The sequence below is a fragment of the Malaclemys terrapin genome, chromosome 12, assembly GCF_027887155.1.
Source record: "Malaclemys terrapin pileata isolate rMalTer1 chromosome 12, rMalTer1.hap1, whole genome shotgun sequence".
Classification (NCBI taxonomy): domain Eukaryota; kingdom Metazoa; phylum Chordata; order Testudines; family Emydidae; genus Malaclemys; species Malaclemys terrapin.
In genome coordinates this window covers 8716115-8843615 of record NC_071516.1, presented here as the reverse complement: position 1 = coordinate 8843615, position 127501 = coordinate 8716115, and the positions used below count along the sequence as shown (strand labels likewise).

Here is a 127501-nt window from a genome sequence, read left to right as displayed (position 1 = left end):
CTTCTCCTGCTTCAGTGGGAATGAAGACTTCAGCACTTGTCTTCTCCTGGGAGAAACAATTAAAAGCAGCAGCTGAACTCTTATTTTCTGTATTGGATCAAATCTCTCAGTTTTAACATAGAATCTAATGGATTTCTCCTTTGCATTTCCCTGGGAGCTTAGCCTGAAGTGTTGAGCTATCAGTTTATCCTTTATCTTTGTGCAAATACCCTGGCATGGGAACCTCATGCCAGATCAAATTCCTTTTCTTAAAAGAAGAGATTGTTCCCTCAGCCTTCTGTAAGGGGAAGTAGTAGCTAAGCTTAGCTATGAATGTCCTGGTCTGGCTTATGCTAAACTTATTTCTTAGCACTAAACTCCATAGGCTCAAAAGAGGGAATCTACATGTCAGTCCTATTCCAATTTAAATCTGTCACCTTGTGCTTGGACTAGCCTTTATTTGACATAGAATATCTGCTATTGGTGTGTACTACAGCATATAGATTATTTTACTTACTAGCCCGTTACACTCTAAACACTTAAAGCACAACCCTGTTCTGGGGCACATCTAAATGCATAACTTTTAATTGTCAGGCTGCTGGCCCTAGCTTTCTTGCATTTTGTATTAGAAAGTGGGCTAGATGACTTTAGCATTACAGCTCTAAAATTAAAACCATTTAAGGTGGAGGCCCTGTACCTTTCTAAGATTAGTGAATTCTGCTAACTGCAGCTGTCTGATTTAAGGATCTGAATGTACTCATTTGACTAGATTTCATCTATAAGCAAAAGTGTCTATCCTTCTCCAGTCAAGCCAGCTGTCATTAAGCAACACCATGCTAATAACTCCAATAACTACTGCCTTCCTTCATATCACTGAAGGCACAGTGCTAGCACCAGCTTCTCCAACCCCCACAGGCTGTCCTCTCTTCCACAGCTAACTTACATACATACATCCTAAATTCATTATTTCAGGAGCATTGCTTCACTAGCTATCTTCAACCCCTTCACTGTGAGTAAGAGTGTATATATTAAAACCAAACTTAAACAAAAATGGTACTGGGAGTCCTTTCTAAGCTTCAGGAGGATTAAACACATGTTAAAAGCATGAGCCAGCAGCTATATTCCTTATTAATTGTACATAGTGACACATGCTGGGGCTTATCTAGACCTGTATCACCTGCCTAGTAACTTTAGGTGCCTTAATGCTTGACAGGGCTGCCTATGGGAGCCAGCTGAGGTCACTCAATTAGGGTGAACTGCAAACAAAATAGGGCAGACAAACCCCAGAAGCTGGTGCATATTCCAATACTTAGATTTACCAAGCCAGTACAAAACAGCTTCTAGAGTACCTCATAGACTTTAAGGTCAGAAGGGACCATTATGATCATCTGGTCTGACCCCCTGCATGCTGCAGGCCACATGACCCTTCCCTGGACTCTGCCATTGAAGTCCTCAATCCTGTGTTTTAGTGACCTCAATCGGCAGAGACCCTCCTGCTAGTGATCCCTGCCCCATGCTGCGGAGGAAGGCGAAAAACCTCCAGAGGCTCAGCCAATCTACCCTGGAGGAAAATTCCTTCCCGACCCCAAATATGGCGATCAGTACTACCCCGAGCATGTAGGCAAGAGTCTCTAGCCTGGCCCTTGTTGGCCATTATGCTATTTACGTACCTCACTTGTTACTCAGAAGTCCAAACAACGCAGTTCCCTCAAAGTGCCTGGCCTCAGGCTTCTGTCTAAACACACCGGTCAGATATGATGATTAGTGAAAATCTTATCTCATCTTATCATATAAAAGAAAAGGTTCTGCCAATCCCAAAGTATCAGCCACACACCCAGGTTCAATTATAACTTAGATCTTATCCAAAATACATGCTTATAGCCAATTCTTATTAACTAAACTAAAATTTATTAAAAAAGAAAAGTGTTGGTTAAAAGATCACTATACACACAGACTTGAATTCAATTCTTGAGGTTCAGATACATAGCAGAGATGAGCTTGTAATTGCCAAAAGTCCTTTTAGATATAGTCCATAGGTTATAGTCCAATGTCTATATTCAGGGTGGCTCCAGTCAATGACTGGGGATCTCAATCCTTGTGGCTTAAGGTTCCCCCCTCTTGAAACCCACAGCAGATCTGAGATGCAGAAGGATTGTGTCCCAAGGTTTTTATACATGTCCAGCAGCCTTTTGGCCTGAGAAAACAATAGGCTCAACTTTCCTTCTTCTAAACATCATGGCAATTAGCACAGGATAATTTATCCATTAAACAGTTCAGATACAGGTTACCACAACCTTCAAAGAGACACAGACAAGAATACTATTTCACTCAAGTATCATAAATGTTAATATTCTTTTTTTAATCTTTGAATTAAAGCTGTAGTGATAGACAAGACTTGTTTGCTTACATCACAAGACCTGAGCAAACACCTACCCTTCTACTTCGAACACTATAGACTTACATTTCAAAGCTCTATTCATTTATTTATCTTTCTAACCAATCTCTACAGGTCAGCTATGGGTCAGGTCAGTCCATGAGTTAACTCTTTTGGGCCCTGTCACCTTCCACTGAGATATGATATTACATTCATAACATCACAATGCTGTGTTCCCATGGCTCTGAGTTCTGACAGCAGTAATCAGCCCACATGCATTAAGGTCTGACCCTGGCTTCCACCAGCCTAGTTATTCCTTGCAGAGTGACCAACAGCCCTTCTGGCCCCAAGCCTTCACCAGACAGGCATTGCATCTCACATAGGAGGTGCCAGGGTCAAGGCAGAGATCAGGAGATGAGTGCATACTGGTTTAGGGGACCAAGTGTCCCAGTTTCCTTTCCAGCTTATCCCTGCCTTGATGGTCCTTAACTTCACATGCAAGGAACCTACTTGAAGATCAGGCCTGTTTCTCTAGTAGTGACCTAAAACAGACAGGATTTCCTACTCACTTGTAGGGTTTCCTTTAGGTTGATTAGGGATATTTCCCTCTTCCAACCCCACATCTCTGGTCTGGGGACTCAGGAGGCCTGGGTTTTATTCCCAGCTCTACCATGGGTCTGCTGTGTGACCTTGGACAAGTCACTTGCCCTCTCATTGCTTCTCTTTCTCCCCCCTTTTGTCTGGCTTGTCTGTTTAGACTGTTAGCTCTTCCGGAGAGAGACTCTCTTACGACATGTAGCTACAGCATCCAGCACAATAGGGCTCTGATCTCAAATGGGGCCTTTAGGACTAAGGTAATACAAATAATAATCTTGATCCGTCAGAGTAAATCTGGCTCTCTTGAGATGGGGGGGAGAAGGCACATGATGTTGCAGGCATATCTTTGTTTTCCCCTGACGGAGTTATTGCCATCCAGCAGCCCTGGGGTTTGGAAAGTATTTGCCAGAAGAAGGCATCTCTCCTGAGTCTAGAGCATGCCAGAGTAGAGTTAGTGAGGAAATTACATTCCCCAGCCCCCCGGAAAAACCTTGACTTCTTTTATTGGCTTTTTGTGTTGTTTTTGGATGCTTGTCACAAAACAAATTCTAACCTGAAAAAACTGAATCTGTTTTTGTCCTCATCAATTTGCACAAATGTCTGTTGTCAAAAAGCCATTTTGTACTGAGGAAATGTTTCAACAGACATATTTCAACTAGCTCCAAGCCTGCCTGTCTTTGCCAGAGAGCTCTTTGATTCCCCTCAGGAGAGCTATGTTCTCCATCCTGGATTTGTCCATTTAGGGTTCCCAAGAATAGAAGCCTCACCAGGAAGAACTTTGAGAAGCTTCGAGAACACTTTGGGACTCAATTGGGGTATTTAGTGTAAAGGAATTGGGTAGCATCCCTTTAAATACTTGTGAGGCCCACTACAGGGCTCCCAGTAGGCTGGTTTATGGTATTTTAGAGAAATAATACTTGTACTACAGAATCTAAACTTTCCTTTAGACAAAGAATGGAGGCCTGAAAATAACCTTAAAAATATGAACAGTCAGCAGATGGAGTGATGTTTGCCTACGTCTGCAGACAGCCTGAAATAATAGCGCTGAGAAAGGTATGAGCTAGCCCTATTCATTTCAAGGCATTGTTGATCCAGAGGTCTAAGCATGACAATTTAAATACCAACTATTTCACTGCTGATCAAAGCACACAACAAAAGAGCAGGACAGTCATGTTACAAAAAGGTTTACTGAGCAGAGTCTTGTTTGGACCCCTCAAGTCGATGGAAAGAAAAGTTTAGTAACTGGAATTTTCCGAGATGTGGTGTTTTTACACTTCTAGTGGGCATGCACCCCACACCATGGAGATCAGAATGCTTTAGCCAGCCGTGTCTGTTGGCCACAGCTGCTCCCTTGATTATCTTGAGCCTTTCCTCCCCTTGAGAGCATAAAGGAGGTGGAATCACCAACAGACCCTCAGTTCCTGCATTGCTATCAAGAGTCCAGGCTGTTAGAATTGGTAATAGCAGGGAAAGGAGGATGGGTCGTGGAACACAGGTAAACAACACATCTCAAAGAACTCCAGTTACTAAAGGTAAGTGCTTGTTTACCTATGTTCCATTTATAGAGATACCCAAACAGCATGTAATAGATGGAGGAGGGAACTGCAAATCTAATTAAACAAAGCTTGCAACACATCCCTCCCAAATTGGTTGTCTGAAGGAGAGGTTTGAACTAAAGAGTAATGGGTAGTGAAAGTATATATACTACTGCAAGTAGTAGCAGTGGTCATTCCCCCAAGAGGGCTGCAGAAGTGGTCAGTGCACTGTTGGGATGTGACCAAACATGATCTGGAAGTTCTAAACTGACCACCTTGTAACATAGCTTTATGCAGTATGACACCCAATTAGGCCATCTCAACACAGAGAATATCTAATGCTTGGAGCTCAGCAATAGAAATAAATAGCCTTGGGGACTGCCTGAATGGTTTTGTTCTAATCAAATAAAATGAGGGAGCTCAGAGGACATCCTCAACATGTAATGCAGCCTCACTGTTGGATGAAAGACACTTGGGGGGTGGGAAACAGGCAAGTAATTGGCTAGACTTTAAATGGAAAATCAGAGTACTTAGGGAAGAAATTTTGCTGTAACTTTATTTCTCTGAAAAATAGTATGTGGGGGTCCTGCAATGAGAGTTTGCAATTCAGACCCTGCATGCCAATTGTCACGGAGTATTGGGGAACTCAGGGCCCTGCACCCCCGGCTTCCTGCGATTCACTGCGACTCTCAGCCAGCCAGTAAAGCAGAAGGTTTATTTGGATGACAGGAATACAGTCCATGACAGGTCTTGCAGGCACAGACAACAGGGACCCCCTCAGTTAGGTCCATCTTGGGGTCCCCAGGCATCCCAGCCCAGCCCCCCTTGGGAGGTCAGAGCCATCTCTGCCTCCCAGCCATCTCTCCAGCCTGCTTCCCGCACTCTGGCTTCAGCGACCCCTCCCACAGCCTTTGTTCAGTTTCCCGGGCTAAGGAGTCACCTGGCCTTCAACCCCTTCCTGGGTTCTCATGTTACACACTCAGGTATGCGCCCTCGGGCTGTCTCCCATCCTCCAATGCAGACTATTCCAGCCACACTCCCCTGTCAGCATTCACAGACCACAGTGAGAACAGGCCCAGTTTGTCACACCAATGTAATTGCAACAAGGAATAAACATGTCCTAGACAAATGGAGTAACAAGCATGAGGTTAGTGGCTCAAATGGAGGTTCCATCAGGCTGGTAAGTACTATGTTACGACTTCAAGATGAAAGGGGTTTTCTTATCAGGGGAAAAACTCTCAGATCTTTCACAAACGTTAGCTGAAGGGTGACCAAAAAAATGGTGTGGTCTTGAATTGATGGATAAGGAGCTGAGATAGCAGCCAAATGAACATGGAACAAGTTTAGTGACAAACCAAAGATTTTTAAAGATATTAGATACTTAAAGATATGAGGGATGGATGTCTCTGTGGAGAAAAACTATGCTGGTAAGCTCAGGGTGAAAAAATACTTCATTTTGCAGTATAACTTGTCCTTGTAGATTCTGCTCTGAATCAATCTGCTTTGTATCTCAACAGAACAATTCTTCTCTAAGTCTGTTAGTCAGACAGTTTTCATGCCATGAGGGGTAGAAACCTATCTGGATGGTGTCCTGTTCTGAGTAATTAAGTCTGGGAGAAGACGTAGAGATATTGATGGCATCACGAAGAGATTTCTGATGTCTCTGAACTTGTAGTGCCTGGGCCTGTCTGGGGCTATTTGGATGATTGAGACCTTGTCCTGTTTGACCTCCTTTAACACACACGGGATCAGAGGAAGTAGGTGGATAAGCATAAAACAGGCCCTGAATTCAGAGGATTAGGAAGTCATCTCCTTGAGTACCTAGACTCTGTCCTTCTTTGGAACAAAATATTTTGCATTTCATCTTCTGTTCACTCACAAAGAGATCTATGTGGGGAGCACCCCACTAATTGAAAATGGACTGGAGGATTGAATCTTTTATGGACCATTGGTGATTCCGGGAAAAATGCATAATTAGATGGTCTGCCAGTGTATTGTGTAGGTTTCAATTAGCGTTACCCCAATTTCACAGAAGGATTGCTTCTTTACATTAGAGCATTGATCTTTGTTTACCTAAAACATTGCAGGGGTATTGCCAGTTCTTATCTGTACATTCTGATCTTTGAGATGAGGTAAAAGGTCGTGCAGACAAACCACGTCACTCTGAGCTCCAGGATATTTCTATGAGCCGAGCCTCTCTGAGACTGCCAATCCTATATTGTAAAGTTTGTCGAGATGGGCTCCCCAACCCAATAATGAAGTATCAGTTACTACTGACATGGTGGGAAGTGCTGGGGAGAACTGAACTCCTCCTTGTGGATCTGATGTGGGTCTTTCCACCAGATGAAGGAATTCAAAACTTCTTGAGTGATGTGTATTCCCATATCTATCTTGTGAATAGCAGGGTGATAGACCATCTGTAACCACCGCTGAAGATGGCGAAGATGCAGTCTGGTAAATGGTGTCACCAGAGTACATGAAGCCACCACACCTAAAAGACAGAGACATGTTCTTGCTGTAGAACATGGATTGTTTAGCTGTTTATTTATCAACTCTTGTATGTTATCAAATCTGGTCTGTGGCAGGTATGCTCGAGCCATTGTGTAATCAGTTAGAATTTACTGGGGCTCTATATTTTGTTTTGGAACTAAATGACATTTTCAAGTTTAGTCTCAGTCTGGAGAACAGATGCCTATGTACTGAACACAGTTTATCACCTGTTCGGGAGACTATCCTGTCACCAACCAATTGTTGGTGTGGGACTATTTTGGAATTGAATAAAGTGGCATTTTTTGGATTATTTCCAGTTCCTATCTCTTGCTGGTGATACTGCTCTGTGTTTCCTGGAAATAATGCAGATAGTCCCCGAAAGGGGTAGGGAAGGGGTAAAGATCCTCCAGCATTGGTTGGTAGCTCTTGATATATACATCAAAACAACTTCTTAAAGCCAGCCTTAACAATATTCGAAGCGGATGCTGATGAAGGTCTCTCATGTGTATGTTGTTTCTTCAAGAAGTCCAGCCTTCTTGCTTCAGGATGATAAAAAGGAGTAGAGACAGGCTGTTTCAGTCGAGGATGATATTGAGACTGCTTCTTCTTGTATGGGGAAGTATAGATGTCTAATGCTAACTGCAAGGTCTCAAAATGTAACTGTAAATGGGAAATTTGTCACTGAGCAGGTCTGTTTCCAATAGGTCCTGCAGGGATTGGTTCTGGGCCCTATGCTATTTAACATTTTTATCAATGACCTTGTAAGAAAACAAAAATCGTCACTGATAGTTTGCAGATGACTCCCAAATTGGGGGAGTGGTAAACAATGAAGAGGACAGGTCACTGATTCAGAGCGATCTGGATTGCTTGGTAAAAAGGTGCCAGCAAACAATGTGTTTTAATATGGCTAAATGGAGATGTATAAATCTAGGAACAAAGAATGCAGGTCATACTTGCATGATGGGAGACCATCCTGGGAAGCAGTGACTGAAGATTTGGTGGCTATGGTGGATAAGCTGAAAGTAAGTTCCCGGTGTGATGCTGCAGCCAAAAGAGCTACCACGATCCGAGGATGCTAAAAAGGGGAATCTCGAGTTAGGAGGAGAGAGGTTAGTTTGCCTCTGTATTTGGCACAGGTCTGATCACTGCTGGAATACTGTGTCTCGTTCTGGTGTCCATCATTCAAGAAGGATGTTGATAAATTGGAGAAGGGCCAGGGAAGAGCTATGAGAATGATTAACAGATTAGAAAACCTGCTTTATGGGGATAATTAGCAGTTCCCAAACTGTGGAATTTGGGGTTATGCCATCAGTGGATGGGGTTGCAGTGATCCTTAGTGTGTAGAGGACACCATTTTGCTCTGCACAGTGTGACCTCAAATGTACTGAGAGTGCAAAATCACAATGCACGAAGGTCTCCATTTTGCTCTATAAAATGGCATCCTCCATGTGGCATGACCTCACACATGCGGTGCATGTGAGATCATGCTGTGCAGAGGATGCCATGTAGCTCTACAAAAGGGCATCCTCCATTCTGTCTGGGGTCGCGGGAGGAAATAACTCATTACAATGGGATGTGCTGGCAGAAAGTTTGGGAACCCCAGGATAGACTCGAGGAGCACAATCTATTCAGCTACCTTAACCAAGGGAAGCTTAAGGGGTGACTTGATTACAGTCTATAAGTGCTTATATGCGGAGTAACTATTTAATAATGGGCTCTTCAGTCTAGCAGAGAAAGGTCTAACACAATCCAATGGCTGGAAGTTGAAGCTAGGCATCAGCTAATCATCCTTCACCCTCTAAACTGAGGGAGTGAAGAGAGGTTAGCTGGAGCCTCTCACTGATGATTGTCTTTCAGTGACAGAGAGAGGTATTTTTTTCATAAAATGGTTTGTTTTTAAGTATGTAGCCCTTTCACTTGTGCAGGCAACAGCAATCACGAGTGCTCAGCAAAGGATTTTTTTTTTTCCTTTTTGAAGGAGCCATTGGTGTGGGGAAGTGGGTTAAGAACCAAACATTTTTTGCTCGTGTTTCTACCTTCAACAGATCAAGAATTTCAGTTTGGTCTGTCCTGGTTTTCTGAACAACCCTGGGGAAGCTCTTAAACCATGGTTGTTGTGAGCTGTAAGGGGTAGTTTACATACGAACTTGCAGACTTTAACTCAGTTAGCTTCCTGAAACAGAGGATTATTTTGCTGTAAATCCAGTTTTGGACACTTCAGCATTAAGGGGCTAGTCAATTTAGCTAAGGTCAGTAACAAACCAGCCTTAATGAACATGAATGTAATCACCTTTTTTACTCAAAGATGAATGTTCACACACAGTCTGGCACAAAAACAATGTAATGGGTTTCAAGTCGCATTATTTTGGTGGAAGTTTGTAGACCATCCCTAACACTAATTGAATGAGTTGGGTTTTGAATCATTAATGCAAGTTTCTGTTATCTCAAGTGTGTCACAGGGGTAGGATTTTCAAGCTGCTCTGTTGCCTTTGTTACTAGGCTTTGCACAGGGAGTGAAGATTGGCTCTGCAGCCCCTATGGTGGGAATTCCCCCAGCAAGCACAGAGATGGCTGGTGACACCAAGATGTGGTTGCAATATCTTGCAACAGGAATTTCCAGCTGGTGCAGAACTTCTTGAAGGCTGACTTGGGGGGGGGAGGGAATCTATCTATGTTTGTTTTTAAAGTGCATTTTAGGCCGCCTTTGTGCCAAAGTAACAAGCTTCACTTTCCCCCTCCCTTAGCAAATATTGCTGTTAAAGGTGTCCCGCAGAGAACTTAAGTTCTCATTCTGTACTTCTCCTACAAGTTGGCTGCACAGTGGGTTGCAGGATCAGGTGATAGTTTTAAGGTAAGCTGCATTTTATGATCAATGTAAAAAGACAGTTCTCTAGTCCCTGCACCTCCATTTTTGAGGCGCTCTCACTTGTTTTCCGCTTTCTTCATCTAAACTGCTACTCCCTCTTGCATTGTGGAGGGAGAGGAGTTTTATTTTCCATTTACTGGGCAAACACTACAAATGCTATTGTTCCTAATTCAGAACTCATTTGTTCATGTGCCATTAAAACAATGAGATTACTTCTATACCCACTTGTGTAGTGCATTGTTAGGAAAACACATGAAAACATGATCTATTGAGACAGAACTGAAAGTAGCTTGATAGCTCATCTTATTTAGTGTGATGTTTCATGTTCCTGTTCTTTCAAGAGTAGAGGTGATTATTATAAATAGGAGTATATCAATATGCTGTAGTCCACGAAAGCTTATGCTCTAATAAATTTGTTAGTCTCTAAGGTGCCACAAGTACTCCTGTTCTTCTTTTTGCGGATACAGACTAACACGGCTGTTACTCTGAAACCTATCAATATAGCTGTTCTCCTCTCTGAAATAAAATACCCTTTATTTGTTAAACAGACACAGTGATTTCTTTGTGTCTAAATATATATGATTCAATCCACCTAGTCACCTGTGACTATATTCCTAGACTTTGTTTTAACACAAGTTTCATTCCAGGGCTGCATCAGGTACTTAGCAGATTGAGGGACACAGCACTGATCGCTCATTAGTCTGTGTAATAAGCTATTTTCATAAATGATGATGGCATGGGTGTTGATGGGTGGTAGCTGCATACATGGAAATTCCACATCACGTTATATCATTTCTAAGGACACAGCTTTCAGAAGGGCAGCAGATACAAGCTCAGCTCAGTTGTACAAGAATGGAAAAAGTGGACATTTGGCCTGCAAAGTTGAGCAGACTATATCGATGCTGCTGGAACTACAGTGGGAACAGGCAGGAGGGAAGAGTAGTAAGAAACTAGAGGAAAATCTCAGCTCCCTTTCAGAAAGAGAGACTGGCCTTAAGTGACTGAGAATCAATCTCTGGAAAATGTTTGATGCTTGTTATTGCATCATATGCAAAAAACTTTTGCAGCTATTTAACTACAGAAAGGCTATTATTATTCTATAAATCCGCTAATGGGCAGTTCAGGATTGTAGCTTGTTTACTCCAAGTCAGATTCAGATAAACAGAACTTGCATTATCTCAAAATGAGTGTCAAATCCACCACATACGATAACTCTAGCATGTTACATGCTTTCCCAACATTGAAGTGTTACAGTGCCTGCTCTGCTGATACCACAGCTACAGTGATTCAGCCTAGCCCATTTGTTTTTTATTATAGAAATAACTTTGTCAAATGACTAATTTAGAGTACCACATATGAGGAACTTTTGTAAAATTAAGAGTATTGCCAACTGAGAAAAAGAATCACTGAGTTGGGACCTGTCTGTTATGGCTTTATAATTATGCTATGAGATAACAATCTAGGATTATAAGCAAGCCAGTTTGCAGGAGTGATAGTGGAAAATAGTTATTGAAGAAGAACATCAGTGGCAAGGTTCAGGAGATAGGTATGAAGATACCTTTTTTGTGTCCTTTAATAGATTAATATCTCTCTTGTAACCACCTGCATGAGCCTAGTTTAAAATCCAAGGAACAAGTAGATTTATTTAAAATAAAAAGCTTAAAAAAAATCAGTAGGTTTATTGTAGGTCTCAGAGGGGCACAGTATGAATAAATGGATTGCCTACATCTCTATACAGAATAACCCATGATTTGAATTAAAAACAAGCAGCTATGCAATTGGATTTCATTCATCATGATGTTTTCTTCTGTTTTTTCTTTTCATTCTCTTCCTTTTCTTTTTCAATTTCAGCAACATACTTCTCAATTTCTTCAGGACTTAAAATCTTAAAAAAAAAAAAAAAAAAAACATAGGTGACTCTTAAGATACCAACAGACTTTATTGGAATGTGAAAGATCTACTTCTGCTAAGAAAATTAAGTCAATACTGTAATATTGTGCAGGGGTGAGTCAGTCTGTAAGCAAAGAAATACTCTGAACAGGCTGAACTGTTTTGGAAGCTTCTTTTGCCTTCGTATTAGTTAGAAATACAATTCTGCATCTGCCCTGCATGTAGAGCTGCTGTAGAAGTCAATGGGAATTCTACAGGGAGAGCAGTACAGAAACAAGCATCAGGAGTAGTGGAGGTGAACAATATTATTAAAACGACAACAGTTACCTTGAGTGGCTGATCTCTTCTCATAACGGCCAGCTCAATGTTTTTCCCACCTGATTGCACAACCTGAAGTAGTCAAAAAGTTGAAAGGTTTAGAATGAGAAATTCTATTCCATATATCAATTCTGATTAAGTCTCCCTAAGAGTCACTGATGGGAACTTTACATTTCTCTTTCCATTAGCTCAGAGAGCTGTATATTTCATTACAAATACTAGCACTGCAAAATAATAAGCCTCTTCAGTCTAATGAACTCTACTCCAACTCAGTGCATAAATTATGTACACTTGCACCAATTAAAAGTCCAAGGCACTATGAACTGTAGGGTTATTCTTAGAACTTGAGCTAAATGTGCATATTAAGTATATTCAGAATGAATTTGTGTGCCAATATCCAAAGCTTAAGTCTGATTTTTTTAAAAATTATTCTTCACAAGAAAACTTGTAGATTATTACATACAGTCCTGGTAAAAATCGGTTGTTTAAGAAGTGTTTTGTAGCTCAATCCTACAGGCAGTATCTAGTGTCCTCAGACTATAATGGAAAATACCATTTTTGATAAATTCTAGAAGTCATGGGTGACTTATGGTGATCAAGTACACACATATACAGAGGAAACTGTCAGCAGGTTGTTGAATCAGACTCACTTCAAGAAGAGCCTTGATGACAAGTTTAATGGTCAGATCATCTGTTTCAATGGCTTCATCAGTATAGTTTTTCTCCAGGAATTCACGCACAGACTTGGCTCCTCTCCCAATGGCATTAGCCTAGAATAATTGCAGAAAATGGTAGATACAAGTTTGGGGGGGGGGGGGGGGGGGGGGAATATTACTAACAGAAAATGATGCAAATACCCAACAGACCACATACCCTGTTGTGCATATAATGATCCCAAGACTGGATTAATAACCATTCAGAAGATCATTGCCACTCACCCATGATAAAAAACAAGTGAAGCCAAGATCACTATTTAAAAAAAAAAAAAAAGTGTTGGAAGATACTTAACACACACATGCTTGTGTGGTGTTGTTTTTCAGGAGGATGAGGTAAGATTTCCAAAGTAAAGTTCTGTCCTCTGTGCTGCTAGCCCTACTAAACTTTGGTCACTACTTCCAAATCTCAACTTTAATCCGGGGGGGGGGGGGGGGGGGGTGTGTGTGAAAAGGGAGGGATGATATTAAAATCAAGTGGTTTTTACATATTAAAAAAGTGGGCATAAACTCTCCGACCATATAGTATAAGACAGGGGGATAGCAACCTTTCAGAAGTGGTGTGCCGAGTCTTCATGTACTCACTCTAATTTAAGGTTTCGCATGCCAGTAATACATTTTAACCTTTTTAGAAGGTCTCTTTCTACAAGTCTAATATATAACTAAACTATTGTTGTATGGAAAGTAAATAAGGTTTTTAAAATGTTTAAAAATCTTAATTTAAAATTAAATTAAAATGCAGAGCCCCCCCCAGACCAGTGGCCAGGAACCGGGCACTGAGTGCCACTGAAAATCAGCTTGTGTGCCGCCTTTGGCATGAGTGCCATAGGTTGCCTACACCTGGTATAAGAAGTACCAAGTCCATCTCCCAACAAGATATGATCTCCCCAGAGACATTTCATTTAATCTCCACCAGTAGAAAGAGTCAACTCACCTTCCAAGCATGGTAAGTGCCAGAAGGATCAGTCTGATAGAGCCTGGGAGTTCCATCGAAGTCAAATCCCACAATAAGGGCAGAGATCCCAAAAGGTCTGCGGCCATTACTTTGAGTATATCGCTGATGAGAATCAAGACAGAGCTTATTTCAGAAACTTCTCTACAAAGCATATGGATTTCTAAAGTAGTAGTTTATCGTATTTCCTATAATTTATTACTGGGACCTTTTCTTCCCTTGTTGTGGTTTCAAGATATTTCTTGTACTGCAGGTCACCCATAAACTAAAGCATGTCAGAGGATGGTTCCAAAACAATAGCCTCTCTTAGACACTTCTGAATTAACTACTACCACATTTAAAAAAAAAAGTGAAATATTATTGTTCTTGTTTCATGTTAAGACATTCCAAGGTATCCAGGAATGTAACTTGTGTTAATTGATTAGCAGATGTGATGGTCACAGAGAGAATGCAAAAAAGCAGCTTTACCAATCTGTATTGACATGAAAGCTTAGAAAACCCATTTTAAAAAAGCCCAAAAGACATGGAAGTGAAGCTGAAATGTGATCATTCTTACACAAGAGTAACTTCTGTAATAAGTCCAATAGCTGCCAAGATCCCAAGTCTCTAGAATTTAAATACTTTGTGATGAGAAGCAGGCTACTCCACAACCGGTGTTGCTTCACTATGTTAAAGAGCGCCCACATTCCATTTCTGTCAGTATAAAGGCCCAATCCTGCATTTCTTGCCCAATTATTTTTGCAGGAGTTTGGGCCACAGGAAATGCAGAATCAGATTTGTTGCTTGTAAAACAAGTTTTTAAAATATTTGGGTATCTGTCAGAATGAAAAATAATTACATGTAAGATTATTCCCTTGCAGTAAAATAAAAGTCTGAAATAAACTTTCATGGAAAGAATGTAAACATGTTTCGCCTTTCCAATACATAACAGAGCTCACACTAAAGATGGACCATACACAAACTGGACTCTTACTAAATAGTGGAGATCACTGAGATTAATGCATTAGGAAGAGATTAAATAAAAATGCATCATGGAATATACTATTTGTCCATTTTGATACTGTATTTAATTTTAAATTAATAAGTTCTAGTGTATTAAATGTATTATAAAAATGTCTCAATAGGTCTCACTACAGTTTTCTGCTAGTAAATCTTGGTAAGCTGGAGAAACCAATCTGTTTGTGTGAATTAAAGATTGCAGATCAGCACGTTTCTACTGTTAATACATTAGTGCAATAATGCTGTCCCAATGAGCACTAATTAACGATCTGGATTTGCCCATCTTTGGGAGAAACCAATAACATCCTGTTTCTCCCCTTTGTCTGAAGCTACAGCAGTAATATCCAACTAAGAGATGCTGCTCTGTTATCCTGGCTTTTCACTAGTGTAACAGCAGAATTTGGACCAATTTTATTTACCCACTGATTCTCTGGCACCATACCATATTTTTACAATGAATGGAGAAACACAGTACAGAGTTGTCTAATGTACCTGTTTCAGGCTTGCGATGTAACGTGTGATGTATTCCACGGTGACCGGATCCTCCACAGTAAGTCTATGGCTTTGACACTCCACACGAGCCCTATTTATCACTATTCTGGCATCAGCTGTGAGCCCTGCAATGATGATATAATTCACCATGTGCTCAAGTGTGTACTTGGCACCAGACAGATAAATAAGATAGACAGTCCCTGCCCAAAAGGGGCTCACAATCTAAATTCAGACAAGAGGGATGACTAACAAAAAGGGGTCATGGGTCACAATGACAAGATCATGTAGTTACTTCGGCTTGTCATGAAGGTACAGTAATTTTTTATAAGTAGCTAAGATGTTAAACCAAAATTTTAATTTTAGTTTCTTTCATGCTTGCGAATTAGAGACAAATGCTCGAACAAGTGTCCAGAACATTTGTTAGCAGACTGTCAGTAGGCCAACTAGAAACAGTTTAGCAAAATCTGTCCTCAAAAAGATTTCTGCTATATTGCTTATATACTGTACTGCCTCATAATGAGCACAGGTGACAGATCCAAAGTAATCTTGTCCAGTCCTCCTGGTTAGAGGTAAGTTTGATGCTGCTGTTGCCACAATAGGTATATAGGATTAAGAACTGTAAAAGTTAGTTTGCAAGAATGACAGATGTGTCTAAATCTAAAGAGGAATACCTTGGCCTACTCATCTGGATATCTGTACTAAGAGTAATAATTTACAGCTCTTTAGTATTTTAAGACAGTTGTGCTACTAACAACTTACATTGACAGTGAAAGAATTTTGACTTGTCTACTTATGCTGCTTATTTTTCATTACTCTCAGCTTAGACAATGAAAGTCAATTAAGTCACTTTAAAGTTCTTAGTGCTGCAAGGTTAGAGCTTCAATCATTGTAGGCAGTAATTCATTTAAAATTAGTCTCTTCTGATCTTTGATTTTATAATAGCTTGTAAAATTTAACCTTGGTCAGATTCAAATGGGGAGAGTTCCTCTAATTTAGCCTGTTCATATACATTATGTCCATTTTATGAATGATCAAATAAATTGATCTGTATCTGTTTGTTCACCACCCCTCAGCCACAACGCACACCTCTGCCAAAGCTGGAATTAAAATACAGGAATTCCCAGTTTTCAGCCTCATGTTTAATCCCTTGCATCACACAAGCTCTGAATATAAGGACATTTTCCTCATTAAATTGCTGGTTCTATAGAATTACTCTTTAGGCATTCTTATTCAAAGGAAATAAGTAAACACCTAAATATAATCCCTCCTCTTCTCCCTTCCAATTGTCCAAAGGAATTTGATTTTCACTGTTCATAAACCCTACGCAATATAGCAATGCTCCAATAACTACCTTTTAATTCCAATGCCTGTTCCCAGCTTAAGATGAGAATTTAATAGTTCAAGTGTCAGACACTGCATACCTGCAAAAGCCATGCAGACATTGTCATCAAGGGCGCAGATCTTCCTCACAGTTCTTTCATCCTGAAGTTTTGCCATAGATTTCTTTTCCACACCAAGAACAACAATCTCTTTTCCTCTTACTCCAACCTTCAATGCATTCAAAACCAATGACAGTTAAGATACACCCACCAGACCTGTAATAGGTATAGACTTTTCTTGAAACAAGTACAAAAGTATTAATTCCACCTGAAGCTTCAAATGCTTTGCTTCATGTTGTAGTCTGCAACAAATTGGAAATTAACTGATGTAAGACAGCAGAAATTGGCCCATGTACCAGCAAGTGTAAGGCCTTACCATGAATATGCCACAGAATAATTCTCTGAGCATGTAATTGTACTTTATACCTAATGTAGTTGCATCTTTATACTTAATTCCAAGCTGAATTAAGAACACTGTTGCTGCTGTATTTGAGTACTTATTATGGTAGTAAGTCAGAGCCAAATACAAGCTATTGCTCCTCAGGTCCAAAATTATACATATTACAGATTATCGCCTAATGAGAGCTACAGACAAGATTACATTGGACACTTCCACATTCTCCTTACTTTCTGAAATTCTCCTTTAGGCTTGAAGTTTGTTATGCTCATCCCAAATGCAAATATTTTGGAAAGCGATCAAAAATTTCCAGCTGTTTTGTTACTGGGGAGTTAAAGAGATGCACAGTTTTTCAGCATTGTCTTTCTGCCCTGAACTTTATAAAGCGGCAACATTTTGCACCTATTATGCACTGGTATAAACAGCTATACAAGGTTCAGTGCTCTGGTGAATCAGGCCTTTAATTTTTTTTCTATTGCTGTCACCATGAACAATTTTACCCCTCCCCCCGATGTAATGCTGCCCAGTTAGTTCAATCTTGTAGAAAATTGTGTGTAGCCAAAAGGGCATGCAGCAACTGTCAGAACTCATTCCTCCACACCTCATTTGCCTCAATGACTTGTAATGACCTGCTGGTTTAGGGCTTAAGTTTGTAGTAGTATCACTGCCAGATACAACTATTCAATAAAATATAAGCTCCCCACTGTGTTTAAAATAAGTGTCATCAAATAATTTTTTGATGGCAGGTTATGTACTTTACCAAAAAAAGCCCTTATATATAATGCACCTGTAAAGTGCCAAACACACCTATATCACTGTATAGGTTAGTATTAAACACTCTGGCAAAATCAAACTCATTGGGGATTCATTTTTAAAAGCAGTTTTAGAAAAATGTCTGTTCCATAATTTCCAGTTTGCAACCAGACACCACCATCAATTTGCATTTACACAGCACTTCATGTTTTCAAGCAGCACAGACCTTTAATCATTGTGAAGGAGGCATTACCCCCATATTGCAAGTGAGGAAAGGGAGTCAGGGATGTTAAGTTGTGTGCCCAAGGCCCCATGGCAAGGGAGCAGCATGTAAAGAAGAATTCATGAGACCATGCTCTGAAGCGTCCCTAGCCTCTGGTTGCCAGAAGCTAGGAATGGGTGACAAGGGATGGATCACTCAAGGATTACCTGTTCTGTTCATTCCCTCTGAAGCACCTGGCATTGGCCACTGTCCGAAGACAGGATACTGGGCTAGACGGAGCTTTAGTCTGACCCAGTATGGCCATTCTTATGTTCTAGAAGATCTTAGTTCCCAACTCCCAAGAGCAATCTTCTAGTAACTTGCCACATACAATGGGTTCCTGCAGACTTTATGCTGGCAAACTCCCATTAGATGTCAGTAGTTTTATTATTATTGGAGCAAGATTGGACCCTATGCTCTGGAGTGGAGATATTTAACTGATTGGATAGTATATCATTTCAATTACATTCAGTTATCTTCGGAGGATGAGGAATTTTATTTCTATTATATTTAGAACTCCAGCATTATTATTTTTATTTTTTTTAAAGCTCCCTCCTTCAGACAGCCACAGCTGAAGAGGCTCTGCCTAGTGGGCTTGAGTACACAGAGCAGCCCACACGACTCACGCTATGGCAGGGTCAGGCACCCCCAGTGATGCCAGCTCAGTCCAACTTTCTCTAGTGGGAGATGGGGAGCAGCAGAGTCTCAAAAGCCAAATGGCAGCAGGGTCAGTGTCCCGGGCAAAGTGTCTTGGTGCTGGGTCTTCCCAAGCCAATGAGCCTGTCCTGTCATACACAACCCCAGGTGCTCCCACCACATGCAACCACTGCTGGGCATTTACTCCCCACTACTGCCCCAGGCATCCATTCCCCACACTCCTGAGCTCCCTCAGACACCCCCAACCCCTCCCTCAGATTCCCTCAGCCCCCCCACTACTACCCCCCAGTGCCTGCCCCCTCCCTCAAGCCCCCCCTACTACTGCCCCCAGTGCCTGCCCCCTTCCCTCAGCCCTCCCACTACTGCCCTAGCCCCTTCCCCCCCCACATCTCTCCTAACCCCCCTCCCTCAGTCCTCCCACTACTGCCCTAGCCCCTTCCCCCCACATCTCTCCCAACCCCCCTCCCTCAGCCCTCCCACTACTGCCCTAGCCCCTTCCCCCCCACCTCTCTCAACCCCCCTCCCTCAGCCCTCCCACTACTGCCCTAGCCCCTTCCCCCCCACCTCTCTCAACCCCCCTCCCTCAGCCCTCCCACTACTGCCCTAGCCCCTTCCCCCCCACCTCTCTCAACCCCCCTCCCTCAGCCCCCCTACTGCCCCCAGCGCCTGCCCTCCTCCCTCAGCCCCCCCACTACTGCCCCTAGCCCCTTCCCCCCCCACATCTCTCCTAACCCCCCTCCCTCAGCCCTCCCCGTCTCTCCACACAGCCCCCCCCCCCCACTACTGCCTCCGGCCCCTTCCCCCTTCGGGCCGCTACTACTGCTCCCGGCCTCTTCTCCCCACCCCCCCCTCCCTCAGGTACCCCCATCTCTCCACACACACCCCCCCGCGGGAGCCCCCTCCACGCTCGCCCCGCTGCCCTGGGAGCGGCGGCCATTCCCCGAGGCGAGGCGGCGCGGCGCGGCCCGGCCCTCACTCACCGCGGTGGAGCCCTTCTTCACCGCCTCCTGCGCGTACTCCACCTGGAAGAGGTGGCCGTCCGGCGAGAAGACGGTGATGGCCCGATCGTAGCTCATGACTCCGGCCCGCTGCTCTCCCGGGCCCCGCCGAGCTGCACAGACCGGAACCAGCAACCTCCGTCCCTCCCTCCCTCAAAACAGCACACTCATCCCCCCGCCCTGCGCGCGCCGCTTCCGGGGCCGCGCCACTCACGCGGCACGCCGGCGGCGGCCCTTGCGCCAAATGCGTAGGCGGCTCTTCCTCCTGACGTACGTACTTGGCAGCAGGAGCGCAGGCAACGCGAACGGCCAGGCAGCTTATCTACGCCTTTGGCATAGCAAGTTGCTGTCTGCCTCCCGTACGCATTTGACGTAGGCCCTTGACTTTTCACGGTGTCTGTTTCCCCCACGCGCTTGGCGTACCCTGCTTCTTTTCCTACGCACTTGACGCACTTGGCCGCTTTTGGCAGAGGCAGAAAGATGCTGTTCGCCTGCGACAGGAAACCCAGCAGCAGGGATGCACCATGTGCAGATCAAAGGGGAGGAGGGGAAGAGGGGGGGACAACTCGGATGACTTTACTCCTCCTCCCCAAATCTCAGCAGCTGGCTCCCCACCTTGCAGTGGGATCAGTGGCATCAGGGCGAGGGTGGTGCATGCAGGCTCTTGGTGCAGTGCCCCTGGCTCATTGCAGGGCACAGATTGTACCATCTGCGCTGGCTCCCCTCCCCATGCACTGCGGAGAATCTTTGCACAGCAATAGCAGCCAGATAATAACAATATTATTAGAGCCTAGGAGCAATATATTATAGACACATTAAAAAACCCCACCATGTCGGTTGCCTTTGCTTCTGCTCGCCCGAGAGGCAAAGGGGAGGTCACCCAGCAAACTATCCAGAAGGTAAAAAAGCATGCTTTTGTACAGACAAGAAATGTTATTTATATATTCCCGCTATGGTGCTGTGACTGGGGAAGGAGGCTTAATTCTAAAGTGATCACGAAAACTAGTGAATTTGCAAGGGTTGGGAAGATGGACAGCTGGAGGGGGGGGAGGAGGAGGAGGAGGAGGTGGAACAAAGCAAAGGTGTTCAGATCACTGCAAAAAGAGAGAGAGAGAAGGAAAGCAACCAGAGAAGGATCTGCAGAATAGAAAATTCATTGCATATTATCTTTCGTGCTTGCAAAGAAAAAAATGCCAGGGATAAATTGCAAGGAGGGATCTGCACATTTTGGATGGCATATCAGCTCTTAACAAAAAAAAAAATTGTCTCAGTGAATTGACAAGTTTTTTTTTTTTTTTAATGGTTGCAGGATTTTAATCTTTTAAAATATGGAGGGAGGTACTGAAGTGTGGCAATAAAGATACTTATTGTCATCCTCCAAAGGTTTTTTATTAGGAATTGCAGCTGTTCATGTATAATGTTTAGCAGGCAAAGATTTTAAAGGATTTTCTCTGCAGACTCAGCCTGGGTTTCGTCTGGAGGCCAAAAGCTGAGGGTACCGAGTTTGGAAGTTATGATGGGTATTTGGAAGAAAACAACAGAAGGATGGGGAGATACATACTTGCCCTCACTAACTCGCCACCCTCCTGGAGTAAGATACCTGTGAGATAACTGTAAATAATGGAAGAGGTGTGGAGATGTCAATAAGGAACATGTCTGTGTCCTCGATCTGGTTAACTTATACAGTACCTGTAATTTCTAGTTCCACTGTGTATTTTATGTCATGCTTTGCTCTGCTTTAGAAATTTGGGCTGTGCAGGAGTTTGTTTAGTCAGTGCAGTGGAACTAAGGAATAAAGGTGTATGGCCCATTTGTAAATTATAATGGCGAACACACACACGCACAAAAGGTGTCAGTGCTGAAAGTAATCAGTTGCTCATCAGCATTTCTTCCAGAGCCAAGCCATCATCTATTGCCAGTTTTATGAATTATAGGGGAATTCATCTCAATGGAGGATATGATCAAAGTACAGGAGAATGAAAGCAGGACAAACTACCTTAAAGAGAGTTAAGAGCCTGGTGTACATCTGTAAATACCAGGAGATTCTATCTGAAATTCATCCCCTTGTGTCTTGGTCTTGCCGCACATGTGATATTGTGATCACACCCACTTACTTTTAAATGCAGAAATATTTAGGCACCAGTGGTTAAGGATGGAGTTTTATCCTTAACTCTGGATGTTTATGTATTTAAGATAGACTTTCACAATTCCTGTAATGTAGTCCTTTTAAAATGACTTTTGATTACTTTCCATGAAAAAGGACAATCAAAGAATTTTCATGATTCTCTCAATTTTTAAAGCATTAATATCTTGGAACTGAAATCTGTTTTGTTGCAAATATAAAAAATACTCCCTCTATCAAGTACACTCAATGACTTGTTACTTTAGGATTGCTCATGTATGCTGAGCTTGAATTGTTCATGAATGTGGAAGGATTTTCTTTTTCAAAATCACTGAAGTTTTTGTCTGGAAACAAGCACATAAATAACTCAGTGGGCTTTATAATCATAGATTAGAAGTCGGGATCAAAACTAATTGTGGGACACTAATTTTGGGAATCCACAACAGTGTTCTCTTTAGGAGCCAAAATTGTATACCAGTTAAATTAAAAAACCCACACAAAAACGCATAATTTTTACTTTGTATGTTTAAATACATAATCAACTAATTTTCATCATACATGTTACTAACTCAATTTCAATGGCTCCTTCAAAGCCTTTACAATTCCAATACTACATTACTTACACAAAACTTTCCTTGAAGAAAGTGAGAGTTTTTGAACCACCAGGATTGCAGAATTGAGACTGTGTACTTAACATTAGCTCATGAGCAGGGCTGGGCATTGACGTTAACCCTATATGTACTCCCGTGCAACTGAGTTCACAACCTTCTCCTTTTTTAACATAGTAACTGTCAGGACACCAGAACTATTCCCTGTTCTTTTTGCAATGAGCAAAATGGGAGATACATTCTTGCCCTCACTAACCCGCCACCCTCCTTATTATCCCATCCAAAGAGCCCTTTTATTAGAGTAGCAACCTTTTGTAGTACCACCGGAGTGCCAGTACTGGATATGAACACACACCCATAGGTGAGACCTGATCTCTAAGCCTGCTTTCCTAGATGTGAGTTTGCTATCAGCTGAGACATTTATTAGTGATACTTTAACAGGTTTTCTAGCATCCTAAAAGATAAGTAATGTTTTTCAACAAAGTTACCCTCCGCATTCTGCTCTGCAGAGCTCAGTTTTCGATTTTCCACCAGTTCTGCACTGGGAATTTCCGTTGACATCATGGATGCAGAATATGAAACAAAGAGCTTCACTGTGAATTGGACAGGAGTATTTTGCTCATAAAGATTCTGTGCCAAATCTGGCCTCCCATGTGTGCATAAGTACATACTAGAAAACATAAAGGAGAAATGTGGATCACCATGACTCTGACTCCTCTCATTACCTTCCGGGAGCTAGGTACACCCTATAGGTCTGCCACATCAGGATACAACAGCACCTCCATTTCTCCAACCCTTCATGACAGGAGTCACAGAGGGATGTTGCGAACCCTAGCAGGCAGGGTATGTGGTCTGCAAGTACACCCCCATGCCTGGTAATGACACACCCTTTCTATCTGCACAAATACGGAAGCAAGAGAAATCTTGAGCTGTGTGTAGGGTTGCTGTTGGCTAGAATACACTAATATGATAATGCTGCTTTTGCCAATTTTTCCATGTTTGGTCCTTTGTCTGTATGTAAATTTGTCAAGAATCATTCCTTAAATAGAACAAGCAGATATACAGATGAATTAATACTAACTTTTTGTAGAAAATATGTAAAGAATGTTTCACATTTCCTGATCATAAAGTAAATTTAAAAACACAGGCACACTCATGCAAGCACTTAATATCAGGAGTAGTACTTACAACCATGCACACCTTCATGATTGACTTTAATGGGACTACTGACAGTAGTGTCGACTATGATAAGTAAGGTGCAGATCCTCAGGGGTATTTAGGTGCCTAACTCCCATTGATTTCAATGGGAGTTAGGCAACTAAATACTTTGAGGATCTTGGCCTAAGTTGTTTGCTGGATCAAGCCCTAATTTTGTAAATATTGCTTTCTTTACTCTTTTATCTCTCCATTCTTTCACTTGTAGAAAGTTCACCACAAATTATCAAGGAAATAATAAAAAATAATATAGCAGACCTTAAACTCACTAAGAAATTGGTGGAGACAAAAATAACTCTGTCTTGGAAACCATTTTAAAATAAGCAAAATGTGAATTTTAGGCAGTGTAAGTTGTATGATGAAATGCTCTCTCTTGCATTTTGCCCAGGAACACTCGTTTTTTGGAAACAAGTTAACCACTCTAGAACTTGCTTAAGGCATAGACTAGTCAATTGAAGCTTTTGATCTATTCTACTGCCATGCATCATCTCACTGGTGCATGGTTATTCAACATTTTTCTCTATCTCAGAACAGAACTACTTCAAAGAGCAAAAACACACTGAGGGATGTAATTCTCCTGTGAATGCAGTTTCAATCTAGTCAGTGATGCAGATTTCAAACTGTGCTTCTTCCAGTGCAGTATGCTTCACATGCTAGCTTCTTAATTTCTTTACTGCAGGGCTGGATAGTCTGAAATTATGTTATGTGAACTTAATGTCTATAAAAGTATGTTTACTGTCTGGCAATGATAAGGTTACACGGATATTTTTTAAAGGTATTTTAGAATCAGATGCAGATATTTAGTGGAGAAAGTGCCCCTTCCTGGCAACAATCTATCTGGCGTTAAGGACCAACAAAGTAAACCCATTGATTCTGTAGAGTTGTATACTTGAGCTAAATCCTCTACAAATATATCTGCCTATAAATGTACTATAAAAATGCAAAGCAAATGGCTCAACAAAGACATGTGGATAAAGCTGTATTTTGGCTAAACTTCTCTAAAATCCAGCACATAACTTTTCATTAGAACAGAACTGTCTGGTGGCTTGATGCCCGTTTAAAACAACTATCATCAGACTTATAACTACTTTACTAGCATATAAGATTTTTTAACAGCCTCCACAGTGAGGAGCTATAAAGGCTGTATTATTGGCCCTATCAAAGCTTTTTACTCAGTGTCAGAGGTTTGAGATAAAGGAGATTAATTTATTTGATTAAAATGGTTATTAACCCACTCTTTGCTGTGATGATGGGCAGGGCTCATATTTCCAATAAATGGAAAAGGAAAGATCCATATTTCAGAATAGACCCTTTAAAAATTCTACATAACTGGCAGGAGAATTACACAGTTTTCCTGATGATGTTGTGTAGAAGGATCAATTTGGGAATCATTGTGTGAAATGTGTTCCTGAAGGAGAAATACTTGGAAAAAATACATAGCTCAACTCAGACATATGTTGTAAGTCTATTAAAAAAGAATGCATATGAACCAATGGATTTGTGATATATGAGCTCCCTTTGCCATGCGACTCTTGGTCCCGATATTAAACAGAGGTTCTCATGGCTGCTCCATAAGTATTGTATCTTGCAGACCACTTCCAGTGTACAGATAGGTTACTCATTGTAGCAGAAGTTACTTCACATACTGCACTGCATTGCACCAGGCCTGCTCCGTGGCCTATGGAGCATGCAAAGGCGTTTGGGAGATGGGGTGGAATGAGGTGTGAGACCATACAGAGATAGTCTGCAAGCTGCCTAGACTTGTACCCTGGCTGATGTGCAATCGTTTGGGAATCTAGCGGTTTCTAGACCAGGAGTAGCTGCTCTTAGGTGGTTACTTTTGAAAGAGCTCCGAAGTGAACATTTTTGTGTGTGTATCTATATCTGTATCTATATCTAGATATATGCATATCCCAGATCGGGGAATTGCATATTCAGATAAAAGGACCTCCCCTAATTTATTAAACTGGGGCCTCCTGTGCTAATTGTGACAGATTGCACAGTATGCAGCTGCAGGTTATGAGGATCAGATGGGGATCAGTCAGTGGGTCTACTTGGTTTAAAAGCTACAGGGTGCCCCATGGCCCAATTACACAGCCCTTTGTGAAGTATCTATTTGGTGATCCTTTGTGATTTAAAGAACAGTGAGGCACAGGGCAAACACCTTGGGGGTTTTCTGTGCCTGCAAACTTGTTAGCTTGTCCCCATCATCTATGAAACGTAGATTTATATGCAAATACCATGAGCTTTAGGTTTTATAGCTGTCATATCTGTCAGGTTTCTTTTCTTGCATTTTGTAATTGTTACTAAATACCAGAAAGGAAACTTCCCAAATTCAACAAAAAATGTAAAGTTTAAATATGTTCTTGTGACATACCCATATAGGACTCTGGAGCTGGTGATTGGTGCTAAATACAGTACGTGCGGGGGTGGGGGTTCAATGCTCCCTTTACCCGTAGAGTCCAGACTCCTCCCATGGTATCTACATATCTGCCTTTTTCCATATCTTATAGAAGGGTCCAGACTAGCCTCAGGGATTGCTACTGTTCAAGAATCTTTCTGGCAAACTGTAGCAATATATCTTAGTGGGTTCATATGGATGTACAACCTATGTTCTGCTCCTCTTTAGGAGATAACGGAAATGCATTCATGAAGCCATGGTCCTGGAATGCAAAAGGGACATGGCATAAAAAGGTTAATGTTGAAATTTGTTTATATTTATGTGTGTATTTTTAAATCAAACATCCAACATATTTTATACTGTAAGCTTTTGGGGCAGGGATTGTTTACTATATCTTTGTACAGTATCTAGCACGATGGGGACCTCACCTGTTTGAGCCCTCTAAGTTCCACCACAGTATTAATGTTAAGTAATAATAATCACTACCTAAAATACAGAAATACTATTGACATATTTATTCTTTACAGTATTAACTACCAATGAGATGTAAGCCTACAGTACAACTTTTGTGAGCTGTAATTTTATAAAAACATGTTTTAAGTAGTACACCTCTACCCCGATATAACGCAACCTGATATAACACGAATTCGGAAATAACATGGTAAAGCAGTGCTCCGGGGCGGGGGGCAGGGCTGCGCATTCCGGCAGATCAAAGCAAGTTCGATATAACGCGGTTTCACCTATAGCGCAGTAAGATTTTTTTGGCTCCCGAGGACTGCGTTATATCAGGGCAGAGGTGTATAAATTGTATCATCTTTCATTTCTGACTTTTCCTCCATTTAAAATGAACTCAAATTGTAAAATTTTGTGGGTTGTATTTAGTGTACCTTTCATAAAAATTGTACTCTGAAACCAGAGCAATGCACTGAGTATTTTAATAAGGAAGTTTTGTATCTTTTTTTTGTCATATTTTTCTGTTCTGTTATTCCTATTCAGGCATAATATATAATAGTTACGGACTAAGATTAACACAAAATGGACTGCCCCCCTCCCCCCCTCCTCCAGGAGTTTATTTTATAGTAATGTTCAATAAATAAATTTGACTTTTGGGAGTAGTTGGAAGTTTTGATTCCATATTAATATTCCTGTGCCAGTCTAGGAACTTCATAATGACCTGGAGGCAACAGACATGCACAAAGAACCATCAAGCTAAGAATGAGTGAAAGTGGAATATTACAGAAGGAAGAAACATATAGCAGAACTTGGTGTGTTTTAGTCTTATCGCTATTGTTACCTAGTAACAAGTATTTTGATCATTTTTTTTATGCAGATGCTAGATGAAAATCACCACTTAATACAGTGTATTATGGACTATCAGAGCAAAGGCAAAACAGCAGAATGTACTCAGTGAGTATTATTTACTTTGGAATATTTTGGATATTATTCCTGTTCTTACCACAAAGTGCAAGAAGAATACTCTGAATAGTGTTGCACAACTGCCACTGGCAAGAGTACTTGGAGTGCTAATTTTCTAAGATTTACCATTAGTCAACAAGTATAAATTATTCTTGGGACACAGTATTTTTTTTCACCTTCGATATTTTGAACAAAGTAGTTGTACAAAATATCAGGATCAATAATATATCAAAACAAAGGAAAAATTGTGCAAAAATCAAGACAGTAGTGATGTTGGTGGTAATAGGTGAAGAACACCTTCTGAAAATAAGCAAGAAAGTTGAATATTTCATCAGTTTTCAAAGGAAAATTTTAAAACTGACCATAGTTTGTTACTTGCACATCACTACCCTCAGTGGAAGAGCAACACTGGGAATGAGGAAGGATCATGGCAGTTTTGATTTTTAAAAAACATGAAGAGTAACTTGAAATTTATATGTCAACCTGATCCTGAATTATTTCGCATGCAGAACTCCCATTGAAATCAAGTGTGGAGCAACTGCAGGACTGGCCCCATAGGCTATATCTGAAGTAGGAGAAGTGAATTGTGGGAAATTTGGAGTTCTGCCTGGAAAAGACAGTATTTTCTTTTAGGACCCAATCATGCACTCATGATGCAGGCAAAACTAATAGGATGGGACTATTATTGAATGATACCACATTTATGCTGTTTTTAAAAACATGCCCAATTAATGTGTGAGAAGAGTCTTTACTATATGAAAATGAAAGCTAGGATCTGTTTTGCCTTTAAAGGGTATATTCCTCTTATGAGGCATATACAGGTAACTCCTGTTATGCATGTACAGTCAGGGGCGACATAACATAAGACTGTAGGTCTGTATATAAATCTGTAAGCTCTGACGTTCATAAAGAAAATGATTAGTCTTTAGAATATTCTCTACATATCACTTACAAAAGTAATTATAAGGAAGTGTAAATTTAGGATTATGGCACTATTTGTTCAGGAGATAAATATCAGCAGGTAGGTAATTATTTTCTAGTATGCACGAAGTCAATAATATAGTTTTATCAGAAGGGGATTTAATTTTTAGAGATCTAGGATCTTGGTGATCTATGCCAAAAGAAACTGAATAAAGGCTTGTTAGTTTCCATCACTGCTTATTGTTCTTAAATCATGAAAGCAATGTACTTTTACTGTAAACATGGATTAGATTTCAGTAGGAACAGGCCTAATGAGGGGTCAAGTTGAGGGAGGACAGGCATGAGAAAGCTGTTATTCTTTCAAAAAGGAAAGTGTGTATACGGAGAGGGAGGCATTTGTCTTGTTATGTGCTAATGATTCAAGACTTCATCACAGGAGATCTGAATCCTTTTCTGTAGGGAGATGGGTATTTACTTCCTGCAGTGATATTTACTCACAAAAGACCCTGAACACTAAAAATTAACTCAAAACCTTATGAGTTCAGGTACCTTCTCTGCACCATGCTTCTCTCCTCGTTTCCATCACTTTCATTCTTGTCTCCATTCTGGATTCATTTTGCTACCTCATTTGCCCCCACCCTCCATCAAAAGAAAAGTCATACAGTAAAATAAGTTACCTTTTGGTTTTTTGGTGCCTCTCAAGCTTCCAAAAGTTTGAATTTCCTCCTGGGTCAGTGGCACAGTTTTTAACGTTTTGTATCTAGGTTCTCTCCTGCTTCTCATCATGATCTTTTCACGTTCACTGATGACTGGGAGGAAGCGTGAATGTTTCAGATGGTTTTAGTGGATGGCAGTAAGCATGCGAGTTAAAGCACTCTTGAAAGAGTGTTGTTCTCCTGAGCTTGCTTGCAGGGCAAAAAGGTTTTGTTTTCTGGAGCTCCAGAATTTATACTCTTTAGGACTGTGTTGACATAAAGAAAGTGATTAGTTTTTAGAGCAGTGGACAATTAATCAAGACTCTAGGCTCAATTCCCATCTCTATCACTCATTCAGTGGGTTTTCAAACAAGAAAGTATGCAGGGTTGTAGTAAACATGCTGATCCCAAGGTATTAGCGAGACAAGGTGGGTGAGGTAATATCTTTTATTGAGACCCGAAGAAGATCTCTGTGTAAGCTCGAAAGCTTGTCTCTCTCACCAACATTAGTTGCTGAATTTACCCATTTGTAAAATAGTTGTTGAGTATTTTGAGACTTCCTGAAAAGAGGCAGGACAATACAGAAATGGTCATTATTATTATTTATTAAGATGGGAAGAAAGCGGGGTTAATTTACATTTACCGATGATTTATAGATAGCACAGAGAAGCCAAGACTGCAATGAATTCATGAAATGGGATATGTTGGTATTGCTAACTCTTCCCAAAGTAAGCTCTATTCCTTATCTTTTAGATACCAACAAATCTTGCACAGAAACCTGGTTTACTTGGCAACAATAGCAGACTCTAACCAGAATATGCAGTCCCTGCTTCCTGCAGTAAGTACCAATACTAACATCAAATACGATGTTAACTATACCAAGGAGACAATTATTTGAGTATTGATTCGTGACAAAAAGCTGTTACTAGTTAGCCATTTTTAATAAACCTTTTTAGGAAAAAATAAGTTCTGGATTTCAATGGACAGTAATAGAAAAGCTACTCTATGCATGTTTTATTGTTTATCGGGACTATTTTTTTAATCCTGCCACCTGCAGAGCCAAGTGCCTAAATTACCATGAATCAAATTGTACAGGGTTCAACAGGATCTATTAAAAATCTCTAAATAACCAAAAATAGGTTTTCTGTATTTTAAATGTCACTATTGTATGTGCTCAGGACCTTCTTAGGGTTGAACTAAGTGCTGTGTGTGCCACTGGAAACTTCCCTTTCTCGTGGTATAAGGCTGCTGTTTCTAGTCCTGAAAGGTACCAATACATTGGTCCTTAAATCTGCCACCAGTTCATGATTAAATGTTGCATAATGTTTCTTCATAAACTATCAGCCTGGTTTTTTGCAAGGTAGGTGATAAGCCTACTGTAAAGGTCTGGTCCTGCACCACCAAAGTCCTTAGCAGCTTTGTCATTGACTTCAGTGACAGAATCATGCAAAATGCCTATGCCGGATTGACAGCTGTGATCTAAAGATACGTGGTTTGTTTCTGTAGTACTCTTGCAGGAAAAACTCCCACTGACTTCAAAGGCATTTTTGCCTGTATAGGAACTGCAGGATTGAGAGCATATTTTCTTAGATTTTGCGGCCAGAAGGGACCACTGTGATCATGTAGACCTTCTGCATAACACAGGCCATAGGATTTCCTTATGTTAATTCCTGTTTGAACTAGAGAACATCTTTTAGAAAAAACATTTAAACTTTATTTAAAAATTTCCAATGATGGAAAATCCACCATAACCCTTGGTAAATTGTTCCAGAGGCTAATTACCCTTACTGTTAAAAAATTGCACCTTATTTCAAGTCTGAATTTGTCTAACTTCAGCTTCCAGACACTGGACTATGTTATACCTTTATCTGCTGAAGAGCCCTCTTTTATAAAAATTTTGTTCTCCATGTTAGTAAGTACTTAAGACTGATCAAGTCTGTTTTCTTTAATATAGCTTATATTTCTTACATAAATCAAAGGTCAAAACTAGAATTGTTCTGAAGATGTTTTGTAGACTCGTGGTCAGATCTAGTGCCCTTACTCAGGCAAAATTCTCATTGATTTAAATGAGAGTTTTGTTTGAGTAAATTGACAGGATTAGGCTCTATGTGTTTTAATTCTGCAGTGAATTTCTCTCTAACCTAATTGATTTAGAAAGTATCATATACACAGTGCCATAACTAAAAAATGTGCTTTTTATTCCTGCAAACCCTTACTTATGTGAGTAGTCCTTGCCCATGTATGTAGTTTCACTAACTTCAGTGATGCTACTGGCATAGGATGAAATTCACCTCTGTGCAGAGGGTCTATCACAAGAACCGTGCTTCATTTAGGCTCTAGGGGGCATGTGCCTTACACAGTCTGCTCTGCATAGGGTGACCAGATAGCAAGTGTAAAAAATCGGGATGGGGGTGAGGGGTAATAGGTGCCTATATAAGAAAAAAGCCCCCAAAATTGGGACTGTCCCTATAAAATAGGGACATCTGGTCACCCTAGCTTTGCACCCAGCTGAATTTCATCTATAAGGAATACTTACATGAATAAAGGTTTGCAGGATCAGGCCCCAAATCTGTAAAATTAAAATCTGGAAGCACTTTCAGATGAGTCAGTTTGTATCCATAATGAGGTTAGTTTCAGGGTTATTATTTTTCTAATTAAAACCTAACCAAAAATCTGCTTCCCCTTCTTGTTGTTTGCAGCCACCAACGCAAAACATGAATTTGGGCCCAGGAGGAATGACTCAGAGTGCATCCAACCAATCTCTCCATTCACAGAGCAATCTCAGTGATGCAATTGGGACAGGCCTTCCTCCTTCCTCCCTCATGCAGAGTCAGATTAGCAATGGTGAGCTCTGTTCCCCTTTGTGCTGCTTTATGGTTGCCCAGCAACAAAATCATTAATGCAGAATATACTTAGAAGAGGTCTTTTACAGCTCTGTAACTCACCTTTCAGCCACATGGGAATTTCAGGCACATGCTGAAATATTCACAAAATGGCTACAGTTTATACTGCTGCTTGGATTCTGCAAGGGCTCCAGTCCAATTAATAGATTTATGTAGGGAAAATAAATATGAAACAAAATATTTTAAAACGTGCAATGAAAATCACCAATAAAAAGATACCTCAAAATTAAATACCATAATAGTTTTAATAATAAACATACATTGAGTTGTATGTTGCAACCCTTTTGCACTCATGCAGGCAGCCCCATAAAGGTCAATGGGATGGATAGGGTGAGCAGGGATTGTTTGTATGAGTAAAAACTGCAAGATCAAGTCCTCAGACTTCAGAGTTCGTCTAAGATAAGTACCCTTTTAAAAATAAAATGCAGTTACTTTAGTCTTCTTTTTTTTTTTAGAGTAGCCTTTAAAATGTTGTATAGTATAACCAGATAGCTTACATAGATCTTTTAATGGAAAACTGTAAACCAGGGGTCGGCAACGTTCGGCACGCGGCTCGCCAGGGTAAGCACCCTAGCGGGCCGGGCCAGTTTATTTACCTGCTGACGTGGCAGGTTCGGCCGATCGCGGCCCCCACTGGCTGCAGTTCGCCGTCCCAGGCCACTGGGGGCGGCGGGAAGCCGCGGCCAGCACATCCCTCGCCTGCGCCGCTTCCAACCACCCCCATTAGCCCGGGACGGCGAACCACGGCCAGTGGGGGCCGCGATCGGCCGAACCTGCCGCGTCAGCAGGTAAATAAACTGGCCCGGCCCGCTAGAATGCTTACCCTGGCGAGCCGCATGCCGAATGTTGCCGACCCCTGCTGTAAACTTAAAAACGCACTTCAGTATTAATTTTTTATACCCGTGTTGTTGCAAAAGCACCATGAATGAATGTAACTGAAAGAAAAGAGATTTTTTTTTTCTATTTTGCATTTTGTTTACTTCATATATTTGACATTTGATGTATGGTCAGTTTCACTATTCCACTTCATAATCATTTAGTTAGTTTTCTCCCTTTGCTTTGGTCTTTCACAAAGTGTTAGAAAGGAAAAAGAACAGTTTTTAAAAATAGGAAAACATGATTGTTCCACAAACATTGGCAGGAGGACTATTGGGCAGATGTATCTCATGAAACTACTCAACTTTTTTTTTGTTAAACTTACTAGTGTCTCTGTAAATTAATGGATGAGAGTCCCACTTAGAATAGTTTTGCAGTTTAAAGAACTGGACTTTTAAAATTTATTCTGGGCCTTCCTATTGCAGTGTTCTTCCTGCCTGGTACGCAGTAACAACAGAAATCAGTCAGCGAGGATTGGTGGGTGGGTGGGTGTCTGTGTGTGTGTGACAGCCCTGTAGACTGAACTCTTCTATTTATCAACAGAACAGGTAACAGCAAGGGCAGCAGCAGTATAAGCGTACCCTGTGGTTGTCCCACCAAAGTGCGTCAACCTTGACCTAAGGGGACTCACTTCCGGGGTGAGAAGGTAGTTCAGTCTCAGTGCCCAGTCAATCCTGGGCCTCTGCTGAGAATGTCAGCAAAACAGTTGATTAGTGCCAGTTGATATTGTGATGAGAACACCAATCCACTGGGAACTAGACTAAGACTGACCAATTAATTTCACACAGGGCATTGAACAACCATTGGCTGATAGTAACGTTTGCAAACTGGGTACACAAATGTACATGCAATTCTGAAAATGGAAGCTCTAGTATTTGTGAAAGTGTTTGAGTGGCAGCAATACAGAACTGAAGTTTTCTGTTTACTTAGCATCACAGGTACAGCACAGGGGGCAGCAATACAAGCTTCTGCACACTGACCCTCCATTATCCTCAGTCAGGTCTTAGAAGGATCCCCTCTAAAAGAGAGAAGGTAGTTCAGTTCCCAACATCTATTCAATCCTTAACATCTCTCATAAGACTGCTAGCAAGAGTGCCAAGTGTGATGCTGATTTTGGTGATGGGACAACAGTCTACTAGGAAGTGGACAGAAACTACCACTAGCATTTCAGATAGGCCACTTGATACACCAGTTGGAAGTCAGTTATTTCTCAGGCCTTGGATGTACAGCTAAAACCACCAAACTTAAACAGCCAGTCTACAAGTTCTACTGGTGCAGCTTGTAAAATCTGTCAGCCATACCACTCATGGTCAATCCCAGTATTGCTAATCCCATGCCTTCAAAAATCCTGAATCAGACCCCAGAAATCACAAGGTTGGTTTACAAAAATCGCCAGATTTTTAAAAAAAATGTTAGGTGTTTTTTTTTTTTTTAATTGCCTTCTGTTTTTCAAGCTTCAAGTACATTTGGGTCATGTTTTCAAGTTTTTATCTGCAACTATGCATGCCAGAAACGTACTGTTTTTTAAATAAAGCTGAGATTCTCATGTAATAACATAACTCTGGGCTCTTGGACTTTAAGAAAACCAACAAATATTGCAAGAGTTATCAACGCTGTAGTTAATTCAGCCTTCAGTATTTGTAAGGTCCATCAGCAGAAGCACTCTCACTCAGAGAGATTACAAACTCCATTCAAATTCCATGTTGTCTTCTGTTCTACTGAAGAACAAGTATCAGCTTTATAAGACATACATAATTGTAGGGTCAGACTTCAGCAGCCCTAAATTGGAATAGCTCCACTGACTTCAACAGAACTATACCAGTTTACTCTTGCTGAGAATCTGGCCCATAGCCTCTCGATAAGAGGGGAAATAAAACATTCTACAGCAAGTTTTCTCATTTCAATATTTGTAAATACTTTAACAACAAGGAGTCTGGTGGCACCTTAAAGACTAACAGATTTATTTGGGCATAAGCTTTCGTGAGTAGAAACCTCACTTCTTCGGATGCATAGAGTGAAAGTTACAGATGCAGGCATTATATACTGACACATAGAGAGCAGGGAGTTGTTGTTTTTGTAGATACAGACTAACACGGCTACCCCCTGATACGTAAATACTTTAAAAAAGACTACCTAAGGAAAACTGGTATTCAAAAAACTTTAAGATGCTGTTCAGGCTGTAAATAAAATTAATATCAATTAAATCAAAATAACATGAACATTTTTTCTTATTTGGTGATCCTGCATGTGTCTCCATCTAAATGGTCTTGCAACAATGTGAAACAGTGCACAATAAATATGACTAAGTTTGCAAAAAGTTACAAGAATTCAGAGCAATACTGGATATGAAATAAGGAACGGGTCCTGCATAATTGAAGTTAGTTATCCAATAACAGTAAGAGCTAAGATAATTAAACATATGATAAGGTAAGTAGGACAGTGCTTACAGCCCCGGGGTACAACCACAGCATATGATAGCTATTCTTATTGACTGTTGGCTTTTATTAGTACTACAGATAATTGACCACAACTTACAGCTATGTGTATGAAAAAACAAGGTCAGCTTTATCAACTGGGTGACCCTGAGCAAGAGCGAGGCTCCATGCTGCTGGAGAGTTGAATGAAGTTATGAGTTTCTTTCTTGTATCATACAACTGCAAGGGAAAACTGGGAGTTTCTACCTCTCTCACCATCATGAGAGGAGATCAGGAATTTGTAAATTGCCAAGTCAGGAAAGAACTGTGGGATCACCCCCAAAAAGTGTGGGTGCCAGGAAATCATTTTGTGTTTATGCTTAAGGACAGGCCTGGTAATAAAGAGCTCTACATTTTTGGTTGTTCACTGAAGAAAACTTGTATTTAGTGTGTGGGTTGGCTAAGAGGCGCCTATGAAACCTTGTTGTCCTTCTTTAGGGCCCAATCCAAAACCCACTGAAGTCAGTAGGAATCTCTGTGTTGACTTCAGTGAGCTTTGAATTGGGCTTTTACAGACCTCTGTAAAAGCAAAATCAGCCAAGCAAGCACATACAGTGTCCCAGTCACAATTAGCAAGATACTGTTAGTATGAATCCCAAAGGTTGAACTCCTAGCGCAGAGGGCAAGTCAGCAAATGAACTGGGAAGAGAATAATGGTCATGGTAGTAGGGGCTAGCATGGTTTTTTGGAGAATTTTCCCTCTGAAACTACTGGGTATCTTCAATCAAGCTAGGGGAAGACAGAAGGAAGAGGATGTGATATCTGTAGGCGCAGTACAGAGGCAGGATGAGTGCCATCATTCCCCTCTTTCCTTTCTACTCTAATTAGGTTTGGTGGGGCTCCCTTTCTCCTTATATGGTGGGCTTGCTGAGGGACCTCTTCTCCATTTCCTCTCTTCTGCCTCCCCCATTTATGGGGCCTTGTGATACCTCACCACCCTCCCTCCCCATCCAACTAGCTCCTCTCTCCCACTGCCCATCTGGTGTCAGGGACCCTAGGTATGTTCTTCTATCTTTTTAAACCCTAGCAGAGGAGAAAGTCTGTTGGTACTGCTGCTGGGCACAGAGCAGTTGTGTTTGATGCAACAGCAGCATAGAGGAGCTGCCAGCCGCAGTTGGGTCCTCCCAACAACACCTGTTACAAGAGAGGGGTAGCTGATAACCTTTAGGGGAAGCAGGAAGCAGGGGTTGAACCTAGTCAGGGAACACCTGAGCTATTGAAGGGCTCGGACACTCCCAGAGTTCTTGATTCAGTTTAGTGTCTGAAGCCGCAGCTGGCATTTGCCAGCCATGCCGACTATTAGAGCTGCCTCTGTCTTAGGAAAAGCTGACAGAGCCTTCTAGTTGGAGAGCCTTCACTTCTGAAATTTGTTCCTGCTTGCCATTCAGCAAAGCCAAGTTTGGTAGTCTTCAGGACAAGGTTCAGTATAGCTTTATAACAGACAGTAGGTAGTAGGTTTGGCTGTTTGTAACTAACAGGAGTTTTAAAGTTGAGGATTGGGGGGTGGTATTATTTTTTTATTTTATGGCCTTTGGCATATAAAATATATATATATATATCCCTTCCTAGGTACCATAACAAGAATCCAGGTAAGCGCTAAATTTTTTTATACTCAGCGTAGGTTGTCAATAACAGCATCACTCTTCTTCTTGTGATCTGTTAGGTCCTAATCATGTGTCTATGCAGCAGTCAGGCCAGAATACGATGCCCACAACCTCTCTGAGTATGACTGTGAGCAGCCATGGAACTGGGCCTGGTTATAGCCATACAGTGCCTGCATCTCAGAACGTGCCAATGCAAGGCCAGGGGTCAATAGGCAATTACGTATCTCGAACAAATATCAGCATGCAGTCTAACCCAGGTAAGGTTCCCGTTCCTTTTGGGATTGAAAGGACTTTTCAGTGGCCTCAAAGATGCACAACATGTGAAAACGTGCTGTAAATACTCTCTGTAACCCTGTTCCTGCACAGGAGCAGAGATGCAGGAGGAGAGGTGGTTTTAAGCTACCTTTGTGTTCAGCATTTTCTGGACTCAGGATAAGTCAGAATAGCCTCAGTGTCACTCTAACTTCCATTCTATTTCTCATAGCCCTCAGCGTGTGGTGGAAGGGGTGAATATCCAGAGTGCAGCACTCTGGTCATACTGTGACAGACCCAATACATATCCCCCATATGTTCTGAGCTGTGAGAGGGCTGTCATAGAATAGTTATGCCAGCTAAAGAAGCTGTCCATGCTGGTGATATTCCTCAGTGGATATTTCCACTTCCTTTACAGGCCTTTCACATTGCTGGAGTGGCACAAAGGGGCCAGAGGGCAATGGAGAATCTGTCCCTGTCTTAAAAATGTTGACCACCGAGTAATGAATAGCATATCAGATATGAAAGAATTCTTTCAAGGAAGTAATGTGAAAATAAAAAAAAAATACTATAACTTCAATTTACTTAACTTCTGTAGTCATCAGGCCTATAAATAAGGTAGAAGAGGAAAGAGAAAGTTGGTTAAAGAAAAAATGCAGCTGAAGATAAGGGTGCAGGTGAAGAAGAATAAATATTTCAGTTTCCTCATGCATCCTTTTCTGTAGTCATGTTTCAGAAATGATTTCTGTTATTTATTGAGATCAGATATATTTTAAAATACCTGACAGAAAAATAATGGTATGAATTGATTATGTTATCAGCATATGGTTCAGCTTACAATGTAGAGAAGTTAAATATGCACACTGGGAAAAAGTAAACAATTTCTGTCTTTTTTTTCTTTTTCCCCGTCCCCCTCATGGAGGATTCACTGAATGATGATCTGAATGCAACTTTAAAAGACTAAATTGGCTGACGATTTTAGTTATTTAAAAAAAAAAGAGTAGGAAAAGAATTGTGATATCCCTTTAGAAAACAATTTTATCTATGTTCTATGTAGTCTCCATGATGCACCAGCAAGCGGCAACATCCCACTACAACTCGGCACAAGGAGGGAGCCAGCATTACCAAGGACAGTCCTCCATTGCCATGATGAGTCAGAGCAATCAAGGCAACAGCATGATGGGTCAGCGACCCATGGGCCCTTACAGACCTTCTCAGCAAGGTAAAGTGTATTATTTGGTTCCAGAAAGGTGGCTACCCCACCATTCCTGCTGTCATAGACAAATATGCCACAGAAGCCATAATGATCTGGGACCCCAGTGAAAGTTGATAAGACAGAAAATGCCAAACAGGGTGAAAAGTGCAAGTAGAATGTCAATAAGGTTTTGCTCTAGTTTTATTTTCAGAGCTTTTCATTTCTAAAGTTCAGAAATGACTGAGCCAATAGGGCATCATCTGTCTGTATAAAGAAAAAGACCAAGAGGCTGATCCAAAACCCATTAAAGTCAATGAAATTCTTTCAGTTTACTGCAGTGGGCTTTGGATCAGGCCATTAGTCCCAATGTGGTACTGTTCTTAATAAGGAAGAGGTCTCTGCAAATGAGATTTCAGTTAGAAATCTAAATCTATATTTATATATATGGGCCTACATTGGAACTAAGTAAATTATGATTTTGAGTTTGAATGTTAGCATGAGCAAAAAGCTCAAAGAATAAAAACATGAGAAAGAAGAATTGTTTGGGTTAAATTTGTAGTGACCTTAAAGACCAGTATTATTTTATTTAAGGCTTGGAAACAGGGAAAGCATGGTTAATTGGAAAGCAAGTGCAAGGTGTAGTCCTATGACTCCCTCTTCTGTCTTTGGGTAAGGTCCAATAATCAGCAATGACATCACTTGTTTGTTATAGTGTATAAAAAGCAAGTCTCTTTAGTAGTTTTTGTCAGAACTTTCCTTAACCCCTGGTGTCACGCCATGATAGGAAGGTACCTCCTGGGCTTGCACCTATTGTAAGTGTTTTGGCCAATGCTTATAACTGTAGTGTCAGTAGGGTATAGAATATTAGGGTTTGTATGCTGATGTTGGTTATATCCAAAATATTAATATAACGTGGCCTTTGGATTAATAAAGGAATGTTTGTGTGGAAACTGAGTCTTTATAAGCCTTAATAAAATTATTGGGAAAATTATTTCCAGTAGGCACCAAAGGATAATTGCACCACTGTCAATCGTGACTGAAAACATCTTGGAAACCATTACATAAAGTGGAGAAACTGCTAGACCAATTCTGATGTAAAGAGAATTTAAATTATGAAATTTTGGTTTATTTTCTGATTGGATACTCATATACATTTAATGCTAACTATATTATTACACACAGGATTCCTTTGGGTTTTATGCTATTGGGCAACGCAGGCTAGTAGATTAATTATGTCAGCTGGTAGGGTTTTTCTTGCCCTATTATGACAGCTATACAATTCTAATATTAAACTATACTTTCATTCTCAGATTTAGCAAAAGCAGTTTTCCTTTCCAGTGAGAAAAAACATCTTTGAAACAGTTCTGAACATATAAAACTCAAGTGATTTCTCCCAGAAGAAAACACTGTTCACTTCAAGAATATCTAAATAATGAAAAATCTCCCTTTGGGTTCATGGGCTACTTAAAACACTCTCTTTCTCTCTCTTTCCTTTTGGTTTACAGGTTCCTCTCAGCAGTACATGGGGCAGGAGGAGTATTACAGTGAACAGTACAGCCATGGACAAGGCTCATCAGAGCCCATGAACCAGCAATATTATCCAGATGGTAATTTTGCTGAGTAATAGTATGAGGTTAATCCGAGGCGCGATTATTGCTAGTTGAAAACTCTAATATTGATGCAGCAGAGCTTGATGTGGTACTGAATTGTACGACTGCCACATCCAAGAGTTAAAAAATTGGAAGCCAAATAGCCTGTAAGATTTGTTTCCAACCTGAAATGCCAGCAACTCCTGTTCCCAATACATACAATTCTGTGTACACATGTTCATCGTAGCACCATTATCAACTGTATCCTGAAAAGAGCAGAAAGCCTACAGGAGAATCCCTGGGATAGGGTACACACTCCGTTTAGCAAGGAGTGCTACTTCAGACTTGGCAAATGCATTGTCATTTTCACCATCAAGCTATCTACCTCAGATTTGCCCACTTGAGCTCTTTCTTTCTTTTGGCCTAATCTGTGAAGCTATGTGACTTTAAAGTAAGAGTGTGTGTGTGTGTAATTATTTAATTATGTATAAAACATAATAGGTACTCTCTACATTGTAATACAAACACAAACAATTATATAATACATGCGCCAAAACAAACTATGGCTCAGATGAACCTTTTTAATTAACCTTGTCCATTTTGTCTATTTCTTACTGACTGATTGCAGGTCATGGTGATTATGCATATCAGCAGTCATCCTATACCGAGCAGAGCTATGACAGGTCATTTGAGGACTCCACACAGCATTACTATGAAGGAGGTGAGAAGATATATTTGCAATCTATGCAAACAAAAGCTCTAAGCTACATAAAGTACTAAGTCTACTTAAGAAAAATATGAAAACTGTTTTATAGCATTTCTGCAGAATTAAAACACTGCTCAGCTGCTAGACTGAAATATTTTCCTAAATTGAACGTTACTCAGAAGTGTCTATAAAATAGAATTTAGTTATGTATAGCAACTTTTATATTACATATATCTCAAAACACTATGCACAACATTAGATAATGTTAGTGACTATGTAGGTTAATAATTACTAGCTCACACATAAGCCTTGTGTGCACTAGTAAACAATCCATTGCTGACAACAGAACGTGTGTAGCTGAACTAGATGCAGTTATAGTCTTAGATAGAGACTTTTTAATGTATGAGGAAAATATTAGCTATAGTACCACAATTATTTCTTTTCTTAAAAAACATGCTGTATGATGTTTTCATTTAACTTTAAATTGAGATATAAGTGGCTCTTAATATATTAATTGTTAAGGTCAGAGATCATTGTGGAGGAAGTAAACTAAGGTGCGAGAGTTAGAAAAACGTCTTAAGATTAGGGAACAAATAGTCGCTATAGATGGAAACTTTTTCAAATTGAGGGAGGGCATATTGGTCTTTAGGTATTGTGAAAAGCCAACTGGCCAAAAAGCTCAAATGAATGGGGTTTCATACCTGTAACTGAGATAAAATGATGGCCCAGTATTTCTTAATTTTCAGACAGCACTAAAATTGGAAGCAGAGCAAATAATGAGGCGCAATAGAAGTAAATATAAAGAAGACCCGACAGCTTAAATAATTGGGACTACTGAGATGAGTAAAGGCTGTGGAATCAGGCCTGTTGTTCCTATCAAGCTAACAGGTCAAGGAAGCTCTTCTCCCTTGAATAACTAATTTTTTTTGTTTCATTATGTTTCAAAATGGGAAGTAAACAAATATATGTCAGTTATTCTGGGGATAAGCGCCTTACTGGCCAACAGGGAACAAAGAGGGAGGATAAGAGAGGAGAGAAATGGCTGTGAGTGAAATGAGTCAAAGGATTTTAACATTAAAAAGAAACCTTACAATTTCACCTTCACCACTATGACAGCCACATTTCCTTTGCTTTTTAATACGCTTTTTCTTTCACTTAAATGTTGGAGTTTGTTTAAGATGAAAAGACAGTAGCAGGTACCTTTGTTGCAGGCAAATTTTTTAACACAGGAACCACCTGGAGCAAAGGGATTATAACAGAGTAGAAAGATTTGTATATTCACAGTACAGTTATTGAGAAATTATCATATAGGGAAATATTTTCAATTAGGCACCTAACTTCCACTGAAAGTTAATGGAAGTCAGGCACATAAATGCCTTTGAAAATCTGTACCACTGTGATTTTGCAAATCAAGCATGAGAAAAACCTGAATATCACACATCAGTAGTGCCAGTTTCCTGCACTCTGATTGGCTGAGATAATTTAATTTCAGTGTAATGAGGTTTATTTTCCTCCTTGATAATAGTGACACTATATCACTCATTTCAGCAAGATTCAGCATATTTATTCCAGAAAGGAATGGTAGAATTTTCAGCCAATTTAATGACCCCATTGCCTGAACATTTTTGGGAGCTCAATCATTAGAAACACTTAAATTAAATTACTATGACGTCTCATCTGAGGAAACCAACTTTTATGTAGAGACTTTATTCATTTTGTTGTTTGCAAATTTGCAAACTGGATTTCCCTTTAAATGTTTTAATAGTTCCAGTAAAAAATTGCAGGGTCCCATAACAATGAAATGCGTTATTTTCCTTGGAAATATGAATAAAGAATATTGTTATTTATGAACTGAAAGCAAATACAGTGGGAGGGCTTCTTGGGACACCAGCTGTTGTGTCCTGGCACTCTTGTCATTGAGACTCTCTTCTTTTACCTTTGGGACAGTTTTTGATTAGAAAAGCTATCCGTTTCGGGGTAGGCTGGTTATTTGCATGTTCAGTGATGTAGATGAATAAACAACCCCTTACATCCCATCTGCCCCTACTGTGAGCTCCACAAGAAATGGAATTTATGCAGATCTAGGATTCAACAAATTGCAAATTAAAGCCAATGCACTTTGCATGTTTTTGAAAAACAAAATCTGATTCTAAAGAGTAAAACAGATTTTAAATATAATCTATTTATAGAGCTGAGTTGAAAGTTATGAATATAATTAAATATCTGAATGAAAATAGTAACTACTCTAAGTCATTTCAAGAGGACTCTGTCAAGGTATCTGAAATGAGTTTTCTAAAATATCATTTTAGTTTTTAACCCACTACTGTGTTTTACAATAACCTTGTGGAAGTTTGAAAATGAAATGTTTCCTTACTGATTTTTCTTTATTACTAGACTATTTGCATAGTATAGGGTTGTTCATCATTATGGATCAAGTTCATCCATAAAATTCTAATGTATAACTCCTATTAAAGCATATAGGAATGACAGTGTGCATTATAAGGTAGTATTTAATCCTATGAATGCTGGGTGACTGAATTTCTTTTTTTAAAGAGAAAGCACATTTGCTTTAAAACAAAATCATACAGGGCCAAATCCTGACTCCTGGTATATACATCATGTAAACCCCGTTGGCCACATAAAACAGTTCAGCTTTGTAGTTCTCCCAGCCTTCTCTGTCCATCCTAAGACTGTAGTAACTGTGTTTATTTAGAATAGGGCTGCTCCAGTGGTGAAAAGGGGGAAGAACAGAGGGACCATATCTCCAAAATTTTCATGTGTGAGGGGTTGTTGGGGATTCTTCAGCTCACTGAGTCTTAGTTCCGCTCCTTAGCTAACAGACCCATTTTGAAGCTGGTTGACTGTATGTTGTGTGAAAAAATGCTTCCTTTTTTCTGTTTTAAACCTGCTACCTATTAATTTCATTTGGTGACCCATAGTTCTTGTGTTATGAGGAGTAAATAATACTTCCTTACTTTCTCCACACCAGTCATGATTTTATAGACCTCTATCATTCCTCCCTGAGTTGTCTCTTTTCCAAGCTGAAAAGTCCAAGTCTTATTAATCTCTCCTCATATGGCAATCATTTCATACCCCTAATCAGCCATGTGACCCATTCGTTTATCCACAAATGATTGCCAGTCATTGAGCCAAAGGAGAGTCTAACTGCCATCTGTTGCATTGGGGATGGGTGGAGTCCCACCCCAGGGAAGGGTAGGATCTTTCTTTTCAGAATCTATGCTCTGGTGGGCTCTGTGTTGTGGAGACTTAGGGTATGTTTATCCTGCAATGTAAGACCAGGGTTTGAATTCAGGCTCAAGCCTACCCTCCTTCCATCTACACACAAACCACACTAATCCAGAGCTTGGACCCAGGACTCCACGGGGATGGAGAGTCCGACCCTGAGTCAAGCTGGGACTCAGGGTTCAAGTCTATTGCTTTGCAGTGTATACGCAACCCCACTGGACTCATGCTCAAGTAGTCCACCAAAAGTATCCCACTGACCTACTTTCTTCGTCCTCTGGACAGTCAAGTTTGCTGCACAGTCATGTTTTCCCACACTTCACTATGAACAAATGGCTAGAGCAGCCACATTTTGGGAGGGCACTAGGAAGTCTCGGATCTGCTCAACCCCTACATTAAACCCAGGATCTGCTCATTTGAATTCTACTAACCCTGGGCTTACATTGCAGTGTAGACCTTTGGGTCAGGGTTTTCCCTGTGAAGAATTGGTTAACTTAACAATAAAAAATAAAAAATTTTGGGCCACCCAAATTTTACAATGTCCCTTTTAAATTAATTATAAATTCTAAAATTAACTTGTGTGTAATGAACAATTCTGTATAGGACTTCCTTTTGAGGAACAAGGAACTGCCTCTGGCAACTCTCCAATGTCCAGCATACTTTGAGTTAATTTTATTATGAGAGTTGGAATTCCCCTGTGCATGATTCATTATCAGCTGCCATCTATTGACAGCACTCAATAAAGGATAGAAAAAGCTGCAAAACAGAAAGTAAATTCACCATGTTATTACTAGGTGAATTAGACATATTAATCTCCAAAAGAAAACAGTGAGAAAAACAGAGTGGCAAAAAACACCATAAAATATACCTTAAACTGAAGTAGTCAATTAATCTTCTAACATTCCAAGCTACAACAATTTTAATATATGTATTAAAATCAAACAAACCTGCTAACCAGTGTCAGAATTCAACACGGTACTGAAGGTAAGTGATCCCTGCAATCTAAAATACATGTCATTTCTGAAAATGTGTCTTACAAAAACACGTAGGAAGATAGAACATGAAGTAAATTTCTTTATTATTTTAAGCGATCAAAGTTTCTCCATTGTGCACTAATTAATTCAAACCACAATGGTTTAGCCTTAACTTTTATTATGTTTTATTTTCCTTAAAAGTCAACACACCTGATTCTTGTTTGCCTCACGCCTTGTGTAGTTCTTTATACCTGGATAAAATGGCTGTTAAATGCCTGCTACTGTTCATTTTACACCCACTTTACACCAGTGTAATGACTATACCAGCTGTAAAGGAGTGAAGAATCAGGCCCAATGTTTTGGTCACACAAAACCTTTGTGTGGTAACAGGTTTCAGAGTAGCAGCTGTGTTAGTCTGTATCCGCAAAAAGAACAGGAGTACTTGTGGCACCTTAGAGACTAACAAATTTATTAGAGCATAAGCTTTCGTGGACTACAGCCCACTTCTTCGGATGCATCCGAAGAAGTGGGCTGTAGTCCACGAAAGCTTATGCTCTAATAAATTTGTTAGTCTCTAAGGTGCCACAAGTACTCCTGTTCTTTTTGTGTGGTAATGTTTCCTTTTCAATCCACTTGCTTTTTGTAGATTACCACAAACTAGAGGAAAGCCAAAATATCAATTTAATGGAAAATAAAACTTAGTGAATTAAGGATAAGCCTTTGCAGTTCAAATAGGCTGGTGTATATTGGGGAAATTTTGATCATCCACAAATTTAAAAGTCAGTTTTCTTAAAGAATGCTAGATACTATGAGTATCCAAATAAATACATGAATATGACTGTGTACAAACCGTAGGATGTGCATTTGAATAGACCAGGGATGGCCAAACTTACTGACCAGAGCTGCATACTACAATCTTCAGAAGTTTGAGAGCCGGGGCGTGCCTGCTGGGGCTTGGGGCTGCAGCCCTTCGGCGGGGTGGTGGGGCTAGGGGCTTCTGCTATGTGGGGCCTGGGGTTCTTGCGGCTTCAGAACCCACAGGGCTTGCCTGCCAAAGCTCAGGACTTCAGCCCATTCCTGCTGAAGCCCCAAGCCCTGGCAGATGCCTCCCGTGAGGCTGAGATCCCTAGACCCCACTCTTTGCTGGGCAGAAGCCCCTAGCTCCACCACCCTGCCAAAGGGCTGAAGCCCCAAGTTCCCCCAATCAGTCTGGTAGGCAGAGAATGGGGAGACCTGGGAGGCTCCGAGAGCTGCATTTTAACTGTAAAAGCCACATGAGGCTCACGAGCCACAGTTTGGCCACCCCTGGAATAGACTTTACTTGGTCTTTATGTGTTATCATAGGAAAAATATATAATTAGGAGTGTATATTTTTCCTAATTTATAATGTATTGGAAACAAAGTTATTGTGCTCTTTTAAAATGTATATTTTATTTTAAATTTTTTGATGAAAAGAGAGCTGATGTTTAAAATGTAAGAGGAAAAGGGAGCAGCTTGTGGGGGGGGGGGGGGAAGAGGGGAGAATGTGCATGTAGACTTCTTAAAGAAAACTTTTTTTATACACAAAACAAAAACACAGCCTCTTCAAATGAGCTAAAAATAACCAGAGGAATAAACTCAACTTCAACTGATTGGTAACATATAGTGGAAGGCTCTTTTTTAAAGGAATACCCTTTTCATATCAATGAACCTCATTCAGTTATTTTCAGTGTGATCAGCAACGATATTGGGACAGCTGCTGAATCTGTACATAAACTATATCAATCTTCCCTTTCTAGGAAATTCCCAGTATAGCCAGCCGCAGGCAGGATACCAACAGGGAACTGCGCAACAGCAAACATATTCACAGCAACAGTACCCAAATCAGCAAAACTATCCAGGACAACAACCTGGATATGGTGAGGAAGTCTTCTTTGGCATGTCTTGTGTTTGCAATCCCTGGTATAAATTTGTCCATTCTGTACCTAGGAACAAACAGATAAATTGTCTATCTCCCTTTGTAGCTCAAGGCACCAGCTTTAACTTATAACAAATGTATCTGGTTCAGCCCAGTGGATGTTATCACACATCATACAGGATCTCTAACTCCCTGACACCAAGGGCTGGGAAAGCTGTGTAGACAGAGAGCACGTTTATTCCCCACATTATTGCCTTTTTTACAGGTTTGGGTGGCGGGTTATTATACTAGTGCTCAGGCTTCACAAATGTGAAATTTTTATGTAAAGTGGAAGGAATCCCACAAAATCACTACCACCTCACATAGATTTCTTGCAATAGCATATATGCTTTACTGTCAATTGGTGAGGAAAAAGGGTTGAATGTGATCTGAATATTCTTGCACTAGCACGCTAAACGAGAAATTTTGGGGCCATTCTGCTCACAAAATGATGATGCTCTCCACTACCATGTAGAGAATCCAGGCTTCATAGTTGGTCATGGTCTCTCTACTCAGATTAGGGTACTTTAGAAGCAGCACTTTGAGTCCCTCGAATGAAGAGAGCATTTCATATTGCTGATCAGCAAGTAGTGGTGTTCATGGTCTCTAAGAGCAATGGTCTGAACATGCTCAGCCACAGGATGGTGACCACATCACAGGACTTTGAGACTGCCATATAAAGCAATAAGTAATAGAAATATCCCTAGGGTTTGAGAGAGGATGTGAATGACCATTTGTGGGAAAAAGAAGCTTTGATTTGCCTGACTGGCACTTCAGGGTCTTGCTGACCTTGGCAGCATTATAGGTATAAGAAGTATCTTTAATCATCTGTATCCTAGTAAAATAAAAAGCAAACTATAAGAAATTGTTAAAACTACTACACTGACTTTAATCTAAGCACTTCACAGTCCTCAGAAATGTTCCCCTTATTTTCTAGTTTTTACCTAGCCTTTTTCAATGGTTTGGAGCATCAGTTGCTGGCAATCTTCTGTGCTGTGACCCAGTAGAAATGCATTTCATTCAGTTTGAACAAACTAATTTATAAACCACGTGACTAAAATGAACAGGAGGAATGTACTCTGAACCTAGGTCCATCAAAACAGGGACTCAGGACTTAGGGATGGTCCGAGTACTAAACTCCAGAACAAGGATTGCTAGTGCACATACCTGCATTAGTTCAAATTGAAAACTTTACCTTGTTGATATCGCCAGTCCGATGCATCATAGTTCTGAGGTTGCTTTGGGTTCCAGATCTGTCCTTGATACTATTTGTTGCTATGCAATTGTACCAACCTTGAATGTCTATCCTTCTATATAGCAATAAAACCTAGATTTCTGATCACTATATTAAAATATTTTAATTTCGCTTTACAATATTGGTAAACATTTTTGACCACCCAAACCGGACAAATATTATAGGTTTAAATTATAGGCCCAAAATTTGGTTAACAATGTTAAAAAAACATGGGGAATAACCTTCTAAATATTTTCCCAAAAAATATCCACTAGTACCTCCGAAAAATTTTTAAAAGAACTCCATTTGCAGTTTATACACATGTATTACTAAAGTATCTGCATGTCCATCAGACCAGTTAAATGTGTAGCTGGTCACTTGTGCTCACAATAGCATTCACCGGTTAGGCATGAAGTTGCTTGTGCATTTTCTGAAAATAAAGACTACAATATTTTGGGCTTTTCTGATGCAAAGCCTGGCAGTGGAAATAAGCAAGTTACAGCAAACTAATCTTATTCACAAACTGATGCAGGTATACATTTAAAAAAAAAAAAAAAAAGCAGAACTATGTTGACTTTTGCATCATCAAAAACAATAATATTATTCAGCATTTAAATCAGTATTTAATTTTCATACTACTCCTGTGAGGGTAAATATCACTAATTTACAGATGGGGAAACTGTTTAAGTGACTTGCCCACAGTGATGAAGGGAGTCAGGATCAGGATCAGACGTGCTTAGACCATTAGACAATGCGTGTCTTCAACAAAAAAAGGGAGAATGCAGTGTTCATCAAATGGAAAGGACAACCAAAACTGACAGGAAAAAGACAGTATTATTACAATATTAAAACCAATGAAGTAAATAAAAAAAAGTATAAAGTTTTTGGCATGTCTTTTTAAATAATGAAATTATCGACAGTAGAACCTCAGAGTTACTAACACCTCAGGAATGGAGGTTGTTCGTAACTCTGAACAAAAGGTTATGGTTGTTCTTTCAAAAGTTTACAACTGAACATTGACATAATAGATTTTGAAATTTTACTATGCAGAAGATGCTTTCCCTTTATTTTTTAGTATTTTACTTTTAACACAGTACTGTATTTTTTTTTTGGGGGGGGGGGGGGGGAATCTTTGCTGCTGCCTGATTGTGTACTTCCGGTTCCAAATGAGGTGTCTGGTTGACTGGTCAGTTTGTAACTCTGGTGTTCATAACTCTGAGGTTCTACTGTAATGGATTAGTGAAGATGATGTGTAGGGATCCAACTCAAAATAAAATAAATATTTGCATTACCATCAATTTTTCCATTGGGGGAAATTTCAAAAAGCTATATAACCGCTACTGAATTCAGCCTTAGATCTCTGGAAGGTAGATATTGTCATGATTTTACAGCTATGGAAACCAAGACACAGAGTGAGTTACCCTAGGAAGTCAGTGGCAGAGCAGGAATAAAACCTAAATCTCCTGTCGCAGTGCTGTTAACTACAAGACCTCCCCTGAGTAAATCAAACTTTGGTCATAGGTTTCACTATCTTAATCACAGAATCATAGAAATGTAAGGCTGGAAGGGACCTTGAGAAGTCATCTAGTCCAGTCCCTTTGCACTGACGATGGACGAAGTAATCCTAGACCACCCTGACAGGTGTTTGTTTAACCTTTTCTTATTCCACAGCCTCCCTTGGAAGCCTATTCCAGAGCTTAACTACCCCTATAGTTTGTAAGGTTTTCCTAATATCGAACCTTAATCTCCCTTGCTGCAGATTAAGCCCATTACTTCTTGTCCTACCTCCACTGGACATGGAGAACAGCTGATCACTGTCCCCTTTATATCACCCTCAACATATTTGAAGACTTACCAGGTCCCTCCTCGGTCTTCTTTTCTGAAGACTAAACATGTCTAGTCTTTAACCTTTCCTCACAAGTTCTCTAAGCCTTTTAGCATTTTTGTATCTGTCCTCTGGACTCTCTCCAGTTTCTCCACATATTTCCAAAAGTGGGGTACCCTGAATTGGACATACTGCTCTAGCTGAGGCCTCACCAGTGCCAAGTAAAGCAGGATAGTTACCTCCTGTGTCTTACATATAATACTCTTGTTGACACACCCCAAAATATTAACCTTTTTCTCAATTGCATCACATTGTTGATTCATAATCAGCTTGTGATCCGCTATAACCCCAAGATCATTTTCAGTAGTACTATCTAGCCAGTTATTCCCCACTGTGTAGTTGTGCAGTTGATTTTTCCTTCCTCAGTGTAGTACTTTGCACTTACCTTTATTGAATATAATCTTGATTACAGACCAATTCTCTAATTTGTCAAGATTCTTTTGAATTCTAATCAAATTGCTTTCTACACCTCCCATGTTGGTGTCATCTGCAAATTTTATCAGCATACACTCCACTCCACTATCCAAGTCATTAATGAAAATATTAAATAAACCTGGAACCAGGACTGACCCCATGGTATCCCACTAGATACATCCTCTCAGTTTGATAGCAAGCCATTGATAACTATTCTCCGAATAGTCTTTCAACAGTTGTGTACTCACCTTAGAGAAATTTCATCTAGACAACATTTCCCTAGAGAATGAGAATGTCACGTGGGACTGAGTTAAGAGCCTTCTTTAAATCAAGATACATCGCATCTATTGTTTCCATCCACTAGGCTAGTACAAACCGATTGTTTAACAAATTGTTCCAGTATCTTTCCAGGTATCAAAGTTAGGCTGACTGGTCTATAATTCCCTGCGTTTTCTTTGTTCCCATTTTTAAAGATAAGTAGTATGTTTGCTCTTCGCCAGCCCTCTGGGAGCCGTCTTTCATTAGGGTTACCATATTTAGTGCCTCCGAAAGGAGGACACTTTAAAGGGGCCCCAGCCCCGCCCCCACCCCGCCCCCTCCCCAAAGTCTCCGCCCCCTCCCCTGCTTCCCGCGAACATTTGAGTCGCGGGAAGCCTGAAACAGGTAAGGGGGTGTGGGGGGGGGGGGGAGGAGGCGCGGCCCACCCCCGGCACCGCAGGTCCCCAGCCCGTCCCCCGAGCCCCCGGCCCGGCCCGGCACCGCCGGCCGAGCCCCCGACCCGGCACCCGAGTCCCCGGCCGGGCCCGGCACCGGGTCCCCCCCAAGCACCGCCGGCCGAGCCCCCGGCCCAGCACCCGGCCACCCCGAGCACCGCCGGCACCCGACCCGGCACCCGAGCCCCGCCGGCCCGGCACCCGGCCCCCCCGAGCCCCGCCGGCCGAGCCCCCGGCCCGGCACCCGGCACCCGAGCCGCCGGCCGAGCCCCCCGGCCCGGCCCCGGACCCCCCCGAGCACCACCGGCCGAGCCCCCGGCCCGGCCCCGGGCCCCCCCGAGCACTGCCGGCCGAGCCCCCGGCACTGCCGGCCAGGGCCCCCGAGCCCCCCCGAGCACCGCCGGCCGAGCCCCCGGCCCGGCCCCCGAGCCCCCGGCCCGGCCCCCGGCCCCCCCGAGCACCGCCGGCCGAGCCCCCGGCCCGGCCCGGCACCCGAGCCCCCGGCCCGGCCCCCGGCCCCCCCGAGCACCGCCGGCCGAGCCCCCAGCCCAGGCCCCGGCCCGGCACCCGAGCCGCTGGCCGAGCCCCCTGGCCCGGCCCGGCCCCGGGCCCCCCCGAGCACCGCCGGCTGAGCCCCCGAGCCCCCGGCCCGGCACCCGAGCCGCCGACCGCATGTCCGATTTTCCCAGACATGTCCGGCTTTTTGGGATTTCCCCCCGGACGGGGATTTGGAGCCCAAAAAGCCGGACATGTCCGGGAAAATCCGGACGTATGGTAACCCTATCTTTCATGAGATCTCAAAAATAATTGTGACAGTTCTGAGATTGCTTCAACTAGTTTCTTAAATACACTGGGATGAATTTCATCAGGCCCTGCTTATTTTAATACATTTAACTTATCTAAATATTCTTTAACCTGTTCTTTCTCTATTTTGACTTGCATTCCTTCCATCTTGTTGTTAACATTAATCGTGTTGAGTATCTGATCACCATTAATCAATCTTAAGTGGAGCAAGCAAAATAGGTATTAAACACCTCAGCCTTCTTGATGTGATCAGTTATTATCTCTCTTTCCCTGTTAAGTAGAGGGCCTGAACTTTACTTCTTTCCTTTTTCTCTTGATTCTAATGTATTTAAAGAACTTCTTCTTATTGCCTTTTATGTCCCTTTTAAGGCATGACTCATTTTGTGCTTTCTGATTTTATCCATACCTGCTTGCACTACTCTTTTGTACTGAGCAATTCATCGATGTTTCCACTTTTTGTAGAATTCCTTTTTGATTTTCAGGTAATTAAAAAGCTTCTGATAGAGCCATACTGGCCTCTTACTGTTCTTGCTATCTTTCCTTTGCAGGTCCTGCACAAGGAGCCTCTTCACAGTATTCCAGCTACCAACAGGGACAGGGGCAGCAGTATGGCAGTTACAGAGCTTCTCAGACAGGACCATCTGCCCAACAACAGAGGCCTTATGGCTATGAGCAGGTAAATTATCTTAATTTGTGCCGTAAAGGGTCTGGAATAGTCTTTTTCAGGAAGCCCTGCCTTGGAAGAACTCAGCTTTTTCTTGCACACAGGAAAGTATGAGGTTGAAGACCCATATCCATTGTCATACTAGGGAATCCAATGTGAGTGTATTGGCAATGCATTATTGGGCCCATCCAATTTTGTAAGCCAAAAGATAATAGTTTCATCCAGTCCCCCTGAGTGCATGATACAGAAATGATATTATCTTCTAATGTGTCGTATTTTGTAATTTTTAACAGGGTCAATATGGAAACTACCAGCAATAAAGGGAGAAGCTCCTGTATCTGATTCATTTCAATAGTATATCCATCTTTTGAACTGGATGTACTGGCAGTTTTGATTAATTGTAATATGTTGGTTACCCCTTAGCACAAAGCAGCGTCTGTATGTGAACAGTGTTCATTTCATGCTGGATATGAAGCAGTGCACTACTGGTAACAAGACAATGCTTTAATGGTTTGATATATTTGGTGCTGTGTATAGTATGTATGTTGATACAATGCAGAGGTTTTTTTTTTTCCATTCTTGATGTTTCTAAATAGCTTAGGGGTCATTTGATCAGAGTTTTTATGTGCCGAGATCTGGGAAACAGCTAGGATATTCTGCAATCCAGCTAAATACAAAGATCACTCAGTCACATCTCTGCCCATGCAGTTATTCTAATGTAGGTTATGGACCTATGTTTAATTGGATACATTGCAGTTTACCTGTTGTATATGCCAGCCTCTGAAATCCATGGTTCTCAAAATGTACTATTTTACGGTATGGAGATGGGGGCATTCTTTATGTTGAATCAATTTCCACACTATAAGACAAAAATAAAAACAACTGAAGTAATATTTCATTTGCTGAGGACATTATGCTCAGCAAATTGTTAGAGCTAATTACCCATGTCTTCTAATGTAATATCTGCACAATTCCACATTTTTGTAATAAAAGGTGCAGAGATGATCAAAACCGGTTTTCAAGGAAATATGAATACCCAGAAGCACCTTTTATAGATCCATGAAAGTATGGTTTAAGTATGGTATGTGTCATGGGTAAAAGAAATAAAAGAAAACTCTGGGAATGAATCTGTAAGTCTACTAGAAATCAGTATGGCTTCATATCATGTTTAGCTGACAAACATGTGACCACATTCCAGTCTTAAATATGCTACTCCAAATTTTATCACAACTTATAAATATTCATGCCAAATTTCCCAGGTAGCCGGTTGTTTGCTCTTTAATTTCTGGTTCTTCCATTGCCCTACTAGTTCAGATTTTCTAGCAAGCATTATAACCGTAAATAAAATCAGGTTATCAAATTGACTTTTTCTGCAGTTATTCATCACTTTTTCTTTTCTCTAGTAGCTTGATAGAAGTACTTTAGAATTGGTGTAAAAAATCCATCTTTGTTTCAAAGGAAAAAACAGTAATTCAGCTTTAACTATGAACATTCATTATGCATATGGAAAGGTGATTGTTAATGGGATTCAACCATTAAAGGAAAACCTATAGAGGGAGAATGAGAAATATAGGGACAGTGGTACTTAAAAGCCAACATGAACAATAAAAGTAAAAAGTAGTTTAAATTCAGTTTTACATTTTTTTAAAAAATAGGATTTTTACTGCTGAGTAAAATATGTCTAAATTGTCTGTGACTAAAGGGTTAAAATGGCTAAAATTTATTTAATCTACATTTTTTAAAAAAGTGAAATATTACCTTAAGGTTAACTGGAACTTTCAGAGTATAGAGTTAAATATATCCTCTGTGAGTTTTCTCCTTTTTAGGTGTTTATTGGATTATATTTTGAGTTGTGGAATTTTTATATTCTGAAAACTAACACGACCCAGAAAATTTAGATCTCACGCTTCAGGTTTGGGTTTGTTTTTCCTGAAAAGGAAAATCTTAATACTTGATAGCTAAATGGTTTATTATTAAATGTTGTTCAAGCTCTGCCCTTGCAGCATTAACACTTCTAATTGCTGATCAGTGAAATGGAGTTAGCATTTTTATTCATTCTTCATTTCTCTTTTCCTTCCTGCTGGTGTTTTCATAGAACTAAATACTTTTAAATATCAAATAAGGCACAGAAAAGTAGTATGAGTTTTTTTTTTAAATCTATGTTAATGTTACAGGTAGCCAGGAGAATGCAATATTGTTCCTTGCCAGCTTGGAAATATGCCTTTTATGTGGTTTTTGAAAGTGCTAATATAATCCTTTTGAGAGAATATGAACAACGTTTAAAAAAAAATTAAACAGCAACATTACTTCTATCTGAAATGTCTTACATTAAGAATTTCTTGAATGTTGTGTATATACTGTATTTGAAAGAGCACTTTGGAAATAGTTTGTACATTTATTTCCTAATTTATACATGATTTTTGGTGTTAATATTTCTAATTGTTAATAACGAAATGTTTATTTAATGTGTTGTCCATTTTTATGTATTAATGTGGAAACAAAAAGTGATGCCAGCATTTTGACTTTTTTCATTAATTGTATCATTTTCTGTTTTGTAATACAGAATGCTTGAAACTGGTTTAGGTTAAAATGAACTGATTACAAAGCCTATTGACGGTACTTTTCCTATGATGCAAAGACTTTTTTTAAAAAGGACCAGTGTAATAACAATGGGAGATTAAGTTTTTATTGCAGACTTTTTGGAAACAATGCCTCATCACACTCCCTCCCCCGATAGTCTGCCATACTTCAGGTAAAGCTCATTGCATGTGAAAACACTTACTACAGTTTTTTCAGATGTTCTAAATCAGTAGTTCTCAAACTTTTGTACTGGTGACCCCTTTCTCATAGCAAGCCTCTGAGTGCAACCCGCCCTTATAAATTAAAAACACTTTTTAATATATTTAACACCATTATAAATGTTGGAGGCAAGGCAGAGTTTGGGGTGGAGGCTGACAGCTCGCAACCCCCCATGTAATAAACTCACAACCACCTGAGGGGTCCCAACCCCAGTTTGGGAACCCCTTCTAAATCCTGTTCAATCTGCAAAGATTAAGCATTATACTTTTATGCTGAACCAACACTGTCTCTGGAGGATAGACTGTAACTTAATGTTGCAGGTAAATCCCCTGCTTTCACTGATGTCAAAGGTAAAACTCCTAATGATATTAATGGGAGCAGGCTCAGGCCCAAAAGATGGAGACAAAAGCTCTGATATTGCAAAGATTTTTGCACATGCTTAACTTTATGCACTGCAAGTACATCTAGTGACTTCATAGAATCATAGAATATCAGGGTTGGAAGGGACCTCAGGAGGTCATCTAGTCCAACCCCCTGCTCAAAGCAGGGCCAATTCCCAACTAATCATCATAAGCATCTCTGCTCAGACTTCAATTGCAGTCCTTCCAATGGGTAGGTCTGCACAGCACCAAAAGGTTAATTCTCACCCTGGGTAGACAAACATGTGCTAGCTCTACTCTAGCTAGCACACTAGGGTGGCCATGGCAGTACAGGCAGTTGCTCAGGCTAGTGTCCAAATATGTACCTGGGGGGCAGGCAAGATTGGATGCAGGTGGATAGTTCCAGTCACCCTGACCCCACTACTATTTTTAAGTGCACTACCTTATGGGGAGCTAACATGCATCTAATGTGGTGGGAAGCATCCTCCCAGCTGCTGTGTCACCATATCCCAGGAGTGAAGTTAAGCCCGTCTTTGCCAGGCCAGGGCTCTATTTCAAGAGCCATGATAAAATAACACAGAGGAAACACGATTTCAGGGCCCTCAGACAAAGCCCTAGGTCAGTGGTTCCCAAACTTTAACAACCTATGAACCCCTTTCATTAAATTGCAGCCTCACAAACCCCCTCCTAAAAATGAATATTTCCAGGGATTTTCTCCTTTACCTGAGCATAAATTATAAAAGCAGTGATCTTGGAAATATAAAATTTGTTTTTGTGACATGCTTATTACACACTATTTATTATTTATCATTACAGTATGATTACCTTATGAAAAGGGCAACACTCTTCCAAGATCTCACTTTCATAGCGTGTATCACTTTGAATAAGCCTGTTATAAGACAAGGCTCCTACGTTTCATCAAGGAGTATCAGATGTGAAACAGCATGAAGGTATTTAAGAAGCCACCTCAAAGAGTTCCTCCTACACAACCATTGAGGCAGGGCCGCTGCAAGGATATTTTGCACCCTAGGCCCTTGCGCCCCATCCCCCCCCGAGCATCACTTATTATAAACTTTCAAAAATGAATACTGCATAATGTGGCATTGTTCATTTGAATTAATACAAAGGGGTCAGAGGAGATGATCACAACGGTCCCTTCTGGCCTGGGGGAACCTATGAGCAAGGCGGAGGCTGAGAATGCCCCCAGCTCGCAGGGTCTCTAAATGTTCCCAGGCTCAGAGTACTCTGCCCTCTGGGGGGATCCAGGGGCAAGGAGGGCAGAGCCAGGCGCTCCCAGGGAGCAGGTGAGGATCTCCCTGGGGATCAGGGCTGGCTTCCCACCTTGGCCCTGTGCCACCGGGGGGGGGAGGGGAGGTGTTTGGAAGCCGCACCTGCGCCAGCCTTTTCTCCTCCGTTGCACTGTGGGGTTTAGTTTCACTTTCCCTCGCCCCAGGAGGCAGCTGCGCCTGGCCCCAGGCACAGCGCATTAGAGGGCAAAGCTCACCTGAGCTCAGGACCGCGTCCTGTCTCCCCCAGCGGCTCCATCCCTTGGCTGCGCTGGTCACCGCGCCCAGCTGGCGGTCTCCTCCTTGCTCCGCCGCAGGCTCCCACTGACCGTCCTGCGCAGCACCCCTCGCTCCGGGGGTGGGTTTGTTATGGAGGCCTCACTCCCTGCCCTGCTCAGCTGACTCCTGTGACGCCGGACACCGCTTTTTGGCGCTCCCAAGTCTTGGTGCCCTCGCCAGTAGCCTAGTTTGCCGAGTGGTTACACTGGCCCGGCATTCAGGTCTTGAGCAGTCCCAGCAAACAATACACATTACAACAAAGCTTAAACTTGTTCTTCATAATAATTTTAAAAACAACACTAGCTGCCTCTTTAATTTTAAAAACAGAATAAATATCCACCTCCCGTTCCATTGCTTATAAGGAGTCTTGAAGTTTAAATCTCCTCAGTGTGATAGATGCGCTTGCTTTGATCTGCTTGGCTCTTGGAAGCCTAGGGCCTCCAGGCTGCTGGCCCAGTGCTGCCCGGGGTCCCTAGGGCCAGCTCTGTCCACCATTAGGGAATTCCCCCCACGAGCCCCCTGTAACATTTTGCACACCCCAGTTTGGGAACCAGGGCCAGAGGTCGTTTCAGCGTCTGACCAGCAGGGATTTTGTACAGCTGCTTTTGAACGCGCACAGGGGCATCTCCATGCAGAGAACATGCCCGCTGCACTCCCCACAGGACTCCCTCTTCTTGTGTCTGGGTCCCAGCCGCCTGGGCCTGTACACGGTGCGGCCCCCCACACCCATCCCCAGGGCTGGGGCCAGACCCCGAGCTCGGTGGGCAGGACAAGGATTGGGTGACTGGAAACCATCTAAGGAGCTGGCTCTTCGCCCAGCCCCAGGCTCCTGCGTGCTTAGAGGCGCGATGTCGGGGGGATAAGCGGGCACTCAGCCGGCTGAAAGCCAAGAGGGGAAGGGACAGCGCAGCTCGAACCCGCACGGAGCCGTTAGTCGGGGCCCGCAATTGACCGCGATCCTTTTCCCGCGCTTTTCTTACCTACGGGAGGGGGAAGGGGAAAGAACTGCGCGTGCGCCAATCTGACGGGCGATAGCGTAACTTGCGTGAGGTCGTGACCTCTGCCTCCACGATAACGTGGTATCAGTGGGCGGCTCCACCACGGGAAAGTTTCTCGCAGTTGGTGGGTACTATGCGGGGTTCGGCTGTGGGGAAGAGAAGATGGCTCTGGGGCGGCGGGGGGAGGGCTCAAGGGTTGGCTCTGGGGCAGCGGGGGGAGGCGGGGCGCAGGGGCTGGCTCTGGGGCGGCGGGGGGAGGGGGTGCAGGGGCTGGCTCTGGGGCAGCGGGAGGGGGAGGGCGCAGGGGCTGGCTCTGGGGCAGCGGGAGGGGGAGGGCGCAGGGGCTGGCTCTGGGGCAGCGGGGGGAGGCGGGGCGCAGGGGCTGGCTCTGGGGCAGCGGGGGGAGGCGGGGCGCAGGGGCTGGCTCTGGGGCAGTGGGGGGAGGCGGGGCGCAGGGGCGCAGGGGCTGGCTCTGGGGCAGCGGGGGGAGGCGGGGCGCAGGGGCTGGCTCTGGGGCAGCGGGGGGAGGCGGGGCGCAGGGGCTGGCTCTGGGGCAGCGGGGGGAGGCGGGGCGCAGGGGCTGGCTCTGGGGCAGCGGGGGGAGGCGGGGCGCAGGGGCTGGCTCTGGGGCATCGGGCGGAGGGGGCGCAGGGGCTGGCTCTGGGGCAGCGGGGGGAGGGCTCAAGGGTTGGCTCTGGGGCAGTGGGGCGGGGGGGGGGGAGCGCAGGGGCTGGCTCTCTGCTGCTGAGTAAATAGAGGTTCTGCATATTCTATATGGTCCATGCTTGTGAACAGCCCTGCAGTAATGAATGCATATGCACAGGCATTAGTGAAGGGAAATCAGTTTAGGGGAGGTGTATGTGCTTGGTGTCTGACTCTCAAAAGAATAGTAGAGTGATTGAGTTAGAAAATATTTGTGAAATATTTATCAATTCCTTAGAAATGTTTCTAACCCATCGTGTTTCATTATGTAAACCGATTTTTTGCTCTCTTGATTTGCATGTGAAACAGTTGTTTCTAGAGCCACAAAGGTAAATTTTAGTTAGTGGTGTTCCTTTCTCTATAATTTTCACTTTCTAGGTGGATATGCTGGTATCTAAAATCTTGTCATCAAGAACATGGGTTTTGTTGGACGGCTTACGGCAATGGAGATCTGCATATTCACTACATATACAGATTTGCTTATTGCAGCAGCAGGTTAAGAGCTGGCAGAGGATTCTTTCCACAAGCTGTGCAAAGTGTGCAAAAAATGAACGGCTGAAACAAAAAAGAGCAATATCAGAAAAGAAGCTGGTAAAGTCTAAACTAAAATTCAGATAGGCTAACCTACCATATGTTTAAAGAACTTGCTGTATGCTAAATGACTACGCCACTCCCAGAGATGAGTGTTTTGTGTATATTCCCCACTTACCGTTGACATTATAAGGAAATATTTTTATGAAATATAATTAACTTTTTGAATAGTGGAAAAAATAGTTGTAAATAAGTATTTCATGTAATAAAAATCTCAGTTCACAGTGAACGTTATTCATGATGACTTCAGTGGTAGTAGTAGCTATAGAAGTTGCTTCACTGTAGAGCAGTGGTTCTCAACCAGGTGTACATGTACCCCTGGGGGTTCTCAGAGGTCTTCCAGGGGGTACATCAACTCATCTAGCTGTTTGCCTAGTTTTACAACAGGCTACATAAAAAGCACTAGCAAAGTCAATACTAACAAAAATTTCATGCAGATAATGACTTGCTTATACTACTCTATATTCTGTACACTGAAATGTAAGTACAGTATTTATATTCCAATTCATTTATTTTATAATTATATGGCAAAAATGAGAATGTAAGCAACTTTTCAGTAATACTCTGACACTTGTATTTTTATGTCTGATTTTGTAAGCAAGTAGTTTTTAAATTAGGTGAAACTTGGGGGTACGCAAGACAAAGACTCCTGAAAGGGGTACAGTAGTCTAGAAAGGTTGAGAACCACTACTGCTGTAGAGGTTTTAATTATCATAATTCTCTTTTGGGTTGGAAAAATGACATAGAACAATACATTGTGGGTTTTTTTGTTTTTTTTTTGTTTTTTTAGACAGTTGCCATTTTAAAGTTCAATTAGTGTTTTGCTTTTTTTTAAGAAATTATGTAGCTCCCAAATTCCCTGAATTTAATGGCTAGTTAATCATAGGCTTGCTCATTTTTGTTTAGGTGCTTCCTTTTGGTTCTGTATTTCAGCTGCAGGGAAATGAATTCATTTTTTATAATAAGCAATAATTGCATATAGTTAATTTAAAACAACAGTTTTTAATTTTGCCATTTGGTGGTGCTAACTACATTTGAAAAAAGAGGCTTTTTAGCAACGGTCACATTTTTATGATAGAATCTCAGCATTACAAACCCCTTGAGAATGGAGGTTGTTCATAACTCTGAACAAAACATTTTGGTTGTTCTTTCAAAAGTTTACAATTGAACACTGACTTAATAGAGTTTTGAAATGTTACTATGCAGAAGCAAAATTCTGCTTTTAACCATCTTAATTTAAATGACACAAGCTCAGAAGTAGTTTCCTTGACAAATCTTTTTTTAAATTTTCCTTTTATTTTTGTTGTTAGTTTATTATGTTTGCTTTTTATTTTATTTATTTATTTTGTGGCTGCTGCTGCCTGATACCTCATTTGGAACTGGAAGTATGCTATGTGGTTGATCGGTCAGTTCATAACTCTGGTGTTCGTAATGCTGAGATTCTGCTGTACTGGTGACTGTGCAAAAGGAATTTTGGTTATTCAAGAATTGGATTTTTCTCAGGTGCTTGTGTCACTTTACTAGTAACAGAATTTTTCACCACTCAAGCTATTTTAATATTTTAAAAAATATCTGCCATTCTCCACCTGGTTGTAAAGTCCCTTGGCATGTTACTAGATTCTTGTATTACCATTTGTAAGTAAATTTTTCTCTACATCTTGACACACGAGAAAATACCTATGTACATGCCAATACTTTTATAGCACTTTTCATCTGAGGATCCCCAGAAAATTTTCCAAAGATTGGTGGATAAGTATTATTAACCCTATTGTACACAGAGAAGTTAAAATGACTTGCCCAATGTAATGCAATAAATCAGTGGCAGAATTGGGGTCAGAATCTAGGACTCTTCACACTGTCTCCTGCTTTAACCACTGGACCACTGCCTGTAGGAAGTATTTAGTGATCCCCACCCTACCCCATTCCCAAGAAAGACCTTTTCTTAAATTCTTGATGTGTTGGACTGTTGTCTTATTAAATGAAGATTGAAGTTTGCATGAAGAATGGCATCATAAAAACTCGGGAGTAGTGAACTGATACCAGAAAATAGCCCTCCCCTTCATCCATTATGCAAACTTTAGCTCATGTATAAGAACCAAATCTACTCATTTCTCAAATATTTGAATGCCTCATTCCTTCCATTTTGTGCTCATGAGTAGAACAAAAGTGCTAGGTGATAATATTTGTATTGCAATAGTACACAGAGCTTCCAAATCAGGTTTGTGCTAGCTACTGTACAATCGTATAAGAAAGATGCAGTCCCTGCCCATAGGTTCTCTTCATTCAGAGAGTCTCCTGTAACTTTCCAGCCCAGGTTTGTAGGCTTGAGGTTCAAATATTTCAGATAACGCAGTAAGGCGTTTAGCTGCTTATTATTGCGGAAGTCTAATGCCAAATCTTGAGGTTCAGTCTCAGTTAGCTTGGAGTGAATGATAGCTTGTGCCAGAGAACAGTTTCATCTTTACAATATTATTACAGCTTGCTATTTTTATATCCTAGTGCTGCTGAGACCCACATATCTTCCTTGAATCATCCATAGTTCACTGTACTTTTTTTTTTTTTTGGACTCCATGCACAAAATGCCTTCAGTTTTTCCCATTCTGTTGGAAAAGTTCTTACAAATTCCAGGTCAGAGCAGAGGCTGGAAACTCTAAATGTAGTCAGCATGGAGCAATACAAATTTTAAATATGCTTAGACTGGCCTTTTTAAAATTTCCCATGTACTGCCAACTACCTAGGTTACTGAGTTTCCTCGCTTCTTTCATTCAAAGAAGAGGTCTGTGTAAGCTTCAGAGCTTGTCTCTTTTGCCATCAGAAGTTGGTTCAGATATTACCTCACCCATTTTTTTCATTTTTTTTTTTCAGTAGATGTTCATTAGCATTTTAATAGTTTCCTAATATACGTAGTTAGGGAGGATGATCTTTGAGCATCTTCTCTCTGGAATTCTTTGCCAATGGAAACTCAAAGATGTATGTTAGATGTTTGTGTTTTAAGGGTCTCTTAACATGTGTAATTCTGTGTACATCCTTCAAGATAATTGCTAGATTAATGGGCTTTCTTTGGTTGATGTCTGAACTGTAGCTATGCTGTAGATTTTGGTTTTCAAATGGAAATTGGAATTCCTGACGCTTAAAGATAGCTATGTTTTGTAGAAACCTTCAGGTTGTTGAAACAGAGGTCTGATAATGTTTCACTAAACTGTAGAGAAATCCTATGAAACCATCTCTCCATTGCAGACACGATATTTTGTAGATCATCGAAGAGTGTGTGTGATTGGAGGCCACGGAGGACAGGGTATTACGTCTTTTCATAGTGAGCCTAGAAAAGAGTTTGGAGGTCCTGATGGTGGAAACGGAGGAGATGGGGGCCATGTTATTTTGAAAGGTAAAAGTTGCATATCCTTTTTGTCTTTTTATACCACAGATTAAGGGATGGCTTGTTAAATATTGTCCCTTTGTTTAAAGGTATTTTTGATGTCTTTCCACAAACTGAGTTTGAGTGATAGAACTAATAAATATATATGACAGGGAAATGTTTTTCTTTTTCTTAACTCCATCTGTTCTTTGCAGTACTTCCAAGGACAGCCACTGCAAAGGGGATGTGAATGACACTGATATTCTTACATGATCTAGCTAGAAAATATTTCAGGTCAAACTGATTTGAAAATCTAATACCTTTTAAATATCTTATATCACATGCCTCGGAAAATGCTAAAGTACTCTGTCATCTTCCCACACTGACACAGATTGCTCCTGAAGCAGGGAGTAAAGCCAACATTTATTCTTTTTATAGAACTAAACACACACATTCCAGGTGCGCTTCTTTGACCTTGCCTTTAGTAATAAAAATGCATGGCACAGCAAACAAAAAGCTACAAAAGTGTAAGCTAGATAAATATTAAAAAAAAATCTAACATAACCTCTTGGGAGAAAAATAGAACAAATATGACAGATGCTAGTCGTGTTTCTTAATGCACTTCTGGAAGACTCTCAGGTACTACTATATGAATGGGGGTGGTGTAAGAATCCGAGAAGGATAAAATACACACACAAAAATGGATATATAGTGTATGACCTTTAAAACAGACTTGAAACTACTAATTGGCATAACATCTGTGGAACACTCAAAGCAGAGAATTTCCCTAGGTTGATTTAAATCAGTGATTTTAAACTTGTTTTGCATTTGTACTTTGTAGTTATTTTCCTAAAGAAAGGTTAATTCTGATTGGCTGGTAAACATTAAACCTATTGATTTGTAACTAAATATAGCCTTGACACTAAATTGGGTACTTCTTTTTGCTAACCAGCAGGATATACTATATCTGTACACCTTTATTTAAGCAATTATATATCTTCACATAAATTTATTAAGATTCATTTTAAACACTTTTTATGATGATAAATGGAAAATGACATTTCTTATTTACTAGATTCTTTTTTTATTCATGATTTGTGTCAAGTTGCATTTGAATGGAAATTATAATTCATTGAAAAATGCACAAAAACAGTATTTGAACATTTTGTTTTTGATTAGTTAAATAAAACTACCTGAAATGTGCTGGATACATAAGGAAAAAAGTAAGTTAATCAAAACAGGTTTTGCATTTAAAACTAATTGATTTATTTAAAAAAGGAAGTATCTGGAGTTAGTGAGTTGAACTGGTTGTTTTTGGTCACCATGTCTTTCAAGATTTTAGAAGTAGTAGATCTCATCCTCTCACCTCGTTTTTATTCATAGATTGAAAGAGGACAACAAACCTTCCTGCTTAATTTCCAATCAGTAACTTAACTTTGAATGAAATAGTCATTGAATTTAACTAGCTGAATAAATAACATAGAAGAAAATATTCTCTTTACACCTGTGGAAGAGGCTGCTGCTGTCAAAACCTAGTTTAGCACTTCAACAAACTCTGATTTCAAGTACTTAGCCAGTGACTCACAAGTTCACTGGTTTGACTTTCTTTAAAACTTTGGTAGCAAACGAACTGAATATTTTATTTTTTATTTAATGTAAATGATTTTAATAGAGTATAAGATTAGCCCTTAATATCGGTTGTCATAATTTTAAATAGGTTTATTTTTAAAAAGACAAAAGTGTTCAATTTGTCTTTTTAAAAATGAATTAAATAAAAAATCCAAATTTTTAATTTAAAAAGAAATATTCAATCTTTATCCACTTTGATTTTCCTTAACAGAAACAGAGAACAAAGAGTGGAGGTTTTGTCAGAGGTTTTTTACAGTGGTTAATGTTTTGATGTTTTGGGAAGACTAGGACTTTTGTGTTGTGCTCTGAAATTAAAGTTATTTCCAAAAGCACTAAATCGGCTCATTAGACATACCTGTTTTTTAGTTTCATTTGTCTTTTACCCTGTTATTTGGAGTTACTTGCATCTTTCAAGGGGAGAAGAGATTTCTAACTTTCTGGTTTTAGATCAGCAATTCTGTTCTTAAAGTGTGTTTTGCTTTATAGCTGACCAGCAAATCAAGTCACTGGCTTCAGTCCTCCCATTGTATCGAGGTTTTGATGGAGAAAGAGGGAGAAGCAAAAACTGCTACGGAGCCAATGGTGGATACACATATATTAAAGTAAGATACTGTTGCTGACTATTTTGAAAGTTTTATGTGAGAATTCAGGCCTCAGTCCTGCAAAAGCTTATCTGTGTGAGTGACTTTATGCATGTGAGTAGTCCTAGTGGGATTAGTCAAAGTGAGTGTTCATAGCATCTGGGCTGGTTCACACACAGGCATGACCAAACCACTTTGTTCTCATTGTTCACACACCAGAACCTCTCTGAAAGACCATGCTGCATCTCACTAAAACAAATACTCACCAGCCTTTGCTTATAGAATTCATATAGGCAGTGCAAACACACACAACTTGGGACATGTCCATTTTGATGCTTATCCCTACTATGCTTTCCAAGCTCATGACTATATATTCTAGCAATGTTGTTTGTTATGAGTTTGTCTGCAGATCCCATGTGAGAACAGATTTCACACTTTATCGTATGCTTTATTAGCACAAATGAAGGGAGGCTTTCCTTTCTTTCTAGTGAAGACAAGGCTTAGAAGCGAGATGTATTTTTAACACGTTAGCTAGGGTTTATGTTGACCAACTAATACATTTAAAACTACAACTTGCCTTGTTTCCACTAAGACTTCAATACACTAGTTAACACACGTTAAAAAGCACCTTTTTTGCGTACAGTAGATACAGTCTTAAGCTTTATACCTGTATTTAGTGTTATCCATAAAGTCAATCTTCAGAGTCTGTTTTGGAGCTGTGTCAGCTGTTGGGGCGTGACTTTATGTATTGATGATGATTTATTTGTGGTCATGCCAAAAATCAGGTAAGCATTTTTTCAAGTAGAGAGGAAGACCAAACCACACACGCGCATGCACACCACAGCAAGGTGGTAATAGTAATACATCACGTTGGTTCAGTTTTTTAATTAAAAAACACAAACAAATTCCCGTCTGCTTATGTCTGTTGCTGCTTCCTTTTTTTTTTAATTTGTTTTAAAATATAAATCATTCTTACTTGCTTTTTAGCTACCCAATATGATCCCTAATCTGCTTATGTTGGTATCCTGAATTGGTTCACCACCACTTTGTGATACCTGGGACTGGGAACACAAAAAGGCCAAAAATAATAATTAAAAAAAAAAGTATGGTACTATTAAAGTTCTAAATGTCCAACATTTAGACAGTTTGTCAGTGCTGTTTGGGTCTAGAGTGAGAGTGCTTATTTGGTCTCTCCTGCTAGATCTGGGTCCTAATGACTCTTTTCACACTTTCACCCAGCTGGGAGATGGAGGTTGTGGTGTTAGCTAGACCCTGAAAACATCCCCAGCCACCGGGAACAGCTGTTAAGTATTTGAACTTTCATAGTTTGTTTTTGCTTAGGACTTTTTTTTTCAAGGTTCCTGTAGGCACTCTAGTTAAGGAGGATGGGGAAATTGTGTCTGATCTTACTCAGCATGGCGAAGAATATGTTGCCGCTTATGGAGGAACTGGAGGGAAGGGTAACCAGTTCTTTCTGTCCAATGAGAATCGAGCACCAATGACAGCTACTCTAGGAGAATCAGGTCAGAAAAGAGTCCTCTATCTGGAGCTCAAGACTATGGCACATGCAGGACTGGTGGGTATTGCCTTTTTTGTTTTGTTAACCTTTGCTATACGCTTCCAGGATGTCACTTGACTAGCTGACGAAAGAATGTTGCTTTGTTATATTTTGTTCTCTCAGCAAGTTTGTGTGGGAGATTAATGTCAACGATTACTTAGTAGGGGAATATCCTGAGTGATTTGCCCTTCTGTCACTTTTTTGTTACCGCTTTATATATAACTTGATGCCATATCTCTTTGATTTGGCATGAAGCTTTACCAACAGGAAACAAGGTACAGGCTTCAGTAATAATTGCAATAATAAAACAGTCTCCCATAAATGTCTCTTTAGAATATGTCTTGACATAACAGAGGGCTTGAATATATACAGGCAGCCAAGTTATCATCAGGGATCAACCCCCCAATCTTTGGCACTTAGGGGCTTCTGCCATTGAAGGAGAACTTTTGTATGCTGCTTTTAAAATAATTGGACAAGCTGTTTCTGGGAGATGTGATGACATGCCCTGAGACAGCATGTTACAGCTAGAAACCATCAAGGAACACTAATGGCTCTTAAATAACATCCCTTTTTAACAAAAACATAATCACCCTTCAGTCTCTTTACTTTGCATTGTTACTGGTATTAAACTTTGTTAGCTTTTTGTATAGGTTTTAGATATGTAAATTTTGCCTTCACATTTAAGTTTGAATGGTATGCTAATGCTGTCAATTTATTGTTTAAGGTGATTTCGTTTTTAAATCCATGCAATTTTTTGATCTCTCTCGTGGAGCTGTTGAATAAACCCTTATTTTACAACAGTACATAAAGTGCATGTATCTTGCAACGTTTGTCCGTCCCAGAAGAGCTTTGTAAAGAAAAAGTGAACCAGCGTAGTTGGTTCAATAAACTTAGCTGTATCTTAGCCTAGGCAATCTCCTCTCAGTCTTAAATTGGCAGCACTAAATCCAGCTTGTGCCCATAGAAGCCAATGGGAATTTTGCCACTGACTTTAATGGGAGCATTATCGGGGCTTAAAATTGACAAGATGAATCCATGAGCGTCCAGATCTCTACCATACTTATTATGGCAGTTGTTCAGAATGATTATCCCCAGCAGGCTGGAAAATCTGATTGTTTCATGTAAGTGCTGTTGACTCTGCACACACTTGTCTGTGTCAGACAGGATATCCTAAGGCTGTTCTAAGACCATTCCTCCCAGCTAGCATAGACTTCCTAGGAAAGTGTTTCAAGATGTAGGCTTTAGGAGTGAGGGGAAACTAGCCTCAGAGAGAGACTGCAATAGAAGAATAAAGAGAAAAATGTTAGTTTACCCACAGAGTATATTATGGTTCTGTTACCTTACAATCCAAATGAGATGATTGATTCTGGGGAAGGCCCATTGGTAATAGTTACTCCTAGTAGTCAGATATATGATAGATCCACCAACATCCATGGCATGGAAAATCCTGTCCATTTTAAAAATGACAAGCCTTATGTCAGAATCAAGTAGATTTTTATAATGTATGGTCACTGTTTTGGAATTTGAAAATAAATACATAGCTGATGAGTGGCTGACCAACCGGAGATGAGTCTTTTACCGTAATAAATGCAGGTTATGAGTAAGTCTTGTTCGTGCTTGTATGGAAAGCTCATATATGTTAATGATATAATGAAAAATTAAAAATAGAAAAAAATGTGTGCGCAGATATCTTTAGACGTGAGCATGCAAAACTGATGCATTTGTGCACAAATGGCTGTACAGCTCTCTGAGTTATGACAACTACTAAAGAATCATTGATATGTATTTTTAAGAAAACATTCTCTTTATTTTGGTTAATCTGGAATTGTGGCCTTGTTGAATATTTGTGTTCCAGGTGGGATTCCCCAATGCTGGGAAGTCATCACTTTTGCGAGCAATCTCCAATGCAAAGCCTGCAGTGGCTCCCTACCCGTTCACAACCTTAAATCCACATGTAGGCATTGTTCACTACCAAGACTATGAACAAGTGGCAGGTATGTGTTATGAGATTTTGTTTATATAATAATTACTACTTTTAGTTGTAACATCTGATTGTCTCCCTTTATGTTCCTGCTTGAGACAAAAAAATAAAACTGTAAAAATGACTCTCTAGGAGCTTACTAGTTCTAGGGAGCTACAAACCTGATGTAAATGTGAAATAGATTTTAAACCTTGTATTGTATTTCATTTTTTATATATATATAATATAATATAATACTGTTGACCTCAGACTTCTGAGCTGAATCCAGTGTCTCTGGTGAAATTACTTGATTTTTTTTTTCAGGGCTGAAGGAGACAGACAGACTCATGCAATGCTTTCTTAGAGACTATATTGAAAGGGAGCTATATAAATACCTAGACTGACAGACAAATAGAACCTCTTTAAGTTAAACATGTTGTGTTCACATTCAGTTCTCTCTTGTTTATAGTTGCTGATGTTCCCGGTATAATAAGAGGAGCTCATCTAAACAGGGGCCTTGGATTGGCCTTTCTGAAGCACATAGAACACTGCCGCTTTCTCTTATTTGTGGTGGATCTGTCTGTGTCTGAGCCATGGATTCAGCTCCAAGACTTAAAATATGAACTAGAGCAGTATGAAGAAGGGTTGTCGAAGAGACCTCATGCTGTCATTGGGAATAAGATGGATCTTCCTCAGTCCAAGGCTAACTTATTACTACTTAAGGAGCGAGTGGAGCAGAGAGTCATCCCACTATCTGCATTGACAGGAGATAATCTGGAGGAATTATTGTTGCACCTAAGAGATTTGTATGATGCTTATGTAACTACTGAACAATCACGTAGACAAAACCCAGTCAAATGGTAGGAACCGGAGCTCCCGTGAACGCTAGGCTGAATGGAGGAGGAAAACAACATAGTTTATCACAGGATGTTCAACCTGTGGAACTTTTGCCAGAGGATGTTTATCAAGGCCAAGACTATAACAAGGTTCAAAAAGAACTAGATAAATTAATGGAGGATAGGTCCATCAATGGCTATTAGCCAGAATGGGCAGGGATGGTGTCCCTAGCCTCCATTTGCCATAAACTGGGAATGGGAGACAGGAAATGGATCATTTGATTACCTGTTCTGTTCACTCCCTCTGGGACACCTGGCATTGGCCACTGTCAGAAGACAGGATACTGGGCTAGATGGACCTTTGGTCTGACCCAGTACAGCTGTTCTTATGATGTATGTGTGGGAGAAGCATGGGGCACAGGACACAACACGCTGTAGATTTGGTCTCAACTACTGTACCAAACAAATTGAACTATAAGCATCTCCTATTTTTGAGGCCTTTAAATTTTGTTGGAAAAAGCTTGAGACTTATAGTGGTGATGTGCGTAACAAATTGGCTTGTCACCTAGGGAAACTTGCTTACAAATTCTGGCTTACAGTAGGTTATACTAGATGATTTTTTGGCCCCGGAGTGATAACTAGTCTTTTAAAGTGATCATGAGTTGCACAAATTGTACTGGGAGTAGGGTAGGGGCTATATTCTCACAGACAGGAAATGTGCTCTTTCCACCTATTTTCTTTTGTGGACAGTGTTCCTATTCGTTTGCTGTTCATTAAGTCATTTCTTCCTCAGAAGTAGTCTCTTGTGCATGTTCTTTGCCCAGGTATATTTTTGTATGTCTGTGAGACTATTAATATTGCTGTCCTGATGAAGATCCAGAACGTGTATCCTAATATCCTTTATTGAGCCTCAAGAGGAGAAACAGAAGTTGCTGTAATGGTACTATCCTTTCATGTTCATCATAGGTAGAATGATGCCCTTTAATCTCCAACAGCGAAGCAGTTTTCCCCCAAATGGATTGTTTATATAAGCTGCCTTTTATGAGCAGACTCTGCTGTTCCTCAATAAAGCCAACACTGGGAGACCATGTGTTGATCTCTTTCCACAGAGAATTCTAATATGCTATTGGCATACTGAGACTAAGACACACGTGAGAAGTTAGGAGAGACCATTGTTCTTGGTTCAGCATTTATTTCTAAGGACGATGGACTATAAAAAGAATCAGATTAATTTTTACTTCCAGGCCAATAATCTGAAGTTGTGAACACCCTATTTTTTTATTATATCAAGAAAATACAGTGAGAACCATCAGAGCTCGCAAACATTCCATCTTATAATATACAGCTTCACTTTTCAAGGAATTAAAAGGACCAGTCTTAAGGACAGTTAGAGGATGTTTTTATAATATTTTATTAGACCAAATAGAAACATTTATTCCCTAAACTAGTACTGGTTTTTAACTAAGCTTATTTAGCTGGCAGTGAAGATTTCATGCTGTGGATATTTTTAAGGTTTAAATTTAACATCAGCCATCACCTCTCCTCTAACTGCAATAGTGTGAGTTACTGAGGAGGATAAAAATCAGCCGCAGTGCTCCTTTTTAATAACTTCCCCCTGCTATAGGGAAGGTGACGATTCTCCGAACCTCAACTGTTGTGCACACAAATTGGGCATAATTTGTATATTCCTAAGCATGGCTAACATTTATGAGGAGCACATCCTTACAAGAGTGGCTCATTCAGCCCAGTCATCATCTTGTGTATGGACTGGCTTCCTCCCATTACCATTTCTACACTGCCCAGCCTGTCACTTGGGGGGGAAATGTCATATCAAAATACAGAATCAACTGCTGTTTTTTGTTTGTACAAATGGCTTTTTTAGGAAAGCCCCAAACCTTCCTGGTGTATCAGCTTTGAAGAATAATCAAGGCAAATATCAAAGAGATGTAGCCTCCTTGTAGATTGAGTACCACCTGGATCGATCTCTAGCTATGCCCTTTAGACAGTCTGGCTGGGTGTTCACTGGTGTCCATCACTGGTGGTCTTTTTGTGCCACTGAAGGTCTTGGCAGCCATGTGGTTGCCGACCATGTACTGGTATTCCTTGGTAAACACACTTCGTAATTTGTTGGTCTTCCATCCTAATAAGTCTGGACCAAAGAAAGCTATCACAACCAAACTGGCGCTGATGATAGCGGCAGTTGCTGGGTTCAGTTACACGTAGTCTCATAGCTGATCTTGCAGATTTGAATCAGGTCCTTAGTTACTCGAGTGCAAAGATCTATGTATATAATGTGAAAGAAGAGCTCTGCCCCTTATTATTCATCCAGAACAATTATAGAATCATAGGACTAGAAGGGACCTTGAGAGGTCATTTAGTCCAGCCTCCTGCACTCATGGCAGGACTAAGTATTACCTAGACCTGGGGTGGGCAAACTACAGCCCGCAGGCCGAATCCAGCCCGTGATCCTTTTAAGTCACACCGCGAGCTCCTGCTGGGGTGCCATGTCAGGGGCTGCACCACGCGGCTCGGCCCCACTTCAGCCCGGGGTGCCATGTTGGGGGCCTCACTACGCAGCTTGGCCCAACTCCGGCGCTGCACCACACCTAGGAGCCAGAGAAGGGACATGCCGCTGCTTCGGGGAGCCACTAGAGGTAGGCACAACTTGGAGCCTGCACCTCTGAGCCTCTGCCCATGCCCCTGCCCCAGTGCTGATCCCCTCCCCCCTCCTGCTCGCCAAACCCCTCGATCCCAGCACAGAGCATTCTCCTGCACCCCAAACCTCTCTCCAGCCCGACCCCAGAGCCCACACCCCCAACCGGAACCTGCACCACTTCCCACACCTTTGCCCCAGCCCTGATTTCCAGCCCCAGAGCACCCTGCTACACCCTAAACTCATCCCCAGTCCCACTCCAGACCCCGCACCCCCAACCAGAGCCCTCACCCCCTCCTGCACTCCAACCCCAATTTTGTGAGCATTCATGGCCCGCCATACAATTTCTATTCCCCAATGTGACCCTCAGGCCAAATAGTTTGCCCACCCCCACCTAGACCGTCCCTGACAGATGTTTGTCTAACCTGCTTTTAAACATCTCCACTGATGGAGATACCACAACCTCCTTGGGCCATTTATTCCAGTGCTTAACCATCCTAATGGTTAAGTTTTTCCTAATGTCCAACCGAAACTGCCCTTGCTGCAATTTAAACCCATTGCTTCTTGTCCTATTCTCAGAAGTTAAGGAAAACAATTTTTCTCCCTCCTTGTAACAGCCTTTTACGTACTTGAAAACTGTTATCATGTCCCCTCTCAGTCTTCTCTGAGGGAAGATTGAAAAAACTGGGTTTGTTCAGTCTGAAGATGAGATCATGTTTTCTATGTTATCTTTCATTCTGAGAAACAGTGAAGTCTGTTTAGCTCACTGCCTGTTTTCCTATCTATAAAATAGGGAGAACATTTAATTACCTTCCTCACATGCATGTTGTGAGGATTATTAATGTCTATGCAGTGATCCAAGCATATAGAACCTATATGTATGCTAAATATAATTACAGACCCAGATGTTTCTGTGCAATTAAGAAAACAGACCAAAGAAAGGTAATTAAAAAATCTATCCTCTTATGAGAGTGAGGTGGACCATGTCCCCAAGTGCCCCTTACACTTCCTGTATCCTTCATGTCCAACTGCAACATTAGCATCAGTCTAAATGTGGGGTGCAGCTGTATGGCACTGCTTCACCCAGCTGGGTGCAGAGCCACTTCAGGCTTTGCTAGTAGGGTTCTTCTGGAGAAAGGAATGGACGGGGATTAATGTTGTCAAGAATCGGTATGCTAATAGCAGAGGGGTAGCCGTGTTAGTCTGAATCTGTAAAAAGCAACAGAGTCCCGTGGCACCTTTAAGACTAACAGAAGTATTGGAGCATAAGCTTTCGTGGGTGAATGCCCATTTTGTCAGACACAGTATGCTCCAATACTTCTGTTAGTCTTAAAGGTGCCACAGGCCCCTCTGTTGCTTTTTACAGTATGCCAGTACTACTTTAGACCAGGGGTTCTCTCAACCATTTTTTTTTTTTGGTAGCCTCAGACTGTGGCCACCAACTCTTGCTGGTGGCCGCTCTGAAAATTTTTCCTAAAATATTTTAGGAAAAACAAACAAATATGCACATATGTATTTCCATATCATTGTAATTTATTTATGTAGGATTTTTTTTGCAGGCTCAATAATAAAAATAATGTAGACTTGTCTCTATTCTTTACTGAACCTAAACAGAATAGAAACACAAATAAGGTGCTTTGTACGTTCTAATTTTTTTCTTATGTCTTTTGCTTTTTTGGTTGCCTTTTTTCCTTTCTCAGGCCTGGTCTACACTACGACTTTAATTCGGATTTATCAGCTTTAATTCGAATTAACCCTGTAACCGTCCACACAACGACGCCATTTAATTCGATGTAAAGGGCCCTTTAAATCGATTTCTGTACTCCACCCCAACGAGCAGAGTAGCGCCAAAATCGATTTTAGCAATTCGAATTAGGGTTAGTGTGGCCGCAATTCGATGGTATTGGCCTCCGGGAGCTATCCCACAGTGCATCATTGTGACCGCTCTGGACAGCAATCCGAACTCGGATGCACTGGCCAGGTAGACAGGAAAAGCCCCGCGAACATTTGAACTTCATTTCCTGTTTGCCCAGCGTGGAGAGCACAGGTGACCACAGATACCTCATCAGCACAGGTAACCATGCAGGCTGATAATCGAAAAAGAGTACCAGCATGGACCGTGAGGGAGGTACTGGATCTGATCGTTGTATGGGGAGAGGATTCAGTGCTTGCAGAACTTCGTTCTAAAAGACGAAATGCAAAAACTTTTGAAAAAATTTCCAAGGGCATGATGGAGAGAGGCCACAATAGGGACTCTGAGCAGTGCCGCGTGAAGGTCAAGGAGCTCAGACAAGCCTATCAAAAAACAAAGGAGGCAAACGGTCGCTCCGGGTCAGAGCCGCGGACATGCCGCTACTACGCCGAGCTGCATGCAATTCTAGGGGGGGCTGCCACCACTACCCCACCTTTGTTCGTGGATTCTGGGTCGGGGATAGTCTCGACGCCTGAGGATTCTGCCGATGGGGTAGAGGAGGAGGAGGAGGATGAGCTTGCAGAGAGCACACAGCACTCCATTCTCCCCAACAGCCAGGATCTTTTTATCACCCTGACTGAAGTACCCTCCCAAGCCTCCCAAGACTCTGACCCCATGGAAGGGACCTCAGGTGAGTTTACCTTTTAAAATATAAAACTTGTTTTAAAAGCAAACGGTTTTTAATGATTACTTTGCCTGACTTTGCATTCGCGGTCAGTTCAGCTACTGGAAAAGTCTGTAGCTACTGGAAAAGTCTGTTAACGTGTATGGGGATGGAGCGGAAATCCTCCAGGGACATCTCCATGAAGCTCTCCTGGAGGTACTCCGAAAGCCTTGCCAGAAGGTTTCTGGGCAGTGCATCCTTATTCCCTCCTCCATGGTAGGACACTTGACCACGCCATGCTTGCAGCAAGTAATCTGGTATCATTGCCTGACAAAGCCTGGCAGCGTATGGTCCCGGTGTTTGCTGGCATTCAAGCAACATCCGTTCTTTATCTTGTTGTGTAATCCTCAGGAGAGTGATATCACTCCTGGTAACCTGGTTGAAATACGGGAACTTAATTAAGGGGACAGAGGTGGCCGTTCCTACTGGGCTGTTTGCCTGTGGTGGAAAATAAATCCTTCCCTGCAGTTAGCCAAGCGCAGATGGGAAATTGGCCCTGAGTTTTTCGCGTTTGGCTAGCAGGGATCTTCCCTGTTACCAGCCATGCGGTGGGGGGAGGGTACCGTGATCATCCCAGAGAATTCATGGCGAGGGGGGGGGGTGTAGTTTGGTGCCTGCAGGGATCTTCCCTGATACCAGCCACGCGGTGGGGGGAGGGGTACCGTGATCATCCCAGAGAATTCATGGCGGGGGGGGGGGGGGGGGGTTAGTTTGTTTTCTGGTGCTGCTGAATGTTAACAGAAAAACCGCAGCACTCTACTTGCCTGAAGGGGCCCAGACAAGCCCCACCACACTGCCCCCCCCCCCCCCCAACTGGCTGATTGGCCAGGCTTCTGCAGCACTCTACAAGCTATGCTTGGTATGTGGGAAAGCACGGCGCAGAAGCTTACCATGGCCGCATGCAAGCCGAATTCTGTTGCCCAGACCTGTGATCTCTAGCAGCAAAGCCACAGGCACTCAGCATTAAGAGGCAAAATGCAACCTTGCACAGAAATCACATGTGCTATGTAATGTGAACAGTGTTGGTCACCGTGAAAGAGTATAAGCATTGTTCTGCAAAATGTAGCTTTTAAAACAATTCTCTCTTTTTTCCCCTCCCTACAGCAGCTGCAAATTCCTCAAGCCTCCCTCCTCCATCCCAAAGGTTATCACAGATAAGGCGTCGTAAGAAGAAGACGCGGGAGGACATGTTTTCTGAAATTATGCAATCCAGCAGGAGTGACAGAGCTCATCTGAATGAGTGGAAGGAAACAGTTTCAAAGTATAGGAAAGAAGTCAGTGAACGTGAGGAGAGGAGGGACCAACGTGAGGAGAGGAGGGACCAACGTGAGGAGAGGAGGGACCAACGTGAGGAGAGATGGCGGCAGGAAGACCAGAGGATGAAGGATGCAACGCTGGGGCTGCTCCGGCGTCTGGTGGAGGTTCAGGAACGGCTGCTGGAAAACAGACTGCCGCTTCAGCCCCTGTTCCACCCTCCACCCTCCCCATGTTCCGTATCCTCCTCACCCAGATGTGTAAGAACGCGGGGGGGGGGAGGCTCCGTACACCTTCCCATTCCACCCCAGTAGACAGCCCAAGCAAAAGGCTGTCATTTTTTTAACCTTTTCTTTGTGGCTTTTTCCTTCCCAGCAATCCTCCTCCCAAATACCACCCGGGTTCCCTCCCTCTTTTTCTAATCTATTAATAAAGAATAAATGATTTTTAAATGATAGTGACTTTATTTGGTTTGAAAGAAAGATGGGGGAAGGGGCAGGGTGGGTTCCTTACAGAAAATCAGTCAGTAAAGGGGGAGGGTTTTCATGAAGGAGAAACAAACAGATATTTCACACGGTAGCCTGGCCAGCCATGAAACTGGTTTTCAAAGCTTCTCTGATGCACAGCGCTTCATGGTGTGATCTTCTAATCGCCCTGGTGTCTGGCTGCGCGTAATCAGCAGCCAGGCGATTTGCCTCAGCCTCCCACCCCACCATAAAGGTCTCCCCCTTACTTTCACAGAGATTGTGGAGCACACAGCAAGCAGAAATAACAATGGGGAGATTTCTTTGGCTGAGGTCAGAGCGAGTCAATAATGAACGCCAGCGACCTTTTAAACGGCCAAATGCACATTCTACCACCATTCTGCACTTGCTTAGCCTGTAGTTAAACAGCTCCTGACTCCTGTCCAGGCTGCCTGTGTATGGCTTCATAAGCCATGGCATTAAGGGGTAGGCTGGGTCCCCAAGAATAACTATTGGCATTTCAACATCCCCAACGGTTATTTTCTGGTCCGGAAAGTAAGTCCCTTGCTGCAGCCCTTTAAACAGAGTAGTGTTCCTGAAGACGCGAGCGTCATGAACCCTTCCCGCCCAGCTTGATGTTGATGTTGGTGAAACGTCCCTTGTGATCCACAAGTGCTTGCAGCACCATTGAAAAGTACCCCTTGCGGTTTATGTACTCGGTGGCTTGGTGCTCCGGTGCCAAGATAGGGATATGGGTTCCGTCTATTGCCCCACCACAGTTAGGGAATCCCATTGCAGCAAAACCATCCACTATAGCCTGCACATTTCCCAGAGTCACTAACTTTCGTAGCAGCACCTGAGTGATTGCTTTGGCTACTTGCATCACAGCAGCCCCTACAGTAGATTTGCCCACTCCAAATTGATTCCCGACTGACCGGTAGCTGTCTGGCGTTGCAAGCTTCCACAGGGCTATCGCCACGCGCTTCTCAACTGTGAGGGCTGCTCTCATCTTGGTATTCTGGCGTTTCAGGGCAGGGGACAGCAAGTCACAAAGTTCCATGAAAGTGCCCTTACGCATGCGAAAGTTCCGCAGCCACTGGGAATCGTCCCAGACCTGCAACACTATGCGGTCCCACCAGTCTGTGCTTGTTTCCCTTGCCCAGAATCGGCGTTCCATGGATAGAATCTGCCCCATTAACAACATGATCTCCAAAGCTCCGGGGCCTGTGGTTTCACTGAATTCTGTGTCCGTGTCCGCGTCCATGTCCTCATCATGCTTGTCGCTGCGCTGCCGCCGCCGCTGCCTCCTCGCCTCGTTTTTCTGGTCCTGGCTGAGCATAAACTCCACGAGAACGCGCGAGGTGTTTGCAATATTCATGAGTACTGTCTTGACCTCAGCGGGCTCCATGCTTGCCGTGGTATGGAGTCTGCAGTGTTCACCCACCCAGGAAAAAAGGCGCGAAAATGGTTGTCTGCCGTCCGTTGCTTTCATGCAGGGAGGGAGGGAGGGAGGAAGTGAGGCTGTACCCAGAACCACCTGCAACGATGTTTTTTGTCCCATCAGGCACTGGGATCTTAACCCACAATCCCAATGGGCGCGGGAGACTGCGGGAACTATGGGATAGCTATGGAATTGCTACCCACAGTGCAACGGTGCAGAAATCGACGCTAGCCCCGGTACTTGGACGCACACCACCGAATTACTGTGCTAGTGTGGCCGCACTCATTTCGACTTTATACAACCTGTTTCTCAAATCCGAATTATCTAAATTCGGATTAATCCCATAGTGTAGACATACCCTCAGACTTCCTAGTTACTAAGTCTCCTCTGAAAAGTAATACTAACAAACATATAAATATCACTTGTCACAGCAGACTTACTCAGCCCTGGCAAGCCAGGGAATAAATTAAGCCCTGGATGGGGAGGTGGATATGGGGATGGGAGGGCTACCTTGGGGCCAGAGCCCACCATTGTATGGCTGGGATACAGAGCCTGAAGCCCCATGGCTGGAGCCTGCCACATGCCATCCCAGGGCTGGAGCCTGACCTCACCAGCCTTGGGAAGGTGGGGAACTCACTGGCTATGTGTTCCTCCAGCTTTTGTGTGTCCAGAGGTGGGCAGGGCCCAATCATTGCTGGTGGCCCTAGGGGAGGGATCTGCTGCTTTGTTGACACCCCCCGCCCCACACACACACACACACACACTGCCTAGGAGGCTGTGGCCGCAAGAAAAGTCACTTGTGGCCGCGTTTGAGAAATGTTGCTTTAGACACTGTCAAATACAAATCTGTCATTTTAAAGCCACTTGTCACTACTGCTCTGCAAATTAAGTATTTTTGGATTTTGGCTGACCAGCATTCTGAATTGCCTCATATCAAAACAGGGACTTCCATACCTTCCTTTCTGTTGCCATTGTATTGTACAAATCCATGACACTTAGCAGTGCTTCATGTGCTCCGCAAACTCTTTTTAGGTGCTTTAAAGTGCAGTATATCTTGTGAACTACAGTTGTGATTTAAGGCCTAAGAAATCTGGGAAAAAAAAATAAAAGTGGGTTAATTGTGTCCCTGCTCTATTACCTTTTTACATTCTTCTTTTAAGAAAAGAGGTGATCTTGTGTAATGGAACACCCAATGGATTCTTCCATTAGAAGCAAGTAGTGTGGGGTAGTGGTGGTTGTGGTTTGAGCAATTGTTTAGTGAAGAACAGTTTAATTGTCCCTGCCAACTTCATCACATATATTAATGTGCTATCTTGGTCTCTTGGTAAGAAAGGTACCATTCAATCCTTGTGATCTTGCTCCAGTTAGAGATACTAAAATTCAAGTATAGATGCTACATGTATATGTACCTCCCCAGTTGTTTCTGGCAAAGCAAACAGGGACAAATTTACAGGTCCCATTCAGCTCAACAGCAAAACTCCCATTGACTTCAATCGGACCAGGATTTTGGTCTGCAGGAAACACTTTGGCTGTTTCCCAAACCATACTCAGGCTTTGAATGGCCTATTGAAGGGCAGCCATGTTGTACTATGAATCTCCTGCTATGATTGCACTTCTAGAATAGATGGGTCCTGAAGTTCTACTCTGCCCTAACTTTTAAACAGAATTTGGGAACACTTCTGAACTTGGTTTCATCATGATGCTGGTTGAAACATGGCTTCAAAATACTAATCTCACAGCTTGGTCCAGTCCATATTGGCCAGGTAAGCTGTGTCAGAAACTAGTTTAAGTGGAATCAAGTTTAAATGCAGTACTCACTTTGAAGGGATATGATTCACCTTAGAATCTAATTTCTCTGAAATATATTTATTCTCAATAACACCTAATATTTCTGTAACTGAAAAAAATTAGACACTATTTTCTTTTCATTTTCCATTTTTTGGTCTGTGTACGTGATAGTACTTTGTGTATAGTTTCACTGTCTCTTTTGTTTGTGTGGGTTTTTCCACACGGCAACACAAGAGAAAAACAGGAAAATAGTGTCAGACCACCAAAGTTGGCAAAGGTACACGGTGGAACTACTTTTAGCTCTGGATGGGTTTTTAATGGGCTAGCTTTTAAGTTGATGGGGTCCCTGTTAAGGTATGTTCTATGCTGCAATGTAAGCCCAGGGTTAGTAGCAGAACTGGAGTTAGCAAATCCTGGGTTTGTTAACCTAGGGCTTGAGCATCTACGCTCATTTGTAAACCCAAGTTAGGAATTGTCGAACCCTGTGTCCCAACCTGGGGCTTCAGCATCTACGTTGCATTATGCCGGCCCAAGTCCTACCCCCCATATCCCAGGCTTCCTAGTGCCCTCCCAAAATGTGGCCACTCAAGCACTTTGTTTGTGCTGCAGTGTGGAAAAACTGATTGTCTAGCAAACTTGACTGCCCAGAGGACACAGAAGTTCAGTCTGTGGGATTGTGGTAAGCTTTTGGTGGATTCCCAGAGCGCAAGTCCAGTGGGGCTGTGCCTATAGTGCAAAGCAGTAGGGCTTGAACCCTGGGTTCCGGCTTGACTGAGAATCAGACCCTCCACCACTGTGGGATCCTGGGCCCCTAGATCTGAGCTCTGTTAGCACGGTTTGTGTGTAGACTGGGAGGATTAGGCTTAAGCTTGAGTTAAAGCCTTGGGCTTACATTGCAGTGGAGACATACCCTTAAAGGCCTGTGTACATTGGAGCTTTTTTCCATAGCTCAAATAACACCAGTTCTTATGAAGATTCTGCATAATAATATGCAATCAGAGCATAACGAGCAATCCCACCTTTGAGAAATTCTTTCTCTGAAACTATTTCTGTGCTAGGAGTTTAACGTGGTATAATACTGACTAAATTAGTTTTTGTCTATAACAAGTAGCTGATTGTGCTCTGAGATGCCAATGTGATGTTCTTCATTGTGTGTTCATATGATTAGCTTCAGAGGGGTTTCATAAGGGCATGTTTCCTTTCATCCAGTGGGAAAAAGTGCTCAATAGCCCTAGATCTGTTGGTATTTTCAAACGTTGAGCTAGAAACATTACACTTTTTTAAGGGCCATTTTTCTCATCCTTGCTTGTGTTTAGTACCTTTTTCCACAAATAGCTTTGTTGATTTCAGTGGGACTCCTCGTAGAGTGAAGTACTATTCAGTACTAAGGGAGACAGAATAGGTCCCTAAATTAGTTGAGCATTCAAAATACTGGTGCCACTAATAGTTTATTCAGTCTGCAAAATTTTACTTATTTAGACTCTTTGTAGAACAAGTGATGCTTTGCAGTGTATAACAGTGAGCAGGAGGCTAGAAAACTTTCAAGTCTTTGTCCCATCTCTGATTAAAATTAGAAAATATCCCCAAGGTGTACAAAGTATGTTGGAGTTAATAGGGTAAATGTTGGATAAGAACTGGTGATGGAAACTGTAACTTCCAGCGGAGTCAATGTCCAAGGTACCTGTGCTGTAATCTATATGTTTTAGCTGAAAATACTAGGTTCACAAAGGAAATTAGTCTCACTAGTGGAAATGTAGGAGAAAACTGATCGGGTGAAAGAAAAATAAAATGAACTGTTGCAAATGAAATATGCTACTCACAAAGTTGGCACATACTGCAAGGTCTGCTCCCAGTCCCACTTCATAGTGGCCTTGCATTGCTTCCTTTTCCTAATACATGATCTCCTGCATCTCACTGTTTTTCCCCATTGAAGTCCTTGAAGTCTACCTTTCTATCTCCATGTTGCAAGTTCACAGGAACCTGGATGGGAGAGATGGAGATCTTATTTCATCTTCTGAGAATGAACCTCATTTTAATGTGAATTGAAGTCCTAACTAAAGCAGTATTTGAGATTAGAAAAGCTTTAAATATATTTTAACATTCTGCAATTTTACTTATATTAATGGCTAGTCTCCTTTTTAATTTTTCAGAAGGACTACAGAAATTAATGCAAGAGCATTTTAGTACAAGCCATATTTTTGTTCAGTTCCCTTCCCTCTCCTCTCCCCCTTCCCCCCCCTCCCCCCGGCTGCTGTGTTTGCTCAATGGTTAGGTTCCACATTTAATCAAGGGAACTACATTTCACTACTCCTGTCTAATTTTAACTAGGCCACAGAATAGTAGTTTCCAGCTAGATGATCTGCCAGCCCTGTTTGGCATGAGCTTTTAGTTCTTTGTATGAAACTAATGAGAACTAGCAGAATCTCTGCCATACTCAGTACTGCTTGAAGGAATGTGCTTCCTAAAGTGCTGTGCAATTTAACACTGCTGCAGTTTGCTAAATTCCTACAAACAATGAGATAATTTCAAGAAAATAGGGACTGGGATGATTTAGTTGGGGATTGGTCCTGCTTTGAGCAGGGGGTTGGACTAGATGACCTCCTGAAGTTCCTTCTAACCCTGATATTCTATGATTCTACAGTATCCAGTAGGTTGGCAATGATTTATACTTTTTAATAATAAAATGCTGTTGACAGATTTACTTCTTTAATTTTTGTTACTGTTTTGCCTGCTTTTAAATCTGGTTTGTTTAGTTTCTCCATTGGCATTGTGAGTAACTTGTTTGTACTGTTGCCGAATTAAATGCTGTTTGTAATTCTACTGTATTACTCTGAATGGAGACAGTTATCCCTGTATGTGTAGCACATGTACCCAAGGGAGACTGTCTTCAGCAGCCGAACAACATGGTCTCAAAAGCTGTTCTAAACCTTGACAGTTGACCTTTTGTGAAGATACGCTGTAAAGAGAGGTATGGACTAAGATGAGAACAGGGAATCAGAATTTTTTTTGTTATAATCCTGGTTCTAATATGGATTCCTGTGGTTTTGAAAGAGGGGTTTATCTTTGCTTCTGTTTCCCTACTTAAAAAAATGGGGCAGTCACTTATCTCCCATGGCTGCTAGGAGGAACTATCACTTGATGTTTGTAAATCATTTTGAGGGTAAAAGGCAAGGGTTATAGTACCAGCATGCATGTAGATCACGATGTTGCAGCCCTTACTCATGTACATAGTTCTGTGGAAGTTAATGGGACTATAGGTGGGTAAAATAATGCAACTTTAGAAGATACCTTTCAAAAAGGTAAAACTTTTTATTACATATTACTGTGAAAGGCATGTAATACAGAGATCATTACAATAAGGCTTGAGACCAAGCTGAAAGCTTTTAACAGTGAGAGCAAGTGCTACTGTTTGAACATTAGCTTTCATGTAATTTGATTCCTTCTCCAGATATTTGCCTCTGATGCACTATTAAACTATTTTCATCATTTTTAAAAATTGGTTTACATCCGACCCTATTTACAGTAATTCCCTGGGCACCTGAAATAGACGGTTTCCTTGCTTTACTCCTTGTGCAAGCTCACTGAGTTGTTCTAGATTGCTCATGAGTGTTGTGTTTGGTGTACATTTTGAAAAATAAAACAGCCATGAAATATTACTTCAAAAACAAATAAAGAAAATTATGATACTTTGCAAGTATAAAGATAAGGAAAAGTCAGATTTCTGGCAGTGCCTTTGTTTAAAATATATGCATTCAATGTACTTAAGTCCTACATATTTCTTATCTTGTGTTACTAACAAAATACCTATCTAAACTTACTTCATTTTACATAATGTTTTAAAGTGATTTTTAAGGCATTTGCCATCTGTTGAATTGACAGCCATGAAAACTGAGTTCCTTTATCTGTAGAGTAGACAAAAGTCATGCAAGTTTCCCTTCACTACCCAACCATAGTAAGTATGTTTGCTTGTTCCATCCCTGGCTCCTCTTACCTGCCTGCTGGTAAGGCTGTGAATTAATGCCAATTTTTGGTGTAAAGGTGATGGTTTTGGTGATGTGGACAGCTGATAAATAGGAGCTGGGTTGGGGCCACCAATTCATTTCACTTAAATATTTCTGTAAGCTTAATGGAAGCCTCACTAAGTTTGGACAACAGGGCCCAGATCTGGAGACCTCTTTATGAAAAAGCATACATATTTATATGCTAATTTGTACGTGCAGTTGCTGTGATTGCTTGTGCAAGTCAATTGATAGGCATTTGCACAGTGAATATGTGCATGCAATTATTGATTGTGCACACAAATTAAGTGCAAATCCATGTGCACAACTTTGAAAATGTTGGCCCATGATGCGTGACCATTTTAAGAGAGTGTTGATTGTATTGATATCATTGCTCTTTATGAGGTCCCCTTTGTGATATTTATAATGGAAAAGAGGTCTAGTCTCTCTAACAGGTCATACTGAGAGCTATCTGCAAATCTTCGTTGAAGTTGCACTCAGTAAGTACATTGTTCCCTGTGATCACCCTAAGCTTTAAAATAATAGCTTTATCAAGCTTTTCACTTTGAATAAATGAATGTAGCGAAGGCATATTTGGCCTCACCTCTGAGAGACTATTTCTACTTGTTCTACAGACTGCTAAAATGAATGATTGTGGGATGAGAATAATTGAAAACAAAAAGCTTGATGGTTACTCTTATGCGAGACCACTGTGACTCAGCTAGTGAGGATAATAACAGTCTTCAGTGTTCCTAATGTGTTCACCAATCAGGGTCTTTTCAGAGCTGTGTCCACATTGTAGCGACCTATACTATATAGCACGTGTCTCAGCTGTGATGGAAAATCACTCAGTACTTTTTGTCCATTTAGAATGAACGCAAACAAAATGTGTGCTACCTGAACCTAGTATTTCTGTATGTGTAGGAAATGCAGAAACGAGTACGCAAGGCTGAAGCTGAGATGCCCAAGTACTGTAGATACAGTAGTTACACTCCAAAAAAGAAAAAGATGTTTCTTGATCAGGATGGCTCCATTTCTATGGTGAAATAATTTACTCAGCAATACAGAAGATGGAGTTTAAGGTCCTGATCCAACAAAGCACTTTAAGCATGTAATTCCATTGAAGTCAAGTTTAAATTTAAGTATGTGCTTAAGCATTTTGCTGGAGCGTAGCCTTAATTGCCTGTTAAACCCAAGAGAGGGCATCTTGGGTGGCCAAAATCTAGAAAGGAGGGGGACACTAATTGGGTTAATATCCCCCAATTGCTTAATGTTACAAGCAGTTATGGGCCTGATCCTACATCAGTGAAATGACATGACATTTTGCCATTGACTTGAATGTGAGCAGGATTCGACCCTATGTGCCCCAGGGCCGGATCTGGTGCACCTTATTAAGCAGTGGGTAGCTTACACCACATGTGGAACACTGGGCATTGTGCACTGTATTACACTTACCGGGGTAAGAGGGCCACAGAGTAAAAAGCTGCAATCTCGTCCTCAAGTGGCTATTAGAGAGAGCCAAAACCGACCCTTCTTCAAAGTAAGCAGGAATTTAAACAGGAAACTATTTTTCTGGCTCCTGAGTTGACTGCTCTTCAGGTGTTCTGGTGCTCCTTGTTTAAGAATGGTTAGCTCAATCATAATTATCAATGCTGTAAGAGATCTGGCTGTTGTCAGCTGCGTCATCTTTTACAATCCATCACTAAGACTCCTCTTGGGAGCTGAAGCGGATAATAAAGCACAGGTTCAGCTTACAGACATTCTGGTCTCTTCACTTGCTGCATGTACTGTTAATCCTTTAGAAGCCGCTTCAGAATTATTACATCTTTATTGATACAATTCTCCAACTGTGTATTAAATACTTCTCGGATAATAGGAAGAGATGATCCCTGTCCCAAGGAGCTTAGGCCCACATCCTGAGGAGTATTTGTTTACCTAACTCTATTGATCTCAATGGGATTTAGATGCCCAAACAGCTTTGAACATTTGGGCCTTACAGACGAAAGGGCAGAATCTGATACTGTGCCCATGAGTGACCCCATTGAGTCAATAGGGCTACTGTTCTATGCTGCTTAACATGGATAAGGAAATCAAACTGGCTGTAAATGAGGACAAGATATGACCGGGGCAGACAACTGAGAGAAGTGGGGAGAACGTAGGAACAGAAATAAGCAATACAAGTTAGTGGGATTGCTTGGCATTATAAAACATCTTGTTTGTGATTTGTTTTTGGGCGCTGGGTTCTCTTGGGTACTGGTCTGCTCCATCTTTCCTCAGCCTCAAGCACCCTGTCTCAAGGTACCACATACCCAGGTAGCAGTCCATGGACCGGGAGCAACAGCTAAAGAGGAAGGAGGAGAAAAACCCTCCTTTGGCACGTCTGGGCCACATGCCCCTCAAACAACAGAAAGTGGTTCTGAGGGAGGGAGCCCAAGAGCTGACTGGTTTGGGGGAAGATGAGGCATGAGAGAGGGAACAGGTTGAACCGCTATTTTTTTTTTTATGGGATAGGAATGCGGGAGAGGGGAGAGGAGAGCGGGGTTTGAACATTCCCCAGGTAGTTCGGCTTTTAACAGGCTGGGATGTTGCCCTCTCCTCCTGTGAAAAATGTGACAATGCAGCCTGTATCTTCTAAATTCCTTCTATCCTCCTGGAAAACAACTAGGCTCCCTCCCTTGTAGGCCTCTCCTGCTTCTTGGAGAGGCACAGAAGCAGAGGATCCCAGACAGGAGAGGCTCTGAGGTCTGCCTGAACTAGTTGTGGTGGGTGGGAAGAGGGTTGCCAGCCCCAGCATTAATTGTGTATGGGAGGGCCCACCTTTCCATCCACAAACCCACCTTCTCCTTGTGCCCCGTGAAAGTCCCAGACAAAGAGACTCTCCTTTCCTCACATCCCCAGCTCCCTCCAATGTGTAACAGATTGCAAAGCTGGTTTATTTACAGTAAGAAAGTATTTTTAAAATCAGCTTTTATACTTAAAAACCGTGATAACATTTCAGTTCTTCCATGACCTGCAACAAAACCCAGGTATTCCACACTGGGATCATTGGTCACACATTGTGATGGTTTGTCTCTCACGGTGGCAGGGCAAGGTTGAGAGGTATGGGGTGGCATTATTTATATGCTAGATTAGAGACGAAACAGAGTGTGTAGTGGGGACAAGTGGGTGTGGGATAAGGAGGGGATTGGGCAGATGGAAGAGTGAAGGGTTGCAGTTTGGGAGAGCGGGGGTGGTGCTAGAAGGAAAGTGATTGGTGATGAAAAGCAGAGAGAGTGGTGGGGAAAAAGGAGTGGGAGAGAGGGAAGGTAAGGCTATGGAAAGAGCAAAAACCAGGAAGCCTGGTGATATGCAAGCACAAGAGGCATATGAATGCAAAATCTTGTTAGCATTCTTTGCACTGAATAGTTCTGCTGCTGCTAAGTTTGATGAATCTAGCACTTTTCCTGTGTATTTTCACAAATGAGTCATCAGAATTTTTTAAAGAAAAATTAAACTACCAGAGATGCTAAAATCACACTTATTTCCATATTAATCTCTCCATTAAAGGTAACATGTTTCCAAGAACTTCCCTTTTCCCTACCATTCTATATTTTATATTTTTTTTTAAATTGACGTTTTAAAAAAAAATGAAAATGTTAAGTTTAATTGATCTGTCATTTTGTTTGACATGTATTTTAATACTTTAATTTTATGAGCTAGGTATTAATAGTTGACAATCCAGTAGAAGGGAACTTTCTGATAGGTATCTTTGAGGGGTAGGTGGTGGTGGGGGGAATAGCTTTGTCTACTAGGGTGTGATGCCTCAATCATTGTCTTTGTTGTCCTATTTTCATCAGCCCTTCAGTGGATTTTATAAAGTGAGCTCAATAGGAAGCTGATGGCTCTAATATAGGGTTAATGCCTACAGTGCTAGGGTCAGAGGATGCATTTAATGCAGGTGTGCAACTTAATGGGTTGTTAATTAGATAGAAGGTAAAACTAAATAGGGAGCACAGAGGGTGTGAATAAGCCAGGGTTATTTAAGATGAATGCTGAGCTCTGAAATGCAAAGCAAATGAATTAATTTACTGGTGTAATCTTTATAAGACCAGCTTTGTTTTTCTGTAATAAATGGAATGTCATTGCATGCTCCATGAGCTTTGTACTGGTTATCAGAATCTCCTGGACTTTGGCATAGGAGACAGTAGCCTGTAACCTGGGAGGATACTGAGTCTCAGTCTGTAACTGTCATATGCTGATTTACAAACAAAAGAGACGTTCTGAGTTTTCATTAACAATTACATTCATCATCATGAAAATGGCTTTGTTGACATTTTCATTATGCAATAGGCACATCTTGTTTTACCACGTATCCTTGTCCCTCAAAGAAAGGCTCCATAGTCTTCTATTTAGCTTCATCACTGGCAACTACAGTTATGTGTACCCCAGTCTAGTTTTCCCCATTATGTTCAATATAGGGATACTAATACCTGCTCTGTGGAGTATTGTGTAGCTTAATGTGCTTTAGCAGCATTAAAGACTTAAGATTCTCAGATGGCAGGTTGTGTATGTAAATTATGATGGATGATTTGACCACCTGAGCGGCTCTCCTGATGCACTTCATTTCCGAGTTACTTTATACATATTCCAAGTATCGTTACATAAGTGCCCATGTTTCTGAGCCATACATCGTTGCTGGCCTGACATAGGACAGGTAGTCGATCAGCCTTCTTTTCTTCAAGTTGAGTGGGTGCTTTCTCTTTCACTCTCCCATGCAGATGCAATTATTGTATTTATCTAATTTTCTTGGTTTGAAAGAAAATTGTCTAAGTGATCCTTAATAGCATCTAATTTTTTCTTATCCGCTGAGTCCTGTTCTTTGGCTTTGTTTGAATTAAACATCATTTTGATTTTTCTGAATACTCCTCTTGATTCTATATTCATTAGTGGTTAGGTTCAGTTCCCCTCTTATTGCTGTAAGTGCGTTTATGATCTTTCTTGTACAGGTGAAGGCACAAGACTAGCAATGCAGCTAAGCCATGTAATTATGGTTCATAGGTGTCACAGGCATGCCTGCTTGCTCAGTTTAAGTAAAAGATAATGGGTATGGTCCTACCAACGATCCATTTTGTTCAATTTCATGGTCATAGGATTTAAAAATTCATAAATGTCATGATCTCAGCTATTTAAATCTGAAATTTCATGATGTTGTAATTGTAGGGGTCCTGACCCATAAAGGAGTTGTGGGCAGGTTGCGGTACTGCAATCCTTACTTCTGTGCTGCTGCTGGTGGTGGCGCTGCCTTCCGAGCTGAGCAGCTGGAGAGCGGCAGCTGCTGGCCGGGAGCCCAGCTCTGAAGGCAGAGCTGCCACCAGCACCAGTGCAGGAGTAAGTATGGCCTGCTAACAGCCGCTGCTCACCGGCTGCCCAGCTGTGAAAGCAGTGCAGAAGTAAGGGAGGCAATACCATGACCCCCCCCGAAATAAACTTGTAACCTCCTTGCAACTCCCTTTTGCGTCGGGACCCCTAGTTTGAGAAATGCTGGTCTCCCCAGTATAGGGTAAAAGCACACAAAAGACCAGATTTCATAGGGGGAGACCAGATTTCATGGTCCACGACGCGTTGTTCATGTCCATGAATTAGGTAGGGCCCTAATAATGGGTAATATTCGCTACTGTGGGTACGTCTTCACTTACCGGAGGGTCCGGCGGCAGGCAATCGGTGTTCTGGGATTGATCCCGGAAGTGCTCGCCGTCGACGCCGGTACTCCAGCTCGGCGAGAGGGGTACGCGGCATCGACGGAGGAGCCTCCCTGCCGCGTCTGGACCTGCAGTAAGTTCGGACTAAGGTACTTCGAATTCAGCTACGTTATTAACGTAGCTGAGTTTGCGTACCTTAGTCCGAAGTGGGGGCTTAGTGAAGACCAGGCCTGTGTTACACCAGTGTAATACTGGTATAATGCCACTAATGCAGAACTGCATATTGTGAAAATGTAGGGTGCTTTTTGGACAAAGTAACAAATGGGAAGTAATACAAACTTCTGAAATCATTGGCATGTGTGAAATGAGAATCCTGTCTTTATATCTATTTGGGAAAAATAGGTCTTGTTTTAATTGTTTAACTAGTTAATTCAGTACTTACTACCTTGGGGCTCAGGTTCAGTCTCCATGGTTCATTCATTTCTTGGCATGTTTTCTCATGGCAGGGCTAAGCTTGGTGGGGGTTTTCATTGTGGACAGCTGCCCACTGGGAACTGGAGCAATATTGCCATACTCCATAATCTTAGTGGCGTTACACAGGTATTATGCAGTGGTGAATCAGACCCATTAATTTTTTTCCACCTTGATAAAGGGTTGTAATATGCTCTAATATCACATTTTATAGCTTGGCCATTGCATAAAGTAAAACATTCCATATATGTGGGTCTTATGCATGCTGGAAACATTTTATGAGGACTAAATTACCTCTTACACCATTTTGAAACACAAGATGTTTGTAAATCTTCACCAGGCCCTAGCACCACAGGGTCCTCACCCATGACTAGGGCTCCAAGGCACATCTGAAGAAGTGGGCTGTAGTCCACGAAAGCTTATGCTCTAATAAATTGGTTAGTCTCTAAGGTGCCACAGGTACTCCTGTTCTTTTTGCGGATACAGACTAACACGGCTTCTACTCTGAAACCTAGGGTAATACAGATGATGATAAAAAGATGGAGTAGAAGCTATTTGCAGAACTAATGAAACCTTTGTGTTACTCTGGAATTTGAGTTTTTTTAATTGTAACTGTTACTATAAAAGTTCCTGGCTAATAAATGGAAGATTTTTATAGACAAATATTTTAGAAATATAAAATGTAGGCTTTTGTGGAGTTCTAGCCTGTGAACTGAGACAGTCACAATTTTCTAAAATTTTGTTAAAACTAACATTTTTATTTCACACTTGATGCTTGCTTCCTGCCATTGTTAATTACCCTTGAGATTAACATTACTGCTTTGCGTGGACATGTGAAACCGCACCACCACATAGACACACAGTAATCAACCGTTCATGGAATTGTAGCTATTTACTGTCTACATCTAGATGATTCAATCTTCCACTAAATGTGGAAAATGCTCGTGAAGGAAAAAAAATATTTGCAAGAGGCAATGTAATTGCTAAAACGGTAGTTGTCAAGAAGACATCTGTGATATTACAGATGAAATATCCATGTTTTGATTATCTTATTCATGAAATCATAATTGTTTTGTGACTATTCATTTCCTGTTGTTTTCCTGTATTATAAACCAGAAAGATGAATCTGGCCAGCTACTTTGCTTTGTCCAGATAGGACACATTTATCATTTTTAAAAAATAACCTAATAAAATGTCACTTTATTAAATTGACATTCTACTGGGTAATTTTTTTTAAATAACCTGATTTGCTTTACCCCAACCAACCCCACATCCTAGCAGAAAAATGCCATTCAAGTTTTAAGGCATCAGTTCAAATAAAACAATAATTGTTACAGAGAGCTCTGCCCACAAACATTCTCTTATTAACAATTTGTCTGCCTAGAAGGTCTAATCCTGCAGCCCCTTTTCACAAGAGGGCTAATCTGTAATATTGGGCCAGTGGTACCTTTCATATCTGTATAAGGTGGTACTTTAGCTTCTGTTACTGTAGTATCTGAGTGCCTCACAACTTGTAATCTGTTTATAATGTGTAATTGTAATCTATTGAATTGTGATATAGAAACAATAGACATTCATTCTTCATTGCCATAATGACAGTGGCATTGTTACATCCACTGCAAAATTAACATCTCACCCTTGCTTTGCCACATATCCCTGTCCTCACAACCCTCTGGGAGGCAGGGCAGTGTTATTAGCCCCACTTTACAGATGGGGAACAGAGGCACAGTGAGACTAAATGACATGCCCAAGGTCCCACAAAGTCTGTAGCAGAGCAGGAACTTGAACCCAGTTCTCTCAAGACCTAGGCTAGTGCCGTAACCACTCAATCACCCTTCCTCTCTCCAAGCACTTCCCAGACATTCATTGTAATAACTAACCCATACATTGCACATTTTCATCTGTCGATGTCCAAGTGCTTTACAAAGAGGTGAGGAAACAAGCAAAGTGAAGTGACTTGTCCAAGTGGCTCCCAGTTCTGTACCTTGGACACCAGACCAAAGCTGCCTCCCTAAAACCTGAACTTCTCTTCACCCTGGTGAAAAAAGTTTTAGAGAGGAGTGAATAATTTATTCATGGAATTTCACTTTTTTAATGCTCAGAAGCTGTCTGTGAACAGAACACAGACAGTGCAAATGCATTCCCCTTTTTCTTGATGATGATCAGGAGTCTTTTCAGTAAATAATTCTTGGCCTGTAGATCAAACTGTAAGTATTGCAATCTAATACCCAAGTCACACTAACCCATGTAAATTATGTAACTACCTCAATTTTTAGTTTTTTAAAAAGATTTTTCACTGTATCTCTAGGGGCCATTGGCACTTACTAAAAAAAAAAAAAAAAACTGTTCAAGTGATATATGAAATAGACCAATATGGTATGAATTTTAACCTGTGTTCAATTGTAATATTTGCAGTTTATACTGTGTCAGTTCTATTGATTATCCAGTCAGGCAGAAGAAACAATTCCACATGACTTACTTACAGAGCTGAACTGTTACCTGAATTGCAAAATTTACAATTGAATGCACGGTTTGAAATGTGCTTTTAGTGAATAATTGAGCATTCAAACTTAAAAAAAAAAAAAAAACACCCTTTCTCCTTGTATTTGTACTAGTAAAGCTTGAGTGCTTATGTGCTTGTGAAAAGTAAATGTAAAAGGGTTACAAACACAATTGAAGTAACATTCATTTTCACATGAGAGATTTTTCAGAAAATAGTTTCCACAATTCTCTCAAATCTAGTAAATTATCAATATACTCATTTTGCTTGTCAACTCAGTAGTATCCATCAGCACACCACCACCTATTCACACGTTATAGTGTATGTATTTTCTTAGGATAATTGTAATGTATTCAAGTTCACATTTTGTTTTTTTGAGGATTGTTATAATTAGTTTTTTCAGTAGGATGCATGATCTCATCTCCTATTAGAGCACTCTTCTGAGTGCTGTTTATTATTATTATCCCCAATTTACAGATGGGGAAAAATAAGGCAGAGAGCTGAAATGACTTGCTCATGGACATAAAGCAAGCAAGTGAGTGGGTGAGCCAGGATGGAAACATGGGAGTTCAGACTAAGGACCATAATCATTTCTGGCCTTAAATCTATGAATCTACACGTTCCCTGCTCCCAGCCATATGCTCAGTGCTTTATTGTGCCAACTCTCAAGTAAAGATGAGTGAAAAAGATGATGATCATAATGTTCGTTCCCCAACGTATGTGATGCAGCAGTCCAAGTCCTAAGAAGGGAAATACTTAAGTTCTCTGGAACCACAAGTTCCAATCTCTGCAGAGCTGGCTCATCTCTTCAGCTTCCTTAGACAGATAAATTTGTTCCATACATTACACTGTGCATGGAAAATTTCAGATGAGAACTTCTCCCCTATTGAGATACCTGCTTTGGGTCAACATTGGAGGTGTTGGCATCTGTGTCCTTAGCCAAAGTTTTGATTCCTCCACTTCGCTGCACTGGTTGTCATCTGTACAAGTTGACTTTCAGCTTCTTTCCAGCCTAGCAGTGGTGGCGCGTCAGTGGTTCTCTGTCTATATAGTTTAGTAAAGTTCAGTGGGATCCTTCAAGATGAAGGAGTGGATCTTTTGAACTCCAGAGTTATCCGCTAATATCCATTTCATCTGGTATCCAGGCCCCCAGACTGACCCCCACCAATAAAGGAACAGGTACCTTCAAATCTCTAGAATGTCAGCAGATAAATATTTGACAGTTGTGTGCTCTGCAAGTGGCCACATGATAAGGAGAATGGAGACCCGCCCCCACTGGGGGTGGAAAGTGAACGTGTATTAATGCATCCAACTGCCCCTATGGGCCGCCTCCATTTTTTTTTTTTTTTTTGTCCGATGGAGAAAAATAAGATGCCTATAGTGGGACTGCATGAAGGGTCTGGGCTAACCTAGCTGTGAGGCACCAAGTTTATCCTTGTCTCCATGCAAAAGCATCTATTTGACACAGCCCAGACTTGGAAACTGGGAGTAAATCTATAATTTGGAAGGACTGGCAAAGCAGGGGCTTCAGGATTTCCCAATTTTGTCCCTTTTCCAATGCTAAAGCAACATTATGACTTGCTACCCTCCGTGGAGTGGCAGTGCTTATAGCTAAAACACATCCTAACCTATACTTTCGTTCTAGATCCCCTAGGGCTGTCAAATGCCCAGAACTACTCAGAACCTTAGAAATGCTGCATAAACTCCCCAGGCCCATGTCTGTCATGTATGCTTTGCTAATGAAGAGGCGCTCCATTGGTCTGGAGTTTTGTGGAAGCATGAGAAGGGGGGTTATTGCAGCCCTTAAAATAATCCTATTGGCAAAGTCTATTATGTAATGTCAAAAATGCCTCTGTGGATTTTAGGCTATGCCTGATACAACACAAGATTTTATTCAAAATGTATTGGACACCACAAAGGTTGTGGTGCGAGACGGGGACCCTTGTCCTCTGATGTTTGTTGGTGCTGTAACAAAGATGTATATGTTGTGGGACTGTCCAACAGTCATGCAGCTGTGGAAAGAGGTGGACACAAGACTGAAACTAGTAGTTGGCTTCAGCAACCGTAACTCAGCTGAAAATTATATCCTAGGTTATGTACCTACTAGGTGGGGTTTAACTCCACCATCAAGACTTTGGTTCCTAAGGGCTGCAATGATCACCCAGTGCATGATTTTCCAAAATGGAAGAGTAGGCTTATGCAAAAAGAGAGCTGTGCTATTTGGACCTGTCTGAGTCTGCAGCCAAAGAAAGAATAGCTTATCGATGTAGAGAGCCATTATAGGAATTCAAAGAAATTTGAACCCCATTTCTAGATACATTTTGTTTGATTACAAAAATATTGAGATGGCTCAAAGAATACCTGACCTCCATTTCACCTACCCACCTCCTCTTTTTTTCCCCTTTCCGGTCTTCTCTTTCCCATCTCTTCCTATTCATGTGTGTTTTCTCTTATTTTATTACTGTTACCCCCAACTTCCCATGTAATGTCTGTGCTATTGTCTGGTCTTGCAGTTTTGACAAGTTGTAAAATTGTGTAATTGAATAATTTTCTTGATGATCCCAAGAAGTGTGCAGTATTAGGAAACACACATACAAGCTATAAGTCATTTACCAGTTCGCACTTTTCATTCTCTGTTTCTTTATGAAAATCACTACAAAATTAGTCACCAAAACAAAAAAAACTGAAGGAGTGTCCTGCACTTGACTTGTATAACATCTCTTGAGTACTAGCTAAAGTTCATGTTTCTAGAAGGTACAATTTAGATTTCAAGACCCAGTAGTTATTTTATCCCAGTCTATTTAAAACTACTGTTACACCAAACATATAAAATAGCACTTTAGCTGTAATGGTCTATTAAATTTGTGCTTGTTGGTGTGTAAATTATTTTCTCAATAGACAGTAATCACTCCGCTTTGTCAATCCTCAGTTAATTCATGAGAGCTGCAGGGTGCATATGCAACCTGATGATCAGGGAATTACACATGCAATTCCTGTTATTTATTGTTAAGTAAACAAGTTCCAATAGCCAATGCTGGGTATGAGCTTTTACTTAACTCTTAATGGCTAAAGTGTTTACCAGAACAGCCACTTCTCTTCTAGCAGAGAGCTGCTTGGTTTGGGAAAGGCTGTGGGATATCTTGTTTTTATTCAGTGATATTTATACTCCTTTCATTTTGTTCATTGGGATTCACATTGCTAAATCCTCCGGCATCACACTAAAAAATTAGTCCACAGTCTATTAAAAATCCAAATGAGATGTGTTTAAAATAAGGCCAAATATCCAGGTGAGGGATCCAGACGTGTACTTGCAAAAGAGGTGTCCCCCCCCCCCCCGGTTCATGAAATGGGTATGTTCATGCATATAATGGGGGCCTGTGCATTGTTTGTACACACATGGACCACATTTACCTATCCAGATCTCACTTCCTGTTATCTTTGGTGTACGATTGTACATTATTGCAATATGCTCAGGGATTGTTGAGTGTCTAATTCCACAAATTAAAAAAAATGTAATTGCAGCTTAGTGAATGCAAAGGCTGTCCGTGCATTTGTGTGGTTGCACCTATTCTGTCTACAGATGAAAATTTTCTCCTAACCACATTTGCACAGCAGGTAATTTAAAACCTTAATGAGGGGCAGCTCTAGTATGAGTGCCTCTGGCTTCTATGCCTGATTGCTGCTGATTTACTGTGTGATCCTGAGCAGATCTCTTCAGCTCTTTATGCTTCAATTACCCCACCTACATACCAGAGTAGTAATTCTTATCAACCTCAGAAAAGCACTTCAAGACACGTGGGTGAATAGTGCTATATACTTCCAAAGTACGATTAACTTCAGATGAGTTTTTCCAGCTGTGATTTGTTTCTCTCTTAATACTACAGCCTTTACTACTACTTGGCACATTTTTAACCTGAAGCAGGTTCCAAAATTTTACAAATGCAAAACAACCACCAACAAAAATAATATCCTATTTCCACCCACCTGCACAAATGTGGATATACATAGCCAAACCTACAATATTTATTCATAAATTGGATTAAAATATTAATTCCCTGTTAGACTCAGACCTTGGAAGTGGCTTGTAAATTACAGAGCAAAAACCATATAGTATGCCCATAAATTCCTGAGAACAAAAGGCCACAATGGAACTACTGATGTACCCTGAACTATGGCAATAAAAGTGGTGCTGATCTAATGGATAATGTGAATTCCTTACTTTGCAGCAGGAAGAGAAACTCCCAAGTATATTCCAGTTGGATTTAGGACCTCTACCCTCAATCCCTGTATTATTATTATTATTGATTATATTATAATATATTTGTATTACCATAGTTCTTAGGAGAACCAGAGATGGAACAAGACCACGTTGTGCTAGGCACAGTACAAACACAGAACAAATAGGCAGTCCCTGCCCCAAGGAGCTTTCAATTAAAACAACATTTAAGGGACAAGTATGTACATGTCCCTCCCATTGACAGCAGAAGACTTTGTTTGAAGCCAACTGTGGAATGATAGTTTCAATATGATATCACAATACAAAGGATTAATGATGATATATTTTAGATTTTCATCTTGGAGGATCCCTAAAAGCTTCTTCACATACAGTATTCACTTAATCCGGTATGAAATGCAGCCACTGAGAATGAGGATGGTGGATAAATTTGCTGTATAACTGCATAAAGGAAAAAGGGAGATTTAATCCAATGGCAAACTTGGGCTCCTTACTGCCCATAAAGTCTTCTCTGAAATTTTGAGAGAAAGGATGGGTTTATGGTGGATTGGGACTTGGGACTTTTCCCCAGCTCTACTGTAGTCTTCCTTTGTGACCTTGGGCAAATCATTGAATTGTTCTATGCCTTCACTCCCCATCTTTAAGTGGGGATACTACTACTTTTTGTCTACCCTTTGTCTGACTTGTCTATTGAGATGGGAAGATCTTTGTAGCTGGGATGGTCTCTTACTATGTATAGTGTATGTACAGTCTTCAGCACAATGGGGTCCCAAGCTCTGGTGGGGCCTCTAGGCACTATCCTAATGCAAACAGGGCCGGCTCCAGGCACCAGCTCAGCAAGCAGGTGCTTGGGGCGGCCAAGGGGAAGGGGCTGCAAGTTGGCCTCTTCGGCAATTCGGCAGCTGGTCCCTCTCGGAGGGAAGGACCTGCCGCCGAATTGCCGCCGAAGAAGAAAGCGTCGCAGTGGAGCTGCCGCCGATTGCGATGGTGGCTTCCCCACCCCCCCACTTGGGGCGGCAAAAACCCTGGAGCCGACCCTGAATGCAAATACTAAAGTAAAAAAGGAGCTGCATGCAGTAAACTGAGTGGATCTTAGTATCCTTGGGATACGCCATGTGTTAACATTTAAAGGACAAGTCCTGCAATCCATACTCAGTTCTTACCTGGGGAAAAACCCATTGAAGTGAGCAGAGTAAAGGCTGCAGGATCCAGCCTAGATTTAAAAAAAAACATTTGGGTTTGCTAGCTTCAGCCTGAGAATCACTGAGAAATGACAAGTTGACTCTAATCTAGCATCCTGCCATCCTAGTTCTGTGATGTAAAACCAATGTTCATTTGCAAACAAGGAAGAGAACCATTCGGCATCCTGACAAATCAAAATATAATCACATCTTCCTGATTTCAAAGAACATCCTGCTTCGCAAGTCTCATTAATGATCCCAGACAGGTGTTTTTCAACAAAAGCTTTCTCATTTGTTGCCCTTTCTGCTGCCTCCTGCTTGAGCTAATAAGCCTCAGTGATATATTTGGAATAATGGAGCAATTTATGTAACCCCAGGTTAGGAAAAAGCACAAGTAAGGAATCATGACTAGAGAAGGGCATTAAAGAGGGGCTGCAGGGGCAAAGCTCCCCTCTCTGTGAGCAGAGACATCTCATTATCAGTGATTAGGGAGGAAGTGTTCCAGCACTATGGGGAGGGGGAAAGTAACTGTGTTTTAAAAATGTTGTTTGATAGCTTGTTAATATGCAGACGCTGCTCTGTGAAAGGATCAGACTGAGACCTCATTACTGTGGCTTTTACATCCTGTAGTGTTTGTAGTTAGAGAAAGGGATTGCTACTACTTCTCTTGGGTAATTCATTTAGGCCTGATTCTTTGAAAAAATGCATGTGCACATTTCATGGTCACAGAAATGTCTGTGTGTTTGCCAACATTGGCTGCACAACCTGGATACTTCTGCATGAAAAGAGTTGTTTAGCTAGCAGGCTGTGTGCTTGCTCAAATATCTGGTTTATGCATGCCCTCATGGCAACTCCTCTTACATGGTTTTGAAAAACAGGCCCTCTGGGCCTCAGTTTCCCCCTCTATAAAATAGAAATGGGAATACCCTTTTCACAAGTGGGTGACAAAGGTTAGCTGGTGTGTATAAAGTGCCAGGGTGTAATCCTGAGACCATTTTTGTACCCTGTTCATATGAGTAAATCTGCAGAAGACAGTAGGATGAATCGTGTTTGCAAGAGCTACTTGCATGAATGAAGGTTGAGGGTCAGCCCCTAAAATTCTATTAGACTAATTGATGAGTATGCTTTACTGCCTATAAGTAATTATTATTTTATTTCCTCTGATCGGGTATGGTGTATACAGAAGGCTCATTGGTTCCTACCACTCAGTGTTTTCTGCCAGTCAGTCTCAGACAGACGTGTATCTTCTAAACACTAAAATCCAGCATAATGGTAAGTAACCCTTGAGGGCATTTTTGCATTAGTCATCGGCCACTTTGAAGGAAGCTTCAAGCACAGCTGTGTCTCTCATGACACTTGTTTGGTATGAAAACCAGGGCTCGAGTTTGACCTCAGATACAGGCATGAAGAGCTGTTTTTCCTTTATTTCTGCAGTTCATTAGCTTGCGTTGCAGGCAGGAAGCAGTGTAAGCACATTCCCCACACAGTCTATCAATGACTGAAAACACTTTTCAACCTTCGCCACTGGAATTCAATCAGCAGTGACCTCAGAACTGTGAAATGCTGTTAAAAAAGGAGTTTTTCCTGAAAGGCAAAGTTTAGGGCTGTATTTCCCCCCCCCCCCCCCCCCGAAGTATTTTTCTTCCCAGCCTGAAGCAAGAACTGTTCTGGTTGAAAATTAATACTAGATTATCCAACCTGACCTGTCCTCCTCCTCCCAGTCAGCTCAGATGCCAGAGGAGGTAGCTTAGATCTGAGCAGTAGCTATAAAACACCTAAATGACCAGGAATTACAGGGTAAAATCTCAGCAGAGTTCACTCACTCCTTCCAGCTTGCTAGGTAGATGAATTAAATTCCTTGTTTACTGTGTGTGGATCTTTCTGACAAATCCTTAAAAACAAATATTTATTATTAAAGAGCCAGGGCTGGCTTTAGGCAGCAGCAGCAAACCAAGCACGTGCTTGGGGCGGCATATTTTCGGGGCAGCATTCCGGCCATCTTTTTTGTTTTGGGTGGCAAAAGCCTAGAGCCGTCTGTGGCAGCAGTAGCGCGTCGTGCACGGGGGGCGCCCTGGGGCCGCTGCGGTTCGTGCCGTGGGGGAGCAGTGCCCGCACCTTGTGGCTGGGCCGGGCAGGCTCTGAGCGGGGGACACTCGGGCTGGGGGCCGCCCTGCGGGGCACATGGAGCCACCTGCAGGTGCCGCAGGGTGGCCGCCCCCCAGCGCCACAGCCGGGGCTGGGTGAAGTGGCCTGAGCCACCCAGGGACTGCAGCAGGGCGGCCAGGAGCAGCAGCAGCAATGGGGCCATAGTGGGGCCCAGGGCGCTGCCGTGCGGGGCCCGCGTCCCGCTCTCCGAGGCGCCGCTCCCTCTGGGGCTGCCCTACCCCGGCTCCTCAGCCCTCTGCCGGGTGGTCCCCTGGCTCTGCCCTCCCGGGTCCCAGCTGGTCCAGGAGGCGGAAGCCCTGGCTGGAGGGACCCTGGGCTGAGGTGCAGCCCGGCAGCCCCGCTGCTTACCCCGACCCTGCCAGCGCCAGACTGGCTGGAGGCAAGTGGGGAGCAGGCAGAGTCAGCACTGGTGGGGAGGAGCCCAGGGCTGGGACGGCAGAGGGCGCGGGGGCGAGGAAGAGAGAGCCCAGGGCTGGGGAGCCAGGGGGTGCGGGTGGGGAAGGGCACTGGTGGGGGAGGGGGGTGGTGAGAGGCCAGGGCTGGGGGGGGGAGGGGCAGCCAAAAATTTTTTTGCTTGGGGCGGCAAAAACCTAGAGCCGGCCCTGTAAAGAGCTTATGGCATTTTCTGCAAGAGAGAATTTTCCCTAGGTGCTAACTAAAATTTCCTTTCTCTCCCATTGTTGTAAAGGGTGCTCCTGGAGGCCTAGCTCCAGCCTTAGTTGGTTTTAACACAACATTTCAGTATGAGGAACATTCATTTCAGAATTTCTTGGGAAGAAGTCTATTGGCGTTACGTGTGTGTATATGTGGGGGAGATGGGACAGAGGGGGAATTAAGACTGACTGTTTACACTCCACCCTCCATAACTATTATATGAATTGTGTGTTCATTTTCTGTGATTGCACATGCCAGCAGCTCACTGCAAGTATAAATTAGGCATCCAACTGCCAATTAGGCATGCAAGAGTCAGACCAATTCAAAACATGATTCTGTTTATCTTTTAGATTGCAGTACCTGCTTTTGTATTTTATGCACGTTCTATTTGGCGGGGGAGAGGTTAGTTTTCATGTTCTAAATAGCATGATTATAAATTCTGGTCTACACCTATGAACAAGACGTTATTTTTTTTAATCCCCTCATTCAAAATAGGTGAGGATTTTCTTTGCTGAATTGAGGGTACCAATGCATAATGTGCATAAGCAAGTGCTTGGCTTTAAGCACCTGCTCACATGCCTTGTTGAATAGGGATGTACTTAAGCATGTGTTTAAAAGCTTAATTGGGGAGAGATAATTTTTGAGTAAACAAACACCACAAAATATTAAACAGTGTTTTTTTTTTTTTCAAGCTCATTCCTCTCCTGATGTGCTTGACTGAGCCCCTAGAACATTCCATGTGTGTTGCATCATTATGCAGAAGCTGAGATCTGATCTCTTCAGGAATTCTTCCTTTACTATCTACAGGTTTGTTGCCCTGAACCTTGGGGTACTCAAAATCCAAACCCAGCTCCAGATGACAAAGGCCCTTTCTGTATGACAAGTAAACCAAACCCCTGGATTAGAACACGCCAGTCTTTGGGATGTTTGGAATAAGATTCAAAAGTTGGGCCTTGATGCCATCTCCTGTAGAGATCAGGGATGGTGGGCTCACCCCAATGGACTCGCTTGTCTGCTTTTTGCATTTAATATGTTAAAACTTCTAATTTCTTATAATGTGGCATGATTGTATTAAATGGTACAAGTCAGGTTTATTTCCACACACACACACTGTCAATCTTTTTTGCTCATATCCCAGCGGGGTGCATGTATGCTGCAACATGCCAAAAGGTCTGCAAATCATGTTTCCCTGGAAACTACTTTGGAAAGAATTGATACTTTTCTCATATTGGATTTGAGAATTTATATTAGATTTGGGACCAAGTTTCACATGCTCATGAAAAATTAAAATGTTGCCTCCATCTATACGAGGAAGGCAGCATCTCTGCATTCTTCTCTTTAAATGTAGCTATAGGATTCCTTTACCTCATGTCCCTGGTCTTCACTCTTCGTTTTATTATGGATGAATAAAAATAAAGGCCATCTCCCCAACAATGCTTATTTGGAAATGACCCTAACCCACTTGCCATGAGTGTGGAGGAAGGAGGAATGATACCTGTGGTTTATAGGAGATTGCAAGCAAAATTGTTTCAAAATGTTCCCTTTTATGCACTAGGATACAGGATTGAATGACTACTTGGGAGGGCATTTCAGGGCTTTGGTTTTCTTTAAACACCCTCCATCCTGGTACCACAATGAACCAGCAGGAACTAGTCACACAGACAAGTTGTGCTAACTAATCATATTTTTGGTTGGTGCTCTCACAAGGGGGACCAGGAAGCAGAGGGTTAGTGCATTACAATTTGAATCCATTTGTACATTTATCCTTCCAACAGATGTGCTACTGAGAGATTCTCCCCTGCAGATACACAGTTTCCTGGGCTACATGCAGTGTGAAGGTTTGGCTAAGGTGAAGCAGATGGATCAAGCTTACATTCGCTAGGACAAGGTAACTTATAAGCTGCAACTTGATGGATGGGAGAATCATTAGAAGAGTTTGCTTTACTGGATCAGACCATCTAGTCTGAGACCTTGCCACTGGCAATGATCAAAACCTGATGCAAAAACCTCTTCCCATACATTATAAAGGGAGAAATCTTGTTCACCTTAGCCTCAAAGGCTAGAACAAGAAGCAATGGGCTTAAACTGCAGCAAGGGAGGTGTAGGTTGGACATTAGGAAAAAGTTCCTAACTGTCAGGGTGGTTAAACACTGGAATAAATTGCCTAGGAAAGTTGTGGAATCTCCATCTCTGGAAATATTTAAGAGTAGGTTAGATAAATGTCTATCAGGGATGGTCTAGACAGTATTTGGTCCTACCATGCGGGCAGGGGACTGGACTCAATGACCTCTCGAGGTCCCTTCCAGTCCTAGAATCTATGAATCTATAATATACCTGCCTAATTGTGCAATTCTGTATGTTAATGGGGACATGGTTTCCTGGTGATCAGCTCACACCCTGAAGCATATTTTACTGGCCCTATTAGCCAGCATAACTACAATTATTACTGATCATAGCCATTTCAAACGCCATTTACAGTATATGACATCTTGTGGCAGTGAATTCCAAAGGCTGACAACAGATGATGTGAAGCAGCATTTCCTTATGTTTACTTCACTTGTCCTTGTGAATGGCATAGAGCAGGAGCATGCAGACAGATAAATAAAGTTGTGGCCAGCTGGCCAGAAATTCCAGCTAACACTCAGCTAACGCAGACAGGATAACTTCAGAGAGACGACTCATCCTGGCAGCTGTAAAAATGGAGAACCGGGGAACATGTGCTCCAGGCCATTCTCAACCTCCCCAGAGGCTTCCATTCAGAGCCTCTCCCACCCTCCATGGTATGTCCAAGGACCAAATGAGCCCACCTAGGGTGGGATCCACAAGGAACTTTGGTGTTGCAGTGCTGTGGTGTCTAACTTTTAGGTGACTAGAAAATCACAGGAACAAAACTGTGATCCTCAAAGACTAAGTTAAGCACCTAGACTCCCTCTCCAATGAATGGGGAGGATAGGCACCTGGGAATGCCATCCACAAATACCAGCATACTAGGCAAGGAGCTGCCTAAACTAGCCAATGAAAGATGCTGACCAAAAGCATGTGTCTGAAGCCCCAACCCTTCTGAGTTCAGTGCCTCAGGACTTGTCTACACACAGAACACTACAACAGCACTGCTGAGACACTGCAGTGCTTCAGTGTAAACACTGCCTATTCTGATGGGACGGTGTAGCAGGCCCCCCTTGCTAGGTTCACAAAGTCACTCAGAGACCCTGGGTTTTGTAACCACTGGTGCACTTTATTCTCAGGCTTGTTCCCACCGCCGTTTCACCACGTACAAGGAACCCTTCACCGTCTGCTGACAGAGGGGAGAGGAGAGATACCTCTCCCTGCTGCAGTTCCCTGTCTTTTTCCTTTCCTTCTGCTGCCTTCCCCTCAGGCTTTTATGCAGCCCCAGGCTAATTAGGTAGCAGCTGTCTCCGCCTCCCCAATTAGGGCCAGGTTATCTCCAGCCCACTCTAATTGGTTCCCCTAATGAGGAGCAGGCATGACAAAGGGCTGAATCTGCAACCCTTTGCCCAGCACTCTGTCACACATCTCCCCTAGTTCTCGAACCACCAGGTTCACCCCTCCACATCCTCTCCCGAAGTGGGCTCTATGGGGGAGTCCTTTCCCCTCTTTTGGGTCAATCCCAGGGTTTTCCGTGTGGGTTTCCTTCATCCCCCACCTACAGAAATGACATTGTGTGGGGGGTGGATGGCCCCACAGCTCCGCTGTGATCCATGGGTCCTTGCACCATTCACAGCCCCTTGGGTGTTCCCCTGTTTCCCCCCGCTTCCTTTCCATGAAGGTTTCAGGGTTGGTCCCAGCCCCCTCCTGGACACTCAGGGTTTCCTGTCCATCAAGCTCATCCAACAAGGCCTCCACCCGGTCTTGTTTTCCAGTCAAGGACCCTGGGGTGGACATTTTGTTCATAGCTTCCCTCTCCCTTCTTGGGCTCTGTTGTCTAGGGGTTTTCTGCTCGGGGGTCTCTAACCCCCTCTTTGGGGAATCTTCCCTTTTCCCTGTCTTGGGCTTTCTCCCTCTGCCCACCTTCCCTCCTGGGGAGGGGTCCCAGTCCATACCCACTACCACGGGATAAGGCAGGCCCTTTACTATCCAGACCCGTTGCCACTTAAACCTGCCCTGAACTTCAAAGGGCAGTTGGGTCACAGGGTTTTGCCTCCTATCCTTGTGGACACATTCTAGGTCCATCTTCGCACTGGTAATCCATCAGTGTGGCCTTACCAGGTTCCTTTGTACCAGAGAGCAGGCTGAAGCCGAGTCCACCAGGCCTTGCTGGGGTTTCCTCTCCACCATCACTGGGGAATGGTGGACGGTTTCTGCCCCTTTCCCTGCCCTCCAGCGTTTGCCCTGCCACAAAACTCCGCCCACCCGCAATCCATGTAGACTCATAGATTTAAGGTCAGAAGGGACCATTATAATTATCTAGTCTGACTTCCTGCACAACACAGGCCACAAAATCTCACCCACCCACTCCTGTAACAAACCCCTAACCTATGTCCGAGTTATTGAAGTCCTCAAATCGTGGTTAAAAGACCTCAAGGTGCAGAGATTCCTCCAGCAAGTGACCCGTGCCCCACGCTGCAGAGGAAGGCAAAAAACCTCCAGGGCCTCTGCCAATCTGCCCTGGAGAAAAATTCCTTTCTGACCCCAAATATGGCAATCAGTTAAATCCTGAACATGTGGGCAAGACTCACCAGCCAGCACCCAGGAAGGAATTCTCTGTAGTATGTGCGGGCAGTCCCCCTTCTTGTGTCCCGGTCATCCACACATTCTTCGGCGGCAATTCGGTGGCCAGTCCTTCCCTTGGAGAGGGAGTGAGGGACCCGACACCGAATTGCCGCCGAAGACCCGGACGTGCTGCCCCTTCCCGTTGGCCACCCAAGCACCTGCTTCCTGTGCTGGTGCCTGGAGCCGGCCCTGCACACTGCCAACAGAACATCGGTCGGGACCCTGGGGGAGCCCCTTTGGTGTCCTCCCGTTTGTTCTCCGGGCCCTTCCCCAGCAGCATTTCTCTGGGCCTTCTCCTGGTCTCCATGTCCCTGCTCGACCGTCCCTCCTTCCTGGGGAAGTCCGCCTCCGTGTACTCCTCTGCAAATTTTACAGCTGCCTCAACCGTATTCAGTTGGCGCCTCCTCACTCACACCTTTATATTCCCGGGGAGGCCCTGTAAGAACTGCTCTAGGACGAGAACGTCCGTGATCTCCCCCACTGTCAACTTAGGTTGGCTTAAATATGCTGCTCAGGGGGATGGATTTTTTACACCTCTGAGCGACGTAGTTATGCTAACCTAATATTCTAGTGTAGACCAGGCTGCAGGAAGGCACCTATCTTTGCTTGCAATCCATAAAATGGGAGGATAGGCAGCCAAAACCCTAAGACACATTCCAGGCCCAAAACAAAACAACCAGGGAGTGGAGGGACCTTCCTTATAACCTTTAGCCTACTGTATGGTGTATTCACCCGTGATATAGGAGACCTCTGGTTCAAATCCCCTCTCTTCCTGCAGGGCAGAAGCAAGTTGAACAGGGATCGGACACCTCTCAGATGAGTGCTTAACCATTGGGCTATGGAATATTCTGATGTGGAGCTTCCTCAATGTCTTCTATTGAAGTTGTTCCACTTTAATTAAATAATTTAAATATTAACTGAGCCGGCGAAAGAGTTAGTTGCTCTATAGCCAAGTGGTAGGGCACTCAGTTGAGAAATGGCACCTCTCCCCCAAGGCTGTTTTGTGTGCACTTGCCTGAGGAGTCCAATCCAGTAGGCAGCCTCTGAGCACACCCACTGGATCAGGCCCTGCATGTGACTTAGGTGGCCAAATGCCTATCTTCCCCTGTTCCTGAATTGCTCTGGGGCTCAATCAGGAGCACCCACTCAGCGCTCTGGGGGCCACGCCTCCCGCCCGCCCCATGCTCCAGGGCTGGGTGCTGGGGGGGGGGTTGGAGTGGGGCTCTGGTGGGGGTGGGGCCAGGGGCTCGCCGCCCCAAACCACTGGTTCACGCGCTGCCCATGTCCACATCATTCTTGATTTTACAGACCTCCGTCATAACCCCCTTAGTCATCTCTTTGCAGAATAGTCCCAGTCTTTTTAATCTCTCCTTATGTGGAAGCTGTTCCATACCCTTATTTATTTTTGTTGCCTTTCTCTACACCCATTCTAATATATGTTTTTGGAGTTGGCGTGACCAGAACTGCATGCAGTATTCAAGGCATAGCCGTACCATGGATTTATATAGTGGCATTATGATATTTTCTGTTTTAGTATCTATCTCTTTCCTAATGGTTCCTAACATTTTTTGACTGCCGCTGTACATTGAGCAAATGTTTTTAGAAAACTATCCATGATGATGCCAAGATTTTTTTCTGGAGTGGTAACAGCTCATTTAGACCCCATCATTTTGTATGTGTAGTTGGGATTATTTTTCCAAGTGCATTACTTTGCACTTATCAACACTGAATTTCATGTTGCCCAGTTTAGTGAGATCCCTTTGTAACTCTTTGCAGTCAGCTTTGGACTTCACTATTCTGAGTAATTTCATATGATCTGCAAATTTTGCCACCTCATTGTTCACCCCCTTTTCCAGATAATTTATGAATATGTTGAACAGCACAGGTCCCAGTACAGATCCTTGAGGGGTGCCACTATTTACCTCTCTGCACATTGAAAACTGACCATTTATTCCTACCCTAAGTACAAACTTAGCTTCTATTTACCTGACTCGTTGCTTAGTTTGTCAGGTGCAGTAGGTAACTGAATGGCTCTGGGATTCAGAACACTAATGCTTTTTATTTGATTCAATAGAAGCTCAATAAATTCAAACCCCCAGGAAGGGGCACTTTACAGAAGAAAAATCCTTAAGTGACCTATTTATGTTCTCTGTTGCTATGCCCTGGATCTTGCTTAATAACCTTTTAATGTGTCTGGGAATATGGCGCAGGAAAAATCTCTCTAGGCTCTTTAGTTTTTTAAATAGATAGAGAGCCCAATCCTCCTGCACTGGTTCAGGCAAAGTCCCATTGATCCCACAGCTCTTATTCAGGCTCAGAGGTTATGCAGGATGAAAAGACCAGGGATCATTCTATTCAGTGTTCCCTGATTCTGTTCTGTTCTATATTTACTCATTTAGCAATAATAGAAATATAGTGGGGGAAGTAATCTCATGCATCTAATTAATTTGCAGGAGATTTATCTATTGACCACAAGCAGATGAGACAGCTTGTTTGTATATCCTTTGTCCTAGTTTTCCTCGCTGTTTAAAGATCTGGGTGATGAAACATCTATGCCAATAAAAATGTTGCTCAGCTTACGCTTGCTTCACAAACCCACTCCTGAATGTAGAAATCGTTAAAGGCCTGCTGGTGTGACAGTGAGGAGTGCTACCTGGGATGTCTTGCACTACACTTGTGTTAGGTTTTGTTAAATTACATAACTGATGGCTGTTTTGAGTTAGATGTCATTGGCAAAAGCTATTTATTAGTAAATGCATGGACCAAGCTTTCATAAATAGCCTCTAACTTGTCCATTTTGGTGCACAATAGTTTGCATGCAGGAAACATACATTTGCACTTGGGAATGGGGGTTTGTGTGAAGAAATCAGGCCATCCGATGGCTATTTATCCCACTTGTGCAAGAAAATGCCCTTTTGTGTTTGTGAATATGGGGATGTAGGCCCAAAAGCTGTGGGCACTATTTTAGGATCCTGGCTGAAGCTTCTTGGAAAGTGTCATCTTTTATTTGAGTGGAGGCCAGCTGAAGTGAGGGCCTATGAGTTCTGTTTTATATCCAGTTTAGCAATATTTTAATTGTCACTTGGTCTGACATATTAGTCAGTCCAAAAAGTCCAGGTTTCTAAACTCCAGACTGGGACTGAAGGATCCATAATCAGAGATTCTTTATCAGTGTTTTAGATTCTCCACTTCATTTGACCCTGCCTATCATAGTAAGGAACTAGTTCAGCCTCGTTGTCAGCATCGTCGTCATCTTCTGGATCAGCTGAAGGAGCAGCATGGTTAAAAAGATAGCAGGCAGGTAGGAGACAGCCCAAGGAAAGGAAGCAGTTGTCCTGGCTGTCATTCCTATGCTGAACATTTCAATATTGGAGACCATCACCACACCATGGGTGAGGATACTTTGCTTTCTCGTGCCATTCAGGGCTGCCTATAGCCCATTCTTTCTTTCTGAACAACCTTAGCTATGTCATGTGTGTCACACTGGAGACAAGGCTATACATCAGGTCTTGACCCTTTGCTGCTTTTGCCACCAAATGCACGTTATTTTTCAAATGGATCAACAGCAGCGCCCCCTACTGAGCTTTTCTGTCCTGCACTGGGTCCCATTGCTGCCTTCTGAAGAGAAGGCTTCCAGTCACTTGTCTGACACTTGTCTGGAGGCTGTGTGACATGCCGTTGTTATGTCTGATTCTTGTGAGCAGGCACCATATATTCATGATTCTTCCTCTGGAATTCCCACTGAGAACAAGATGCTTGTGAATTTCACTCTACCACCTAGTCACATGAAAATGCAAATGTACTAAATTGCTACAGTGAGGGCAGGGAGAAAAGGACATCCTTTCTGAGGTGAGATCTTGTGTTCTTCAGCGGAGAACCCCAATGAGTCCAGCAAAGCCAGGGTAGATCAGACATGACACTCCCAATATTTCTAAGATTAAAAAAGAAGAAAACAAAAACTATTTTTTGGGAGGCAGGAGAAGGAAGTGAGGGAAAATCTAGGCAATCTTTAGCTACCATGAAGTATAAACAAAAAAAACAACAATAACTCCCCTTTTTCTCCCTTAAGTTATAACAGAGCTTCTAAAATATCATGGATAAGGTAATCACAGCTGCAGGCTAGTAACTTTGTTCACATGGGTACTTTCTCTCCACTCTAAGGAGACCAGTGCAATTTTTGATTTGACCCAGGTTGCTAATGTTAATGCAATCTTTTCAGACCATGATTTCATGAAACCAGTGCTGTAAAACAGCTGGACTTCAAAAAGAAATGTACAGTGTGTTCACTCTATGGACCTTATGTGCTCTCCAATTCCTGTTAATATATGGCAAAAGAAATCCGGCTGTTTCAGGAGCTGTCTCTCCTATGATACAGCTGGGCTTGTCTCCCCATGCAGATCACTGCGTACTCATTGCTTTTCAAACATGTTCTTTTTACTAACACCTTGTTTTCTATAGAGCATTCAGCACACTTTATATAAAAATAACTTTTATTGAGTTTCTCTGCAGCACAAGGAAAGCTACAAGTAGACTTCACAATACACAACCTCACAGGTCTTAATACACTTGTTATGTTGATTGAAAGATACATTTTAAACAAGTATGTAATAGTCACGTAACCAAGACTATTACAGATCCAAATACCGTAGACACAAAACAGAACATCATCAATAAAAATTCACTTGAAATGGCACTATTTATCTAATCAACAAATGTCACTGCAATGGTTGGATTATATCATTTCTCTTATTCCTAGCAAAGGCCAAGAAACACAGTTATCTTCACAGCAGCTAAGTGTAATTAGGAATCACAATGTTAGGTTTTTTTTAGGGCTACTTTTCAACATTTTGGGTTCCTATTTGCAAATGTAGTTTCCAGGGTCCTGAACTCTAGTTCCTTTCTACAGACCTGTTAAACCTGAGCTCTTGCTGTGGTAATTAATAATTATGTATTTCTATTATGAGAGTACCAAGAGGCCCTGCCTGGGATCAGGAGGTACTGTACAAACATGTAGTAAGAGACAATCCCTATCCCCAAAAATATTACCATCTAAACAGGGAAGAATGACAACAGATAGGATGGGAAAGCAGAGGTAAAGTGACTTGGTGAAGGTCATGCACCAGGCTGGGGATAGATTTCTCCAGGTTTCTTGAAACTAGTGCTCTATCCACTGAACCACAAAACCGCATAGAAAGTTCTTTAATGCTTACATTTGTTCCTTGCATCAGCTGAGCCAGGATTTCTGTTCAGGTGGGTGATGGGTGATCCTGGCAGGGGGCTGCAGGCTGGGACTTACTGAAACGGACAGCCATGAAACTCCCTTATTCCGGGGTTGCCACTCTATAAATCAATTCCAAAAAGTATTTCTAAAATCTTGGAGAAGAGGCTTAGGGCTGGTCCACACTAAGCCCCCAGTTCGAACTAAGATACGCAACTTCAGCTATGTGAATAACATAGCTGAAGTCGAAGTATCTTAGTTTGAACTTAAAGGTACTTACCACGGGTCCACACGCAGCAGGCAGGCTCCCCCGTCGACTCCGCCTACTCCTCTTGCAGAGCAGGATTACCGGTGTCGACAGCGAGCACTTCTGGGATCGATTTATCGTGTCTAGACAAGACGCAATAAATCGATCCCAGAAGATCAATTGCTTGCCGCCGAACCAGCGGGTAAGTATAGACGTACCCTTAGGCCATTCACTGGGCCTCACCCAACAGTGTCTGCTCACACTGGGGGCTGTGAGTGTGAAGAAGTTAGTAGCTGACTCATGCTATAGTTCAATGAAGTACAGAGGTACTGCCCAGTTCCCACCAGTCTGATCTGAGTCCCCCAATCCCATAACAATCTGGGGTCTTGCTGTATTTCTCATTACTATTATGCAAGTCTATTATGATGGTTATTATAGAGCGCACCTGTAAATCAACATGGTGCTTTGCAAACAGAGATGTGATATAGCCAAATAGCTTAGTCTACATAAGAAAAGACAGACACAGGACAGCACTTCAGGAGTGGTGAGTATAGGGGGAGAAAAAGAGAGGAAGGATTTCCTGTAGAGGTGAGATTTATGGCGGGATTTGAAGGAGCAGTGGATGCCGGAGGGCTCAGAGCAGAGAGGCTCCAGGCCCACGAAGTCAATCATAGCCGTAGGTGGGGAAATTCTATCAGTTTTTCAGCAAGAATCATGCAAGACTAACAGGGCAATAGTGAACTGGTGCATGAATGTAGTTTGTTCTGTTTGTGTGAACTTTAGTGGGGCTAATTTTGTCCGTTAACCATTCTAAGAGTGAGACATACTTTTTATTTACAATAGGCAGCTGGAGTGCTGTGGTCACTGCTTTTCATGCTAATATTGTCTCATTGCTTCCTTGTGCTCCCCACATCTGTTTTGTCTTGTCTTGTCTGAGACTTAGATTGTAAGTTCTTTGGGACAGAGAAGGTCTTGTGTGTGTGTGTGTGTGTGTGTGTGTGTTTGTGTATGTATGTATAATGCCCAGCACTGTGGGGTCCTGGTCTGTGATACGGTTCCCAAGGCGCTATCACAATACAAATAATTATACATGGGCGGTGTTTGAAATGTTTGCTCCTTCCCATGCATGTGTAGTACACTGGCTATGAGAAGAGAACCTCACACTCATGGCAAATATCTGGTTTGTAAAGGGTTAAACCAGTAGTTCTCAAACTTTTTTTTTTCCACTTGAAAATTGCTGAGGGTCTCGGCAGACCACTTAATGAGCTTTCCAAATGTTGTTTGTATCATTAGCTAACTATTGTAAAGCGCCTTGGAGAAAAGCGCTATATAAAAAAACTTAATAATAATTAACTTTTTTTGTTCTACAAATAAAAGCACACAACTCATATTTTCATATCAGTAGTTTTACCTTTCTAATGCGATGGATGTGCCCTCTCTCCTCTGCCACAGCAGCCACAGAGCTGAGGCTGGGAAGGAGGGGGGGTCTCTCCCTCTCTCCCGCACTGCTGCAGCCCCTGAGCTAGGGCTGGGAAGGAGGGGGGTCTCTCCCCTACCACAGCAGCCCCAGCGCTCCCCAGCAGCTGCAGCCATGGTTCTGGGGAAAGTCGCCGCTTTCTCTGGCCCCTGCAGCCTTGCACATCCCAAATTACCACCACCCCCTCTTCTCACCCCATTGCCCCCTCCCACCTACCTCCTATCCCCCCCAAGGCCACCACCTCACCTTACATGTGCGTCTTCTCCAGGGTCCAGGCACCTAATGAGTGGAGCCACGTCTATGCGGCTCCACTCATTAGGTGGGTGGGCCTTCATTCTCTTCTGTGCAGCCGCCCAGGCACCCACCTTAGAGGGAACTATCCGCGGGCAACCTGAACGGAGCTGGTGGACCACTGGTGGTCCACAGACCACAGTTTGAGAACCTCTGGGTTAAACTATATATTACTTACAGTGGGCAAGATTAGATTTACATTTTGGGCTTCTTTTTTATAATAAGTACCAATGCCATGTTGGTTGGCTAGGTGGCAGTAGAGCTCTTCTGTGCGTGTGTAGGGGGGTGAACACAGACATAGGTGCCATGGGATTAACACACATCTGTCCATTCAGCCCATTTTTGTCCCTGCAGAGAGAGCAGGAGAAGTTCATACTGAACACCCTTGCCCCCCGAAAGTGCTATCATCACATCCTTCACAGGAAATGAACTACTGTGGTTCTGCAAAATATGACAAAGCGAGAAGACAGCTCCTCAAATACATGGCTGGATTGACTCACTTCCAGCAGTGTTGGAGGGAATTGTGAGGTTGGATCTTTAACTTCTTGGGGCACAGGAGTTTAATGAAAGCTCTTCTAAAACTGTAGTGGCAGAGGGGATACAGGACAGGGTTAACGGCAGAGTTGATCCACAAGAGCCAGAAGGAAGTCTCATACCAGTAATCAGGGATGCAGTGGCCATGGCAAGCAGCTCGGATGATCATGAGGAGGGTGTATGGTGCCCAGCAAAGCCCAAAAATGCTCACTATAACTGCCAGTGATTTTGCCACCTTCTTGTCTCTGGAGAGCCTGAAACGCTGTGTGATGCTCTGGGAGACCATCTTCATCCGTTTCTCTAAAGACATTGTAGACGCTGAGTGTTTATAGCTCCTCTTGTTGAAAGACTTTGATTTCCCGCTATAGGGCCCGGAGCTCTTTGAGTCTGATGTCTGTGAGTCTTTCACATTCTGACTGGCATTGGCAGCTGCTTGTTGTGTTTCAATTTTGGGAAGGTCTAGGGTTTGGGCTGCCTCTTTCTGGTCCCACTTACAGCATTTCAGAGAAAGCTTTCCTTCCGGACTCATTTCCAGCTCCTCCATGAACGACGGGCTCTGTACTTCGTGGAAGATATCTAGGCGGATTTTGGTGCGTTTCTGAATGTTCAGGTAAATGCTCAAGTTGAAAAACAATACACTGATGAAGGGGGTGAAAAACTCCAGCGTGGAGGCCGTCATGAGAAAATACCAGTTGTAGAAAAATTCAGCATAGCATTCCCCATCAGGTATGATGCTCTGGCCTGTTACGTATTCCCAGCTGATAATTGCAGGTCCATAGAGCAGGAAAGCTAAGACCCACACCGCTACCATCTTCAGCACTGCTTGCTTGGTATTACCTTGCTGAGCTCGGTACGTGACCTGGAGGGGAAACATCTTTTCTTAGATATGACCAAATACATTAACTGGCTTAGACTGTTTTACAAACTGTAACATTTCTGGCAAAGTTGCTATACAATATCTCTGCAGTGTCTCAAATCCATGTGCTGGAGACAGAAGACTCAATCACTAGATAAATCACAATCCCACAGAGAAAAGCTAGGACCTGGTCCTGTAACTCCAAATCAAACTTGGCTCATGATTGGCTTAGAACAGTCCTGAACTGAGTCAATACATTTCAGGGAGATATTCACCTTTTATGTCAATGAATCATTCTTGATACATAGCTCAGCCCAAATTTGATATCTGCTTTTTAAACCCCATTTCATAGATGGGTAAAATGAGGCAGACAGAGATTATTTGTCCAAGACTGCACCCTGAGTCAGTGGTAGAGCTGAGAATAGAATCCAGGGAGCCTCAATGTCTAGTCCGCTGCCCCAGCCACGTGCCTATGCTCTCCCTGAATGCACTTTGAAATTGTTAGAGGGGCCCACGCCAAACTCCTGTGTCCAATACATGTGAGCTTTGTTGCAATTTGGCCCCGGATTGCTGAACTGTATGCATTGGGCCCCTCTGTAGATATTTTGTACTGTACTTGTCAAGTATCAGAGGGGTAGCCATGTTAGTCTGGATCTGTAAAAAGCGACAAAGAGTCCTGTGACACCTTATAGACTAACAGATGTATTGGAGCATAAGCTTCGTGGATGAATACCCACTTTGTCAGATGCATGAGATGCATCTACCCACGAAAGCTTATGCTCCAATACATCTGTTAGTCTATAAGGTGTCACAGGACTCTTTGTCGCTTTGTACTGTACTTGGAACCCTTCTAGCCTGTGAGTTGCTGTTCCCCTCCTATAAGGTGCTGAGTACCCTCAATTCCCATTGTAATAATTGTGCATTTAGGACATTTGGCACCTTGCAAGATTCCACCGCAACCTGTGAGCCAGTTCCTGAGTGAGACTGACTTAACTCCCACTGAAATCAGTTTGTTTAATCTGGAAATAACCATTGCAAGTTGGTAATAAATTGTTTACCTCACTTGGATTGACTGGCTGTCACTCAAACACCTTCGCAGTCAGCGTTTGAGGGACAATCTGCTTCCTGGGTTCTGAACCTCAAAGGATTTGATTGTTTAAAAAAACACACACCTGAAGGCAAGGTTTGCAAGTGAATTGTATGTTTCCCAGGAATTTTTCTTTCCCATCACCAGACTAAAAGATGCATAATTTCCCAAGGAATCAAACAGCTTTTATTTAGCACAGATGACTCGAGACAATAAAGTGAGGGGGAAGGCTTTTCTCATCTCTGACATGTCAGTACTTACCGCTCTTGTCACAGAGAGGAATCTGTCATAGCTAATCAGTACAATGTTGAAGACTGAAGAGGTGCAGAGCAGATAATCAATTACCAGCCAGAGCTTGCAGAAGCTTTTCCCAAAGGCCCATCTTCCTGTCAGCACATAGGGCACATACAAGGGAATGCAAAAGGCACCTGCAATGAGAGGTGTTTATATTTGAAAGGGCTTCTGCACCACGCGCAGGTGCTTGAAAAAAGTAACTCACTCAAATGAATGCTGAGAATAACTGTTGGTGTATGTGATGTCATTTGCAAGTCTGCTCAGTGGCCTTGGATGGCCATGTTGTGTATGGGCCAGCTTGTGACTGGTATTGGTTGGGTCACAGTTAGTGATTTCCCAGTGAGAGTCTCTTCAAAAGCTAATCTTGAGACACATCATCAGCAGCATAGGCTGGAAAGATAGAAAGGAGCCCACTAGGTGAGAATTCTGGCCCATGAACATCCAGGCTGTGATTTTCAAAGCGGCCTAAGGGATTTGGGGCCTGGATCCTCAAAGACATTGGTGCCTAGCTCCCATTGATTTCAGTGGGAGATAGGCATCTAAATACCTTTGAGGATCTGGGCTTTGGCTGCATGACTCCTATGAAAATTAATGGGAGTTGGGTGCCCAAATGCCTCAGGAAAAGCTTGAAATCTGAGTTTTAAAGGAAAGCTGTAAAGCAAGGTAACAATTTGGTTTTTTACCCATTACCGCCTCATGGCGATGCATAAAGAGAGCCTCCCAGCTCTTCCTTTAAAAATCAAAGCTTCCTTGGCTTGTATTTTGACCAGAGCTCCTCTTTGCTAGAGGACCCACGTCAGTTCTTTTGGAGGGACTCAACAGTGCTCTCATCTGAAGGCCTGATCCTACAAAAGCTTACACAAGTGAATTTTTGTGGGTGGCTAGTTGACTCCAGTGCATGTGTGTCTGCAGAACTAGGTACTCGGGTTGCAACCTGAGCTGCTGTTTTCTCTGCTCCCTAAATGAAGGGGAGGGGAAGATGAGTACCCTCCAATGATTTTGCCCAAATTCTCCAGCAACATGCCAGAAGTGAGGGCTTGATAGTTCTGTCAAAAATACAAATCGATTTTGAAAACAATCACTGAGCTCATCCGTGTAACAAAGAAGCAGGGAAAGACTGAATCAAGGTTTTCCTGGGGTTTGCAGCTTAGCTCTAAACCAGGGGATGTTCAGAGGCACTACCTAATTTGTCTAACATTCTGAACCACATAGAAGCACAGTTCAGTAACTCGGGCTTCCTATTTTTGCATGTGGTACATTAATAACGTCCTTGCTGATCAGTGTGACTGTGACAGAAAAAAACGGTTCTTGTGTCTCCGAGGTGTAAGTCTGAAGAGTGGTGGGTGGTGGGTGGCCGGCTGGCTGTGTGTGTCTAGAAGCTAAAACAATCTCTCACCGGTTTGATGGCCTATAATCCTTCTGGGGAGTTGGGACCGTTATCCATTCGGAGCTAAACATCAATAAAGAAATCCACACCGTTCCTCCTGCTTAATCCCCCTCCCACGAAGATGCGTGTCGCAGCTACTAATCTTTGGCTCAGGGGATTGGTCAAGGCTGCAGTCAGAGCCGATCTGAACTCAGCCCTTTACTTTCAGCTTCACAAAACCGGGCTCTCTGGCTTAGCAAGAGAAATGGGACGGGGCGCCCTTCTCCTTTAGTGAGGCATGCAACTTGTTCTCCAAACATCTGGCTAGCTACAAGTCTGCGCGGGTACTTCCACTGCACATGCATCACCGCTAAATAACCCCTTGCAAGACAAGAAAAAAAGAAAAAAGTGCTCAGTTCCTGTAGTGCTCATTTTGCTGTCCACCCCCACGGACGTAACTAACAGAACAAATCTCCTCCTTGGACTCTTGTTTTCCTTTTAACAATGCACGTCTCACCGAGTAGCATGCCCTGGTGGCCGGCCTGATATCAGTGTTGCCATGTTAACTGGGCATCACCAAACGGTGTAAATAACTGGACTTCAAACTGCTTCTTCTTTCCAGAATAGACTGTACGTGTGCCGTGTACAAGGTATCTATCTGCCTTAGCGATCGGTGCGTACAGCCGTATCTAGAGTACGTTGTGGAAAGAAGCTGCGGTGGTAGATAATTTCCATGTGAAGTCCAGTGCTCAGAAAGGGGGAATAACCCATCGTTTATGTTGCTCACATTATTACAGTGACATTTGTTCTGATGTTTGAAACTGGTTAGCTGTGGGTGACAACCCTTTGCAAGGGCACAGCGGGAGCTCACGCATTTGCAAAGATTGCCTGGAAGACCATTTTGACCTGAGCCACAGGGCAATGACTTGACCCAGTCCCCTATTTCTCTCTGGAGTGGCTGATATCGCAGCCCCTAAAATAAAGCCCAGCTACGGGGATCTTTGCTGCTACCTTTTAAACACACCCAACTTTCAGCCCAGCGGGGAAATCGGTGTCCGACTTGCTGTTCCGGAGTCAGCTGGCCCCGGGAACCCCAAGCTGGGTGGGAAAAGTGAAACCGACGTGGTACTTTACCTACTAGGAAATCGGAGATGGCCAGGTTGAGGAGGAAGTAATTGTTCTGGGTCCGCAGGCTGGAGTCCACCACGAAGGCCAGCAGGACCAGCGCGTTCCCAACCACGGTGGCCACGATCAGCAGAGCCATGAGCACGGCCAAGGTGATGGTCCACGTGGCCCCGAACCTGCCCAGCAGCTGGTCGCCGGCTCCTTTGCCTCCAGCCGCCGAGGCGTTGAGGGGCCAGTCTTGCAGGTTGCTGTCCATTTCAGCACCACGCCGCTCAGCGACTCAGGCGGCAGCACCGGTCCGCACCATGCCGGTGGCGGGGGCCAATCCAGCTTGCCAACGGGGCCTGATTCTTGGGCAGAGTCACACGCAGCCCAATCGGCAGCGGCGGCTGCCTTGTTCCCCCCCTTCTCTGGAGCCCCTGAGAGGCATCGGCCAGAAGGCACCAAAGCGCTTCTGCCCGCAGCGCTCCGCTTGCAGGTACGGGGAAGGAGCAAAGCGGGCTCACTCCCGCGGGGTTAGTACCTGATCTCTCTCGGCGCCTACTGCACCGGGAGGGGCTCGGTGCCCGCCGCTCCCCTGAGTGGCTTCGTAATGCTCTGACCAGCCTAAATCCGTGTGCTCCCGCTGGCTGCCGAGTCCCGAAGCGCGGAGTGGTTGGAGGAGCAGGCGGTGGGAGGCAGGAATCACACCGCAGTCACTCTGGGTTAGCGAAGCGCTGCTTCCAGTGTAAACGCTCCACTGCTTCTGCAGAGCGGAGGATCCAGCGGGAGGCCACGCGGTCATGGGCTGGACCGTTCAGTCTCTCCGGCCCGCTGTTTCCCCCTCTTTCCGACTCCGTGTCCCTGGCTCTGAGGAGACAATGCCCAGAGCTTGGCTTCTGTGCTCGGAGGAAACAACTGGCCCCATTTTCATGAGGAACGGATCCAGGCTTAGAAATAATTCACTAAGAATTTGGAGGATCAGTGACACTGGACATCCTATCTGACCCTTCCCACTCACCGTGGTTGAGTCCCAGCCAGGGTGTAGTAAACACCAGGGTTTTAATGGGATCCTCTGTATTCAATATGCGTAGGAATTGCTGTACCAGATCAGACTTATGGTCCCTCCAGTACAGTATCCTTTTTCTGACAGTGGCTATCATCTGTTTCAGAGGAAGGTGCAAGAAGGCTGGACAATTATAGAATAACTTGCCCCTCTCAGTTAAGTGGTTCTCTAATGCCCCGAAGCAGGAGTTTTTATGACCCTTCTAATGTTTCAAATCCAATCGAATGTAAATGTGGATGTCCACAATAGCCACAGAAAGACCCCATGTTGTTTTGAATCCACGGAAAGATCTCGCGTTGGTTTGAATCCCACCATGCTCTTGGCCACAATGACATGTAGTGTCAAGGAGAACCATCCATCCTGATTCTTCTCTTAATTAGGTGTAAATCAGGCGTAACTCCTCTGGAATTAGTAGAATTAGCCACTAAAGCATGACCCACACAGCAGGAGAGAGGGGCATTAACTTTCCTGTGATACGGGATGCTCCATGGCTGGCTATTCTCAATCTTTCTAAAATCAAGTTTGGAACATTCTTAGAAGGTCCGTTTTCATTAGAAAGGTAGAAGCTTAATGCTTCATCATTCCTCCAGGTTACACTTTTCACTTTATAATAAGAATAATCTTTACTCTGTTAGTGTCTGCTATATGGTATCTTCATCCTAGAAGAATCACCAAGTACAGTAAAACCTATTGGCGGAGGACCTGATCCAGTTCCCATTGGGAGTCTTTCCATTGACTTCAGTGGGGAATTGGATTGGGCCCACTAAAATGCAGCCACCTCTGGGGGAGAGGATGCCAGCCAGAGAGGCAACTAATATGCTGCAGAGGAGGCAGGAAATGATTGGCTGAGGGCCCTGGACAAACACTTATTCTATAGAAAAATTCGTATCTATGAAATATTATGTAAATTGTTAGAGAAGAGCGATGAAGGACTAAGACTAGAAAACATTGTGAACCCTAAAGCATGCATGATTCTAATGCTTTAGGAGACTTGTGGAATTCTCATAACTCAAAAACATATTTTCACATAATGATGGCTGGCAGAGTTCACCTGGGAACCCACCACCATCTTATTAGCAGTGGTTGATCTTGCTGGGAAAGGACTAAGGGGATTCTGCTGACACTGTGACTCATTGCTTTGCCTGGATATAATGAAAGTGGAAGTAGCTCTCTGAAGAAAGGAGACCAAGGGTGTGGGCTGAGCAGTCTTGAGGGAGGAACCCTTTGGAGCAATCAAACCTAGGAAGAAGGTTCAAGCTGATCTTAATGGCCCCAGTCCAGCACAGAACTTAATTATGTGTTTCACTTTAACATTATTGGGACTATCTGCATGCTTAAATTCTTTGTTGGGTCACAGCTTATGTTACAGGATTGTTTTCTGCATTTAAAAAACAAACTGGACAATAAAGTTTGGACTTTGCATACTATGTGGATTGTATTTGAAGAACAGATTGGGAAAGGCAGCTCAAAGATATTAGACAAAACATCTTCAGTGTTCATAAGTGAACAAAATGTTCTGCTTCTGTTTCTTCCTAGGGTCTGCAGTAGTGAGAGAAGCTTCCCCATATGTATAGGAAGTAATGATTCAACTCAGTACCACAAAGCCTGGGAACAGAAGGGTTCTGCCCAGTCATTTCACAGTTCTGTCAGAGGATGTCACTGTGTGCTTGTCACCACCAGCACAAGAAACGGAATAAATCAGATTAACAGCAAAGCGGGAAAAATACAGAGAAAATGCACCATATGTGAGATAAAAATATTGCTACCTGAAATAGTCCAGAACCGCAGATGAAGGTTTGTGCGTTAGTTAGACTCCGAATAACTTCATGCATGACTACAGGGAAGCTATGAGGAGACCAGATTTAAAGATAAGTTTGACTGAATATCAATATGTTCCAATAGATCTGCTGCTATATTTAGAACAGGGGATCGCCTTTTCAGTGCTGGGTGTTATATTGGCACTAATGTGTGTGGATCTTAAGATTCCTGTGAGTGTTTGATCATAAACTGTTTAATGAACAAGCAGGCCTGCTTCACTTTGCTGCCATTTGAGGGGTCATATTATTCGTCACTTGTAAATATTCAGGCAGCCACTGGGTATTCATGAAAATGTTTATGATCTCCTAATGATTCTGGGTCTGTGAATGCATTATTAATGATCTGTTATTAGTTATTCACTATTGACCATTCATCACTTGGTGTTCTCCTGCTCACAAAGTTTCCATCATCCAATCAGGAAGCAGAAACTGTACCTGGTGATTAAGGTAATTTAAGCTGGTTGAAATAATTTGCAAATTGAAATATGGCCTAAATTCTTAATGACTATGGCTAACCCCGACTAATTCTCCCTGCAGTATTAATTACATGACAGTTGCCATAGTAGAGCAGACTATCAGTGTAGTTCAGTATCTTGCCCTAGCAATGATCTCTATCTCCTACTTCAGAGAAAGGTAAGAAATGCCTTAAAATGTGCTTGGGACAACTGTGAAATATCTTGGCAGTAGGAAAAAAAATCCCTCCTGTCCTCCACAGGTGATCAGATTAAACCCTGAAGCATGAGAGTTAATAGAACTTCTAGCTTTCTGACCTACCTGCCCATCTAGTGCATATCATAGACATGTACATATAGGGTGAAATTCAACACTGTTCAGAAGGTCCATGCTGGTCCTATGCATGATTTAAGTGCCACTTAGGCCTTTGGGGCTTATATACCACTTAAGTCCCACGTATGCTCAAGAGTCCAAAGTGGGATTTAAGGGATGCATAGGGCCTTCCTTGTGTGGGCTTTCTGCACAGTGGTACATTTCACCAATAAATATTTAACCTTGTTAAATAAATTTTCCCTAGGTGGTGAATTCCACAGGTTGAAGAATTATTTTATACTTCTATCCATTTTAATTTGCTACCCTGTCAGATGGGCATGAGCCCTAACTCAGATAGCAACTCCCCTGAGCTTAATTCTCATTCTGGATATGAGCTTTGCAGCTGGCACCTATTTTTAAAGAGGATGCAAATGTAATGTGTGTGCCCTTTAAGACTGCTTTACACTAAAAGTGCAGTGTAGACAAGCCCCTAAGCCCTCTTACATTTGAAAGTTATTTTGGATCAAGGTAGGGTATGAATTTAAAGTGCTGGAAATAAGAAGGTCCATCTAGGGAGCTATTAAGGAATAGCTACTGTAGTTAATTTACCCATGTAGACAAGCCCTTAGTATAAATGAGAAACAGCTTCCCAACTTCTCTGATTTTTAGGGAAGTTAAACATTGCACGTAGCAACTGGCCCCTATCTTTAGACTGGGACAAATCAAAGTCCTGGATCCAACCCCCAAACTTTGAGAGTGTTCAGACCAACATACTGATCCCAGATCTGTGGCTTAGGCCCATGTCTAAATTTTAGTTTCATTGAACACTGCTGTTCTTCCCTCGCTGTTTGGTAGTGACAACCATGGGCCTTTGGGGTTGTGGTTGGGAACCTGTAGTCATGCCCTCGCACATGGCACTCTCATAGTTTTGCACATAGCTTATTGCCATCAGCCTCTCTGTTTCCTCTGTTTTCTGTATTCGTTCCTACATCCTGCAGGGACTAATTTTAAGTTGCCTTTGACATGCTTCCTCTGCTCAGCATCAATCATGTTCATGATCTCTGCTGTGACTTGCACACAGACATATGTGCTGGGCATGACAGGCACTGCACTTGCTCTTGTGCTTAACACAATTCCCGTTCAGATAAAAAAGTGACTGACTGATTATCCTCTGAGGCAGTGTTGATTATTCATCCTGCTTATCCATCCTTCCTAGTGGAAATCTCTTCTCCCCTCCAGGGTTGATTCTTTGATAGTGCTTCTTATTCTTCCTGTTTCCAGCGTTTAGCATCTTGGAGTCTCATTTAATCCCCAGCTTTCTGCTGAGTTTCCTAGATAATATTTTTATTTGGGCATAAGTTTTTACGAAACTTATGCCCAAATTAATTTGTAGTCTCTAAGGTGCCACAAGGACTCCTCGTTGTTTTTGCTGATACAGACTAACACGGCTACCACTCTGAAACCTAGATAATATTGTTGTCATATTTCAGAGTAGCAGCCGCGTTAGTCTGTATCTGCAAAAAGAACAGGAGTACTTGTGGCACCTTAGAGACTAACAAATTTATTTGAGCATAAGCTTTCGAGGGCTACAGCCCACTTCATCAGATATGTTCCATTCTATGCATCTGATGAAGTGGGCTGTAGCCCACGAAAGCTTATGCTCAAATAAATTTGTTAGTCTCTAAGGTGCCACAAGTACTCCTGTTCTTATTGTTGTCATAGTATCACTTGAGGAAGCCATTCATGTTACAGGCTCTATGCATTCATGCATTCATGCATTTCTGAGCCCAACATACACGCCTCTATTGCATCTTGGTGCTGTTTGTTATCTCCTTATTTATTTGCAATTCATGAAGACTTCTGGCAGAATGTTTACCAGTGCTAAGGTGTCAGATACAGAGATGGGTTCATGCTGTGAAACCTGTCTGCAGAATCTCAATATCCCAAATTAAGCACTCGAGATTTTGTTAGGTTCATTAAAAAGATAGGGACCAGCTAAGAAATTCAGATCCAGGGTTTTGGGTTGTGATCACCTTTAGGATCCAATAAAATATTCTTGTGGTGTTCATTGGCTTCAAGTGGAACTTATATCATATTTATACAATCTACTGTGACTTTATTCATTGAGAGACCCTTTTTCCTTCTGAGGAATAGATAAGGGACTGTTCCTAAAGTCCAGACAGCATCATGTTTGCCCTGAGATATCTATTATGCATAATAATCATAGAGCAGAAAGGCATCTCTTGTTATCTTGACAGCTCAAGTATTGTTGTTTAAATGGACAGCTTCTCCTACAATATGATAGCCCAGCTTTGATCACTAAAACCACTTCTGATTTCATCTTAGTATGCATATTCTCCAGGCAGTTTTTCTTAAAGAATGTGTGAGCTGAAGCCTCTCACACTCACATACCCATCACAACCCAAACAATTAGAAAGGGGGCTGAACCAAAATTCTTCATCCAAACAACCCCACACTTTGCAGTGTGGGGAAGTAATGGAACTGGGTCAGAACTTTGCAGCTTAACTTCATCCCTATATTTTATTCCATTTTCAGAGGGCTTGTCCACACTTAGAAGTGCTTATTCTGGTATAGTTTATTCCAATTAGGGAATCAAAATAAGCTCTGTGGGTATGAGGCACCTTTATACCAATATAACTGCATCCACACTGGCATAACGGTGTCAGGAAAAATTACACCCCTAACCAACATAGTTATATCAGTAAAACTGTAGACGAGTGTAATGTAGTCCAGTCGCTAGTGATGGTGTCTTTTCCCCCTTCATGAATGAATAAATGGGAGAGACCTTCAAACAGAGATTGAAATTCCTCCTATTCCTGAAGTAACGGAACCCAGAGCAGTATATAAACTGAACATGGCTCTAAAAAAGGCAGCTGCTCCAAATTAGGACAGGTAAAAGTAAAGCGGTTCTCTCCGAAAAGCTTTCAGCATTCCTTTCATTAGTGAGTTCACACGTTGGCTTGCTGATTTATTAAACAGGCGGAAGTGGGATTGAAGCAAGTAAGGGGCATGATGTTGACTTCATTTGAGCACTGTCTGCCACTCTAAACTCATCTGTTGTTAAATGTTCATAGAACTAAACTTTGTTGCCAATTTTAAAACGGTTTCCAGTTTTATGGTGTTTGGCTTGTTACAAAGAAGCATGGGATCACAGCCAATCAAACTCAATATCTGGCAGTTGTGAGTAGCCAATACCAAAACTATGGGACACATTTAATGAGTGAAAGTGTGCCCCAGGTCAGAGTGGGAGAAACTTCTTGCCATTATTTAAAGTTGAAGCAGTCCTCTAGAAAAAGCACGGGGAAGGCAGTGGTCATTATAACCACCAGTGGAAACCCTCTCTCTGCCATCGACACAGACGGCCAAAGAGGTAGGGAAAATGCAGTAGTTCAGTTGTGCGGGAGGAGGATCTCAGAAGTCTTTGCTGGGAGGGCAACCCTCTTGTCTGCTACGGAACTGGGCTCCATGGGAGAAGCACACAGAGCCGTAGGGTGATGGGAAAGGAGTAGGGTGTGGAGAGTGGATCTGTGACTAAGTGGATCCACCAACCAACCTTTCCCCTTCTGTGCAATAGGGCAGGGGAAGGGATGGTCCTGCTGGTTCAGTAGCTTTAGAGGCTATTGCAGCCGTAAGGCTGCAGTAGCAATGTCTGTACAACTCTGCTGCAGCTCTGTAGCCTGGGGAAGGCAAGATTCTGGCCTGCCCAGCAGAACTCCCCTGTGTGTAGCCTTGTTATTTGGGCTGTGCACAGGAAGTGGGATTTGGTCCAATAATCGTAATTGCATTTATACAGTGAGCACCTGCTGATGTGCTTGGAGCCCTGTACAACATCCTGAAACCAATGTAATGTACAGGAGAATCATCAAGGGGTGTTAGCATTGCTAGTACTTTCAAAGGCCTATAAAGATGTTCTTGGCGTCACTCTCCTTGATGAGTGTCTTCCCTTTCTCTAACTACGAGTCTGATCCTGCAGACCCTTGCTCATTTGAAGAGTCCCCTGCTGCTGTGGTACTACACAGGTCATTAATGGTGTGAGGGATTGGGCCCTGAGTGTAAACCACATGGACAGTAAGCCACAAAGCACATTTTGTTTAGAGCAGAGCCATCTCTGCTCAAAACAAAAGAGAGGGGTTCCCCTTGTGATGGGTGAGCTGTAGTTTTACTGTTCCTTATCTGTCTCCTGAGAAGTTGGGGTGTGCGTGAAGCAAACTTTAGGGCAAGAGCAGGGCCGGCTCTAGGCACCAGCAAAACAAGCTGGTGCTTGGGGTGGCACATTTTTAGGGACGGCATGGCCGGCGCCAGAATGCCGCCCCTAAAAATGTGCCCCGGCTGCCCAAGCTCACCTCCGCTGCTGCCGCTTGCGTGCCGTGGCGCGCGAAACAGCTGATTCGCGCACCGCTGCTCCCCCTCCCTCCCAGGTTTGAGAGCCTGGGAGGGAGGGGGAGACTCTGAGTGGCCGCGGCGCGTGCGCCGCTTCTCCCCCTCCCTCCTAGGTTTGAGAGCCTGGGGGGAGGAGGCAGGGCTGGGGATTTGGGGAAGGGGCGGAGCTGAGGTGGGGCCGGGGGTGGGGTAAGAAAAAAACGGGGGGGGGTTGAGTGGCCAAAATTGTTTCTGCTTGGGGTGGCAAAAATCCTAGAGCCGGCCCTGAGCAAGAGATGGTTAAAAGAAAACACCTGTGCTTCTTTCGCTAGTGGTCGGAGTTCGAACTACAGTGGCACCTGCACAAGTACTTATGAATCCCATCCTGTTCTTTATTTCTCTTTCTTCCTATTTCAAACAACGCGCTATTTTGCCCTTCGTCATTGTCTGAACTTACTTGGTTCTAAGAAATTCAGACATCTCGGCAGCCATCTGAACAAGCTATCAGCCACCTGCTAAGGGGCACGTGTGACTGGAATAGGTTAGAGCACTCCCAGATCTACAGCAGAATGAGAAGCCAAGAGGAACCTTATAGTTGTGGCTTTGCCAGGCCATTGGGCTTCTGCTCCTGCACAAACAGAGAATCAAAACGTGAAAAAGAATCTTTTAAATATGCCATCGGAGAATAGGATGAAACAGGAGGAAATGCTACAGGAACATTTCCCTTTATGTTACAGCCTTTTCCAAAGAAATGCCTATTCTTGAATGTGTTTCCCTATTAAAAAGATGGCTGATGAGCACAGAGCTTTTAAGATTTATTAGGGTTGAAAAATTGTAAGGGAAACAGTCTGACAATCCAAACATTGATGGAATGCAATGAAATCAGCCATTGGACACGCTTCATTCTCTGCTTCAACCAGGTGTCAGAACAACTTCTACTAGCGGCAGAATGCGTTTCTTCCTTGCCAAGTTCCAAGATACTCTATACAATAAGGTTAACTCTTGACAAATATGGCAATGCCAAGAGCAGCCCTTCATGAAATACAACAAACTTCTCTGTGGGTTTTCAAAATTATGATGTCCCATGTTGTGAGTCTAAGAACAGCATGTACCTGTATGCATCGAACCAGCACCTCCCCCAGAGCCGCAGATGTAACATGCAGCAACGCACAGTGGTATGACCCATATATGCCTCATCAGCAATATAGATACCCAGGCTGGGGCATGGTCTCCTATCCAAGCACATCAGTGATATTTTTAACATCTTCAAACGGGACTGACTGTCCCATGAGGCCTGCTGATTTAGTCGTAGAGGTGTAGGGGGGGGGGCAAGCCAGGCAGTATGGATACAGCAGTGGATACAGCATTGGCCCAGAAGCTCTGGGTTCCATTCTCAGGTCTGCCACTGAACTGAACGCAGGCAAGTCACTTCACTGCTCCGTGCCTCAGTTTCCTTTGTGTGCAGTGGAGCTAATGCTACTTAGCTTTCTTTGTAAAGCACTTTGAGATCTACAGATGGAAATTCTTATGTAAGTGCATATGGTATTATTATTCATCCATCCCTCTCGTATTGCAAGTTGCTATTTCCTAGTGTTTGGCCAAGTCTAGAATTAAATGTCACAAGGCTTGAGTCTTCCAGTACTTGCAAGGCCTCTAGATGCAGGGAGATCAAGTCCATGCTGTTGTCTTCCTTTTCAGAGT

General features: G+C 42.5%; 5 protein-coding genes across 5 annotated transcripts; 3 read left to right on the top strand and 2 right to left on the bottom strand.

Moving 5' to 3' along the window:
• Window positions 1-11505: 11505 nt before the first annotated feature.
• Window positions 11506-19811, bottom strand: PSMA7 (proteasome 20S subunit alpha 7). The gene is made up of 7 exons (XM_054046069.1): window positions 19634-19811; window positions 16627-16753; window positions 15206-15330; window positions 13697-13819; window positions 12700-12819; window positions 12059-12121; window positions 11506-11726 (listed from the first exon to the last, which is right to left on the bottom strand). The coding sequence occupies exons 1-7, from the start codon at window positions 19727-19729 to the stop codon at window positions 11634-11636; spliced, it is 747 nt and encodes a 248-aa protein (XP_053902044.1). The 5' UTR covers window positions 19730-19811; the 3' UTR covers window positions 11506-11633.
• Window positions 19812-20217: 406 nt separating this feature from the next.
• On the top strand, window positions 20218-55114 carry SS18L1 (SS18L1 subunit of BAF chromatin remodeling complex). Its single transcript, XM_054046423.1, has 11 exons — window positions 20218-20550; window positions 27328-27404; window positions 29783-29867; window positions 31729-31873; window positions 36946-37143; window positions 38196-38360; window positions 39839-39940; window positions 40551-40643; window positions 46624-46743; window positions 52380-52507; window positions 52789-55114. Exons 1-11 carry the CDS (start codon window positions 20482-20484, stop codon window positions 52813-52815), a joined length of 1209 nt encoding a protein of 402 aa, XP_053902398.1. The 5' UTR covers window positions 20218-20481; the 3' UTR covers window positions 52816-55114.
• Window positions 55115-58295: 3181 nt separating this feature from the next.
• MTG2 (mitochondrial ribosome associated GTPase 2) lies at window positions 58296-70532 on the top strand. The gene is made up of 7 exons (XM_054045754.1): window positions 58296-58361; window positions 59318-59530; window positions 62768-62915; window positions 65001-65116; window positions 66453-66671; window positions 68509-68647; window positions 69083-70532. Exons 2-7 carry the CDS (start codon window positions 59324-59326, stop codon window positions 69475-69477), a joined length of 1224 nt encoding a protein of 407 aa, XP_053901729.1. The 5' UTR covers window positions 58296-58361; window positions 59318-59323; the 3' UTR covers window positions 69478-70532.
• Window positions 70533-70617: 85 nt separating this feature from the next.
• Window positions 70618-76381, top strand: LOC128846566 (SRRM2 protein homolog rsr-2-like). The gene is made up of 2 exons (XM_054045755.1): window positions 70618-74705; window positions 75843-76381. The coding sequence occupies exons 1-2, from the start codon at window positions 74183-74185 to the stop codon at window positions 76304-76306; spliced, it is 987 nt and encodes a 328-aa protein (XP_053901730.1). The 5' UTR covers window positions 70618-74182; the 3' UTR covers window positions 76307-76381.
• Window positions 76382-112481: 36100 nt separating this feature from the next.
• HRH3 (histamine receptor H3) lies at window positions 112482-118049 on the bottom strand. Its single transcript, XM_054046131.1, has 3 exons — window positions 117803-118049; window positions 115270-115436; window positions 112482-113924 (listed from the first exon to the last, which is right to left on the bottom strand). The coding sequence occupies exons 1-3, from the start codon at window positions 118047-118049 to the stop codon at window positions 113028-113030; spliced, it is 1311 nt and encodes a 436-aa protein (XP_053902106.1). The 3' UTR covers window positions 112482-113027.
• Window positions 118050-127501: the final 9452 nt, after the last annotated feature.

Coding starts and splice junctions, on each gene's coding strand:
- PSMA7 (XM_054046069.1), bottom strand. CDS start 19,729: ATGAGCTACGATCGGGCCATCACCGTCTTCTCGCCGGACGGCCACCTC. Junction 15,331..16,626: donor TGTCTGCATGGCTTTTGCAG/GTATGCAGTGTC, acceptor TCATCATTGCAG/GGCTCACAGCTGATGCCAGA. Junction 12,122..12,699: donor TCATCAAGGCTCTTCTTGAA/GTGAGTCTGATT, acceptor TGACTACTTCAG/GTTGTGCAATCAGGTGGGAA.
- SS18L1 (XM_054046423.1), top strand. CDS start 20,482: ATGTCGGTTGCCTTTGCTTCTGCTCGCCCGAGAGGCAAAGGGGAGGTC. Junction 29,868..31,728: donor TGCAGTCCCTGCTTCCTGCA/GTAAGTACCAAT, acceptor TGTTGTTTGCAG/CCACCAACGCAAAACATGAA. Junction 40,644..46,623: donor ACAGCATTACTATGAAGGAG/GTGAGAAGATAT, acceptor TTCCCTTTCTAG/GAAATTCCCAGTATAGCCAG.
- HRH3 (XM_054046131.1), bottom strand. CDS start 118,049: ATGGACAGCAACCTGCAAGACTGGCCCCTCAACGCCTCGGCGGCTGGA. Junction 115,437..117,802: donor CATCTCCGATTTCCTAGTAG/GTAAAGTACCAC, acceptor CTCTCATTGCAG/GTGCCTTTTGCATTCCCTTG. Junction 113,925..115,269: donor TCCTCTCTGTGACAAGAGCG/GTAAGTACTGAC, acceptor TTTCCCCTCCAG/GTCACGTACCGAGCTCAGCA.
- MTG2 (XM_054045754.1), top strand. CDS start 59,324: ATGCTGGTATCTAAAATCTTGTCATCAAGAACATGGGTTTTGTTGGAC. Junction 59,531..62,767: donor CAATATCAGAAAAGAAGCTG/GTAAAGTCTAAA, acceptor TCTCCATTGCAG/ACACGATATTTTGTAGATCA. Junction 62,916..65,000: donor GGGCCATGTTATTTTGAAAG/GTAAAAGTTGCA, acceptor TTTGCTTTATAG/CTGACCAGCAAATCAAGTCA.
- LOC128846566 (XM_054045755.1), top strand. CDS start 74,183: ATGCAGGCTGATAATCGAAAAAGAGTACCAGCATGGACCGTGAGGGAG. Junction 74,706..75,842: donor CCCCATGGAAGGGACCTCAG/GTGAGTTTACCT, acceptor CCCTCCCTACAG/CAGCTGCAAATTCCTCAAGC.